Here is a 144,179-nt window from a genome sequence, read left to right as displayed (position 1 = left end):
AAACAAAAGTTATGTGTTTTTGGTTTCCTTTCTCTTTTTTGCCCCCTAATACTATCTTTTCTATTGTTGCTCTTTTATAGCAACATATCTTCTAGCTCTAACCTCACACACCTACGAAGAGAACTTTCTATTCATGCTAATGTGCCCCATAGTGTTCATACCAGACCATCAGATAATATGTAGTATCAGCATATGTCAGACATTTCATTCAGAAAGTACCAATGAATCATGTGTCATCTGCACTTTATAACTCATGATACAGAATTAGATAGGCTACATTCAACTAAAGAAGTACCCCCAAGCACAGCTCTATGCCTTTTGCATTTCTACATGTGTAGAATAAAGGCCCAAATGCAACTAACACATGTTAAAATAGCACGTTTTCTAGTCAATTCCGCAAACTATGACTCTTCAGCAGAGGTTTTATATATATCCTTACAGATAGACAGGACATTAAGGATTACATAGCACGCATGTAGAAAACAGGTCGTCCTACTACTGTAGAATGGATACAAATGGTCTTTGATTTAGGGTTTCTAGAAGTAACACACCTGCCCATTGAGTGTTATAGTTATTTAGTAAATCCTTTACTCCCAGATTGTGTTTGTAGGCCAGGATTTAGAGTTACAGGATCAATTTCTGGCCATGATCTATGGCATTTTGATATTGAATTTTCCTGTAGGGTCATGTCTTTATGGAATAGTACTGATATTAGTCAGTGTTAGAAGGTGGTTCTGACACAATGGGCCGCCCGGATTTTTTGCTTTTTGAGCACCTAATTGTTGAGCTTTTACTGTGGGGGGAGCACCATAAGTGGGACTCACCCACAGTGAACTCAGGATGTAAGAGACTGCATGGGGATTTTACTGGTGTCCCCCTGGCTTGACCAGGCCACTGCGCAGCAGCTGGAGAAAGGGACACTGGGCTGGTTACATGCAGACATGTGTACCTGCGTGTGCACACATGTAGGGGCTGCGCAGGGGAGAGTCCTAGCGTGCGCAGCCAAGGAGAAGGTGCAGATAGACAGGTGTGGCAGGACTTATGCAGAATAGGGTGGTGACATGGAATAGGCTTTATACACTGGAAAGAAACATGCCAGGGAAAGTCAGTGTGTTTTACTGTGTATTTCATTTAATTATTCCCTTATGGGGAGGTGGAACCCATGGGCTAGGGTAACTTCCATAAGGCCTACAGATTCCAGACACGCACTAAAGTCCACTGTAGTGGATGTGAAAAGAAGTATTCTGCAGAGTCCAAAGTCATATTTGTACTGCTTTTGGGTCATACAGAACTGTCATATTTCTCTGAGCCAGCCATGACCAGACCCAGGCTGAGGGCTGACCTCAGCTGGATGGATTGATAACCTTTCTTCCACAAGCTAAGGCCTCCTCCCCACAAAGAGAAGATAGGTGGGGCTACAGACTCATCCATTAGCAGCTGTCACTGGGTGCCAGGCACCAGGCTGCACCAAGGAGGGAAGGCAGGGAGGGGGGAAGGAGTTGGGTTTCAGAGGCCATGTGGCCAGAGACACTGGACAACGCCATTTTGAACAAACCCAGAGGCTGGACAAGAAGGAGGGAGCAGGGGCAGGGAAGTGATGTGTCGCTGTTTGATAGGACCAACAGAGACTTCCTGCCAGCCCCCTACTCAACTTTTAAAAAGTGCTTGGACAGGAAGAGAAGCTCTCTCTGGGGTGTGGTCTGCTGAGGTGGAAGGTGCTGGAGCCTGGCAGTTGGAAGGAGGTACCCTCTGACTGGCCCCAAGTGCCAGGAGCCCCCGCTGGCCCCCAGCCAAGAAGCGCAAGCTGGTGAGCGCCAGTGTGCTCCCCGTGAAGCAGGGGGAGGGGCCCGGGACCCCATCTCTGGGCCCCGTGCGGAGAACCGGCAGCAGGGAGCGCCATCGCACCCCCCCCCCCCGCCCGGGAAGAAGACTCTGGGGCTCGGGACCCCATCTCCGGGACCCGTGGTGATGGCTGGCGTGTGGGGGTGAAGACGGGCCCGTCTGCCCGCCGGAGCGGGCAGACCAGAACGTATTGCCGTCTTCCACAACAGCACGCGTGGGTGCTGGCCGGGCAGGGAGCCGGCGGTGGACTCCCTGAGCTGCCCTCCAACGAATGGCCATGTGGGGGTCCCGGGTGGGACCGGGGCCTCCTGAGGAAGACCACAAGCGGTGCGAGGGGCCCGGGTGGGACCGGGCCCCGGAAAAGATGAGGAGCGGCCAGGGGTGGGCTCCCCGAGCTGCCTACGCTCACCTGGGGGTCCGGGTGGGACCGGGCCCCCCACCGAGGCCCAAGAAGCGGCCGGAGGCCCACATCGCAGCTCTCCCCGGCACAGCGGGAGAGCCGCTAATAAAATATTCATGGAGAAGAACCTGAAGCGCCCCATAATGCCTTGCCAGGCATGGGGAATTTGTCGTTTTTGTGCCTGGTGGGCCCCCAGAGGAGGGGGGTCACCCTCACTTGTGAAAAGGTGCTGGGAGGAGCTGCTGAAACGCGCAGTCTTCCCCCCCCAGCACGAAGATGAGTCCCTCCCTAAGTTTTCTGGGTATTTGAAAGGAATAACCCCTCAAGGGCTCAGCCAGCATTTTAACTCCTCTTGGGCTGGAACTTTCGTTCTACAGCTGGAGGAGGGTTGAGAAGTGCATAATGGAGTGAGGGGCTGAGTAGGGGATGTCTAGAGAAGGCCATCCCCTGGAGGTGAAGAGATGTAATTGCACCAGAAATGCTTTTACTAATGATATTTCTTTTCGAGGGACTGAAGGTCACATGTGTAATGTGAAGTACTTGTGTGAGGTGATGTCATAAGCAAAGTGGGGTTATGTTGCCAGACATTCCTCCTAGGGTGTCTGGCTGTATATGCGTAATCCTATGATTTTATCAGTGATGCCATTAGGGGTCGCAATTGCAATGCATTCTAGTGATCTACAAATGTGATGAGTACTGTCATTCTAAAGTGTTGCTTAAACATGTATTCTTGCTGCTGCGCTTAGGTGAAGAACCCAGACTGCTACCATTAAGATATAGAGGTGCATACTTTATGGTCAGTAGGACATGCTCAGTCAGGGTTATATGTCACCAAGGCAGGGTTACCTATTTTAATGTCGCCGCCGGAATGGTGCTAGTGCGCCGGGCCCTCGCCCCAGGTTATGTCCAACCAACTGCATTGGGGGCAAGATGATGTGCATACATGGGAGTGGTGGTACTAGACCCCCCCCCCGCCCCCTCCCCCTGCGGGAGGGGTGGAGATGTTATGCAATGTCACAAAGTAATTCCAACAGCTTATGTATATTTGTAAATTGGTGCATAGTATTGAGTAGTGTGTGTGTTTAATAAATGTACTCTTACTTTTATAAAGCAAAGTACAGACTAGACAATCAATTATTGAGTGTTATTTTTGCGCACCTGCAAATGGCGATTACTAGCCCACACCACCTCCCTTGAGTAAGCCTCAGACTGCTCTGCAACGCTACCCTCTGAGAGTCAGGCGCTACAATTGGGTGTTTGCTTCCCAGTGAAGGACAAATGTAGTCATGTTATTTGTGCAGGCCTCACAGATGCTGCAAAGATTTCCAACAGTCAGGGTACAGTAAAAAAGTGTACACGTATATGGGATGATAATGTTGCCTGTTACACTTGGTTAGATAGTACAGTAAGTCCTCAGACAGTCATGAGACTATCTTCTGTTTTTTATGTTTCAGAGGAAATGGCACTGTCGAAGAAGGACACAATATTAACTGTAGTGCCACAGTGGATAACTCTGACTTTCTGGGGGGCACCCCCAGCATCATGGACTATTTTTGGCAGTGTGGAGAACAACTGTACGCCCAGCGACCACCGAACTGGGGAGGCCTCGGCACATTGATCTCCTTGCAAACCCCTGTTTTGGTAATTCCTGGAACCAATTTGTCAAGTCTATATGAACATCCCATAAGACATCCAACTAATTTGTTACATCATCATCAAAGGAAGAGAAATGCAGAGTATTATGACACTACTACCTGGAATGATATTCCTCAAGAGTATCGGTTGTTCAATGATGCACAGCTGTGCTTTGGAAGCATGTTGCCGTTTGTTCAAGCTAAGGCGACAGCTCGATAGATGCAGATAACTTGTTCTGAGCTTTTCAAGTGTATCACCATTACAAAAGATGGCCTTAATGCCATAAAGGAAGAGCTGCATGCTATGAGAATGATGATAATGCAGCACCGTTATGTATTTGACTTTATGACGGCCATGGAAGGAGGGGTATGTGACAAGATAGAAACTGCTTACTGTACTTATGTCCAAGCAAACAATGCGGACAATGGAACTTTGCCAGAGGCCATCTGAACTTTCTATAATCTACAGATTGGTACACGAAGGAGGTGCCACAGATAATTGGTTAAATATGTGGTTTTCTTTTCTACCATCATGGATGTCAGGACTGTTTAGGAGCCTTGTTGCCAGCTATTGTGGCCCTACTTATTGTGGCCCTACTAACTTGTGCATTTTGCTATTCAATTAGTTGTAGAATGTTGTAGAAATATTGGTACAAAGTCGGGAAGGATGTTTCCAGTTAGAACAGCAACATATGTAGTAAATGCTCAGGGAAACACATATTACCTAGTGCCAAGATTTGACCAAGGTATAGAACCAGTAGTTGAAATATCAACTCGAAGGGGGAATGTCATAGAAGGAATGAAATATGAAAGCACGGTGGAACAGAAGACATAAGTAGACAGCATCACACAAGCTGAACGTGGTGAAGGAGCAGTGCAGGCCCTAAATCTTGGTTGATGAGAAAGAGGTGAAGAGTTTACTTGAAAACAGAAAGCATGACCTGCAAGGTTGTAGTTAAAGAAATACTCGTATTTGGCCAGCATAAGAGAATTTATGGCCTTATCACGCAGGCATGTATTCTGTGTTCTTAGTGGATTGAAACATGATTAAACAATAGGAGCAGGAGATTGAATTAGCCAAGAACACAATAAATCTGTTAAGAGGTCTTGTGAGCACAATGCTAAAGCAAACACGCAAATACACATACATTAACCCACAAATACACATGCATTCAAGAGTAGAAGAATAGTTTGTTTGTGAAGCATTATTAGAACTCTAATAAACCATGTGTAGGTTAGAATTTAGGAACACGGATGATGAATTGTTTCTATACGCAATGTGTATCTTTTAAGTAACTTAATGTTTAAACTTGTTATAACAAGCATTGTCTGACCATGTATAAAAGTAGCTGCCTGTGAAGTAGCACATTGAGACTGGTTATTTACTTGTGTGGGGATGGTCACTTTCCCTGCTGTGACAGTAAAGAGCTGTTTTACATTGCCAAGAGGAGTCTGTCTTTTTCTTTGTTTTTAAGCTACACTGCAGCACCATCACTCTTTCTTACTTCTCCTTGCCACAGTTCTCTATGGACGATGAACTTTAGCTTTTATATCCATTGTGCTAAGTAGCACCAAGTGAATGACCATCTTTTTGTTGGTTGTCTGGTATTCAGAAAGGAATGGCAGTCCAGAAACCGACCGTATCCAGATGGCTAGTTTTGTGCTTAAAAATGTGCCATCACTTTGACAGAAAAGAGTCCTCTAAGTGCCTTTGGGCTCATTCACCCAGAGCAGTGATACTCAAAGTATATCCCGGGGGCTGTATGTGGCCCTTCATACTTTTTCTTGAAGCCCGCTGATCAACAGCAGTACAGGGCCGCTGTTTACTTGACTCAGTACTAACATAGAAAAGATGTTAAATAAAGAGTCAAGCTTGTATTTTAAAGACTAATTGAAGTTAAAGAAAGGACGGAGCTAGGTTATCCTGCACCAGTTAACTTTAGGAACACTTTCATTTTTAAAGACATCTTGAAACAAAAGTGTAAAAATATGATAAAGTGTTTTTAAAATTCAAAAGGTGTATTTCATTTAGATGCAGAACCATTTCACCTTAGTACATTAGATTATATCAATGCATTGAAAAGTATTTCTGTTTAAAGGGATAGTTTTCAAACATGTATTTAGAAACATTTATTATTCCCCCCACCCTGCAACAATGCTAATAGTAAACTAAGAGGGCAAGTCAGTTGTTATGTCCACTTTTTGGGTGGCCCAGGTTCCTATCATACACGAACAACGTTATAGTTTAGTAAATCAAACGCAGGGGATATATATTTCTTTAACAGTGTGCATCTTGATGTCTTGCATTTCGAGGTCCTCTTATATGTGATACTGAAGTAAAGGGAGGGAAGTGAAGTAAAACAATTGCCTAGGATCACACAATTTGGTTAAGTGGAGAAGCTGGGATTAATCCCAGGTTTTCTGGTATCACATAGTGCAAGTTAGCCACTAGATGTATATTCTTTGCTTCATCTACACCCACCTTAATGCCAACCGCTCCTGCCCCAAAACCGCAACCTGCTGGAATTAGTGCAGTCCTCGGTCACATCACAGATCATAATTTTTTGGCCACTGTGGCCTTGGCCAGAGATGGTCTGGTGCTGGACACCCTCAAGGGACAATACTGTCGGTCTAGTGTTCATGCAGGGCGGAGTTCAGAGGAGCGTCGACAGGAACAGTTTTATCCCTATGTGTAGTATAGACTGAGGAGGGCCAAGAAGCACCTGGCACCGAGGCATCGAGGCCGACTGCAAGGAGATGCGTTAGACCTGGAGTCAGATTGAAAGAAAGGCCCAGGACAGAGGTGGCTGGAGAGACCTGGTTGATGGCCTATACCCCAGGAGCGGTAGTAGACATAAATAAAGAAAACTGGAAGCCAGATTTCTATGCGAGGGAACGTCGTGGAGCTGTTGGTGCCCTCTCCACCTCACCTGTAGCCTCACCGCTGTTCGCCTGGGCTCCTCTCGCCGCCACATCACCGCGCGGCCCCACAGCGGGGAACTACCGCTCCCAGGTGCCCCAGCGGCTCGTGACGCCAAGCACGCGCCCGGAGGCGCTTAAAACTCTGTTGCTACCTCCGCGTCGCGGGACGCGCGCGGGCGGGCGCCGGGCTAAGCCCGGGCAAAGGGCGGGCCCTCTGTGGCCCTCAGGGGACCGAGTGAGGCCGGGCCGGGCCCTGTTATTTGCTCCGCGCACTCTACATCCAGGACACACAGTAAGACTTTGTTTCCCCAGTTGTTTATGTCTTGGCCAAGGCTGTAACTCATATTGTGACTGTCAGTGTGACCAAAACCTGATTTATATTGTACTTGTTGACAATGTCTAAAGTGAGGCCTGGTAAACAAGTCCTACATACTGAAGCAAGGACAATGGACAATTATCTCGTCAAGGTTGTCAGTAAGATCAACAAAGATAGGAGACTATCACTAACAAGGATTAGCCCAGATTCTTCACCTACAAGGGCATGTACCCAGTCTACCTCATTGCCTAATCGTTGTTCGATAATGGATACTGATGCAGAAACAAATAATGAGATATTAGAGGCCGAACAGGAGATTGTCCATGACCTTATATTAAGTCCAGGTGTGACATCCCCTCGAAGGCGTACACCACCTCAGTCTCCATTACGGAGAAGGGTACGTGCATGTAGGAAGGCACCCGTTAGAAGAGTAGTGACCCGGAAGACTAAAAAGGCAGGCACATCCCCTACTAGTGGAGAAGATGCCCCTGAGCCAATAAATAATGTCGAGGGAAACATTCTGCACCCTTCCCAGATTATTCTCTTGACAAACTTATTTGAGTCTAAACTACAGGCATTGATTTCTCCACTGGTAGAAAAGCTAGATATTGTGGCCCAAAAAGTCACTAGTTTGGAAGGTGCTTTACATTCCTATATTACTCAGTCTCAAAATGGGTCAATATCACAACCTCGTCTATTGGGGGTGATGGGATCTAGTATAGGGGGCACAGGGGGTCCAGAGGCACATCAATTGGATGGCCTAAAGGTACGTGGTAATGACACCGGGGCGAATGCAAAGGCGCCTTTAGTCACTAACTCACTGACTACCCAACCAACGTTTATGCCATCAATGGGTATTGCGAATGCACAGGCAACAGTACAAACACAATATACCCAAAATAATAAGCAGAATATTGCAGGTAGGACTGAACTAGGTGGGAGAAATAGACCAAGGAGGAGTGAATGTGTAAACCTCCCTCCGGATTGCGTGCCATATACGCTTGTTCTAACTAATGTTCCGGAGATTGATAGCTGTCTGTCTGACTCAAGGCAAGAAACATATGTTGCCCTAAAAAACAAAACGCTGGCCTGGTTGAACAGGAATTGTGGATTTCCATGTGCCCTTGCAGAAGACATATTATTCACCCGTCGAGTTAGCTGGATTGGCAACGGTAGGAAGAACATAAGGGGGGACTGTATTATCATAAACTTCAAATATCCCCAACACGTGGCAACAGTCCTCCTCAGGGCTGCCGTTCTGCCAACCGTGGAAAACTCGGTACGTGTTAGACCTCTGGGTTTCTTTTATAATCATTTGGACAATTCTCAACACTATTTGCCTGTACAGCATAGGTATCCTGGTCATGGGAGGGGGCCAGTTGGTTCTGTTGCAAATGTGAATAGATCTTCCTATCAAATCAGTGGGGACATGCAGGTTCAGCAGTTTCCAAACAGTCAGCTGGGTAATACTTTATCTCTCCATAATCGTTTTTCTGTTTTATCATCCTTGGAGGAAAACGACTGACTGTCTGAAACACCAGTGAAGTCGGCACAGCCAACAGTTTCATCCCTTAAAATTGCCACATGGAATATCGCCGGCATAAAAAACAAAAGTGGGATTGATGAATGGTTAACATCATTAAAATCTTTTGACATCATTGCCCTCCAAGAGACTTGGGACAATTCGAACAGTTTTGCCTTGGATGGCTATTCCCATTTTTTTGTTCCAGCAACGTGCAGTGTGGCAGGGAGGGCTAAGGGGGGTCTGCTGAGTTTATTCAAACTGGATTTGAAAGGGACCCTATCACAGTGTATGTCGGGCTCTGAAAATTGCTTGGTTGTTGAATTATTAACCCTAGATAAGGTCAGGATTTTATTTGTAAATTTTTATAATACACATGCTAAGGAGTGTACTAGCCAAAACCTGGAAGTTTTGGACAACTTCTTGTCGGTCTATAGTGCTAATGTAAATTCTTTCGAATTAATATTATTAGGGGACTTTAATATACATCCGTGTACCGTCCCCTGTATTAGTCAAGAGGATGAAGGCCCCCCTCTTTCCTCACCGGTCCATCTAGAACATACCAGGTCTGGGGAGCTTTTGGAAATCTTTTTGGCTAGATGGAACCTATATGAATCCGGGTGTGGGAAGGGAATATATAGAGCCCCTACTTTTAAGGCAAAGGATACGGCTACTATAATTGATTATATTTTTGTGTCTTCTTTTTTGTTGCATAATGTGTTAAATTATTATACAGAGGTTTCAGTTTTTAGTGATCACAATCCCGTTGTACTTGCAGTAATGCAAACAGATTTAATCTCACTTAATAGAGCAAAAAATAGAGGGGGTGTAAATCTGAAGGCAAAAGACCAGAATCGACGGCTGAAATGGACTAAAATTGTGCCGGACATTTTCTTACGAGATGTGTTGTCCAAAGTAGAAGAAGAAGTCACAATATGTTTAGAGAGTAGTACACAACCGACAGATATTCTAATGGCTTTTGAAAACATCTGTAAGGAATTGAACCAGGGTCTTCAGAACAAATCGAGTCAGAAGCCCGTGATGGGTAAAAGATGGTTTGACAAGGAATGCACGAAAGCACATGGAGTCTTATTAAAGGCACTTAAAGCGACCCCTACGATTCGTGCTGATATATTCAGTGCAAGGTCGGTGTATAAAAAAACCATCTTAGAAAGAAAGAGGGTCTTGAAAGAAAATGCGCTGATTCAACTCCTCGAACCAGAAACTTTAAAAAATAGCAGCTTATTCTGGAAAATAATAAATCAGCCATTTTTCTGTGATGATTCCAATAGCCCCTTGGAGGCAAATATCCCAGATGAAGACTGGATCAAATATTTTAGCCAGATATATTCAGCAACAATGAGTGTGGCTGCAAATGATGGGATCCCGGAAACTGACGTAGGGGCACCCTCTACTGGTGACATTGCTGTCACCTTTGATATAGTAGACGTTGAAAGGGCGATAGATCTAACTCAAAAAAATAAAGCCCCAGGACCTGATGGGGTGCCTGGGGATGTCTATAAAAGTGAGCCGAAATTTTGGGCAAAAATGTTATGTAATGTTTTTAATGCTCTCTCTAATGCAAGAATCCCAGATTCCTGGAAAAAATCCATCATTATTCCTGTCTTTAAAAAGGGTAATAGACAAGATCCTTCCTGTTACAGACCTATTTCCCTGATTGATACCTCAGTGAAAATATTGGGACGAGTTATCTTAACAAAATTGAATGAGTGGCTTACAGAGAAAGGGGTACTGTCAAATGCCCAGTATGGTTTTAGACCAAAAAGAAGCACAATAGACCAAGGGCTTAATTTGTATTTACTAGTTGAAAAATATACAAGGGCTAAAGAGGGTTCTATGTACCTGGCGTTCATGGACCTCTCGTCAGCGTTTGACCTGGTAAATTGCTCTAAACTATGGGAAATTTTGCTAGACATTGGTCTAGATAGGGCCCTTGTTAATTTATTAGCAGACCTACATACTGATTTAACAACCTCGATTAGAGTAACCTCAGAAGGGCGCTGTACAAGGCACTTTAAGTCGGATAGGGGCGTGCGCCAGGGGTGCATTCTGGCGCCGCTATTATTTACCATTTATATAAACGCCCTGGACCCTATTCTCAAAGATGCAACCCTAGACATCCCACGCGTAGGAGATCTTGGTATTCCAGTTCTCTTATATGCCGATGACGCTGTCTTGCTCTCACGCACTGGGGTGGGTCTACAAAGATTATTGGACGCATTTGAGAATTTTATGGGATCATTGGACTTAAAGATTAATGCTAAAAAGTCCCAAATCATGATAATGGGCAAGAATAAAAAGAGTAAGATCTCAAAGACATTTGTTTGTGGGAAGCAAGAGCTGTGTAAGGTAGCTACTTTTCCTTACCTGGGGATTACATTTGATGAAAGAGGCACTTGGAGCCCCCAGATAAAAACTAGAAATATTGCCCTAGCTAGATCATCTTCAGCCCTTCAGGGATTTGGTAAAAAACTAGGTGCTAGGCCAATAGCGTCGCTACTCAAAATCTATAAGGCAAAATGTCTTGCTGTTGCCACATATGGAAGTGCTATATGGGGCAATTGCAATTCTGACAGTATACAGATTACTGAAAATAAATTTTTGAGATTGATACTCTCTGTACCGCAGTCTTCTCCCACTTATATTGTCCATACAGAACTGGGAATGGGTTACATTTCAGACCTGATTAGAGTAGCTCCGGTCGTGGCCTGGTTAAAAATATGGCTGAATCAAGAAATCCCCCTCAACCACATCATTTTAAAAGACTGTTTGCAGTTGGATAGAGCCATAAAAATACCGTGGCTAGTTTACATTAAAAATTGTTTTGTTAAATTAGGGAGAGTGGAACTTTTTTCCGCCCCGGAACTGATCACTGCGAAAGACATTGGTCTTATTAAGAGGATGATGGGCGAGTTATTAAGCTCAGAAAGAGAAAGAGTTGAACTGGAGAAACCTTTGGTTCGGAGTAGCATCATTTTGAGTACCCACATAGGTACCGAACCTTATTTAACCATAGTAAATCTTCCTTTTCACCGGTTCCTTTTAACTCGTTTCAGGTTTAACATGATTCACCTAATACTTGGACACTTTCCAACCTGGTGTATCCCAGAAAACGCCAGTCCGTGTAAATGTGATAATTTTTCGATTCAGGATACTACACATTTCTTGATGTTCTGTGACTTTTACACTGCCCCAAGAAAGAAATATTTGCTTCCTATTTTAAGGGAGGCTGGGTTTATTCAAGTCAAGCCTGCTATCCTTTTTTTACAGCTTTTACAAACCCCCAGGATTATGTATCATGTAGCTAGTTTCCTGGTGGGGGCTATTAGGATTAAGAAAAGCAAGTCACCCAATAATTAGACAAATATCAACCTATAATGGTGATTTTACTAACACTGTCAGCAGGATCTTGTTTCTTGGGGGATTCTTGTATATAAATGTAATTTTTAGATGGATGTAAATAGATGGTTTTATCTGACTGACCTCTTTTTTAATATTTTAAATGATTGAGTTGTTTAATGAAATAATGTCTCTTTATGAATTTGTATTGTATTGTTCCTATGTCTTTTTATGATATTTATTTATCGAAATAAAAGTACTTTGACTGACTGACTACTGGATATACTTTCAGTGGAGAGAATGGCATATTGCCCGCTCCTTCCTGCAGAATTGCCTGATCTAAAGACTACTCCTCAGACTTCACCTTTTGGGACAGTATGGCTTTGATAGCTATTCAAAATGTGAGGACACTGCAGTTAGAGGTATCCATCAGAAGAACAAGTTACTTACCTTCGGTAACAATGTTTCTAGTGATACTGTACCAGAGATTATTCACCAACCTTTCACGTAATAACAATTAATAAATCAATTACCAGCCAGTGCTTTTACTTGTAACAAGAAAAAATACACCAAATTGCACACAACATACATATCTATATCAGACAATGCCATAATTGCTTCTTCTATGTATAAATAGGTACATATATAGATTGTTACACCTGCTACTAATAAGTACAGCAAGTGCCATGTGTATTTTTCTGTATATATAAGGTAATTACAGTTATTTTAAACCATAAACATGTACCATATGATATATGTAGACAGCAGACCATGTACATTATGCAGCTTCAATGTACATATGACTATTTATACAGAGGGGTTTAATCAAGCAAATAAAACTTTGCCAAGCATCATATGTATATAAGTATATGTATGTATAAATTATTTACATGTTGCTATTATAAAATAAAACTGTTAAATAAAACTTTCCCATCCCTATTCCCACTGACTCATCCCAAACCTTCTGAATACAACCAACTCCAAAACCTCCTTTTCAATCTTTCACCCCACGAATCCAGGACAGTGTGTATGTTATTGGTGATGCACGAGGAGTAGGAGGGAGCAGTCAGGAGCATGCTGGAGGACGCAAGAAGAGCAGTGAGGAGCAGCAGTTGTGCGCAACCGACAAAGAGCCGCAGTTGCCAAGGTTGCCGACCGACCGCAGCCTGCAGTTCACACAGGGGGTCCCTTCCGCACCAGAGAAGAGTTGGAGCGCCTTGATCGGCAGCTGGAGTAGGGGGGCAGTGGCGGCACTGAAGGCTAGAGCCGCGGCTCCACCCATAACTCACAGAGGCGTACTGCATTAGGCTGGTGCTGCTTGCAGGTTGGTGCGACAGGCCCACTATCAGCTGCCACCCCTGCTTCTTTTCTCCCCTTTGCCCCTGCCTGAAGACCCAGCCAGAGACTCAAGGAGTCTGATGGAGCCCCCAGGGTGCTGCACACCTTTCCTACACCCTGCTGGTCTCCTCCCCTGCAACAGCTATACCCACCCTCCCACCCCCCCATACAGGGGTGACTTGCCTACTTGCATCCGGGAAAAAGATTGGTGGGTAATTGGGTGTAGCATAGTAGTTGGCTAAAACCTGGTGGGACGCCTAAGAAATCTAGGTGCAACGAGCCGCTTGTGAAGACTATGCCTAAACTCTAGCCTCCATCTCGGGATCTGACACAATCGCCCTTGTGCTCCTTCTCCCCTACGCATTCAAGACCGGGACAAGGGGACAACCAGTAAAATGGTAAAAAAAAGTACACGCTTGAAAGTGACCAGGCCAAAGCAGAGCTCCAAATCCATCTCTGATGACACGCCATCATACGTAGACGCACCTGGGGGAACAACGATTAACTCAAAGACATATGACTTGCGCAGCTGGGTACAGTCCCAGGACCTGAACCTTACAGAGTGCATCGCGGGTACCATCAGCAAGGATGCAGAGCACCCAAAAGACAACGCCATCAACGCCTCCTCACCTGTAAGAATGCAATGCACACCCTCGACGAGCACAGATATTACAGATAGCAACACTGCAAGACTTGCATCTGTATTAACGGGAACTGAAACCTCCCATACACCAGCCATAAATACAGCGATTAGTCACTCCAGGGAGGCCAGTCCCTGCTGAGCAAAGAAATGGTCCCACTCTTCTCAAAACCTGGGAGCGCCCCAAAGAATAGCATTGGAGCCCCCCAACACGGAGAAAACAATGCAACATGGAAACCCTCAACTGCCTCTGCCACGGCCATAGAAGGACTGGATGGCATTATCAAAATGGATCTCCCACACTTCGCACACAAAAAATAAAGCCACAAAGTGTGAGTCTCATCAAGAGCAAACCTCGCTCACGCGAAATGAGGGTTCATGTATCATCTTAGACTCCCTCTCAGAGCCAGAAGGAAGTTACTCTCTGAATAGATCACCTTCGCTACTTCCATTTGAGCTTTCATGTGCTCAAGATAATGCGCTAAAATCAGTCAACACCTCCTTGACAGTAGCCATAAATGCTCTAACATGGCAATCGGAGAAATTGGAATTACAGATGGAAACTATACAATTAATGGCACTCACAATGGCTGACATGGCCAAGAAAGTCGATACCGCCGCGGCAGCCAGTAGCAGTCCGACCCCTTCATCTGAATGCAGATGCCCCGAGATAGTAGACAAACTTGCATCCTTCCCCAGGGTACTTACCTTGTTGCTGGAGGAGTTAAAATCTAAAATCAAAATCTGCTCAGGCTCTCAGACCTCGGGGGACAATATAAATGAGCTTATAGACGTAAATAGGGATTTGGCCCCCGCTCCCAGCCAATTGCGTCAGCAGGCTACAATCAATGCAACCCGGCAATCCCTTTAAGGTTATGCGGGATTCTGCAAACCTGCAATCAAAACCAGTCTATTTGGGAGACCTTCTGGGGGTATTTCCTTATACATAAAGCATTCCTTGAAGCTGAGCTTTACGGAAATGAAAAACATCTCCGATATGATTTTAGCTGCCATTCTGAAATGACTCAAGTTCTCTGAAGGACCACTGTCTCTTCTTCTGATCCATTTATATAACAACCCCCACGTTCAAAGAGCCAAAAATAAGCTCTTGGGGAGACAAGTTGGCCTAACGGCTAGGGCTGTCGACCTCGAATCGGGGGAACTGGGTTCGAGTCTCGGCAATGACGCTGAACATCCTGTGATTCTGGGCAAATCACTTAATCTCCCCGTGCCTATTAAAAATGAATGTGTCCTCATGTAATGCAACTGGTGCTATGTAAAGCGCTCTGATACACTATTCAGGTCAAGTTTGCGCTATATAAAACTCTGTAAAAAAAAAACTCATTGGTCTGATCAAGCAGATCGAAAACTTGATAATACAACACAGATCTCTGGAAATCATCATCCTCGGGAATCTTAACATGCACCACCGTGGGGGACGGAACGTTGACAGTAGTACAACTGGGTGCTCCAGGAGATTTAACACCCATGTACAGACGTATAACCTAGAATCAGCAAACTGCCTATCTACACTATCCATGCTGGGTATAGTCCACCCACCAACCTATAACAATCAGACAACCATTGACTATATCCTATTGAACCAGTGATTAAGGAAGCTTATCTTAAGCTACGAAGTGCTCCCTTGAGGCGAAAGTGACCACGCAGCCCTCGTGCTGAGACTACATACCTCAGTGGACAACCAACACATCCTTAGCCATCTCGGGCACTCAAACAGGGAGGAACAGTTCAGATTTATGAGGAGAATCAAATGGGTGAACACCACTATCAATAAATTTGATTCATGGAAATCCACATGGATTGGCTGGGCGACGCGTTCCACCACACTGGATATTATAGGGTAATGGGAACATCTTGCTCCAGAACTGGCCACTCTGCTTCATGAAAGCTCCCCCCGCACCAAAATAAGCACAGGTGATCACATTCAAGGCTCAGCACTACAGATTAAACAAAGTGAGCAGCAATTAAAAAGAATTCAAAGAACACACACAAAAAAAAGGAACCAAAGCCTCTAAGAAGCGGCTGCAACTAGCAACAAAAGTCCACAAGCATCTCGTCTGGAATCTAAAACGTGAAGCCACAGAGGGGAAATGGATAGCAATTTTCGACCTGCTTGCACCAAAAATACCCGCAGGGATCTGGGAAGCACACGTGAAGTCTGGATACATCAGCGATCAGAAACTCACACATGTAAAGGGCCAATACATGCAGAACATCCCAGAAACCATCAGGACTAACCACACCAGACTCTCAGTGGAACCACAACTCCAAGTGTGGCAGTTGTCCGCACTGTTTTAAAAAGGATCCGGAAAAACGGTGCACCAGGCCCCAATGGCTTGCTCGGCTCCCTCTTCAGGGAGGATATTAATTTCTGGTCTACAAATCTTGCTAGGTTGTAAGCAGAATGGGGGCTCACTTCTGTAACCTATCTTCTAAAAAGGGGCAAACACAGACACCAGGAACTATTGGATGATTGCTTTGCAGTACGCAAGTACCATTCTACAGGAACTAGCGAACTGGGTGGACTCAGAAGGCCTATTGCCATTTTACCAGACCGGGTTCAGACCAGGGGCCTCCACAGTTGACAATATCACATTCCTGTCATATGTAGCCCAGCATGCAGTTGCCTGCCGTTCTCCCCCAGTATTGGCATGCTTTATTGATTACTCAGCAGCGTTTGATGGGATTGATAGACACATCCTCTGGTGGAAATTGGCGAGTTGGAACATCTGTCCGAGCCTACTGTGTTGCAAAATATATATGTATATCCATTTAAATTCATATGTATGCACTTACACTAACATGAGGCCCAGAGCTCCAAAGGCCTTCCTATCTGACCTTGCCTGGACATGCTTCCAGCAGCTATTCTGAATCAGCCTTAAAGGTCACTTTCCTTGTCCTGACGTCATCATAAGTTTCCTTATCTGGTTGTTCAAGTTGCTTACACAATGCCCAGTCAGCCTTTCTGGTCTGCCCATATCTAGCCATTTATAATTGCCATGTTACACATCCCTGTTAGCCATGTTTGGCTTGGTGCCTTATTCTAGTTCCGCTGACATGGCATTACTAAATGTATATAGCACCCAGAAACCTGTCACTCTGGGAAGAAGTAGTCTGAGAGCCACTAAGGTGGCAGATCTGACTTCCTCCTTGCTAATTAGCAATGATGCATGCTTTTGGTACCAATAAATACACTTCACTCTGTTTTTGAGCAAACCTGCTGTCTGGTGAGTTTCATTCATTTGCTCCTGGGAGGGTGCCAGCATTTCCCCATCATACTGCGTGCTATCACATCTTTGTACTCTAGAACCTGGGTATGGATAAAACTCTCCATGGAGTCTGCTACAAAACAAAATTGCCATGGATCGGGGCTTAAAGCAGGGCTATGTATTGGCACTGATACTATTCAACCTGTATCCTGCCGACCTGGGCCCGGCACTACTGGGGGCCACCCTCGTCACCCCAAAAATTGGGGATAAAAAAATCTACTTAATGCAGTATGCCGACGACATAGTCCTTCTGGACCCCATACAAGATTAGGCCTCCGAAAAAGCACTGATCCCCTAGCTGAATTCAACACCATAAACATGTTAACAGCTAACACGAGCAAATCTAAAACCGTGATCTTCGGAAGCTACACAAAGAACAATCTCACCAAGTGCTGCTTCGGCACTTTGAGCCTGGACTGCTTGCACAGTTACAACTACCTAGACGCTTGGCTAAGCGAGACTGGCCGCCCTTCGGTCCACCTACATAAATTGCGGCTGAAAGCAAAGATGGTCAAGCATTCCCTCTGCAAGCTGCATGTCACGCTAGACAGTCCAACAACTGGGGCTATCCGAAGGGTAATGCGGGCCAAACTGCTACCATCACACAGAGGACCTGGAGAAAATTCAGTGTCCTGCGTACAAAAAAAATATTGCCTGCCCGCATCCACAAGAAACACCTTAATCCATCTTGAGTTTGACCTTATTCAACAAACATTCGAAGAACTGGGCACCTTAGCAAAATACTACCATCTGGCAACCATGGCCCGGCTAATTCCATGAAGGCTGTCATAAAAACCATACAATCCCTGGTCTGTTAAACTTTCTGCATCAAAGGAACTACTGCTGCTAGCCATTGAGAATTGGAACCCGAGTGTAATCGATTATTCCACCATCAAATTAATTATAAAAAAGCAACTGCGTTTCTGCTCCCGCAAACTGGACATAGAATCCCTAGTTGCCAGGGACTTTCACAAAACTGTGTGCCTTCCACAAATCCTACAAACAACCAAGCACCATCTCACGCAGGCCGTGATGAGTCAGGCATTATATCAGATCCTAGCTACAAGACTAGACCCACTTCCCATAAAAGAATTATACCCAACCTGGAAAGCACTTATAGATATCACAGAGTGTCGACTATGTAGGAAGGGAGTCCCTGGCACATATAATCCTATGCTGCCCGGCTCTGCGGCAAGACCGCCAAATCTATCTCAGGCCCATACTTCTATCACTGGGCACACGCACAGCAAAGGACGCCATCTGCCAGCTTTACACCTTCGATACAGTGAAGCACATGGCCAAGCACGTTCACTCTTGAAAGAAAGAATGGCACACAGAGGGAGTGGCTAACAGACTAACGTGCTGCCCTATATTAAAACCTTGCTCCGCAAGGACTACTTTTCCCAGGGACTAAACAAATGAACTGTGGTGATATTTTATCTTTATATGTTAACCATACAGTCAGCACTGGCTGGGTATATTCCCCCTCGCTGATATGATTTGAAAGTCTGATTACGTTTTAATTCATGACATACGCTTTTACCGTTATATTGTAATGATTTTACGTACTCACACAATAAAACGTATTCACTCCCTTTGAAATCTATTGTAATGATTTTAAGTAATCACACAATAAAAAGTATTCACTCACTTTGAAATCTTTCACTCCTCCTTTTGCCATGCCACCCAATTAACAAGCACACACAAATACTTAGGTATCAATCTATTCTTACCCCAAACTCTACTAAACACACTGGAAATCAAGAGCACAATCATAACACAGCTAATGCACAAGAAGAAAATAATTGTACTAACCTACTAATTACTAATGGTGTGCTTCAGAGTAGTGTGCTACTAGCAGCAAAAAATGCTTCAGTGCCTTGCCAGGGGTCATAAGCGCTATATAAATACATTTACAAGTACATTACAACTATACACAAAGCAGGAATTGAGCCAGCACCATCCACCCAAGCTCCCACTCCTCTTGGACCTCCCCAAGGATGTTTTATTAAAATGAAAGGGACAGCCAACCCAAGGTAATCATTGAGAAACTGAAAGCAAGACTAAGGCATGAGAAGAATGTACATGCAGGAGTGAAATAAAACAAAGAAACAAACCATCCCTAAAACTTACAAATCAAAAGGCTCTGTGACACATCAAACCAGACTTTACGATAATACCAAGCTGTAAGTTCAACTGAATTCACAGGTGAACACACTAGAAACAGCTGAGTAAAAAGATCATAGAAAGACAAAATGAAACAAACGCAACAACAGGCGCAAGAGTCATACCTCAGTGCGTGCTATAACTGTGCGATTACAGGCTCACATATTGTGCCAGGAAAACCCAAGAGGATACAGATATTTCAGGTTATTGAGACCACACAGGATTAAACAAAAGAAGCTACTTTAAATAGAGAGCTTGGGCCCTGGTTCTGGTAACAACCAACTCAAGCAGTCAACCCAAAGTCCTGAGGCCCGAGACCAAGATCATAATGCCCACCAATAATTTGCTGAGTAGGGGTACCACTTTACCGGGGAGGAGGGGGGAGCCAGCACTGCTCCCATAATCAAAACAGAACTATATCACTGCCTCAAACCTACTTTTCCATTCTAATTCTCCAAAAGTTAGTTTCTGAGGATGGGATTAAATAACAATCTGAGAATGGCACAGAACTGATTGCAATACTCATCGAACCACTATCGTTGGGAGAAAGATCTAAACTCAAAGTAAGCCTGATGACTATCTACCGGGCTCACAAACATACATATTATGCCCATGATCTGAAAGCTCAAAGCAGTTCCTGAATCATATGGCCGTCATATAGGATCTACTTCCTGAGGGATACAAAATCATAAAAAAAAGAAAACTGGAGGAAAGGAATAGCGATGACGCCATTGATTTTCTACATGTGAAAATCGTGAGATCAACATAAAGTACGTTCAGGTGTATGATTGTGCTCTTTACAAAGCGGGGCCTTTGTATTTGAGGAGACGTTTTGATTTCTATGTACCGCCTTGGCATCTACGCTGCTCGGGGCAATGCCTCGCTGTCATACCCAGGTACCGTCTTGTTAGAACGGGAGGTAGCTCCCTTTCAGTTAGAGCAGCCAAGGCCTGGAATGTCTTGCCATTTGAGCTTCGGAACATTGGCGACCTCAGGCTGTTTAAAAAGCAGTTAAAAACTTTGCTTTTCAAGTAACCTCCTAGCCCCAGCCTGTGCCCCACCGCCTCTTCTATTTTGGCTTTCGCACTGGGACACTTCCAAGTATCCGTGCGCAGTATAAACCTAACATAACATAACATTGTCACCCAGACCCCTCCACAGCCCCCTAGAAAAGATCTTTACTCACCTGCATTCCATTTGCAAGCAATGAGTTTAAGCCTGTGTGTTACACCCGTTCATGCAATGTACATGTTAAAGCATATGTAAAGTCCTGTATCTCAAGTAAATAATAATGGGCTTACACAGACAAGAGCTTGTATCCAGGACCAAGTCTTCACATACAATGTTAAAGCATATAACCTCAATAACAAACTTTGCTACTAATCACTTTTATATTCCAGAGTAACGTGCTACCTGCCAATAAAGTGCTTCAAAACCCCATCAAGTGGCAGCAAGCGCTATATAAATACAAACCTCTTTCTCTCTTCTATCCCGCAACCTACCCTTCTCTATCCAAATAACTGAATAACATCAAATTACTTCATACTTCACTATACTAATTTTCAACACTAATCCTTTATGGGTACCGGAGAAGCATCCTACTCGCCAGAAAAGCGCTTCAACCCATCAGGGGTAACAGGTGCTAAATGAATGCAAACCCTTCTTCCCTTTTATCCCTCCGCTACCCTTCTCACTCCAAATAACTGAATAATATCCACCACTCAAATTACTTTCATATTTCACTATACTAATTCAGCACTAATCCTTTATGGGTTTCAGGAGTAGCGTGCTTCAACACCCCAACAACCTTTCGAAGCACCCTTTGACAGACATGGAATGGCAAGTACTACATAAGGGTCTTTCCTTTGTTCCACTCATTTTGCAGTACCGAGTGAATATTAAAACAGAGGTTCTTAGACTTTTGCGTAAAATTAGATTGAAAACCTTTTTTGCAGATCAGGATGAAACTTATGAAACTAATACCAGTGGATTGCAAAATAAATCTACATTCTGTCCGGAGAGTACTTCCATGCCAAATGAGATTCTTCTTTTTGAAGATCAAATTTTGAGAGAAGTTGATGAACTAAATAAGAAAAGGTGTTTCTTTAAACCTAACTTCACTCAGGAAGAGCGGATGGCATTGAAAGAACTTAGAAAAACTAACAGAAGGTCTTAAGTCCAAACATACAGACAGAAAAATCACTAGATGCCGTGAACAAAGCGAGAGTCTCTACAAATGGTTGGTATATCACCAGGCCAGAAATAAAGAGTCCATCAGCCCACCCTTATTGGCGGAGCTTCGTCATTTGAGACTCTAAGGGATCGAGGTCTGGGCCCATAGCAGCGAGCCAGCCGGCCCTCTTGGCTGCCCGACCAAATAATCCCAAGCTAGAACAGTCTCCTGGCTCAGTGTATATAACAACTCTTGAGGACTCAAAAAAGATGTGCAGTGCTCTACCGTGAAAAGTGCATTAAAAATGACTACGTGGGCAAAAAATATGTTTATTCAAGATTGCCCAGGTGTCATATCTAAAACCAAAATAGTCTTAAACAAGGACGACTATTTCCTGACTTGGTCTCATGAGGTCGACATGTTTCAGCCGTAATGGTTGACTCACCCGGCTTTCTTCAGGACCTAGATTTAATTGAAAACAAAGCTACTGCAGGAAAAATCTATTCAGTGGAAGTGATGTGAAAAAACAAAATATAATGCTATTATAAAAAAATAGAGTGTGGCAAAAGCCACCCTACCCGACTAACAATCTTTTTGCCAGGGTACAGGAGCTTAGTCTTCTTTCCTAAAAAGATTGAGAAGAAATCAAACCATAAGAAAGGTCTCTCACACATATGTTCACAGCATCAATGACTCCCATCGTACAGTGCCCTTTATGCACTGTCATTGTTATCAAAATTCAAAGCATTGCTGCCAATTGAAATTTTTATAAATTTTAAGTTCAACTCACCTAGCTTTATGTGGGAGGAAAGCCTCACCTCACCCGGCTGATTGCTCAGTGAAGGAAGCCCCGCTCTGTTGAAATGTAAGGACAAGAGAACCGGTTGCACAAAGATACTAGTCCCTTGGAAATCCCCACAGTACATTCAACACCTTAAAAACCGCTAAAATCCTGACTCTGAGAGACAAAACCCTCACGTGTGACGTGACAAGTATACCAAAGGAATGCTCCATTTGAGAGGTAAATGTGCCCCGACTGGCTTGATAGTCACCAATGCACCAAGATTGTTCCTTACTGACAAACAATTTATGCGAGACTGGTCCCTCATCGCCTGGCGCTGCACGCGTGACTGGCTAATTCTTATCATCAGCACGGCTAAGCGCCAGGCGGCTGCTATCCTCATCGAAATCCAAACACTAGAGGGACAGATTAAAACCACCATCACATCTGCTCTATACAAGAAACATCTAGATGAGGCTAACAAGACCAACAAGGAATACAGAGATAACATCTTGATTAATAAGATCGACAAGTTTAAGAAAGACTTGGCTCGTTTTTCTTGGGAGAGAATCTACCCATATACGAGTGAGACCTATGTAGCTCCGCAGTTTAATAACAAAGGCAGACGCTATGGATCAAATTATTCCTCGTCTGGGTCCGAGCCGGGATCCACCGACTCTGACTCTTCTACCAATGGGTTTCTGCAAGGGCGTGGGAGGGGACAATCTCGGAAATACAACAAGAGGCGTGGAACACAGGGTTTTTACCCAAATCAAAGCCAATGGTGGCCACCGGGCCCCTGGGGCTACCAACCACCTCCTTTTCCATCACATTTATCACCATTTCCATCACCACAACAATTCTATCCGAATCAGTCTTTTTTAGACCAGGGCCAAGGGCGAACAAGGGGCAAACGGAGAGGCACTGCAACCGTCCATTGGCAACCGGACCCGACATTCCCGAACACTCGGAGCAGGAGGGGCAATCTTCAACAAACCCCCAGCTCGACCAACGAATGAATGATCTCGTAGTCAATTTGAGCTCGAGGCCCCTTACAGACAGTGAACTCAGTGTTCTCAATAGAGGGCTAGGTTTTGTGCCCACCTATTCGGGTGACCCTTTCACTATGAGATGTGAGTTGGAAAATTTCTTCAGAAAAATCCGACTCCATTTCATCTTTAAGAATAAAGAGCCGGATGATAACATCTCTTCCAGTGAAGGTAACAACATCGCTAACACTGGATTACGTCCCAAAAGTAACTTTACACCCATGGCACACCAGGTTCCCTCTCAGGTGCATACTTTTGAGAAGGCTGTTACCTTTGATGTGATGGCATTATGCGACACACGACTTACACATTTTTGTAACTTTTTCATAAAAGACAGATTGGCCCTCCGGAATCTGACTACTGATACTTCCATTACTATCAAGCCAGCGGATAAGGGGGGTGCCACAGTTCTGCAAGACACTGTCACCTACCGAATGGAATGCCTTCGACAACTTAAGGACAATAAATCGTACCGGGTCCTAGAAACGGATCCAACACCAAGACTCACTCTTGAGATAAAACATCTGGTTGAGGAAGGGGAGGCAGAGGGATGGATTACACCACAAGAGGCCCAATTCCTGGTAACTTCTAATCCAGTGATGCCCTATTTCTACTGCCTCCCTAAGATTCACAAAAACCGACAACCACCCCCAGGACGTCCCATTATATCTGGGATCGGCTCACTGTTAGAGCCTCTATCCAAGTTTGTGGATGTCTTTTTACGGCCGATGGTGTCAGAGATGCCTACTTACCTCAAAGATACCTCCGATGTCCTACGGATGTTGCCTGATATCGAGTTCAACACCAGTACCGATATGATGGTTAGCTTTGATGTAGAGTCACTCTACACTTGTATCCCGCAACTAGAGACTCTGGATTCCATCAAAAGACTTTTGGAAGTACGCGATTTGAACAGCATGACTCCCGTCCACTTCATTATGGAGTGTGCTAGGATAGCAATGACGGATTTTTTTTTTAGATTCGAAGACCAGATTTTCCTGCAAATCTCTGGCACCTCCATGGGGAGTGTTTTTGCGCCTAGCCTCGCCAACCTCTATGTTCATCTATTTGAACAACATCATGTACTGAACCACAGCAACCCTTTTCGTAAACATCTGGTGCTGTGGAAGAGGTACATAGATGATATACTAGTGGTATGGCGAGGCTCGAGCCTAGAGATCCAGGCCTTTCACACTTGGCTTAATCAGCAAAATGCCTTTTTGAAGTTCACTGTTGAGTACAGCCAACAACGCTTGTCCTTCCTCGACATTTCCATCTTTCCTGTCGGGGACACATTACATTGCAAACTTTTCAAGAAACCAATGACGAGAAATTCTCTCCTAGCTTTTGACAGTCATCATCCGAGGGCCCTTAGAGAAAATCTCCCTGTGGGACAGTTCCTCCGTCTCAGGAGGAACTGTTCTACTAAGGATCTCTTTAACAAACATGCCAGTGATCTGGCATCTCAACTCCGGTCACGTCGGTATCCCAAAAGAATAGTGCGTCAGGCCTGGAAGAGGGCGTCCAATAACAACAGGGATGCGTTACTGGATAACAGCACCCCTAGGACTCCCACTGACAGGCTGACTTTTGTAACAACGTTCTGTACCCTCTCCAATAGACTACAGAAAATGATACGGAAACACTGGCACATACTGAATGTGGCCTCAGAGAATATTCCATCACCCCTGTTTGCATTCAAAAAGGGTCCCAGTTTACGTAACAGCTTGGTGCATACACGTCCACCAACACAGCCCGCACGTACCACTAACACTCTATGGTCATTACCACCAGTACGAGGTCACTACCCCTGTGGCTCTTGCAGCGTTTGTCCTCAGACGACCAAGACTATATCAGTGGATATTGGTACAAATCGCCCTTGGATACTAAACAGTCATACCAACTGCAATTCTGAGAGCGTGATATACATGATCACATGCCCCTGCTCCTTGAAGTATATTGGGCACACTACACGTAAGATCAAGCTCCGCATCAGTGAGCATAAGAGCACGATCCGGTGTAAAAAACAGTTCACTTGCCTCACAGATCACTTTTTGGCCAAACGACATCAAGCCGACGATCTGAGGTGGATCGTGCTTGAACGACCTTTGATCCCCCAACATATAACGGATACTTCCAGGTTCCTGTTTACAAGAGAGCAAAGGTGGATCTTCAAAATGCAAATGGATACACACGGTCTGAATGATCACATTCCATGGACTTCGATCTGAAATATAAGATATATTGTACAACTTACCATCTTCCATGTACCTTACTAATGAGTAATCTTGTATCGTAATGGCTATCACCTTGACCAGTATGTACATCGAGGTGACCCGAGCGATATAGATCTTACTAAAGTAACATTGGATACATAGAGTTACAGTCAATATACCTCACGGCTATACCTAGCTCCAACTTAAGAGGCACCGCAGAACTTTTTGGTTTCCCAGGCAGGAAGGAGACAATGGTTGCCCTATTATGCCTACAGAATGTATTAAACACTTAACACGTTAGACATATGTGTTGAATAACATCTAGTTTGGTCATTATTTAAGGTCTCAAGATTACCACACATTTGTACATCAACGATGAGAGCAGTCTTTGAGGATGTAGCCACCTCATACGAATTAGACATCACAGCTGTTCTTTATTAATAAGATTCTTGCATGCCCTTTGATTTCCACGTATTCATAGAGGCCAGTTTCATATCGTTAGGTATGACTATTTTGAGAATACTACTCAACATTCGAGTGGTTCCAAATCCATCGTATGGGCTTTGTCCGTAGTCAGTTCAGTATGAGCCCCCATTATTCTCGAATTTGTAGTAGAGATTTCAGTTATTATCAGCATGCCTGCTCCGGCTGCCCGGTGTATATTTAGGTGAGGTGCAGTCTTGGGGCTCCATGTGAGCTGGGCGCCTTATACAGAATATGTGTGGTGACAATCAATGCCGTGAATTACTCTAGTCGGGCATAAACGGGAGACCTTGGTTGCGGGCACCTCTAACGCAATATGCGTGGTAACTACCAGTACCTCGATGGATCCGGGTCGGGCGCGTGCGTGCGCAGAGACTAGCGTCTCTCCGTTGACGCCTTCATGAAAGAGTACGATATTACACAAAGTAGTGGGATGGTAGGCTACGGCCACACTCTAGTATCGAGTAACGCTGCATGTCAGGCGTGGACAGTGAGGATGTCTAACCTTTTTATTCTGTAATTGACATCCCGTGTGCGTTATGAATTCAGCGTGCGCACAAGTAAACGAGAGACATTATCCTCTCCAGATGATCCAAACTGCGCATGCACAATTAGTCTAGTGTTGCCGATACTGCGCATGCGTACTCAAACATGTGGGTCGTACACACGATTAATCCCGGCACCTGTGTATCGTCAACAACGTAATGAGCAAATCAGAGCGGGTATTTAAGGATTCCCCTCCTTCCTGCCGTCACCTCCCAGACTGCTTGCAGCCTGGTCCGGAGTACCGACGGACAGGTAAGGAGTGGGAAATCCGGGTTGCTGTGGGCTGCTACTAGTAGATCCTGCGTTCTGCCTTGTTGGGGAGGGTTATTTCGTCACCAGGCCCCCCCTATGAGATTCACTATAGCGGTTAGCACTGCCTCTCCCTAGGGACCTGACGCCATCAGTTCATACAAAGAGGGTGGCAGTCCTGTAGTTCTATGATGGGAGATAGGCTCCTATGTTCCCTAATACACTAGGTTGTTTAGTAAGAGCTCTCGCCTATGCTGAATAATATGCAGATTCATAGGCAGAGTAGGTTTACAAATGGAGCATTCCTTTGGTATACTTGTCACGTCACACATGAGGGTTTTGTCTCTCAGAGTCGGGATTTTAGCGGTTTTTAAGGTGTTGAATGTGCTGTGGGGATTTCCAAGGGACTAGTATCTTTGTGCAACCGGTTCTCTTGTCCTTACATTTCAACAGAGCGGGGCTTCCTTCACTGAGCAATCAGCCGGGTGAGGTGAGGCTTTCCTCCCACATAAAGCTGGGTGAGTTGAACTTAAAATTTATAAAAATTTCAATTGGCAGCAATGCTTTGAATTTTTATAACAATGACAGTGCATAAAGGGCACTGTACGATGGGAGTCATTGATGCTGTGAACATATGTGTGAGAGACCTTTCTTATGGTTTGATTTCTTCTCAATCTTTTTAGGAAAGAAGACTAAGCTCCTGTACCCTGGCAAAAAGTTTGTTAGTCGGGTAGGGTGGCTTTTGCCACACTCTATTTTTTTATAATAGCATTATATTTTGTTTTTTCACATCACTTCCACTGAATAGATTTTTCCTGCAGTAGCTTTGTTTTCAATTAAATCTAGGTCCTGAAGAAAGCCGGGTGAGTCAACCATTACGGCTGAAACATGTCGACCTCATGAGACCAAGTCAGGAAATAGTCGTCCTTGTTTAAGACTATTTTGGTTTTAGATATGACACCTGGGCAATCTTGAATAAACATATTTTTTGCCCATGTAGTCATTTTTAATGCACTTTTCACGGTAGAGCACTGCACATCTTTTTTGAGTCCTCAAGAGTTGTTATATACACTGAGCCAGGAGACTGTTCTAGCTTGGGATTATTTGGTCGGGCAGCCAAGAGGGCCGGCTGGCTCGCTGCTATGGGCCCAGACCTCGATCCCTTAGAGTCTCAAATGACGAAGCTCCGCCAATAAGGGTGGGCTGATGGACTCTTTATTTCTGGCCTGGTGATATACCAACCATTTGTAGAGACTCTCGCTTTGTTCACGGCATCTAGTGATTTTTCTGTCTGTATGTTTGGACTTAAGACCTTCTGTTAGTTTTTCTGTATTTGCTGGGGATTGAAGGTGTTGTGGTCCTTAAAACTTCCCCTTTGGACCCTTATATACATCGTGTGTTTAATTGAAAGAACTTACCCACAATCCCCTTACAGTCATTAAACCGTCTGATAAGGGGGGTGGTATTGTCTTATGGGACAGTAATGATTACGATAATGTGATAGTGAACCAACTGAACAAATTGGAACATTATCGGCCGATCAGTGACAATCCGACTGCACGTTTAAAAGCCCAAATTTTACATTTAACGACACAAGCCTTGAATGATGGATATATTTGTAAAAAAGAATATGATTATTAGAACACTACGACACAAAAAATCTCTAATAGTTATTTACTGCCTAAAGTTCACAAAAATATTGAACAACCCCCGGGACGGCCGATTATTGCAGCATGTGGGTCAATACTAGAACCTTTGGCTAAATAAATAGATGTGTTTTTGAAAACCTTTGTACCCCTGACTAAGGCCTATGTTAGGGATACTATGGATTTTATATCATAGATTGAGAATTCGATATTTGATAGTGACCAACAGTTGTTGGTCACTTTCGATGTCGAAAGTCTCTACACCAATATTCCGCAGGAAGAAGCAATGCTAGTCCTGGGGATGGTCTTAGATGGGAGGCCTAGACCACATATTGTGCCTACGGATTTCATCACAGCCCTTGCCAAGATTTGTCTTAAAAATAACTTTTTTTGCTTTTAAAGATGATTTATATGTACAAGTTAAAGGCGTGGCAATGGGTGTTGTTTCGTCCCAGATATTGCGAATCTTGTAATGGATACCTTTGAGACACAGCATATTTTTCATAAAATGACTCCATTCAAAGCTCAAATCACTTGGTGGATCCGATTCATCGATGATATCTTTATGATATGGACCGGGAATCATGAACAACTACTAGAATTTCACAGTTGGTTAAATGCTCGCTCAGTAGACCTTAACTTTTCCATTACGTATAGTGACACCGAAATCAACTTTTTAGATGTATGGGTACGTAATAATACTGGAATGCTTGAAGTAAGTCTTTACACTAAGCCAACTGATCGTAATACTTTACTGCATTTTTCGAGTGGCCATCCGAGGAACCTTAAGGAAAATTTGCCTTACGGTCAATTTTTAAGAATTCGCCGCAATTGCACTAATAAGATCGATTATTTTTATTTATTTATTTCACTCCTTTGGGTATCACACTTTGTTGTCACGTTGGGTTTTCCGGTGATAGGCACAGAGATTGAGATAGTCCTTGTTGTGAATAGACACTATATGTGTTTTTTGTATTTTTGCTTAGGTCGTTTCCCTCACCCTTGTCCTGAGGAGGCCTAGATGTTTCATATGGCCGAAACGCGTCCGCATCGACAGATTATGATAAGAGGAGTCTGATGAAATATTGTTTGATTTAGTTAAAAAAGTTTTTATGCACAATTTTTCAATTAAGGTTCTGGAGAGATTAGAACCAATTGTGTAAATAAGACTACCTCAAACTGTATTGCCTGTAGGGAATAGGTGAACACTTTCTTTTCGACAATTTGGGTGGAAGGAACCTAACACTATTGTTTACTTTTTGTCATTTGTATATGTGTATATATATGTATATGGTTTGCTGAAAGAAGTCCGAAAACTATTATAAAATGAATCAAGATTACGTTAATTAAATTATTCAATCATTTGTTCTTTGGTATGTGATTGTTTCTTTTGTTTAAATGTAATTTAGTGAACGACAGGACTATGTACTGCTAATAGAGGAAAATACAGTCCCCTATTGAAGAGTAAGATTTATATATTATTTTCCTCCTGGCCATTTCTGATTTTTTCGCTGTATTGTGCTTTACCCAGGCATAGGAGGGTAATTTGGGTATACCCCTATATATTTTTAATATAATCAGTTACACTTTTTTAAGTGTGAGGGTTGTTGTGTTATTGTGTTGGAGTATTGATTCTAAAACTTCAATGTATGAGTGATTGTTTCAATCACATACCTTGAAGATATTTTGTGTATTGTTTTGCCTATATTGATATATAGAATATTTGTGTGTTTGATTATATGTTTGGAGGTTGTTGTGTTTCATTTTGACTGGACTGAAATGTCTGAACCACACATGGTACAATATTCGGAGGAAGAGATCAATAGATTATTACAAATTCCTTCTCTGTTGGGTAGAGACCAAGTAACATCGGGTGCCTATACTTCAGATAAGGGCGAACGTCTTATACAACTAAGAAAAAAGAATACCAGAACGCAATTACATGCACAAGTACTTTTAGAACATCTTAAAAGTAATACGATTCCTGCAGATTTGCAGGTTAAGAATATTCTGGTGATATTCGTTAATGACAAACCATACTTGTTGGATTTCAGTGGAGTGGGGACTAAATGCTCACGTGACTGGATAGTTCTTTCAATCCAAACTGCATTGAGAATAAGTGAGGAGGAATTGAAGGAGATTAAAAGGTTGGAGGAAGAAATTGGGGCAGACACTGCAATTACTGATGCTAAGGCTTTGTTAGTATCGATTGAAAAAACGATAATTGACTTTAGAACACATACAGTGAACCTTAAAACATCAAAAGTTACGAAAGGTATAAAAAACTTCAAACTGAACTGGTATATCCATATTTGAAGGAGGATTTCTTTAAAAATAACAATCCAAGTACTTTGAATTTGCAATATAGAGGTAGATTCCATAGAAAATGTATTACCTTTTCAGATTCTTCCTCAGATTCAGACCAGGGAGCGGGAACATATTTTCCACCTTATCAACTGTATCCCACTTATTACCAATACTCTAGAGCCCTTCCTTTTTTAGACAGAGGACACAGGGGGAGGGGATTCAGAGGAGAATGGAGAGCTCCCATGCCAGCCCCAGAACAAGGAATCTTCAGGAGCCGACGGAGAACATACAACCGATAGGACAGGAGTTCAGTGAGGGAGGGAATAGTGGTAAGGAACTAATTCCCATTTACAACCTTAACGAAGCACCCTTTGACAGTCATGGAACGGCAAGTACTACATAAGGGTCTTTCCTTTGTTCCACTCATTTTGCAGGACCCAGTGAACATTAAAACAGAGGTTCTTAGATTTTTGCGTAAAATTAGATTGAAAACCTTTTTTGCAGATCAGGATGAAATTTATGAAACTAATACCAGTGGATTGTGAAATAAATCTACATTCTGTCCGGAGAGTACTTCCATGCCAAATGAGATTCTTCTTTTTGAAGATCAAATTTTGAGAGAAGTTGATGAACTAAATATGAAAAGGTGTTTCTTTAAACCTAACTTCACTCAGGAAGAGCGGATGGCATTGAAAGAACTTACCCACAATCCCCTTACAGTCATTAAACCGACTGATAATGGGGGTGGTATTGTCTTATGGGACAGTAATGATTACGATAATATGATAGTGAACCAACTGAACAAATTGGAACATTATGGGCCGATCAGTGACAATCCGACTGCACGTTTAAAAGCCCAAAATTTTACATTTAACGACACAAGCCTTGAATGATGGATATATTTGTAAAAAAGAATATGATTATTAGAACACTACGACACAAAAAATCTCTAATAGTTATTTACTGCCTAAAGTTCACAAAAATATTGAACAACCCCCGGGACGGCCGATTATTGCAGCATGTGGCTCAATACTAGAACCTTTGGCTAAATAAATAGATGTGTTTTTGAAACCCTTTGTACCCCTGACTAAGGCCTATGTTAGGGATACTATGGATTTTATATCATAGATTGAGAATTCGATATTTGGTAGTGACCAACAGTTGTTGGTCACTTTCGATGTCGAAAGTCTCTACACCAAATTTCCGCAGGAAGAAGCAATGCTAGTCCTCAGGATGGTCTTAGATGGGAGGCCTAGACTACATATTGTGCCTACGGATTTCATCACAGCCCTTGCCAAGATTTGTTTTAAAAATAACTTTTTTGCTTTTAAAGATGATTTATATGTACAAGTTAAAGGCGTGGCAATGGGGTGTTGTTTCGCCCCAGAAATTGCGAATCTTGTAATGGACGACTTTGAGACACAGCATATTTTTCATGAAATGACTCCATTCAAAGCACACATCACTAGGTGGATCCGATTCATCGATGATATCTTTATGATATGGACCGGGAACCAAGAACAACTACTAGAATTTCACAGTTGGTGAAATGCTCGCTCAGTAGACCATAACTTTTCCATTACGTATAGTGACACCGAAATCAACTTTTTAGATGTATGGGTACGTAATAATACTGGAATGCTTGAAGTAAGTCTTTACACTAAGCCAACTGATTGTAATACTTTACTGCATTTTTCGAGTGGCCATCCGAGGAACCTTAAGGAAAATTTGCCTTACGGTCAATTTTTAAGAATTCGCCACAATTGCACTAATATGATCGATTATTTTGAGAATGCTGAGAGATTGCAAACAAAACTATGTGACAGAGGCTATCCCAAAAAATTGGTAAGAACTGCCTTGAAACGAGCATGGTTCACACCACGTGAAAATTTATCGAACCCTAAGGAAAAACAGGAGTCTAACCAAATGACGTGTGTGATTACTTATAACCCCAAGGCCAATAAAATTAAACAAATCATTTTACGGAATTGGAAGCTAATCGAACATTTGAATATCCCTGAACCTTTATTTGCATTTTGTAAAGGCAAAAACATATGTCAACATCTAGTGAGAGCTGTCCGGACTAATTCCCCTAAGGGAGACTTAAGAAATATGCTAGGTCTGCCATCAGTGGTGGGTCATTTTAAGTGTAATGGCTGTGTGGTAGGCCCATACACGACTAACTCGAAATGTTTGTGATGTTGAACGATAAAAAATACATTCAAAACAACTTTTCAGGGGGAGGAGCCTAGCGCGCAACCAAGATGGCCGCATAGGTGCGAGGCTCCCGAGGACCTCCGCAACCTCCCACGACTATCCTGAATTTATCCTGTCTCGGATGAGGGGAATGTGTTGGTGAGCCTGAGCTGAGGTGGCACCCGTTTCCCGTTGTCAAATCGGACCTCGGACACCGGAGTGAGCACCGATTGAAGTCTGCGGCCTTCTCCTCGCCAGACCCCAGATTTGCGCTGAGGGGTGACCCAGTGACAAAGTGAACAACAGCGGCGGGCCGGGCCTGGCGAGTCGCGCACCCCGCGCTTTCGCACCCCCTTGCAGTCACTGCAGGGTTGGGTCGCGGGGCTCTTTGTGTTGGTGTGGTCTCGCTGGGAGACTTGGCCTGCCCGCCGGCTGTGACCCACCCCGCCGATCTGGGGTGGCCCCCCCCGGAGCTTGTGGCCCTGATTGCCTGCCCTTCACGACGTGACTGGTGCGACCGGGAGACTAGTGGCCATGGCCACCAAACAAGATGGGGACCGGGCAAAGACCAAGCCGACCCGGCGTGGCACCACCCATCAGGCCAACAGTATGGACCGCTATACCCTCCAGAAGGGATCTCCCGGCGGACCGCACAAATCCCCTGAGGACCCTCCTGATGCCCCGGACCTGCCCACGGATCTGACTCTGCGGGATGTCATGGGCGCCATTGCCGAGATGAAGGCCTCGGTAGGCCAGCGGTTCGACACACTGGCACAGAAGATCGACTCGGTCCTCGTGGATGTTGGCCTGGTGAGGGCCGATCTTTCCAAGACCAACGACCGAGTTGATTCTTTGGCCCACACCGCATCGGGCCTTACTACTGATGTGGCGTCGCTACAAACAGAGGTGCGCCGGCTTAGTCAGGCGAGCGCGCTTATGGATCGGCGCCTGGAGGACTCCGAGAGTCGGGCCCGGAGAAACAACATCCGCATCATTGGAGTACCCGAGGGACGGGAGGAAGCGGCGGCGGACCTATTTGTGGAGGACCTGATCGCTACCCATCTCCAGCCACGGGGGCTGAGCAAATTCTTCGCGGTGGAGCGGGCCCACAGGGTTCCCGGGGGAAGGCCGAAGGTCGGAGCCCCTCCGCGGCCCCTCATTGCCCGGATTTTCAACTTTCGGGACAGAGACGCTATCCTGCAAGCCTCCAGACTGTTGGGGCCGGTTAAGCTTGACAACATGGAGGTGAACTTTTATCCGGATTTCACCCCAGCGGTCCAGAAGCAGAGACTGAGCTTCCAAGGCGTCAAGCGCCGTCTTCGGGACTTGAACCTTAAATACGCAATGCTCTTCCCAGCCAAGCTGCGAGTGGAGGTAGAGGGTCGCACGCACTTTTTTGATCGCCCCGAAGCGGCCGGAGACTGGCTGGACACTCTGTCTGGGGATCGTGATCTGGGGGAAGGGGGGGGCGGCGGGGGGAGACGGCACACTGGATCGGGACTGAGGGGGTGATATTGGGCTTCACTCTGGACAAAAATGATGCCACTCTCGATTAAGCATCTGTCTGTATAATTTCCCCTCCTACGGAGGTTGTGTGGGGTCTCTTGGGGGTTCTCCCTCCTCCTCTAGGGGGCTTAGCTAGTTTTTATTATATATATATGGGGCGACAGGCACACTGCACGTTGGGGGGGCTGTTCGGGCTCATGCAGGGGTGCAGGGAGGGGGGAGTTTTGTTGGGGTGGGTGGGAAGGGATGGGGGGGTGTTGTTCGTTTTCACCACAAGGCAAAAGTATCATTGTGCTAGCTCTATAGTGCTCTCGGGCGGACGAATGGTGGCTCTTGTCTATGATGGGGGGTAGGGAACTAACTCTGTTGTCCTGGAACGTGAATGGACTGGGGGACAGGATTAAACGTGGGGTGGTCCTGCAGTTCTTGAAGCGAATCTCGCCCGATGTAGTTTTTCTGCAGGAGACACACCTCATTGGCAACTCCTTCTGCGCCATGAATCGGCGTGGCTATCGCCTAGTGGCCCATTCGGGCTTTACGTCTGGCTCAAGGGGTGTGGGCATCATGGTTAAGAACTCGCTTCCGCTGGAGATTGATGAGGTGCTCCATGACGACTGGGGACGTTACGCGGTCTTGGTGGGAAGGATGGAGGGCAAAGTGGTTGTTTTTGTGTCAGTATACGTCCCACCGGGGCTGCAGTCGACTACCTTTGCGGACCTGGGGCGCCTCCTCCTTGGCCTTCCGGGGGGGATTCTGGTGGTGGGGGGGATTTCAATGCGGTGGTTTCCGGGACTGTGGATCGTCACCCCCCTAGGGACCTCCCCCGGGCCCAAGCGTGGCTCTCTGGTCTATTGGACACTTTGGGATTGGTGGATTGCTGGCGTTTAAAACATCCCACGCAGTTACAGTATACCTTCCATTCGGGGGCCCATGGTAGTCTCTCACGACTAGATTATGTCCTGGTCCCGGCGGCCTATGTTGGGAGGGTGGGAGAGGTGCGCCATTTGGCACGGGGTATCTCGGACCATTCCCCGCTCCTGTTACACCTGGACCTTTTTCCGAGGGGTGAGGGTAGGGTGGTCCCGATCAATCCCTGGTACTTGCGCGACCCCACTATTCGCGCTGAATTGATTAAATCCCTCCAGCGCTACTTTGACGAGAATGTGGGGTCCGTGCCTTCGGCTGTCTCACTGTGGGAGGCATTCAAGACAGTACTACGAGGAGAGGCCCTGTCCCTCATTTCCCACACCCGGAGGCGCGAGCGGGAGGAGGTGACCCGGGTGGAAGCTGAGATAGCCGAGTTGGAGGGTAATCTAGAAAGTGGGGTGACGGATGCCGTATTACATGTCCTCCAACTCAAAAAAGCGGCCTATAGGGCCCTCGTCACGGAGGCAGCCAGGGGCCTCAGTAGAGAGCAACAGGGGAGATTGTATGATGTGGGTGATAAGGCTGGTAAATTGATTGCGTGGCTGGACAAAAAGGAGAGAGCGAGTCGTGTAGTCCCGCTGATTGAGAAAACAGACGGTGTGTGTGTTACTGAGCCGGAAGAAACTGTCTCCTGCTTCGCGGACTATTTCCGTGGGGTGTATTCCCCGGTGTCTTCCTGCTCTGAAGAGGATTCCCGTACCCTGCTCAGGGATATCGCGCTGCCTTCCCTTTCGGAGGAGGACAGAGTGTCGTTGGACGCCGCTCCAACCTCCGACGAAATCGCCCTCGCCATACGTTCGGTCGCTTCCGGCAAGGCCATGGGTCCTAATGGTCTCCCCATCGAGTTGTACAAATTGAGACCGGATACGCTGGCACCACATCTCCGATCGATGTTCCTGGAGGCCCATTCGGTGGGCTCCCTCCCGCTGGACCAGCGTCTGGCTACAATCGTGGTTATCCACAAGGAGGGGAGACCTCGGGACCGGGTTACATCCTATCGGCCCATTTCGCTACTGAACGCGGAGCCTAAAATTCTCGCCAAGGTCCTGGCCAATCGGCTGGTCAGCGTGGTGGGCGAACTGGTTCACCAGGATCAGTCCGGCTTTATTCCCCATCGTAACACAGCTCTTAACTTGCGGCGTTTGCATGGGGTGCTCGCACGTGTTCAGTACATACGGGAGCCGGCCATTTTGGCATCCCTGGACGCCACCATGGCGTTTGATACGCTTGAATGGCCATACATCTGGGCGATGCTTGCGAAGTTTGGCTTTGGCGCAGGGTTCATCAGTTGGGTCAAATTGCTGTATTCGGGCCCATTGGCGCAGGTGGTGGTGAACGGTAGAGTATCGGCTCCGTTCGAGCTGGGCCGGGGCACGCGGCAGGGCTGCCCCTTATCGCTGCTCCTTTTTGCGCTTGCCTTGGAGCCCCTGGCAGAGTGGCTGCGGTGGGAGCCTTCCATCCGTGGTCTCCGTTGGACCCCCGAGTATGAGGACCGCGTATCCCTATACGCTGATGACATCCTCTTGTACCTAGCTTCCCCACGTAACTCACTTATAGTACTGGTTGATGTTTTGCATTCATTTGGTCGTAACTCCGGCCTTGTCATCAACTGGGCTAAATCGTGCGTGTATGTTCTCTCTGGGGAGGCGCCTATTCTCCCGCGGGGCTGTCCGATCCAGATTGCCCCGCAGGGATTTCGGTACCTGGGTGTCTTCATTACTCTGGACCCGGAGGCCTGGTATGATCGGAACTTGCTTCCCCCCCTCCAGCGCCTGAAGGAAGATGTCACGCGCTGGCGGCGCTTGCCGCTCTCGCCGCTCGGCCGGGCGGCATTGTTTAAGATGATGTCTCTGCCGCGCTTCCTCTACGCTTTGCAGAATACTATGGACCTCGTCCCAGCGCGCTACTTCCGTGAGGTGGAGAGTTTGCAGCGCCGCCTGTTCTGGGACGGGAGGCCGCGTATCGCCCTGGCGAAGCTGACGCTCCCATGGTATGACGGAGGGATTGCCCTCCTGGATATCAAACGATACTATTGGGCCTCCCAGCTGGCTGCGATTAATCACGGCCTGTATGGGCCCGCTTTAAACCCGGCATTCGAAATGGATAAGATGCTACTCCCGGGTGGGGACTATAATCGAGCGCTCTACTCCAGCACGCCCGACGCTCGGCTGACCGGCCCCACGCGTGTCATGGTGCGAGTGTGGCACGCGGCTAATGTGGCGATGTGGTGGAAGGATCGTCTGACCCGGGCGTCACCACTATACGCGTCCGAGCAGTTGGGCTCCCTGTGGACCTCGAAGGGCTTCGAGAAGTGGGACATGATAGGCATTAGCAAGGTGGGGGATCTCTGGATGAGGGGAGGATTTAAAACGTTCGAGATGCTGCAGACGGAATTCCACTTGCATGGCAGGGAGTACTTTCGGTATTTGCAGATCCGTCATGCACTGGGCTCCGTCTTCCCGGACGTTGCATCCATCCCGGAGTATTCCCCCCTTGAGGATAGAGTGCTGGATGGACACGTTCCGGACAGCACGATCTCACTGATCTACAAAAAACTGATCAATGACCGCACGGGATTGCTGACTGCCCTTCGTGAGGCTTGGGTTGCCGATGGACTGGAGCTGGACGACGAGGACTGGACCCTTGCGGTGGCCTCCCCGAAAGAGGTGGCCATACCGGCCCGCCTTCGCTTCGTCCAGCTCAAGATACTCCACAGAGTTTACATGACGGGGCCGAGGCTTTTGCGTATGGGCTATGCTGTGGACGGGTTGTGTAAGCGTGGGTGTGGCGCTTTGGGGACCTTTCTGCATATATTGTGGGAATGCCCGGAGGTGAAGCGATTCTGGCGTGGTGTGCATGAGGTCCTGCGTGTGGTTACGCATGTGGTGCTGCTACCCGAAGCGAGGAGATGCCTGTTGAATGTATGGGAACCTACCGACTACTCGGCGCCACAGACGTGGTGGGTGACTCTGGGATATATGGTGGCCAAGCGTGATATTGCTCAACTGTGGGGATCTCAGAGGTCCCCGACTGTCTCGGCCTGGAAGGAACATATGGATTGGTGCATGTTTCGGGAAAAGGTGGTGTATGTTGCGAGAGGTAAGCCTGGGACATGGGTGAAAGTCTGGGGCCCCTGGAACGCCTACCGCGGGGGAATCTGCACTCCGCCGTTATTGCCCGATCCGTCGCCTGCCCCATCCCCGTAGCCGACCCATCTTCCCTGTTCCGGGCATTGAGTTTTACCTAGCCCTAATCCTGATCTCTTCCCCTTCTTGATACTCCTATGGATTGGTAGGGTCCCCCTCTCAGGGGAGCACATGCTGCTATTTCTGATCGTAGATTGCCTTGTGGTTTTGTTTTTTCTGGTTGTTATTTCAGTTTAAAATGAAACCGTACAGTGGGGTCCGGATGGTGTGGCTATCAACGCTGCTAACTCCTGTGCATCTTCCTCAGCCGCAACGCGCGCTCTACAATGTGTATCATATGCTCCTTTTGTTTGCTAGCGGCCGGCCGGAAGGTTGTAGGCCCATCTTTGTATATTTTTTGAGTTTTGCAATAAACGGTTTAAAAAAAAAAAAAAAAAAAAAAAAAAAAAAAACTTTTCAAACTGTAACACGAGAAATTTCGTTTACTTCCTTATGTGCCCTTGCGAAAAGGTATACATAGGGCTGACCACACAAGCAGTCAAAATGCGGGTGATGCAGCATCAGTCGAGAATACGCTGCAAGACACAGGAAGCCCCCTTGGTTCAACACTTTGTGGAGTGTAACCATAATGAGAACGACTTTAGGTGGTCTGTTCTTTTGGTAGTTAAATCTCAAAATAAAATGACCCTCCAGACAACTTTGAATAAACTTGAGGCACGTATGATAGAGAAATACCATACTGCAAAGTGTTGGTCTAAATGACCGTGATGAAATTTGGGCATTAATCTAATTTCTTTTGTAAATAGTTCATAATGATGAACTGTATATTCACCCTATAAACCTATGTGATATGTAACTCTGTGTATATATGTATATATTGTACAGTCCAATGACACACTCCTCCAGAGCTTTTATATATATATTTTTTATGATTGTTTATGTACGTCAATGTCTTTTCCTAGTGTGTTTTTTCAAAAAATTATTTATGTTTATGATTGATTGTATACCCATAATACGTTCATGGAAGATACACCTGTATATCTTAAAGCAATTTATAGATCGATATGAATGTAAGATTGTAAGCTTATCTCTGTGCCTACCTGAGTTTTCCTGCATGACACGATGGGTTTTATTATATATTCGTTTTTGATTAGGGTCTTGATGTATTGAGTTTTTACTATGAGATTTAGTTGGTCGTGATGTTGTTTCTTTGAGACGATTGGGATTCTCAGTCCCTTGTTTGTGTTGTTGCAGTAGGAGCTGTGACTCTAGTAGTCCCTTCTTCCTTTTGTTGGTTGCCTCCGGGTCCCGATCACGTGGGACGCCGAGTTGCGGTCTTAATTGAAACCGCGCTCAGAGTTTACTGCCCTGTGCCGTTACTAAGATAATTCGTACCGAAGGAGACACGACTACGGATGATCTCAATTGTTTAAAGGTATGTTTAATAGCCTTGGCTTTGTTCGTTGACCTTGGGGAGCGAACCTATGATTAATAGCCTTGGCTTTGTTCGTTTACCTTGGGGAGCGAGCGTAATAGACAGTGAGTGTAAGAGGGGCGGTTTTTCATTATGTAGCATTCTTTTCTGTTGTTTTCTAGATTTGTAGCTGTATAACGAAGTGGCATTTAGCAGCGATTTTGAGTGCTTGGAGGTACACATCATTTTATGAACATGAGCTGCACTACCTCCATACCGATTCTTGATTAACGCTGTCCGGATTGTAATAGGCACACGGATTTGTTTTCAGGAAAGTGAGTGCGACTTTTGGTGTGAACCCAGGGCACACATTCTGGTTTACCTCTCTATAGTTCATTAGTGGAGGAGTAATATGTATGTTCTTTTGTCGTACACACTTTTTTAGTTTGGTATTTATTTTGAGCACTTTAAGCGTGGCACTTATTGCTTAGGAGTTGGTGGATCCTCTTCTATTTTTTTCTTTATTTTTCTTTCTTTATTTCACTCCTTTGGGTATCACACTTTGTTGTCACGTTGGGTTTTCCGGTGATAGGCACAGAGATTGAGATAGTCCTTGTTGTGAATAGACACTATATGTGTTTTTTGCATTTTTGCTTAGGTCGTTTCCCTCACCCTTGTCCTGAGGAGGCCAAGATGTTTCATATGGCCGAAACGCGTCCGCATCGACAGATTATGATAAGAGGATTCTGATAAGATATTGTTTGATTTAGTTTAAAAAGTTTTTATGCACAATTTTTCAATTAAGGTTCTGGAGAGATTAGAACCAATTGTGTAAATAAGACTACCTCAAAGTGTATTGCCTGTAGGGAATAGGTGAACACTTTCTTTTCGACAATTTGGGTGGAAGGAACCTAACGCTATTGTTTACTTTTTGTCATTTGTATATAAGTGTTGTATGTGTGTATATATATGTATATGGTTTGCTGAAAGAAGTCCGAAAACTATGATGAAATGAATCAAAATTACGTTAATTAAGTTATGTAATCATTTGTTCTTTGGTATGTGATTGTTTCTTTTGTTTAAATGTAATTTAATGAACGACAGGATTATGTACTGCTAATAGAGGAATATACAGTCCCCTATTGAAGAGTAAGATTTATATATTTTTTCCTCCTGGCCATTTCTGATTTTTTCGCTCAACACCCCATCAGGGTTAACAATCGCTATATATATATACAAACCTTTTTTTTCCCTCTTCTATCCTTCTGCTATCCTTCTGCTATCCTGCCGAATCCAAATAACTGACTAACCTATCAACCACTTAAACTTTACTTGCATGTTTCACTATACTAATTCAACACTAATCCTCTATGGGTCCCGGAGTAGCGTGCTACTCACCGAAAAAGCGCTTTGACGCACCATCACGGGTAGTAAGCGCTTTATAAATGCAATTACAATACAATACAATTCACAACTATCACATGCCCTAACCAGTTTGGAGCACACAGCTAAACAAAGTATATAAATCTAAGTTCCAGAACACCTAAAGTCTGCACACCCAAATTCAATAGACTGTACGGATCTGAAGTCAGTATAGAAGCTCTCCACCGCAACATTACAAAAACCAAAAAGAAAAGTACAAAACTAGTGGGACAAGGCAGTACTCGCCAACCTAAGAGGAATGAGATGAAATTTGCTCCTGTTTGCACCATCAGGATATTTTCTGAGGGAAAGAAGACCCAGTGCATTGCCAACTGCTGCTTGTCGCATGCAGCTGAAACCATTTCCACAGCAAAAATCCAAGCCGGTGTGGACAAGTTGCTTACCTTGATCCCCTCACCACTGTTGTTCCAATGCCTGGAACATCAACTGTGACAATCTTACATCACAGAACAGGGAAGAGGTGTAGAAGATACTACTCAATCATAATGTTCTCCTTTTTAATCATCAGAACCTGCTTCAACATTTAACAACTACAAAGAAATAACATGGGAATCAGGGGGCATACTCACTATTTCCCACAAGCTGGCTAACACCAAAGTCATGAAAAGCACTATTTTCCCAACTGCACAGACCCATGAGGACCGACAGGAATTCTTCAAAGAAAAAGTAAAGAAAATTAAAGAGTGCCAAGCAAATAATATGATGACTTCTCCTCCTTTCCTTTACACTCAACACCATAAGAAACCACTTGATTTTCTATATTTTCAGAGTCAAGGAGATTAAAGAACAAAATCAGCAAACAAGTACCAAGTGTCCAATCTAATGGAGGAGTCTTAGCCAGCATTTTTAATCAATTTGACTTCCACTTTATAATTAAATGTATTTGGTTGGTTTAAAAAATAAATAAACCATCCTTCACAGAAACTTCACTGCATTGTAATGGTTCTTTAAAGGAAATTACATATAAAAGATAACATTTGTAGGCTATTTAGATGCCAACATATAAATCATAAATTCCTCCCAAGATTCACAAGTTCATCTTCAGCAATGGTAGATTGTAGCTATTCTTATATCTATTTTGCACCTTAGAGAATAATGTGTTCTGGAGTTTTATCAGATGTAAGAAATAATCTACATTTTCATGACACGTTTGGACATGCCTTCATTTTAAACAAACATCTAGGAATTGACCTATTAAGGATTCTCAGTAGTGTTTCAACTCCAGTAAAACAATATTATAGGTGTCCCACAGTAGACAATAGCTTCAAATAGCTCACACAGGACTTTCCCCTAACTAATATGTTATAATTTCTAAAACGATGCATTAGTTGTCATCAATTTAACAGGACTTTAGAAATTCATCCATAGACAATTTCCCGCAACTTTAGTTGATCTAAGCACCTAATCAAAGCTTGTCTCATTAATAAAACATGCACTAGACACAACAGTTACATATCTTCCCCAGCCACCCTAATATGGTATTCTAGATTTAATGCAGCACACACCATTATTACAGGTACAGGAGAGATGGATAGCTTCACGTGAATTGCCTTTATCGGATTAGAGGTCCTCATTGTAAGTGCCTACTTCAACATGAAGCCTTCAAGCTTGTCTAGGTCAGATCACCCATGACCAACAGGTGCACCATAGCATGATAGTGACCAAATGGAGGCTTCCAGGCTGCTATTGAAAGTTGCAAATTGAGATCACCATAGTCAGCATGAAATTTAGTGAGTCCTTTGATCATGGTCATATTGCCAGTTCTCTTACCACCGTAATATGGCTTCCAGTGCAAGTCAATATGGAGACAGAAGTACAAGTACTGCATTACAATTACTAGGCTAGAGCCATCAATTGAAGAGGTTATTTTACTTTTGGCATTCCAAAAATCATACTTTTTAATGCTTTACTGTTTAATTTGAGTCAATTATCATTCCAGTGTTTCAAGTGATCTCTTCTTCCCCATTGTGCGTAATAGACTTCAGTGCATAAAAGACTTCCTAAGAATACTTGCTGGAGAAATTAAGGCATTACTGACCTTGAATTAGTTGCCCACAGAGAAAAGGTCCATGACTGCTGGAAGCCTGAACCATTAAATTGGATAAGAGCAACACCTGTTATTAACAGCTCTTGGAAATGCCAATGGCTGTGGTATTAAGCATTATAACAAAAACTAATATTATACTGCTCCCTGGATAAAAGATTGGTTATAAGTAGGTGCAAGCCTACTTTAGGCCAATGTAAAACCTCCCTCCCCCTAACAAAATCCTTTTGAAGAAAATCACAACGCACTCGCACAACTGTGAAATAACTCAACATGCCCCATGTATGCCAATCAGGATTCAAATCCATAAGAGATACAAAAATGGAATAAGCAATCATGAGTGAGAAGCTAATTCTCACTCTTGACAAAGACCATCCGAGTACCATGAATAATAGGTCTGGCTTGATAGTGCAGCTGCAAAAAGAACAATTGATGGACAAAATGCAGAACAATGTCATACATTCACCCCAGTACAGAGATCTGGGCCTAAATCCATCGTTTTTTGCTCCAAATGCCATTCCAGTTTGAACCCAGCCATATGCAAATCAGTATTGACCCTGCGCCCAATGGGAACAGTCCAGTCTGGACTTCCAGGCCAGGTCCTCCCTGGACTGGAATCAAGCATCCTAGGACCAGTTTTAGGGTTTCACCCCTTATCAGCCAGAATAGCTAGACTCCAGTGGCATGGAGAGCACTGGACCCACATCTGGGCATACCCATTCCACTCGGGGTGACATATGCAAAAAGAACAATTGATGGACAGAATGCAGAACATGATTAATAGTGCAGCTGTCTGCATACCTATTGCTACGAATGTTTATTTATTTGCACTCCATGTAACTATGAGTACAGCATCGTACTTAAATAACTGAGAAATCGAGTGGAGATCTCTGTCAAGGCTTTGGAGTGGATCGAATCATCTCCTAGTAACTGAAGCTTGAACATAAGAATAGGTCCCACAAATACTCAAAATACAGGGCGCCATTTAGATGGAAGCATGATGGGCTATTTGTCAAAAAAGAAGAATGCACCATACAACAGCCACTGGATTCCCCCAGACAATTTAGGTAAGGTAGCAGAATTGATGGCAGTGACATTGGTGGTGATGACATAGCCAAAACAAGCATTGAAAATGCAATAGGTCTCGCCTTTGATTAAGTTAAAGCCATTTGCTTTGCTAATGGTATTGTATTGTAGCTTTGAATAATTTAGTGTATATTTGTGATATGTGCATATATTGTATATATATTCATATGTGTATATGTCTATAAATACATATATCTATATATATATATATATACATATGTATAGATATATGCATATATATAAATATAACTATATACATATACATGTATGCATATGTATGTATATGCAGATACGTCACATATATATATAAATATAGATAAATATATATATATATCTCCATATATATATATATATATATATATATATATATATATGCATATGTATACACACAAATATAGTCACATATGTATATATGCACAGGTACATAGGCATTATATATTCTTATTACATTATATATAAACACCAGTTCGACACGGGCAGCACGGCACGAGTCGAATATACATAACTGCACAATTTCATGAGCATTTTTTAACAACACGTGATAAGAGGAAGCATGAGGGTTAAAAGATGGCCGGCAAATGAAAGGGAAGTGCTTATTGATCTTCGATCAAGTTTCATTTATTAATTAGAGCAGATTCCGTATTGCACACAGGATGGAAACTTCCTTTCAAGAGTTTCAAACTATAAATAAGTAAAGTTACAGTAATTCTGAGAAATCAAATATACAACTATAAAACTAGCGACGAGAGGTCAGGAGGAACCGTTGTGGGCAGTAAGCAGTTCCAGTTTCTCAGCAACGGCTTGTGTTTTGGTGCCTCTCCTGCTACCCAACACTGTTCCTGCAGAAGGGAAGGTTAAGAATGTTAGCTGACTGTAATCATTAAGCCATTACGGGAGTGTTTATGAGTTGCAGGAGTAGCGGCGCCTTTAATAAACGTGATGTTTGTTTTTTGTTTCCTAACCTGAAAGCGCCCATGTACAGAAAGTTTATGCGTATGGCGGTCCCTGCGTGCCACAGGAGTTTTTTTTAGCTTGCAGGAGGAGCGGCGCTTTAAATAAACGTGATTTTTGTTTCCGAACCTGAAAGCGGGTGTCAGCGTACATAAAATGTATGGGTATCGTGGATCCAGCATGCCGTGAGAGTGTTTGAGAGCTTGCAGGAGGAGCAGCTCCTTTAATAAACATAATACATGCCAGTAATACTAAATAAACAAAAAAAAAGAGTGAGAGGGAGCATTTCAATGGCACCTAACGCACAGCCCACACGGAAAGAATGATAACAAAAAAGTGCCGACCGTCATTATGAAATCCACCGTTGCAGCATCTCACCCTGTAGTCTCGCTGGAGTTTTTATGAGATTGCAGGAGTAGCGGGGCCTTTAATAAACGTGCTGTTTTTTTTTTGTTTCCTAACCTGAAAGCGCCGGTGTACAGAAAGTGTATCCGTATGGTGGCCCCTGCGTGCTACAGGTGTTTTCATGAGCTTGCAGGAGGAGCGGCACTGTAAATAAACGTGGTTTGTTTTTTGTTTCCTAACCTGAAAGCGGGCGCCATGTACATAAAATGTATACATATCATGGCCCCTGCATGCCGTGGGAGTGTTTAAGAGCCTGCAGGAGGAGCGGCTCCTTTCATAAACATGATACATGCCAGTAACACTAAACAAAAAAGGAGAGAGAGAGGGAGGGAGCATTTCAATGGCACCTAACGCACAGCCCACACGGAAAGAATGATAACAAAAAGGTGCCGCCGACAGTCATTATAAAAACCCACTGTGTCACACCGCCAGTAAAAGATCCAGTCCACGTGGGCGGGGCCAAAAGTGGACAGGGTGGTAACCAGGAGGGACTAAATAGCCTCTTGGACAATCATTACACCCCGTTTAGTATAATTGGTGACACCAAATGGCGCACACAAATGGTAATTAAGGGGGGAATCGAAAGCGAACTTCTCAAACTGGATTGATTTCAAGAAGCCCTCGCAGAGCGAGCAGCGCATGCGCGCTGCAACACCAGGCGAGACCTAAACAGGGGTGGCCCGGACATCCAATTAAGGGGGACAAGTCTGCTCCAAATGTTCGTTTAAAACTCCAAAGTAAAACATGTCAGTCGACCGAAAAAGCCAGTAGACCTCCTAGGGTCAGGGACAATTCGAATGTGGATAGTAGAATTGAATCCCTACTTTATGGGTACATTTCCAGCACCCACTATTCGCTTGGGTCCGAAAAGATGACAGCATCTAGGGGAAAGCATATGGAGGGGGATTTAGTGAGGTAGAAGGAAGGGATTGGGACCAAGAAGCATAGGAACTGGTGTTGGGGTGGAGAGTCAGCAGGAGTGAGCCTGGAGGTGTGTAGTCAGGGAACAAATAAGAAATCACCAGCCTAAATGAGTCTGCCATCTGCGGCAGCTTGTACTTTAAAAGTGGAAGCTACTACAGTAAGCCAAAAAATGTAGAGAGCCATTTGTCACTTGTCTAATAGAGGTGTTTGCTGTGCCCACTGACTTCAAACGCCAGCCATCAGCAAGAGGCTACATTAAGCTAAAATGGACTCTTCCAATGCATGTTATAGATCAGCCTACTCACCCTTAATAGTCAAGAATTCTATAGGCATGCTTTTAGCGCCAAGAGAACCTTTTGTGTGAATGTTGTACTTTGTAACCATTACCACTTAACATGTACTTGAAGCAACTACTTCTGGTAATGAAACACCACTTGTTAACGTTGAAGATGTCTACGGGCCAAACTCAGGTATACCTCTGATGGTATGGCAATCAGGAGACTCAAACTGCTGGAACCACACCAATCACTTAAGGAGAGAAACCTGTTGTGCATGCATGCTCCCAGAGAGGAAAAGGGAGAGGCTGACCATCCCAATTCCAGAACATCCCTTCCCTGAGCACAGTCCAGCACACAGCCACAGAAATCTGGCTTTAATCCCTGCTCTGCACTTCACCCCTTGAGTGACGGGGAGAACTTCAACTATCTCCTATGCAAGTTGTTACACCTTCTCCAAACAAATCAGAGTCGAACGAACTACAGAACTGGTCATGGCATGATGAATAACAGTAACGTGGTCTAAATGGGTCTACCCCCTTGGTAGGGTATGAGTGCAAAACCACTTAACTAGGTTTGCCCTCAACTGGAAGAACTGTGACTATCCTTCACTGCCAGGATTTCTAGACATTCATATGCATTTCATGACATATACAACCGCCCTAAAGGCCTTAAAGGAGATAAATATCACTGTGGTTGTAGACTAAATAAATTCAAAGTATTATTAATGCTCCAGTCATAATGCCTTCTGGTACATGTAAAAGTTTGCACCCCATTATATTGTATGGTTGACTCCCAATCTACAAACACACAGACCATCGCCAGAAATAAATTCAAGGAAGGAGGCTTGGGGCAGCTCCCTGTCAGTACAGCGACCCAAACTCTGCACCTGGACATGGGCTAAGATATCATGAGTGCAGCAGGTGTAGTGATTCATGAATGTGAGGTGCCTCGGATGGCTTTCATGACTCACCCCTGCAGGACCAGGCTATCTTCCTTATTCCATGAGGAACCAAAGACACCTTTGCTAAGCTCTTGTTTCAGAGTTCTGCAAAACAGTCTTCTCTTCAAATAACCTTTTAAAAACAAGTTGTTTCAACAAATCAACGACCGAGTACTCGGAACACAAGACGTAATGATCCAGTAGCTCCAGGTGGTCAGACTCCAACTGATGTTATACCTGATACTCAGGAATATTCTCCCACACTGTTCTCTGCATGAACATATCCTCCGAGAAGCAGCTAGAGTATCATCTACTCCAGTAACTGACCTGGTCGTATCAGAGCTAGTGACCTAAGTGTGCTAATCCTGGCAAGGGAGGTTTCTTTGCCTTTCCCTTGAGTTTCTGTTCACCTAAGTGTTCCTAACTGTGGTCAAAGCGATATTTGTGGTGCTATCGGAAAACATATCACATAAATAATAAAATAACTAACTACATCCAAAGCCTGCATCCACCCTTCTGGAAAGAATATGCAGACTCCAGATACCTCTTTATCCCTTTGCAAACTACACTGACTTGGCTGCCAGGTGGCCTCTTGTCTTCAGGAACACCATTGTCCCGTCCTGGCTATTTAACCAGCAGTACCTCGCTTATGGGAGTCAGAGGTCTTCCTTTATAATGGAACAAGCCAATCTACCAACAACATAATGAAAAAAACATGAGTGGGTAATGGGGCCGATCATGACGTGGGGCAATTGGTAGCAGTGTAATCAATTTTAATGATGGATTCAACCCAGATCTGTAACAGGGGGTGAGTATTTGAAAAGTTTCAGCGCTCTGTCTATCATCTCTTTGTGTTTGCTTTGTTCGCCCTGAGTAATATATATATATATTATTTTTTTACAAAAATGTTATTATGTTTGTGGAGGTCAATACAGGATTTACAAGCGATGATGGGCTTGTAGATCATAACATCTGAACATAGCAGAGAAATTACAGTCCACATCTTATCCAGTATTGTAGGATAACACACAATAAACAAAACCAACAGCATCCAACTAATCCTGAATCTGCATCTAGTCACTTACATATTTCTCATGATTACTTGTGTCACTGTTATAGGTGCATGGTGACAGTGTAAACCCTCAATCTTTAACCGCATCTTACCACTTCATTCATTAATAGATGATCTTCTCTAGTGTGCGTCACCATGGGTCCTTTATGTGGCCCATTGTTTCCATATTTTAGTGTGCTTGTGAGGGCATCTACGAGCAATGAATACTGGTCCTTCAAGCTCCATGGCATAATCCATTCCACCCTTCCATGCTGAGTAATCAATTTTGATCTAAAATTGACAAGATTAACAAACAATGTCAGAATCACAAATGGATGTATGCCTCCTGCGAACTGTACACCATCACGCAAACGTGGACCAGAAGCTCTGGACCATCATTGATGGGTACCAACCAAGGGACAGGGAAACTGACAATCATTGACTATCATTGGTAGAAAGGGATTTGCAAAAAAAAATTACATCTCCTCAAAACAGGCCTAACTGTTAAGCACACATGCAAAGTGATAAAGTGTTAAACCTTGTCAAAGCATAGAGTTCTGAGGCGGAAAGGTACGCTTACAGTACAAAATGGAAGGGTGCCCTTCCGGTACGAAACCTATGCTTGTCATCACGTACACGTCTTTTGCACCATAGTGCCAAGGTATGTCTGTTGATGTAAGGTAGCCTAAGACAAGTCAGCACTAGCGGGAGAGCAACAGCGCCATATCGGAGTAGAGATGTTGCTGTTGTGCTCTCTCCTTTTCGCACAACACAGTGCAGCATCTTTGGTTACTGCGCTGTGCTGTGTGAAAACTGCCTATTTGTTTCTGCAGGTGAAGTACTCTTATAATATAATGCCTCCCAGTATGGGTGAAATGAGACTCCTAAAGCTTGTGGCCCTCACCGTCTTATGAAACATTTCCTACACATTGATTTAAGCATTCACTGTCTCTGTATGTGTGTGTGATGTAAAGCGCTCTGACACCCAACATTGGTATGAGGAGCACTATAAAAGAAATTAAATAGATGTGAGAGAGGGGCTAAGGAGTCATGAGGGGCACCATTGGAGGGTGGTAGAGAGGGAAGGCATGAAGAAGGATATGACAGCGGCTGGAGGGGGTGAGGGGCAACAAAGATTGTCTTACTGGACTCCACCAACGCTAATTCCGACCTCATTTCATCCCCATCTGCTGGATGTAGCTCCCCGCATTCGCTAGTGCCCTTTGCTATGATCTGCACACAGATCCCGGGTCATTCCACTGCTTCTAAGGTAACTCTTGTTCTGAAGTAGTTCAGTTAGTTAATCTCCCTACTGTAGATATATTTCCCCCTCTAGTTTCACCTGGGCATTGTAGTTGCTTTCAGAAGCCGGAATCCCTGGGTGCAATGTACCAACTCCACAGGAGATGTAAATTCCTATTGGGGCCGGTAAGTGTCTTTATATTATGAATTCTCTGGCTCGGTATTTTCTCTGCCCAGTCATCAGCTTTGTCCTCGTCTCCAGCGGTGTCTGGGCTCTTGCAGTATGCTCATCCCCCTGCCCCTGTTTGTGGCAGAGCGCCAAAAAAGTAAATCTATCTGCCGATGGCGCTGTGCCCAGAGCCAAGAAAAGAACAAATATTCAAGGTGAGGTGCAGGCTTCCGTACCCCCCTGTGCCTCGCCCTCAAGTCAAGGCATGAGAGCAGCGCGGAGGTGGGCCCAGGTGATTCCAGACCCGCCCTCTTTTGTGAGCTGGAGAGGAAGGAGCCTATCTGGGCAGAAGGGTGGGGGCTGCTGAGGGTGGGGGCGAGTGGATGCGCTGCCCCAGCCTGCCGTCATCAAGGGGAATGCAAACTCTAAATGTGGATTCGAAGCTGCATTCCCCGCTCCGGCCCGTTTCCTGTATTCAAGGGACAGGAAGGGATCTGATGAGCTGGGGTCACACACGCCCTCTGGAGTCTGCGGCAGCGCGTGCTATAAACGGAGCTGTGCGCAGAGCAGGGCAGAAGTTCACACCGTGTCCGTGTTAAAATAGCACTGCCTAAGCGGATGAAAAGATATCGTCGGAGCGTGCACCTTCAACCTTGGCCCTACTCTATTTAGCTTCACGTGTACTCTGGGAGTTGAGGTCTGTTGTTCCCCCAAGTGGCTGGTTTACCTACAAATTATCTTTAAGAAGTTCACCGCCGGGCCTTATGCAAAAAAAGACCCTAGACCTGCTACTCCGTTAAGGTGACCCGAACAGTGCAGAGGTCACACTGGGGTCATGATGTCACGCTGCGTGCGGTGCCCTGCTATGAACTCGATCCGGTCACCTTTCTGGGCTCGGCAAAGGAATTATGGCACCAGAGGCGTGAGGAATTCTGCACCGGTGCGAGAGGTGCATTCATGTGCGGGCCACAGGAGGGCGGGGCTGGGGGCGCAGAGGCACAGACCTTGTGTTACCTGCAGTGAGTGGCCAGGCTTCGACCTTCTTTACAAGGCACCCCTGTGACTGGCCAGGTCTGAGCGGTAAGAGACACCAGCAGGAAAAATATCCTGCTATGGGGGCTTCTTAAAGGGGCCTGGTGTGAGCTGCAAGGGAAATCCAATTATCATTCTTCCTAGAGGAGTCCTTGCAGCGCCCTGGCGTGACTTGGGGCTTACATTCTGATATGGGACTGCATATCTGGTAGTTATGGGGTTTATTGAGGGATCCGACAGGAGTGTCCGTATCTGGGCTCCATCGGGGGCTGTAACAGACATTAGGTTTGGACTCCTCGCTCCATTTCACCATGAACACTGTTGTTTAAGTTCTGAGATGTACACTTCACATAATTCTTATCAGGCATGTAATCTGATTTTTCCAGAATTCAACAGTTGCTTAATTTGCACCGGGGTATGCAGGTGGTGGGGCCCTGCACTGATTCAGCATTCTTGACATTTGGCAGCTCTAGCAGCCGGCTTCTAAGAAGAACTCCGAGCACCTGCACTTATTTTGTATCGTTACACATTTTTAAGCACTGATTGGGACCAAACCCACCACTCCCAGAATGCTCAGCTTGTTAGAGCACAGCCCAGGACCGGAAACAGAGTGTCCATGATGATTTGGCGTGTAGTGACTAGCTTATGCTGGATGGTAGTGAATGTCTTGATGTGTGGCTTATATAGACAGAACCTCATCACTCCATCTCGGGAAAGTGCCTCCCTGAAGTGAAAGGTTAATGACTTGTGCTCTAGTCTGAAAGCACCTGCAACGCACCGCTGACATTGCACAAAGATACTATCGCTGATGGCACCCAAAACATCAGAGGAAGCCCAGACACTATTCCAGAGTTAGTTGCCACTCCACACCCCTAACCACTCTCTCCAGTGAGAGGTGGGGAAGTTTCAGGAGCAGCATTTCAGCTTCAGTTTGGCCCCATCACCATTCAGCATCTTGAATGCCCTACTTTACCAACCCAAGGTGGAAGACTTGGGTAATCAGGCTATATAATTACTATGTGCCAGGGGCGGCTCCTCCATTAGGGTGGAGTAGCGCCGCCCCACTGCTTTCTCGCAGTGCGAGAAGCAGAAACACAAAATGGTATTTTAAAAACCGTTTTATGTTTCTGCTTCTCGCACTCCGAGGAAGCAGAAGGGTATGCCTGGTTGGGGGCGGGCCGGTGAGCGGGTCGGGAATGAGTGGCTTGCCCAATGCCGTGGGCCCTGACTGTTTGGTCAGCCCTCTGTGGCCGACCAAACCAGTCATGCACACTCTGACTTTTCTCTATGTAGGCTGCAAGCAGCAGCGTGGTGAGTGATGAGACCTTTGAAGGGATGGTAGCTAAATGTGCGTTCGCCCTTTGACTATGAACGTTTCAAGCTACACCATGCTCCGTGGAAGGATAGTTATAGACTGCTTCTGTACACAGCTTTGTGAAATGGCCTCCATGTGCACGGGCAACAGCCCTGTAATGGAAGAGAGGGCTCTAATAAGTCCGGGCTGCGTATTGTCAATATTCTGAATACTAATACTCCACAAACCAGGGATGATTCTAGACATGATGCTGTTGCTAGGGTGATCCCAAATATTGTCCAACAGCCAAGCAGAACAAATGAAATGAGCTGGAGCCATAAAGGCTGAACCGGAGACCCAACGCTTATTTAAACAGAAAACTTTGACTCTGATAGACACAGACAACTATTTCATGAGAGTAACAAAGCAAGAAATGAGAACAAAACAAAGCCCAGTATGAATATTGTGGCAGAAATCCATATCCAGCACCCATGTGTGCTGAACGAGGCAAGAACTGCTCGAACTGTGTGAAACCACTTCATGTGAGTTTGTAGATGTAGTTGTCAAGAAAAAGCTCAAGTCAGGCACCCGTCTTCCACCAAGGCTCGGAGCACTATATCTCAAAGGCCGGAAAACTGGACAAGTGCGTTGTCGGCATCCATTGTAGACAGAGTCCTAGAAGATGATGATGAAGAGCTGTTCCGCATCCCAGATGTGGGCAGTCAGCAAACAAGAAATCTCCACCCAAATACAAGGTGTATAGCCTTCATAAACTCGGGTGCACCCTTTAGCCTCAAGGACAAAGTCCAATTCCAGCAACAGAAGTCCAGGCTGAAACTAGCACCAGCTAAGGCTCAGGTATGTGCATACAGGCATCTGACTCCTGTACCACATGGTGTCGTGATGGATGCAACTGGAACAGAGGTAAGTGGATAAGCTATTTACTAACTGAACTAGTTTACCCAACTCAACGAAGCCACTGCTGTCGAGCTCCAACAGGAACAGTCCCAACTGACACCAGTGGAATGTTTCTCACGAGAAGTCCTCTGGTGGAACACTAAACGCCAACATTCTTCTGGCGATATCTTCTGCCTAACCAGAACACAACATAACATCTTTTTTTAAATAAAAACTTTCTAAAAGAACATATTATCAAAATGGTATAAATAATAACATAAAAAGAGAAAATATAATAATGAAAGAAAAATACACTAAATGTTCCCTAAGGGCTAATCCCTAAAATTTTCTAAAAGAAAATATTTTTCAAATAGAGCAGATGAAGCCTCCCGAGTCGAGAGAGGAGACCGGAGGAGTCCTGCCCCGCAGCCCCGGTGAGTGGGGGCTTCTCCCTTGCTCCCTTGTTGTGGTGCTGTTCGAGGCACCCGGGCATTCATGCTAGATGTTTCTGAGCGGTCCCGCCGTTGCGGGCCGCTCCAACGATGGGCACAGTAGTTTCAGGGCCCCAGTGGGGGTCCCGAGGCATGTGGTGCCCATGCCTTCCTCCTGATGTATGTTTTACAGCTGCCCCATTTGCTAGAGGGAAGCTCCAACATTGGGGGCAATTTTGTTTAGTTATAGCTCCCGAGAGCTCCGGGGAGCTGGTGCTAATCGAGGCACACAGTCGGTGCTTTTTGGCCACAATTGCCCCGCTAGACAGTGGGCAACTGCATCTTGAGGCCAATTTTAGTTAGAGAGCCCCAGTGGGGCACCGAGGGCACAGTTGAGCCAGGGCCCATTTATTTTGTTCTCAGCTGCACGCCACCAGCGCGGGCAGCTGCAACGTTTTTGCATATTTGTTCAAAGGGCACAGTAAATGCCCAGGCCCACGTTCTGCTTCACAGCTGCACTGCAATTAGCGGCAGCTGGAACGTTTAGACCAACATTTCTTTGGGGGCATTTTTGAATGAGATAGGAGTGAGATACACTCCTCGTCCCCAGCGCAATTGCACGCTTTTGGTTTCTACTGCATTGACAATCCCTGACATTATGGACATAGGGAATTTGAGCCCTCTGAGAAGGCCAGTTGGCAAGGGGGACTGTTAGGTTGATAGGGCACCAGACCCTAATGTGATTTATGTGGTGCGCACGCAGGAAATTTGATTCATGTACTGTGATTTATGCACCGTGATTTCTGCCTCTAATGTGGTTTGTGATTATGAGGTTTTGCATACTGTGGTTATGCTTATGAGGTTATTTTCTACTATGAGTTATGCCTCTAATGTGATTTGTGATTAGGAGGTTATGGTCTAATATATTTAGGCTTATAAGGTTGGCTCGTAATGTATTTTACGCCTGATGTGATACTGAATGCATAATAGGATTTATGTTGCAGGATAATGCGGAGTACAGTGTTTTCCAGTAATTACTGGTTGTGTTCTACGTTTATTATTTGGTTCTACATTTACTATATTTACTTTGTGATGGTTCTGACAGTGGCCCAATGAATATCTGTGAGACATGGAAGACTGAGGGGCACCGACATCAATTTGTGTTACGCCACTGTTTGAGAGCCAGTAGTCTCTGTCTTACTCAGTATCCCATAGTGGGTCCTGGGAGGACCCATACAAGCTCTCAGAGTCAGAGCTCCATGTCTCCCAGGGTGCCAGGGCTCCCTATCTCGAGCAGTGTCAGGGCTCCCTGTCTCCCAAAGTCTCAGGGGTCTCTGTCTCGCACGGTGTTTCCCATGAGTTCCCGTACAACCTCTGTTATAGCACTCTGTTTCGCTCGGTGTCAGGGCTGCCTGTCTCACATGGTGTCAGTGGTCTCTACCTGGCAGACTGGCACTGTGTCAGGGCTGACTGTCTCACACTGTGTCAGTGGTCTCTGTCTGGCATGGTGTCAGGGCTCCATGTCTCACACGGTGTCAGTGGTCTCTGTCTGGCACGGTGTCAGGGCTGCCTGTCTCACACGGTGTCAGTGGTCTCTGTCTGGCACGGTGTCAGGGCTCACTGTCTCACACGGTGTCAGTGGTCTCTGTCTGGCATGGTGTCAGGGCTGCCTGTCTCACACGGTGTCAGTGGTCTCTGTCTGGCATGGTGTCAGGGCGGCCTGTCTCACATGGTGTCAGTGGTCTCTGTCTGGCAGACTGGCACTGTGTCAGGGCTGACTGTCTCACATGGTGTCAGTGGTCTCTGTCTGGCACGGTGTCAGGGCTGCCTGTCTCACACGATGTCAGTGGTCTCTGTCTGGCACGGTGTCAGGGCTGCCTGTCTCACATGGTGTCAGTGGTCTCTGTCTGGCAGACTGGCACTGTGTCAGGGCTGACTGTCTCACATGGTGTCAGTGGTCTCTGTCTGGCACTGTGTCAGGGCTGCCTGTCTCACACGATGTCAGTGGTGTCTGTCTGGCACGGTGTCAGGGCTGCCTGTCTCACACGATGTCAGTGGTCTCTGTCTGGCACGGTGTCAGGGCTGCCTGTCTCACATGGTGTCAGTGGTCTCTGTCTGGCACGGTGTCAGGGTTCACTGCCTCAAATGTTGTCGGTGGTCTCTTTCGGACATGGTGTCGGGCTGCCTGTCTCACATGGTGTCAGTGGTCTCTGTCTGGCATAGTGTCAATGATCTCTGTCTCGCACAGTGTCAGAACACCCAGTCTCCCACAGCCTCAGGGGTCTCTATCCTGCATGGGGCCTCCAAGGGGTTTCCACACAACCTCCCAGTCATGGCACTCAGTCGTGCACGGTGTCAGTGCCCACTGTCTCGCAGGGTGCCAGGGTTTGATATCTCGTACAGTGCCAGGGCTCCCTGTCTCACATAGTCTCTGGGGTCATAGCACTCTGTCTGGCACGGTGTCAGGGCTCCCTGTCTCAGAGTCTCAGGTATCTCTGTCTTGCGCGATGTCAGGGCTCCCTGTCTGCCACAGTCTCAGGGGACTCTGTCTCGCATGGGGCCTTCAAGGGGTTTCCACACAACATCCTGGTCATGGCACTCAGTCTTGCACGGTGACAGGGCTCTCTGTCTCATATGGTTTTAGGGGTCTCCGTCAGGCATGACATCAGACCTCCCTGACTCACAATGGGTCAGGGCTCCCTGTCTCACACGGTGTCAGGGCTCCCTGTCTCACACGGTGTCAGTGATCTCTGTATCGCACTGTGTCGGGGCTCCCTGTCTCACACGGTGTCAGTGGTCTCTGTCTGGCATAGTGTCAGGGCTCCCTGTCTCACACGGTGTCAGGGCTCCCTGTCTCACACGGTGCCAGTGGTCTCTGTCTCGCACTGTGTCGGGGCTCCCCGTCTCACATGGTGTCAGTGGTCTCTGTCTGGCACAGTCTCAGGGCTCTCTGTCTCGCACGGTGTCAGGGCTCCCAGTCTCACACGGTGTCAGGGCTCTCTGTCTCACACGGTGTCAGGGCTCCTTGTCTCACACGGTGTCAGTGGTCTCTGTCTGGCACAGTCTCAGGGCTCTCAGTCTCGCACGGTTTCAGGGCTCCCAGTCTCACACGGTGTCAGGGCTCCCAGTCTCACAAGGTGTCAGTGGTCTCTGTATCTCACTTTGTCGGGGCTCCCTGTCTCACACGGTGTCAGGGCTCCCTGTCTCACACGGTGTCAGGGCTCCCTGTCTCACACGGTGTCAGGGCTCCCTGTCTCACACGGTGTCAGGGCTCCCAGTCTCACATGGTGTCAGGGCTCCCTGTCTCACACGGTGCCAGTGGTCTCTGTCTCGCACTGTGTCGGGGCCTCCTGTCTCACACGGTGTCAGTGGTCTCTGTCTGGCATAGTGTCAGGGCTCCCTGTCTCACACGGTGTCAGGGCTCCCTGTCTCACACGGTGTCAGGGCTCCCAGTCTCACACGGTGTCAGCGCTCCCAGTCTCACACGGTGTCAGTGGTCTCTGTATCGCACTGTGTCGGGGCTCCCTGTCTCACACGGTGTCAGTGGTCTCTGTCTGGCATAGTGTCAGGGCTCCCAGTCTCACACGGTGTCAGGGCTCCCAGTCTCACACAGTGCCAGGGCTCTCTGTCTTGCACGGTGTCAGGGCTCCGTCTCCCTGTCTCACACGATGTCCGTGTCCTCTGTTTGCGCGAGGTCTCCCAGGGGGTTCCGTAGTGGCTCTCGTCTCGCTGCAGTGCTCTTTCTCTGGATGGGTCACCCCTGGGTCCGCCCAGCTGTTTCCAGTCAGGGACTTGGAAGTGGTACAAGCTGGGATGTCTGACTTGTGGCCCGGGACCCAGTCTGAGCGGCCGCCGCTCGGTCCCTGACCTTCCCTTCTCGCGAGCCGAGACCACGGGAGCCATTCCTAGGGAAAGGCGTGGAGGCCTCCCCCCCCAGGGCCAATTCTGCCTCCTGCCCGGGGTCCCATCAGGCCCTTTGACTGCTCCGGATAGCTGGTAGTCCAAAACAGTCACAGCAGAGTGACCCAACGGAGAAGCCATCTGTGTGACATCATCCCACGGAACAGACCCACATGGAGGGATCCGAGGGCAGCAGTCAACCAGACCCGTGCCTGGAGCTGCCCCTTCCCTTGCCTGTGACTGACTGTTTACGCCTCATCAGCCTGTCCGACAGTAGGACCGGGGGTCACCAGGCCCTAAGTGGGTAGCGTGACTCGAGCAGGTAGGCATCCAAGGGCTTACGTGTAAAGTGACCATACAGCACACACATCCACTGAGACAGGAAACGCACGCAATAATTGACACCACACCAGTAGGTTGGATAAAACCAATCAGTTTTATCTAGATCAACATCAGGATCAAAAGCATTAACACATCAAAACCTGGCATGGAATCAACGCGCAGCACATAGCAAATCCATAGCGCTTTAAAAATGGCAGTTTAACATAGCGCTGCACATAGCAATTCAATAGCGCTTGAAAACATTACATTCCAGCCTAGGGCTACACATAGCACATCAATAGCGCTCAGAACATGGCATATAAACATAGCACTGCACCTAGCACTGCATTAGTGCTTCAAAACATGGTATATAAACATAGCAAACCACTAGCATTGGGGAGACATCGTGGCATCACAACAATATGCATCTCACTAGGCATAAGAGCATTAGGGGAGAAACCCTATCACGAACCACAGGCCCCTTATGCGGACAGACATTTGTATAAGTCACATTGGCCTAAATCAGACCAGGCAGAAGCCACACTGGCAGTGGCCACAGCCACATAAGCGGGAGTCACCTTATAACAGTCCCCAACGTTGTGGGCGTACCAAAAATGAGGCTCACAGGCTACTGGCGGGGTATGAGCCCCTCTCTGGGACTCAGGATCGGTGTTACCCCCTCGGTGCAGCTGCCCATGCTTTCGCGGTGCAACTGGGATGAGCCAGAGGACCCTGGCATCAAGGGACGTAGGTGGGCCCCCCCCCCCACTCCGGGGCTGCAACAGTCACCACTGCCCCCAACCGAATACTGGCCTGTTGGAGCCCCTCTTCCGGGACTCTAAAAACAAAAGGGCCCCTTTGTTGTAGCCGCCCGCTTCCGCGGTGTAGCTGTGAGGGCAGGGGCTGATGCAGGCCCTCGCTCGGCTTTGGGGGCCTCAGGTACCGACCCCGTACCTCGAGCGTCCCCTGTCGGTCTCCACATTCGGCCCCACTCACCGGCTGGTCGGAGCTCTGCCCGGGCTGCTCCTGTGGCATCGGCTCCTCCCGTGACGCGGCGGAATTCCCAGGCGGAGGGGGCAGGCGACGACAGTGCGCCTCGGGCCCCCCCTCTCACCACACTCCTGGGCAACTGCACTTGCGGGGCTTCACCCGGGCCCCCTCCTGGGACCTGGGACTTCTCTGGGCGGATACGCGGGGCTCCCCTCACGGCATGGGAGCCCTGCGGGAGGGCCGACGTCCTGCGGCCGATGTCCAGCGCGGGGTAGGCTCCCGCCTGGATTCCTCTTCCGGTCGGCTGCCTCCGGCGGGGCGGGACTTCCCCCGGGACACTCCTTCCAGCGCCAATCCCAGCGCGGCTCCCCCCTACGTCAAGGGGAAGCCCGTGCGGCGCTAACTCCCGGCTGGGGCCAAAGTGCGGGGTAGGCACCCGCTCTGGGCATGCGACCTGCGGGGTAGGCTACCGCCGGTTTTAATCCGGACAAAGGCGGCAATATGCGCAGTGGGCTCCCGCCATTATAAATAAGCACCGATGCAGTTGGCACCCGCGCAGAAGGGCACAAACGCGGGGTGGGCACCCGCTCTTCCCCCTAGCAGGCAGGGAGGAATCCCCCACGCTGGGACGTCCTTGTGGCCCTTCCACAGACAGCTTGTATATAGCGCTCTCTCTCCGCAGGGACTGCAGTCAGGGTCCCACGAGGCGCTGGCTGATTCCTGCGCCCTGGGTTGAGGGTCTCTTGAGGGGGGGAAGTTGAGTTCTTGGCTAAAGGCAGTTTAATCAGTCTCTGCCGGTCGTCCCTGGGTTCTCCTCCTGCCGGGCCAGATCAGTGGGTCAGTTCAGGATCCCTCACTCACTTAAAAGGCAGTGCCTAAGCCCTGTCACATCCAGTGGCATAGGTCCCTGACTAGGCCCTACCGCCTAAAACTCCTGCGTGGGTTCCTCCAGGATAGCCTCGCCCCAACTATAGTTTTCCCTCGCCCTGTGGACAGTAGAGGGGTGTAGGTAAGCTCAGGGCCCAGCACACAGGCCCATGTGGCGGTAAACCCTGGCAGCAGGTCCCCTCTCTCTCAGGTCCACCCTCTGACTGAGCACATGGACAGTGTTTCTTGTTTTCGCCTGTCAGATTCAATCTGACAGCGGTGAGTTTTTGGATACCGAGGCGATAGCCTCATTACTCCACATTCATTTTGAGTTTTTTAGTCGCTGTTTCGGTTGCCTTATTGATGTGTGACGCTTTGTCACAGTTGAGGTTGGATCACAAGGTCAGCGCTGTGAAAGGCCGCAGGTTGCGGTCGATATGGTTTGCGGAAGTGTCAGCAAGTTTAGTCGCAGAGTCTTGTATTCGTCTGCCAAATGTCTTCTGGTGGTGATGAGCTTTTGATGGCTGCCGCGGCGGTTGCCTTCTGACAGTGTTGAGTTTTGGGTACCTGCCGGGGCGATTTGCCCTCAGGCAGTGATGGGTTTTTGGATGCTGTGTTGCCGTTTCAGTTTCACAAGTTTAGCGCTTCGATGGGCCTCGGGTAGCGCATGGCAGCCCAGCTCTGCCCTTTATACGCCCCTCACCCCACCTTCCAGACAGTGCCAGAAGCTTCTAGAAGCGTCTGGGGAAACTGGGTCTAACTGGCCTAGGGGGAGGGGTAGAGCACCCTGGGTGCCAGGCTTCCCTCCAAAAGCTGGGGTTGCTGGGAAATAACCACTAGACTGTTAACCCAGCTCAGTCAAATGGCGCAACCACACAGCTATGACATCCATTTTAAGTTACATGTTTAAAATGGGGAAACTCAGTCTGCGTACATCTTTGAACAGTATTCAATATTTGCATTCACATAACATGCGATTTCCCACAAAAGCGAAAAATTTCAGGGAAAAAGGGCCAAGTCCAACACCGACATATGACTGACTTCCTCACAACCTTTTCAGAGATGACCGCCTCTTAAAGTGACTAACTTTACCCCAGCCCACCTGGCCTTCCACAGGCACCAACAGGTTGGCCGCAGGTAGGCTTGGAATGGTGCCGAAAATAAGCCCGGGCTGCGGCGCCAAAGCAGAGGTTGCCCCTTAGTGAATTATCTGGCAAAGAAAGTGGCTCATGCCTTTAAACCGGGCCACTTCTGCACTTGTACGTGTTTTGCGAGGTATCGGACTGGGAGACCATGCATTTGTGCCCACTGCAGCAGGCAATGTTTGTGGTAATATTAGGGAAATAATCAGTAAAACCGACCCGCGAGATTAAAACAGGCCACAAATACGGCTCACATACTGACTAGTCAAATCTGACCCTCCTGGTTGCCCTGTAGGCCGGTCCCAACCTGGCCGTCTCTATGAGCCCCGGGGGGCAATCAATCGTCCAGCTCTGCCCAGCGCTCTCAGATTACACCACAGAGCGTGCCCCCTGCCACTCGTGTATCCCTCTCTGGTTCATGTTAGTAGTTCTCATGTACCGACTGGGATAAATACAGTCCGCCATCTGTTGAAATGCTGCCTCCTATTAAAACAATTATAACATATACAAACACGCGCCTTGGAGTGAGTCCAGCCAGCTTCCTCCCCTCCCCCCCCCCCCCCCCCCCATGTTGGGGACTCTGAACTACTCTCCCCTCCTCCACTGCAGATTTCTCCCCTGGGGGTCACTCCGGGGTGACAGTGTGACCTGATGGAGCAGGCCTCCAGGACAACACCTCAGCACTTCCTGTCTGGATACTGTGTATTGCAGGCCTGTGGGCCAGGGGGCTTCAAAGCACACAAAGATGCTTAACATCAAAAGCCATCGAGGGTCTGCAGGGGGTCCGGAGTAGACAAAAAGGCGCGCAAGATGCATCTTAATCAACACAAAAGGGAAAGGTAAGGCTCATTAGACACGGGTGAACAGAGACAAGCCCCATCTTGCTCTCTCGTTGTTTTTCTTCTCTGATTAGGTATTCAGTTATCTCTCTTCATTTCTCCCTCTCCCTATTTCCGCTTACAACCTCTCTCTCTGTCTATCAAGACTTGTCTCTCTTTTTCCACTTGCCTTCTCCGCTTTTTTGTTGTCTCTCTTTTCCCCAGTTTACTCTCTCTTTCGCCACTCATTATCTTTTTTCTCCCCACTCGTCTGCCTGTCTCCCTCATCTCTTTCCCGCCCTCAAGCTTCTCACTCTCCTGCTTTTGGTTAGCATTTGCCGCACGTTACGTAGCACGCGCGCCGGTGCGTGACTCGTGGAGTAGCTACCGGTCTGTTGGAGAGAGGGATACATTTGTCTTCTGAATATTTTGGCACTTTTCAGTGAGTGGATTTGTTGAGTTCCGCTATAAGGCCTGGCATTAGCACGCCAGCCGGGCTTTAAAGGATGCACCAGCAGAAGACAGAACCCCATGTTTTGATTTTAGCTCGTCTCACATTCTTGCCATCAAACACACAGCATCTTTTGTCGCGTGGGCCCCGGTGCAAGCAACCTGCTTTTGGGGTAGTAAAATACAACAGTGATCAGGGCTCAAATGGGTCCCTCGGGACTTAGGGCTCTGGTGCCACTGCACCTGCTGCACCAATCGTAGCTGCGCCCCTGCGAGGGATAGAGAAGGAGCAGAAAGTCACATACTAACATTCTGTGACCAGAAAGAGGAATTGACAGTGTCGGTTTAGACCAAGATGAGAGTACAAATGACGTCACTTCATAAATAACGTTTGAGCAGAGTGGCAAACCTTAGCATCACTGGCACTTCTCTTCACCAGCAAACATCAAGGCCGGGCAGTGCTGTCTGTAACACCCGTAGCTGCTACAAGGAATGCGTATTCACTAGTCAGTGGCTTTTGTTAAGGTGACCTTTGGCGCAACAGTGGCTAAAGGAAATGTGATAGAAAAATACTAATACCCACGAAGTAAGGAAAATTCACCTTATTCTCCTTTTTTTGAAAAACAGGAAGATTATCTCAGATTCACCCCACTATGCTCGAGGTGAAATTAGCTTCACCTGGTCACTATTTCCTGCAGCTAGCTGTCTCACCCAAGATGGACGGGACAACAGGCGCCAGGAAACTATTTTATGTCTCGCCTGACCCAGCGCATGCGCTGGTCTTGCGACACTTATTGAGAGGGCTCCAAAAAGTGCTACCAGGCCAGCCTAGAGCTACAGTGCATGTGCGCAGGCGCGCGCACCGCGCTTTACCGCAATTACTTTCACTTTCTCGGCTGCACGGCCGCTTTGATGTTTGATCGCGATCACTTTCACTTTCGCGGCGGCACGGCCGCTTGGCATAGCCAATAGGTCTCGCTTTTGGGACCTTATAAGTATTTAGTTATGCAACTGTTGCATGGCTAAACACTTATAAGGTCCCAAAGGCGAGACCTATTGGCTATGCCAATGCTTGTTCTTGCTTGTCACTCAGAGCTGGCCTTAGCCCAGATGTGCAGCACAGAAGCGCTATAGGCAGTGTTCAGTCGCCACGCACATCCCTCCTTCTGGATGTTCTACCCTAGGTAGATGGTATGGTAGATGGTCATACCGATAAACGTTATGCAGTGGCAGCCAAGCATTAAGCTTGTTGTAGCGATCTGCTTAGGGCCTAATCGCGCTGCTGCTGAGCGCAATGACGGGAGACCCACACAGTTAACTCGTCGGGCCCAAGTGACCTCAAGCGGCCACGCCCCTTTATTTTAACGCGTGCCGCCTTCTCGGCAGTCTCAGTGCGTGGGTGTGACATATCCGGCGCGGAGGCCGGATCAGTCAGCTAGACTGCTGACTCACTACATCCTATCCCAACTCAGTTCTTTTGTCCTTCCCCAGGATTCAGCCGGTCACTAACTTGGCAGGCAAAGTCTTTCAGGCATGTGCTCCGGCCAGGATTTCCCCTCAGTCCATACCTGAGGTGTCCACTCAGGTGTTGAGAGGAGACGGTAGCTCTTGGGGCGCTGAGGCCCTCTCAGGGGATTCTCCTGTCCCCACTGCTGGGGGTGAAGTGCGGCCTCAACAGCGGACTCCCACAGGGATCTTCTTGCGGTGGCTCACTTTGTTCCCATGCACCAGGATCTTCACTGACTCTTTCCTCAGTAGTGAAAGCTGAAACCCTTTTGAACCATGAGAAGTTGCGTGTTACGGTTTCCCCTTCCTTTTCTGTTGTTACCATCGTTCCCTTCACGCCAACAACCAACCACTGGCCTGGTTCAAAACGGGTACGGAATTTACCTCCTGTCCTTCAGTATGACAGTGTCACCTCTCTGCACTGTACGGGTTGTCGCTCTCCGTGTTTGGCTGGCCACTAGGTTTTGTTTCTCTCTCCTCCTTGTGGCACTTTCCTAGTCGAATGGAGGGGGCGACCACCCCGGGCAAGTGGGGAGGGTATCGTGGTGAGTGCCGTTGAACATGAGCGACCACGGAACTTGGTGGGTGGTGCAGTGAGGGGTGCTCCGATACTCCCGGAGGAACATTTGTAGGTGTCTCTCGGGGTCCACATTTCTGGCCACTGCAATGCGGAGGGCTTTTTTGAGAGTCCTCATAAATCTTTCAATCTCCCTGTTGGCTTGGGGCCATTGTGGCGTGATGCGCCTGTGTCGTACCCCGTGCTGTTGCATGAACTCTCGGAACTCATGGCCCTGGGACGGGGCTCATTGTCACTCTTGATTTCTTCTGGGCATCCAAACATTGCGAGCACTTTCTCGAGCACCGGGGCGACCTGGGAAAAAGTGGTGGGGAGCTGACAACTTCCACGATGGGATACTTGGAGTATCTGTCGATGAGGGCCAGGGTCGTTCAGCCATCAGGGAAACTCCCGAAGTCAATGCTCACTTTTTCCCACAGGATTCTTCCATGTTCTTCTGTGTGAACAGGTGCAGGTCTCTCTATGGCGCTGGTCACCTGGCAGGCGGGACACTTTCTCACTGTCTCTCCGACTTGGGTCTCTAGTCCTGGAAACCAGACTTTCTCTTTCATGTGGGCTTTCATCTTTTCCATGCTTTGATGGCCTCCGGGAGCGAATTGTGTAGCCCGGTGTGGCAGCGCTGTTGGGATGACAATCCGGGCACCCTTCAGCAGGATCCCGCCTTGGGTTACACTCAATTCATCCCTGATCCGCTAATCTGCATGAGACTTTCCTTCTCCGGTATTGACCAGGCGTTGGCAGACTGCAAGAAGTTGTGCCTGTGCCCCCCTTGGATGACCGTGCGGACCTTGGTGATGACAGGATCCCTTTCTGCTGCTGCGACTACCTCTTCTAGCGTTAGGGCCTTTGGGCAGGTGATAGTAGAGATCATGTTGAGGTGTGCCTCTAATGCTTCGGCGTCTGATTCTTTTTCCTCACCCTCTTGTGGGCTGGGGTGTCTCGAGAGGAAATCGGTGGGATTTTTGGCGCCGGACCAGCACGCCATGTCCATCTCATACTGTTGGAGTCCAATGGCCCTTCGCTCAATTCGCGGGGGCGGGTGTGGTGCTGACCCTTTGAATAGGGGCACCAATGGCTGGTGGTCTGTAATGACTCGGATAAGTTTGCCATATACAGGTGGAAATGGCGGCATGTCCATCGGATCGCCAGGGCCTCTCTCTCGATTTGCTTAAAACGCCTTTCCGTGGGGGACAGTGCTTTGCTGGCATAGGCAAGGGTGGCCCATCTTTCTGGTTACTGCTCTTGTGTGAGAACAGCCCCGAGGCCTACTGGACTGGTGCCCATGAGTATCTCTGTTTGCTTGGCCGGGTCGAAGTACACCAGTGTGGTGTGGTCAAGGAGGGTGCTCTTGATTTTCTGGAACGCTGTCTCTTCCAGAGTTCCCCACTGCCACATGGCATCAGCACGTGTGAGGTTCCTGAGGGGCTCCACGATGGTGGCTAGGTCAGGAATTAACCTGCCACAGTATGTGGCCATCCCCAGGAAGCTCCGCACTTCTGACACCTTCAGGGGGGCCGGGGCGTCCTTGATGGCCTGAGACTTCCTCGGGGCCACTTGGATCACTTCCTAATTGACAGTGCATCCGAAGAATTCTATCTGCTTTTGAAAAAGTAGGCACTTCTCTCAGTGGAGAGTGACTCCATGTTCCTGGAGTCGCTTCAGGGTGGCCCTCAGGTGTTTGTAATGCTCTTCCGCAGTCGTCGACTGGATGAGGATATCGTCACTTACGTTCAGTACTCCCGGCAACCCAGTCAGGATCTCCTTTATGGTGTCCTGGAAGATCTCGGCCGCTGACGAGATGCCGAAGTTGAGGCGCTTGTACCTCCGCAGGCCCAGGTGGGTGCTGGACATAGTAATGTACCTGCTTTCCTTCGCTAGCACCAGCTGGTGGTAGCCAGCATTCAGGTCCAATTTCGAAAACCACCGGGAGCCGTTGAGGTCAGCCACGATGTCGTCCATCGTTGGCGTGATGTGGCGTTCGCGCCGGATGGCGTTATTGGGAAAGCGCATGTCTAAGCACAGCTTGATTTTTCCTGGCTGGTGGGGTTTCTCCATGGTGTGGGTCCAGACACCTTCTCTGTGACCCCTTGATCTTCAAGCTTTTGTAGCTCCTGTTCTAATAGCGGTCTGAGGTGGAAAGGAATCCTCCGGTGTCTCAAGGCTGTCGGGGCGACAGAAGGGTCTATGTGCAACTTGATTGGACTGTTCTTGATCCGTCCCAGGCCCTCAAATAAGCTTGCAAATTGGTTGAGTAGGTCCTTTGTTTGGTCCGCTTGTACACTCCTCGCAAATGTCACCAGCGCGAGATCTTCCGCTGCATGGCTGCTTAGTAGGGTGTCCGCTTCTTGATTTATCACGTGGACATCCGTGATGATCTCGTTATCTTCGGACCGTATGGGCAGGGTCATCTTGCCTTTGAGGGGCATCAGTGTGTCACTCCCATATGCAAAGATCTTTGTTTTGGAGGACCTGAGTTCTGGTTTTGGCCTCAGCCAGTTATACTGCTGAACCCCCATGACATTCACTGATGCGCCGGTGTCGATTACGGCGCTGACTTCAGACCCTGCAAATCGTACCGTGCACGTGGGCTGGGGCCTTCGCCTCCTTTTGAGTACTTGCGCAAAAAAGCTAGGTGCGTCTCTCCTTCGTCCTCCTCCGAAGTTGTGTTGTCTACCTGGTAGGTGGTCCGTTCGCCTTTCCTTCCCCATGTGAGAATGCGAGGGGGAGGCTCGAGAGTTGGCGCACCATCTTCCGTGCAGGTGCAGATCGTCATCCGTCTTTTTTTGGGGCTTTTCTCCTGCACACCGACGCAAAATGGTTTAGTACCCCACAGTTGGTGCATGTTTTCCCCTGGGCCGGGCCGGACTGGCGGAGGGTGTTCCTCATGGCGTCAGTATCTGCACTGGACTCTCGGGTTTGTCGGCATGCGGTCTCTCGGCCTGTTGCTTCTGTCATGTGTCCTAAATGCATCAGCCAGTTCTACTTTGATGGTGGCACTCTTCTCGGTTGAGCGTGTTAGGGCTAAGTCCATTTCGTCAGCGCGCGCTGCTGATAGGTCGTGCGACCTGGCCATGACTAATATGTCATTCAGCGGTATATTCGGTTATCGTAAGATGAGTCCGCGCAGCACCTTACTGCGTATCCCTTGGAGGAGCTGTGCTCTGATTTCTTCGGCCACTCTCTCATCCGCTAGGTGCGTGCTGGCTAGCTCCCTCAGCCTCGCATGGGAAAGTGTATATTGATTCCCCTTCTCATTGCCTAGCTTGCCTCAACTTGAACCTCTCAAAGTCCGGGTTCAGTTGAGGGTCAAAGTGTGCATTGAGTGCGACTACTGCTGCGTTATAGTCGTTCGGGGGTCCAACATCTGGGAGGTGTTTGGAAAGTAGGTACACCTCTTCCCCGGCATAATGGAGCAGGAGCGATCTCTTGACAGCTCCGTCTGTTTCCCTGGTTGCTATAAAGTAATTTTCGAGACGTCCGAGCCACGTCTTCCATCTTGGGGACGCAGTGGTGGGGTCGGCTGCCTCACTTAATGGTGGTAGTACTCCTGTGGCGGGGTGTTGTGGGGTCATGCGGACTGGCACTTGGTTCTCGTCTACGTTGGCCCCCATTGTGGTGGTGGGGGTGTGGCTTCGCTCAGCGTGGTGCAGGAGATGCTGGGGAACTTGTATTAGCAGCGCTGCTTCCTGGGCTAGTCAGGAGTGCCTTTTCTGTGCGCATGGGCATGACTCAGGTTGTTGCCTGTTAAAGATGGGAGCAGGCCTCGTGCAGCGTGACGCATGGGCAGCCGGTCACGTGGCTGTTTTCTACTGGCGGGCGCTTCTGCACGCACAGGTGTCTGTTGGTGCGTCTGCAGCAGCTGGCGATTTATTCCAGGTGATGTGGGCGGCTTGGCGAACCAACTGTGCCTTCTTGGGGGTGGCGTGCGCCATCTTAGTGCTTCTGCGACCTTGTCGCCGTCGACCAGGCGTCCTCTGGGCAGGCCTTCAGGCCGGTGCATATGTTGGGTGTTTCCCTTGCTTTTCCCTTTGTTTTTTTCCTTTTCCCCGCAGTGCTGCCGGGAGAGTCGGAGCTCCTCGTTGTCAATGTAGCGACCTGCCTAGGGCTTAATCGCTTTGGGCTGCGCGACGCGGCTGAGTGCAATGACGGGAGACCACACAGTTCACTCGTTGGGCCCCAAGTGAACTCTAGCGGCCATGCCCCTTTATTTTAACACGCGCTGCCTTCTCGGCGTCAGCGCATGGGTGTGACATATCTGGCGCCGAGCCCGTGAGCAGTCAGCTAGACTGCTGACTCACTACACTTGTAACAATGTGCAGCAGTGAGGCCATCGCCGCTGTCATGCAGTGCTCTTTTTTTAGGTCTCACCTAGGCAGCACTTGCGCTGTCTCTTTAAGACATGCTGTATTTAGGATATAGGCATTAAGTTCCGCCTATGTTACCCCCATACATTTTATTGGTTCCTTGATGTGTCTTTCGGAATTTCTTTTATTTACAAAAATGACGTGTTTTTTTAGGTGCTTTGGAAGGGAATTTAATTATGGAAGGGTTGCACGTATTCTTAGTTGTCGCGCTGTTGCACCCACAGGTGGCCTGATTGTCCGTGCGCACCTTTTCTTTTTCCTCGGGATCTTGCAGTTTTTGTTCCTTTCCCGGCTACCGCTGGTCGCTCCAGTTGCGCCTGGCCCCTCCCTAATTCCAAGTGTGTGCACCTAGCAGCTTCATGTTGCCACCTTGGGCCACCACCTGGAAGAAGCTGCTTTCTCACTGTCATATGTTTTCTTTGCTGGCAAATGCTTACATTTAAATACTTCAGTGCCGCGGTCACAGTCCTTCAATGTTTGAGGCATGTACCGGTTTTTCATTTTTGAAATCTGCTTATCGTATCCTGTCACCATGATGACCTTTTCTTGCAGATATTGTCCTGTAAATAATCAATAAGTACATTTTACAAAGCATCCAGAAGGACAGTTGGTTTTGAAAGTGACTTGCATTACAGTGTTCACACAATGCTCGCAGCGAGTTACCAGCTGCATATTGATCTATTTGCTATCGCTGCAAAGTTTGTTCGTTTATTCTGCATGTGCAAAATCAATGGTTCTCTTTCATAACACGCTGCTGGACATGAAGATTTATTCAATAATGCTCTTGGCAGCTGTAGCGTAGCAAGGGCACCTTAGACCTTAATTCAAAAAAACAACCCTGGTTTGATAGAAAACAACCATTTGCAGTCTCGCATTACTTAAAGTGTGAGCTATTGGTGTTGCAAATGATAATGTTTGTTAGTTTTTTTTGGTTAAAAAATATCCCAGCAGTAGCATAAGTAATAAAATAAAATCCGCAAAGCAAGAAAAGGGTGCAGTACTAGGGGCTGTGACTAGGTGTCCCTATGGAGTTGTAAAGGGGCCTCTATTAGCCTCATAAGGTGCTACACCCTTACTGCTGGGATACTTATAACAAAAACAATAATCTAACAAACATTTGAAACGCTAATAGCTAAAACTTTCAGTTCATGCGAGACCTATTACATTGCAAATGCTTGTTAGATAGAGTCTACTAGACAGTGCATGTGATGTTGGTTGCGAGGCATAATGTGGCTTACCAAGAACACAGAGGAGCTTGGAGCCCACGGATTGCATACCATTGGCTAGCCTTTCGTGTCACTCTCACCCTCTCATTTATATGCCGCTTATGTGTGTCCCTACCTGTCAGTTTTGCATTTATCCCTCCCAATGAGCATTGCCTCTTTTGTTTGCAGCACACACATTGTGTTTTGAGCAGTCTACCTCATGTACATCTCTCCCTCTGCACTTCCTGTTGCCCTGTGGTGCCCAACTGCTTTTCCCCACCCTCCTCCCTTTTGGGCTTGCCCGTGTCGTTCGCCCCATTGCTTCCCCCACCTTCGCCCTACGTGTTGCTTCCCCAGCCTCTGTTTTGCTTTCACTCCTGCCCTCGTTGCTTTCGCGGCCTCTTCTGTGCATCCCATGTTGCTCAGTCATTCCTACCACCCTCCCCAATGTTGCTTTGCCATTCGTTCTGTCCTCCCCTGTTTTGCTTCATGTTTCCCCTCACTCTCTCTTGCGTTGCTTCCTCTACCCAGTCTGCTTTGGAAAAAAACACGTTTGCACATTTAATTTTGTTTTTACTTACCGACTACAACGTGCAACTCCTATCAGTAACTAGAAAGAAATAAAAGCAGATGGGTAATTTTGTATGCGTGCTTGCATGGTGCATGTGTCTACAAAATGGCCAGTGTGCCTGCTTCAAAAGCATTTGTTTTTTTTTACTTGAGCCTCGCTGCATAGCATCATGGATGCTGTTTGGCGTGGCTTAAAACCATTGGCAAAGCCAACTGGTCATAAAGGCACAGCAGATGGGCTTTGCTAGTGCTCGTTTTTTTATTATTAGTTGATGACCCAACATCCAACTCGGATGGGTTACTAAAAAGAAAATAACGGATGTGTCATTGTCTAGGTGTGCACCACGCCAAGCAGCAGAGCATCGGGGATGATGTGCCTAGTGCTTAATTTGTAAAAGAATAAATTCTGGGCCACAAGGTTTTGTTCAGGTGGCTTTGGCTGGCTGCTTAGTCTTGATTCCACCTCAAGCCTCTTTCATCCACCACCAGACACTCCCTGCTTCTTTATCTCACTCTTGCAGGTTCCTTCTTTCTTCCTTTGTCACAGTTTTTCTCTTTACACCTTCTTTCCCCTTTTTGTACTTTTTTCTGTCAGTTGTTTTGAGCCCAAGTCTGATGAGGGAAAATAAGTGCCACTCCCTAAAAATGAATGCCGGTGGGCCCTACCTGCAACCACTGGTTCAAATTAGGCACTGGCACTGTCATAGCTCAGACCTTCGGTCGAGCCGATAGGTCCCAAAGCTGAGACCTAGTGGCTTTGCCAGTGCTCGTTCGCCCTTTCCCCATTTTTCAGAACCTAACCGCAAGCCGTTCAGAACTACTCCGCCTGGATCAACAAATGCTCTGACAAGCTTGACTGCAGAAACCAACAAAACCTTAAAACCAGCCGGCTGGTACACCCCAAAGCTGAGAACCACTAAGCGCAACTGCTACTGACTAGAAAAGAGATGGTGTGTCACCAAGGACTGCTCCGATAGAGCTGTCCACAAAGCAGCCCTCAGCGACTACTACCGACACATCAAGGAAGCTAAGAGAGCATCCATCACTCACCGCATTGACACTGTGACGAACCACATGAAGGAACACTTCAAAATTTACAAGGAATTCTCCAACCCAGCAGCCACAGAAAACACAATCCACCCCTCCAAAAAACTCTGCAACACCCTCTCTGACTACTTCCACAGCAAGATTGCCATCATCTACAACAACTTTGACCATCAACCAACCACCCTCGGCCTCGACAATCGCAATCAACCAGCGAACACCAGCGAATGATAACCACCTGGTCTCCGCTCAGACCACCACAGCCATCATGTCGTCCATTCACTCCGGGGCACCCACTGTCCCCTGCCCCCACCATCTTTTCAACCTCATAGCCAACCCAATCAGCACGGACCTCAGCAGCATACTCAACACCTCCATCTCCACAGCAACCTTTCCAGACGGGTGGAAACATGCAGAGGTCAGGCCACTCCAGAAGATGCCCTCCGCTGACCCCAATGACTTAAACAATTACTGACCCATCTCCCTGCTCCCCTACCCAGCCAAAGTACTCAAGAAAGCCATTAACCAACAACTCACGGAACACCTGGAACTCAACCACCTACTCAACACCTCACAATCAGGATTCCATGCCAACCACAGCACAGAGACCGCACTGATTGCCTCCACAGACAACATCCGAATTCTTCTCGACCATGGAGAAACTGTGGTCCTGATCCTCCTCGACCTCTCTGCTGTGTTCAACACTGTATGCCACCACATCCTCATCGACAGACTTCATAACATTGGCATACCTCAAAATGCCCTCAAGTGGATTGCCTCCTTCCTCTTAGGATGCACACAGAGCATCTGACTGCCTCCCATCACCTCCGCACCCAAGGACATCATACGTGGCAAACCCCAAGGATCATCCCTCACCCTCACCATGTTCAACTTCTACATAACTCCCCTCGCAGACGTCGTCAGATCCCACAAACTCAATATGATCTCATATGCTGACGACTCTCATCCTCTTGCCCACCGAGGACCCCTCCAATGGTTCTGCAATGCCATGACCAATGTAGCCAAATGGATGAGGGACAGCTGGCTCAAACTCAACTCTGACAAAACAGAAGTACTGATCTTCGGGAAGAACAACTCTACATGGGACTGCAGCTGGTCGCCAGCAGAACACGGCCAACACCCCCTCCAATAGACCATGCACGCAACCTCGGCATCATCCTTGTCATGAAACGACAAGTCAACAGGGTCACGTCCTCTTGCTTTCACATCCTTTGCATGCTCCACAGAATCTTCAGATGGACCCCAATCAATACCAGAAAGACTGTCATGCAGGTCCTCATCACCAGCCACCTCAATAATGGCAGCGCTCTTTACCCCGAAATTTCCACCCATCTCCTCAAAAGACTCCAGACCATACAGAACACCAGATTCCCTAGTCGGACCCATGTCACCTCCCACCTCAGTCACCTCCACAGGCTATCCATTCAGAAGAGATGCCAGTACAAGATCCTCATGCATGCATACAAGGCTCTACACAATGAAGGCCTATCCAACATCTTCCATTGACTGAACTTCTACCTACCTGCAAGACACCTGTGATCCGCCTCTCTCACCCTCGCACACACGCCTCTCCTACATTGCTGCCAAGACGAGGAATACCCTGCCCACCTACCTCCATACAGCACCCTCCCTGGTGGTCTTCAGAAAGAAGCTCAATTACATGCACACAAAGTCACTTGAAAAATTACCACATGGTCTTTTACACAGCTGTAGTGCAGAATATGACCAAGACATTTACCCAACAAAGTAGCACTTACTAATTAACCAAATGAAAGGACGCTAGTTGGGTAGACGTTTTCACCAAAACTGGGTACTCCAATTGCCCCAGTTGAAGATCCACTTGAGAAAAGCACAAATGTTCATAACTTATTGGGCTTGGTGAAGGCAAATCAAATATGTTTCCTACGTCTTCCATATTGGAAAACAATCTGAACTCCTTAATGGAGGAGAATGCATTGTTGCTCTAATGGAGTGAAATCTGATCTGTAGTGACTTTGACAAGTGGTTTCTTTCTTGTTGTGTCCTGGTGAGGGAAGAGTCCATGGTTCTCCATTTTAAATACCCTCAGTATGCAAATGCACAAAATCCATAGTGCCACTCACATACCCACTCATAGACACACACAGGCACTCACACACCCACAGCCACTCACTGATCCACAGAGGCACTCACACATCCAAACACAGGCCCTCACAGGCACTCACACACCCACTCACAGACCCATAGTGCAACTCACAGACCCAGCCACAGACCCCAAAGATACTCACACACTCACTCACAGACCCCTACAGACTCTCACACATCCACTCACAGACCCATAGAGCCACTCACACACCCACTTACAAACTCATATACAGACACTCTGAATCTGCTCACCTCAAATGTCTGTTTTTCTAGCAACGTTTTGAAGCATAGGATTAGCACAGTGCCGTCCACGCTGAGCTACAAAGGGACAAAGCCTTTTGCAATTTATACAGCAAAATGTTTAAGCATAGGATTAGCAAAATGTTATCTATGCCCAGCAGAAAAATGAGAAAAGCCTTTTTACCACTCCAGATACAGTATTACAGCTTTAGATTGGTAAACTACCATCCAAGCCAACCTGGAATGCATAAACGCAACCCCTGACACATGTTTTGCTCTCATTAAAGCTCTTCAGATAGGTATAGCTTTGTCCAGACACAAGGGAGCACCCAATATAAGTCAAAACAATACCCTTTCAGGCTTAGAGTGCCGAATACATTATTAAAAAGAGGAAGCAGAGAACTCTGGGTAATTCCCAAATTTAGGTGGAGAGCAGCTTCTATAGAGCGCACCCTGCAACACCAGCGACACTCTGAATCTGCACCCCTGAAATATCTGTTTTTCTAGCAAAGTTTTTAAGCATAGGATTAGCACAGTAACATCCACGCTGAGGTAGAATGGGACAAAGCATTTTGCCATTTATACAGCAAAATCTTTAAGCATAGGATTAGCAAAATGGTATCCATGCCGAGCTTTAAAATGGCAATAGCCCTTTTACCACTCCGGACATAGTATTACAGCTTTGGGTTGGTGAAATGCAATCCAAGCCAACCTGGAATGCATAAGAGCAACCCTGACATGTGTTTCACTCTCATTAGAGCTTTCAAAGATGTATAGCTTTGTCCAGACACAAGGGAGCACCCAGTATAACTCAGAACACCCTTTCAGGCTTAGAGTACAGAATAAATTATGTTAAAGAGGAAGCAGACAACTCTGGGTAGTTCTCAAATTTAGGTGGAGAACAGCTCCTATGACACATGTTTCGCTCTCATTAGAGCTCTTCGGAGAGGTATAGCTTTATCTAGACAAGGGATCACCCAGTATAAGTCAAAACAATATCCTTTCAGGCTTATAGTGCTGAATAAATAATGTAAAAGAGGATGCAGAGAACTCTGGGTAGTTTCCAAATTTAGGTGGAGAGCAGCTCCTATATAGAGCACTCTGCAACAGAAATATATATATATATATATATATATATATATATATATATATATATATATATATATATATATATATATATTCAGTGAAAAAACCATAGATTTCACACATGTTATAGTTAGCTGGACATTTTACTGATAAAAAACCAATGAAATTCCCCCGTTATAGTTAGTGCAGGCAACTATAACTCACGCGACCGCAATCCTCTGCTGATGACATATGTGTCTTTATGAAAAAAAAATATTTGTAATATATGTATAGCTAAAATTTAATGGAAGAAGACATGGGCAAATAAGTGTCTAAATACAGTATTAGCATCAGCAGAGGATTGCGGTCGCGTGAGTTATAGTTGCCTGCACTAACTATAACGGGGGAATTTCATTGGTTTTTTATCAGTAAAATGTCCAGCTAACTATAACATGTGTGAAACCTATGGTTTTTTCACTGAATTTGCAAGGTTTTTTAAATGCTAATTCCTAACTATAACGTGTGTGAAACCTATGGTTTTTTCAGTGAATTTGTACGTTTTTTTAAATGCTAAGTTACTTTACGCCATTTGTGGCATGCGCGCCCACTTAACGCAGTTCGTTCCGTGCGCGCACGGTGCGCTTCGCGCACCGCGCGCCCACTTTACGCAGTTAGTGCCGTGCACGCACGGTGGGCACGCGGTGCACTACTCGCACCGCGCGCCCACGTTACGCTGGATGGGCCATGTACGCACGATGCGCTTCGCGCACCGTGCGCACATGGAGGACAGATTATGCGCTTCGTTGTGAAAGGTAAGCTTTTACATTTTGTTTTGAAGTACAAATGCCATGCAAAAATGGTGCCCTTCGGGCACCATTTGCACACGGGGTAGGGAGAGTATGGATAATTTTTAAAAAAAAATTTTTTTTTTACCGTACGCGTACGGTAAGCGTAATCGGCGATTTTTCGAAACTAATTAAAAATGAATTTTTGGCCTTGGGGGTTCTTTGGGGACACATTCACCAAGGCTAGGTGGTTTGGAGCTGTCTAAACAGTCCCTTTACATGTTTTTTACATTTGTTTTTCCTCCTGCTATCAGAGTGCGAGAGAGAAAATGGCGGCCGCCGCTTCCTGGTTTAGAACGATTCGAATGTTTACTAAGCCAATCAGAAAATCAGAATCGCGCTCGCGCACGTCACCGTACGCGTACGGTAAGCTTACCGTAAGCGCTCGGTAAGCGCACCGTAAGCTGGCTCAGATATATATATTGATTTAAATGCTATTTTCTCAGGAACTACTGAACAGATTTACACCAGACCTACAAAAGGCACTTCCTTGACCTGAGGACTACCTCTCTGCCAAATTTCAAGTAACTCTGTTCAGCCGTTCGTGCTGTAGCTGTGTCTAAAGGTCCTATGGAAAAATGCATGGGAAAAACGCATTTTGGGACCCCCCTTTTTTCTCAGCTCCCGCTTGACGAATCCCCCCGAGACTTTCAGGGTAGGAGCGGAGCGTAGCGCCCCACCTATTTTGAAAATTTCGCGAGGATTCGTTGACCGGCGCCAAAGTTATTCCAAATAGAATGTTGCGGATTTCCTATGGAAACAGGGTCCTAACTATAACTATCTACTGGCGACCGCCAGTAGATAATATATATATATATATATATATATATATATATATAGTTTTGTGGGACACCCCCGCGCCGCACGGCCACCAGCTGCTGCGTGTGCCCCAGTGCCTGCCTTCTGCCTCAGCGCCGGCCTCGCTGCCGCCTTGAGCGCTCCCCTTTGGTTTTCGCCGGTTTTTGACCGAAATTTGTGCTTGTTTTCTTTGTATGCCGTATGATCGTTTGTTAACTGTTTTGCCTCCGTTTTGACCTGCATTGTTGCCTGTATTTTTTGTACCGTTTCTTCTTCGTGTTTTGCCCTCCATTTGTGCATTTGTGCTTGTCTCCTTCCTGTTTGCCCGCCTACCTCGCCGCCCTCCGCTCTCCCTCCCCGCTCCCGCTTCCCGCCACCGCCACTAGCCCCGCCCCTTTTCTCTTCTGTTCCCTCCCCGCTCCCGCCTCCCAGCTGCTCCGCCCACCCGCGCACTTGGCCTTTAAATGGCGACCGTGCGACGCAGGTGAGTGTGACCCACTTGTGGGACACCCCCGCGCCGCACGGCCACCAGCTGCTGCGTGTGCCCCAGTGCCTGCCTTCTGCCTCAGCGCCGGCCTCGCTGCCGCCTTGAGCGCTCCCCTTTGGTTTTCGCCGGTTTTTGACCGAAATTTGTGCTTGTTTTCTTTGTATGCCGTATGATCGTTTGTTAACTGTTTTGCCTCCGTTTTGACCTGCATTGTTGCCTGTATTTTTTGTACCGTTTCTTCTTCGTGTTTTGCCCTCCATTTGTGCATTTGTGCTTGTCTCCTTCCTGTTTGCCCGCCTACCTCACCGCCCTCCGCTCTCCCTCCCCGCTCCCGCTTCCCGCCACCGCCACTAGCCCCGCCCCTTTTCTCTTCTGTTCCCTCCCCGCTCCCGCCTCCCAGCTGCTCCGCCCACCCGCGCACTTCGCCTTTAAATGGCGACCGTGTGAACGCGCAGCGGTCACGCGCAGCGGGCGCGCCGATTGTGCGCCGAAGGCGCGCCAAAGGTAAGCCCGTCTGCGCCCGTCCGCGACCGGATCGCGTCCAGCGCCAGGACCCCTGGCCCCCGAAGACCCCGACCGACCCGCCTGACGTACTCCGCCGCCACCCTCACCGCACTCAACACCGGCCGACTCCCAGAATGCCATCAAGCCACTCCACGACGTACCCACGGACCTTTCAGCTGCCACGCCTGCAAGTTCTCCTGCATCCGGACCAGCCTCGCACCAGCACCCGCCAAGTCGAACACCAGCAGCACCCACCTCAAGTGCATCCTGCTCAACACCCGCTCCGTCCACAGACACGCCATCGAACTCTGGAACCTTCTAGACGCCACAGCCCCTGACGTTGCCTTCCTCACGGAGACCTGGATGAACGCCTCTTCAGCTCCCGACATCGCCATCGCTATCCCAGAGGGCTACAAGATCGTCCGGAGGGACCGAAACGCCAACCAGATGGGAGGAGGCATCGCCATCATCCACAGGAACACCATCCGTCTCACGACCAGCACCGACAACACCCTGACCAGCGCCGAACACCTGCATTTCCAGATCCACACCAACCCGAACACCACCCTCAGAGGCACCCTGATCTACCGACCCCCTGGACCACGCACACAATTCAGCGAGGACATCGCCGACTTCGTCAGCCCGCATGCCCTCCCCTCCGCTGACTACATCCTCCTGGGAGACCTCAACTTCCATCTAGAGAACAACAACGACCGCAACACCAGCACCCTGCTCGACAACCTCGCCAACCTGGGACTCAAGCAACTGGTGTCCACCCCCACCCACCTCGCCGGACACACACTCGACGCAGTCTTCTCTTCCAGCACAGACATCGACTTCAGCCACGCCACAGAGCTTCAATGGACGGACCACAGCTGCGTCCACTTCACCTTCAAGAGAACGACGACCCACCAACACCAGCAACAGGCCGCCCACAGAAGCTGGAACAAGATCACAGCAGACCAGCTCGCCACCTCCCTGAGCCAGCACCCTCCTGCCAGCTCAGCGAACCCCAGCCAGGCCGCCGACAACCTCACGAAGTGGATCAGCAACTGCGCGGACGAACTCGCTCCACTGAGGACCCCGCCTAGCAGACCCGGCAGCAAGAAGGCTCCATGGTTCACCGACGAACTCAAGAGCTCCAAGAAGAACTGCCGAGCCCTCGAGAAAGTCTGGAGAAAGGAACCGACACCGGACAACAGGACCTCCTTCAAACTTGCCACCCGGAAACACCACCAGCTGATCCGCGCCGCCTAGAAAACAGCATACAAGGACCGGTTGGACAACAACGCACACAACTGCAAGGAACTCTTCAACATCGTGAAAGAGCTTTCCAACCCCAGCGCAGGAAACAACGACATCACCCCATCGCAAGACCTCTGCAACTCCCTCGCTTCATACTTCCACAACAAGATCGCGGACATACACAACAGCTTCTACAACCAACCAACGCACACCATGACCGAACAACCACCCCCCACCACCACCCTCCACGCCTGGACCCCGATCAGCACCGAAGACACCATCCGCACGATGAACTCCATCCACTCCGGATCACCGACCGACCCCTGCCCTCACCACGTCTTCAACAAGGCCGACGCTGTCATCGCACCCCACCTGCGAGACATCATCAACACATCCTTCGACACCACCATCTTCCCTGAGAGCTGGAAACACGCTGAACTCAGCGCTCTACTCAAGAAACCAACAGCGGACCCCACCGACCTCAAGAACTACCGCCCCATCTCGCTCCTCCCGTTTCCAGCCAAAGTCATCGAGAAGACCGTCAACAAGCAGATGGCCGCCTTCCTCGAGACGAACGGATCCCTCGACCCCTCACAGTCCGGCTTCCGAGCCAATCACAGCACCGAGACCGCCCTCATCGCCGCCACCGATGACATCCGAGCCCTGATGGACAATGGAGAAACAGCGGCCCTCATCCTCCTAGACCTCTCCGCGGCATTCGACACGGTCTGCCACCGCACCCTAGTACGGCGCCTCAGCAACATCGGAATCCAGGACAAGGCGCTGGAATGGATCATCTCCTTCCTCGACGGAAGAACACAGAGAGTCCGCCTACCACCGTACAAGTCAGAGGCCTCCGAAGTCATCTGCGGCGTCCCTCAAGGATCATCTCTGAGCCCCCCCTCTTCAACGTCTACATGAGCCCCCTCGCGGCCATCGTACGCAAACACAACCTCAGCATAATCTCCTACGCCGACGACACCCAGCTGATCCTCTCCCTGACCAACGACCCCACCGCCGCCAAAGCCAACCTGCACGAAGGGATGAAAGAGGTAGCCGAGTGGATGACGACCAGCCGCCTGAAACTGAACTCGGACAAGACGGAGGTCCTCATCCTGGGCCCCTCACCCTCCGCCTGGGACGACTCCTGGTGGCCTCCCGCCCTGGGCACCGCACCCAAACCGACAGACCATGCACGCAACCTGGGCTTCATCCTGGACTCCTCCCTCTCCATGACCAGGCAAGTCAACAACGTCTCCTCGGCGTGCTTCAACATCCTACGCATGCTACGGAAGATCTTCTGGTGGATCCCCACCGAGACCAGGAAAACCGTCACCCAGGCCCTCGTCACCAGCCGACTGGACTACGGCAACGCCCTCTACGCCGGTACCACCACCAAGCTCCAGAAGAGACTCCAGCGGATCCAGAACGCCTCAGCCAGACTCATCCTCGACATCCCACGAACCAGCCACATCTCCGGACATCTGAGAGACCTTCACTGGCTCCCCGTCAACAAAAGAATCACCTTCCGCCTCCTCACCCACGCACACAAAGCCCTACACGACCAAGGCCCGAGCTACCTCAACAGCCGAGTCAACTTCTACGCTCCCAAACGCCACCTCCGATCAGCCAACCACGCCCTCGCCGCCGTCCCCCGCATCCGAAGAGCGACTACAGGAGGAAGGTCCTTCTCCTACCTGGCCGCCAAGACCTGGAACTCCCTCCCTCCCGACCTGCGCCTGACCCAAGACCACCTCTCCTTCAGGAAGAAGATGAAGACCTGGCTGTTCGAGCAGTAGCGGCACCCCCCCCCCCCAGCGCCTTGAGACCCTACGGGTATGTAGCGCGCTTTATAAGTGTCATTGATTGATTGATTGATTGATGCCTGAGTTTACGTTGTATACCAACGCACAGGTACGGACCTCTTGAAATTCTGCAAAGACGAAAGAAAGCCGCTTCAAACAGCCGGGGTAGCTTCTCAGTATAGTTTATTTAGCCATAGTAAAAACCAGACAAGTGTCCGCCCTGGACGCGTTTCGATCGACAAAGTGATCTTGATCACCTGACGCGCCTGTGACGGGTTGCCTTATTTATATTACTTACAACCAATGACAATCTTTCAGCAATTAAGCTCTCATAGATATTTAAAGAGATATCAACATTCATAGTAACACATGGCTTTTACAAGTAATTGCGAATTTAAGAATGGTTACAAGATAACACAGGAAATGTATCAAAGTTCAAAGCCACGCATTTGATAGTAAGTAACCTTAAAACAGAGATATAAAGTATAAACAAATAATTGTTTGGCAATAATCTCATGTTTGAGTCTTATTGTTAGCAGCGAATAATGATTCTTAACAGCGAACATATGATCACTGTTCCCCTACTTAATTCAGTTGATAAAGGGTTTTAAAAGAGTATGCATATTAATATTTATAAAGTACATCATAGGATCCCAAAACATTTAAAGTAATAAAAGTATTATGCTATGAGGCAAGTGCCTAATGGATCTTCACTGCAGGTGTAACGTAGCTAAGTTGCATTTATATAGTGTAGGACATGTGCCCAGTGTTGTTTTTAATTGAAATTAGAGCCAATGCATCAATGAACTCTCTTGTATATTATCTACTGGCGGTCGCCAGTAGATAGTTATAGTTAGGACCGTGTTTCCATAGGAAATCCGCAACATTCTATTTGGAATAACTTTGGCGCCGGTTGACGAATCCTCGCAAAATTTTTATATATATATATATATATATCTACTGGCGGTCGCCAGTAAGTAGTTATAGTTAGGACCACACTTCCATAGGAAGAGCATTTTTTGTTTTGCTTATAACTTTGGAGTCGTTTGATGAATCTTCATGAAGTTTTCCAAACCAATTCTTTGTTCATATCAGCTCCTATTTTGAAAGTATGGGGGTGATTCGTCAAGGGGGGGCCGAGAAAAAAGGGGGGTCCCAAAACGTGTTTTCTCCATGCAATTTCCATAGGAAACTTTAGACAAGGCTACAGGTCGAACTGGTGAACGGAATTTTCCCAAATTTGGCAGGGAAAATGGTCTTGGTCTAGAAAGCACGTTTTTGTTTATTTGGTGTAAATCCGTTCAGTAGTTTTGGAGAAATATCAAAATTTACAGATATCGATATTTGGGAATTCTGCCATTTGAGGCGTTACGAGCACGAGCTTGCTGCTTATTGGCTGCGAGCTGTTGCAACTAGGAAGTGTTGGCAGCCATTTTGTGATTCCGTTGAAACGAGTAAGGGGAAAAAAGGGCGAAAAGAGTAGGAAACAGGAGGATAGGAGCACTGTAATCTCTGTGGGGGAGTGCGAAGCGAAGTACTCACTCCTACCGGTCTGAAAGTGCGGTGTTGCTCAGAGTGACATGGTGCTGAGATGAGATGCTGCTACATTCGGGTATGAAACAGAGAGCCTAAACCGTGAGCTCATTGCTGTAAAGTGATGTGCTCTGGTCTTTGTAGCATACCTATGGAAGTAGTGTTAGTAGGTGTTTATACCATACAGGGAGTGGGAAGCGAACTACTGACCCCTATAGTGCGTTTATACTATACCGGAAGTGGGAAGCGAAGTACTCATGCCTACAGGTGTGAAGACTCAGGGATCAAACCGAGCTGATTGCTGTAAAGTGATGGACTCTGGGCGCTGTTATGTTATGTTATGTTATGTTACATACATTTGTAATGCGCACTGCTGCCCCAGCTAAGGGGCGTCCAGGCGCATGGCAGGTAAAAATGCAACACCACAGGAAACACAACAGAAAGGAGGAAAGTGAATTTATTAAAACAAAAAGGTTTTTAAGGCTTTACGAAAGACTAAAAGATCATCTAGCAGTCGCAACTCTACAGGAAGGGAGTTCCAGAGCTCGGCTGCTCTGACCCGGAAAGAACGGCCACCGACCCGACACAGCCTGTATCGGGGAATCACAGTGAGTGCATGACCCATGGATCTCAGGGGCCGAGTAGGCATATACCAAGACAAAAGGTCCGCAAGAATAGGGGGACCTACCCCCCTCAGAATCTTGAACGCCATACACAGCACTTTAAACTGAATTCTGGCCCTGATAGGCAGCCAGTGCAGTGATCTCAATGTGCTGGAGGCAGAACAAGTACGGGGTAGGCCAACAATAGCTCTCGCCGCAGCGTTCTGGACACGTTGGAGGCGGGTAACCTCAGCCACATTGGACCCTACCAGAAGAGAGCTGGCATAGTCCAGGCGAGATAACACTGTAGCCTGGACTATCAGCTGCCTGGTGCGATGGTCAAAGAACTTCAAAACAGGGCGAAGCGACCGTAAGATACCAAAGCAACAGGCCGCGATTTTCTTCGTGTGGCCAACGTAGCTGAGGGAGGGATCCATCCATACTCCTAAGTTCTTTAATTCCGTGACCGGAAGGGGGGCCGGCCCCAGCTCCATAGGCCACCACCTGTCCCCCCATAGCTCCGATCTCTTGCCTACGATCATGATCTCTGTTTTCTTGGCGTTGAGCTGGAGACAGTTGTTCTTCATCCAGCTCGCCACCGCCCTAAGTCCACTCTGAAACCTGGGGGCATCCCGGTCCGCATCCCCGTTGATCGTAACCGCTAGCTGAGTGTCGTCAGCATATGAGACCATAGTCATGCCCCATTGCTTGACGACCTCAGCCAGCGGTCTCACGTAGAGATTAAACAACGTGGGGCTCAGCGAGGATCCTTGCGGCACCCCCTGTTTCAAAGGAAGGAATTGGGACTGGAACGGTGGGACGGCAACGCTAAAGAAACGATCGTCTAGAAAAGACCGGACCCACTGGAGGGCAGGTCCACCCAGCCCAATCTCCTCCAGGCGATGCAACAGGATAGGATGCGAAACAGTATCAAACGCGGCGCTCAAGTCCAATAAGACGAGCGCTGCTGTCTGTCCCGCATCCATCACCGTGCGAAGGTGTTCAGCCATGGAGAGGAGGGCGGTCTCCGTGCTGTGTCCAGCACGGAACCCATTCTGGGTGGGATCCAAGATGTTAGCATGGATAAGGTGAGCAGAAAGAACTTTGTTGACATGGGCCTCCAACACTTTGGTCGGCCACGGAAGTAAGGAGATGGGCCGGTAGTTTTCAGGTTTATCTGGATCCAGGGACGGCTTCTTCAAAATGGGAGAAACCACTGCCCGCTTCCAGCTAGCGGGTACCGTGCTTGATTCCAACGAGATGTTAATCAAGGAGTGAACCACGGCCCGTCCCACAAACGACTGCTCTCTAAAAAGAGTCGCTGTAAGCGGATCAGCAGGGGACCCTGATTTGACCTGCAGAGCCAGGAGGTCAAACCCCTCTGATGTCAGCGGGGGCAGCACGTGCAAGGTGGAAACACCATAGATGTTGATCGGGGGCTCAACCGGAGGCCCTGTACAAGGGAACGTCCGATAAATGTTTTGGACCTTTTCCCAAAAAAAACGAGCGAGAGCCTCACAGTGAGTGGTGGAACCAGTCGTCGTGATACAGGCACGCTTTGCTAAAAGATCCTTCATCACTTTAAAGATGGTTTTAGAGGGGTTGGAGCTGTTGCCGAATTCAGTAGCGTAATAAGCTGCCCGAGCTTGGCAAACAGCCCGATGGTATACTTTGACGGAGGCGAGATAAATAGCTTTCTTCCCGCTATCGTACGCCTTCCGCCAAGCCCTCTCTGCTTGCCTACAACTACCCTTGAGAGTACGTAAGGCGCCATCGTACCACGGACTGGAGTCCCTGGAGCTGACTTTACAAGCGGTAATTGGGATAAGGGCGTCAAGCGCCTTGGAGATCCAGGAGCAGAACTTCTCGTAACCCGAGTCAACCAGCATCGGAGGTTCTAAAGGCTCCTCGGCGAGGACACGATGTAAGTCCTCCAGCCGTAATTTACTCCATTGCCGCCTTGTAACCAGCTTTGCCGGGGGAACAGTAATCATTCCCGGCAAAGGGGTACAGATGGTAACCAAAGAGTGGTCCGTCCAGCCAAGAGGTGTGACGGCGGAGACAGCAGCGTCTGCCAAATTGGTGAAAAAGGGATCTAAGGTATGGCCGCCTGTATGGGTAGGCTGTCCAACCATTTGCACCAGTTGAAGGGCCTCCAGGTCAGCAAGAATACCGCTAACCGAGGGGGAGGTAAGGTTCTCAAAATGTAAGTTGAGGTCTCCCAAAATCGAGAAATTGGAGCAGCCTACCACCAAGGAACTAACCACGTCGGGGAAGGCCGCTCTAAACGCCACATCACTCCCAGGGGGGCGATAGACCACCATCCCCGAGAGTGTGAAATGTGGGGTGACCGAGATCTTAAACACCGCACTTTCACATCCCGCAATGGTCAAACCAGACCAACTACCAGTGAGGCCAGGTCGCATGGCCAACGCAATACCCCCTCCCCTAGTAGATCGGTTAAGGGTAAAAACCGAGAAATCAGAGGGAAATGCCAAGTTGATAATGGCCACATCGTCATCCTTCAACCACGTCTCGGTGATGGCTACGATGTCCGGGGCCTCTTCCTGTATCAGGTCAAACACGGCCTGATAATGCAGCACCAGAGACCTGGCATTCAGGCTGAAGATGCGAAGGGAATGCTCGGCGCGGTTCCTACTAAGGGCAACCGTAGGATTTTCGTGTGAGCTCAGGGTAGGGGGATCCAAAGACCACCTTCCACACGCACAGTGAAAGGGGCCCACTAGTGGGTGTATAGGGGGAAGGGTACAACTCACGATTGAACGACCTATACCCCGCAGAGTGTCGCCAGAGTACACCAGCATGGTAACGAGAGCCGAGACCAACTCTCAAGGACCCCAGGTGCCCGCTGCGCCCTGCGCGTCCTTAGCGCGGACGGGCGCAGACGGGCAGGACTCAGGCACGACTCCGGCTAAGCGACGGCGTCCCACTGCGCGTACCCGCTGCGCGGGAGAGGACGACTTTAAATAGGCGTTCCTTGGAGCCGAGCGAGCGTCAATACGCTCCAAAATGGCGCCCGCAAACAAACAACAAAGCCCAAAGCAAGATGGCGCCTAAAGCTGCAACCCAGGACCACCCACGGAACCCGGACCCGCCAAGTGACGGTGCTTAAGTCAATTTTACGTGCGGTAAGAGGGAGGGGGGGATCTATACCCAGGTCCAGCTAAAAGCAGGGGAACAGTAAAAGCCAAAATGACAAAAAGAACAAAACTGGAGTTTAAAATGCAGAGCGCGCAGAGCGCTCGTACCAGCGCGCTAAGGGTAGAAGCAGTACCTGACCAGAGTCCAAATACCGAGTCCGCCTTAAATAGGCGTTCCTTGGAGCCGAGCGAGCGTCAATACGCTCCAAAATGGCGCCCGCAAACAAACAACAAAGCCCAAAGCAAGATGGCGCCTAAAGCTGCAACCCAGGACCACCCACGGAACCCGGACCCGCCAAGTGACGGTGCTTAAGTCAATTTTACGTGCGGTAAGAGGGAGGGGGGGATCTATACCCAGGTCCAGCTAAAAGCAGGGGAACAGTAAAAGCCAAAAGGACAAAAAGAACAAAACTGGAGTTTAAAATGCAGAGCGCGCAGAGCGCTCGTACCAGCGCGCTAAGGGTAGAAGCAGTACCTGACCAGAGTCCAAATACCGAGTCCGCCTTAAATAGGCGTTCCTTGGAGCCGAGCGAGCGTCAATACGCTCCAAAATGGCGCCCGCAAACAAACAACAAAGCCCAAAGCAAGATGGCGCCTAAAGCTGCAACCCAGGACCACCCACGGAACCCGGACCCGCCAAGTGACGGTGCTTAAGTCAATTTTACGTGCGGTAAGAGGGAGGGGGGGATCTATACCCAGGTCCAGCTAAAAGCAGGGGAACAGTAAAAGCCAAAATGACAAAAAGAACAAAACTGGAGTTTAAAATGCAGAGCGCGCAGAGCGCTCGTACCAGCGCGCTAAGGGTAGAAGCAGTACCTGACCAGAGTCCAAATACCGAGTCCGCCTTAAATAGGCGTTCCTTGGAGCCGAGCGAGCGTCAATACGCTCCAAAATGGCGCCCGCAAACAAACAACAAAGCCCAAAGCAAGATAGCGCCTAAAGCTGCAACCCAGGACCACCCACGGAACCCGGACCCGCCAAGTGACGGTGCTTAAGTCAATTTTACGTGCGGTAAGAGGGAGGGGGGGATCTATACCCAGGTCCAGCTAAAAGCAGGGGAACAGTAAAAGCCAAAATGACAAAAAGAACAAAACTGGAGTTTAAAATGCAGAGCGCGCAGAGCGCTCGTACCAGCGCGCTAAGGGTAGAAGCAGTACCTGACTATGCTGTAGCATACTGGCCGCTGTAGTATAACTGTGTAAGTAGTGTTAGTATGCGTTTATACTATAAAGGAAGTGGGAAACAAACTACTCACCCCTACTGGTCTGAAGACTCGGGTATTAAACCATGAGCCTAAACCGTGAGCTCATTGCTGTGGGCACTGTAGCATACCTGTGGAAGTAGTGTTAGTTTGTGTTTATACAATACAGGGAGTGGGAAGCGAACTACTCACCCCTACCGGTCTCAAGACTCGTGGATGAAACCATGAGCTCATTGCTGTAAAGTCATGTGCTCTGTGTAGTATTCCAATGTAAGTAATAGCAGAATGTTAGTATGTAATGCTACTAGAATGTAAGTATGTAATGTTAGAATGTAGGGCTGTCATGAGGGGAATCTTGGGGAGTTTGTACACGGTGCTGGAGAAGACGGTTGCCTTTCTGTCTGCTCCTGTTGGTGCCTGTTTAAGCTGTCTTCTTTTCCTGTAATAAATCTACTTATCGGATCCACTGTTGTCTGCCTCTTCCCTACATAAATTTGGCGAGGAGCGGGAGAAGGTAAAAAGAAGGCAGCACTCACCAATATTTCGAGCTTCCTTGCATTCTGATGAAGACCCGTTTTCTTTGTGAAGCTGTTTCTACTCATCCCAGGGTCGTCGGCTCATCGATCCGACCTCTGGTAGAATTTATATTTTTTGATTTTGGTGTTCCTAGGCCTCTTCACTACACTCTGGTCGCTGTACTACACCTGTGCAAGTAGTGTTAGTATGCGTTTATACTAATTCTGTAGTTATGCAGTAACCAATGCATCATGGCCCTATGGAGCGCCACCTCCCAGGCGCAGCTCATACAATGTCCCGGGGTGTGCATCCGTGGGGCATTTATGTTTGCTATTACAGGGCGGGAGCATGGCTTCCACCCTGTGATAGCAAATCCTTGTTTGCCTCGTTGAAGCGAGAGGAGGAAAACCTCGTATCGCTTCAATAAAGCGGATCCGGATGGTAAAAATGGACAAAATAAAATGAAGCGGGGTCTCACCCGTTCATTTAAATGAGCCCCCTGGTGGGTAAGGTTCCGGGGCCAATCCTATTACTATATTGCGGGGTCTCTGCAGCACTGGAGACCTTAATCTCACATGTAAATTAGGCGCCTCCCCGGGTATTGTTTACTAATTTTGCGGGGGGCTTCGAGGCCAACTCAAGTCCGGGGATCGGCAAACTCCGGGGCTTTACTTAAATATGCAGGGAGGGCCTCACCAGTCCCTGAAGCCTCGGTGGCCCTAGGCAGTGCCTTATTGGTTCTGTAATCACACGGGCAGTACTCATGGTGTTATAAAGTGATACACTCATAGAACGCTTGCATTTGTAGAATTAGCCAGGCTTAAATTATGTAATAGTCTGTTGGTTTATATTTGGTAGGTGCACCGCAAAATGACAAATGTTTTCCCTCATAACCTCCTTTCATCTGCCGATTTTCACAATAAACTACAGACAAGTGTCGTCAGAAATAGAAGACCCATATACTCACTTATTTATTGGTAAAAAAAATAACCTTTATTAAAACACAAATAAATGGAAACGCAACTTTATTCGAAGAAACAACAGTATAACATGAAATAAGTGGGTGGGACTCCTCCGGAAGCTGCGTACAAAACCTGCAAGACAAAAAATAAACATAGGTATGTGTGCCATGTCCAAGAGAAAAAGAAAGGTAGTCAGAATGAAAGGAAGAAAGTGAGAATGGGACAGAGAGCGAGTGGGTGGAAGGGAGAAGGGGAGGGAGAGTCAAAAGAACAGAGGGAGGAGGAGACAGAGCGTCGGCCTACTGCACCCACCCCTCACTGTTCACCTCCCATCACCCGTGTGTCTGGGACGCTGGGGTCTGCCAGAAAGAGTGCGGTCCAGCAAGTCCTTAAAATGCAACATCGTTTGCCTGCACCTGTGCACCCAGGCTGCTGCACTCCAGCCCCTTCCCCCCGCACTGTGCTCAATTGCAGCTCCTGCGCAACGAGGCTTCACTGCTCACCTGCCACCACCGATGTGTCCAACGACGTGCCGGTGCGAGCTCCGAATCAGGGGTGCCTCTCTCAGGGTGGCACAGCAGGTCTCCGGTCTGGGGTGGTGTCTTGATACCACGATGGAAGGCGTCAGAATGCCCGGGCATCATCACGGGCTGAGCACCTGCTGCGCGCATTTTTCTGCAACTAACTCAGTGTCTGAAAAGAGAGAAATAATATAATGCTGGAAACGTCTTGAGGTAAATGAAGGTTTATTTCAAGCTTAATAGAGAACACCAGTTGAGTGCATCTTTCCTTCTTGAAGTACGATCTACCAACTGTTAGTTGTAATCGTGGTTCAAAGAGGAGTTGGAGTGTACGAGAATACACAAGGTTAAATAATAATATGTTATGCCAACGTTCACATACAAAGGAACAGAGCGCATGCCAGAAGCATAATGTGCGCGTGTAATGCAGTGACGCAAGCCTGTGTGCATGTACACTTAGTAATCAGCTCACTACAGTGCCCCAAAAGCCAACGCCACGTGTCTGTAGGGCAGCGCTGCCCACTGGCTCAGGCCTACAGTACGGTCCAACAGGTCCTTAAAATGAGACAGAGATGTGACTGAATGAGGTCAGAGATCACATCATTACGCACGGCAACATCGCTTGTTCGCACCTGCGCACCCAGGTTGATGCACCCCACCCCTCCCGCAGCACAGCGCTCAATTGCAGCCCCTGTGCACCGAGGCCCCACTGCTCACCTGCTGTCATTGTTGTGTGTCCAAACACGACGGCCAGCAGGGTTCACAATTCAAATGGAGTTTTGATTGCGAGGATGGTGTACACCTCTTGGATACCTTTTTTTTATTGGGCATTGTGATATGCGAGGTGGATGCGGGCATATCACGTGAGGCAGTGTGGAAGAACTGGGACAAGTGGCGTCGTCGTTATCCTATTTATACGTACGCAAAGTGGGCTGGGCTGGGCTTGCGTACACCAGGCCAGCGTAGGGGTGTGAATAATTATTCCGGGGACCTGGGCATTGTTCAGTTCCTGCCTGGCCAGGAAGTGTACTTATGTGTGTGTCCCTGTTGCAGTTTTGACATCGCACAATCCGCAATTTACATTAATGTAGCATGTACCGGGAGGGCGGCAACTATCGGTAATGAGATGCTGTCCGAAAACATTGAATGGCCAACATCACATGTCGTTGTCAAGCTTGTGGATCTGCGCAGATACGCATGTCAATGGTGTGCGGTATTATTGAAAGTGCTGCTATCGCGAAGCGCACACATGTGAATGTGCTCGGATGGAGAGAGGATCAGCAGTGAGGCTACATCATACACAGTGATAATGCTCATTACAGTCAAGCAATGCATGTCAAACGTGAATCTGAAAGTCTCACATCTGACACACTACTATACTGGTAAAGCCTGACAACAGAGAATACTGCAAAACAAATATACACATTACTCTTGACTCGACTGTCGTGTCTAGGACCAAGGACAACAGACACGCAATATGCTTTTATCATGAGCTTTATTTCCTTGCTTCTCACTCGGTCCCTGTCCCTACTCTATCTGCCCTTTCCTGCCGTTTCTCCTCCCCTTCCTCTGCCCTCCTGACTCCGCCCACTCCAACCACTATACCGCTCACTCTCGACATCTTCCCCTTTTTTTAACAAAATGAAATGACTGACTTGTTTACAGTTCTTCAATAAGTCGTTTCGGCCTGCGGATGTCCCGTCGCGGTCGAAGTGACATTGTTCCTGCTACCAACTCAAGTTCTCCGTGGGTATCAGGACACTGATCCTCGACAGCCACGGCAGGTTGTTCTCTTCCTTCACTCCCTTGGTGCCCCAACATCTTTTGGAGCGACTCTTTCATGGCTGGATTGCATTTCTGAAAATGTGACACATTTCGGGTAACTCTCCGGCTGTCAGACTCTGCAGTCACTATGGTACCCTTTTTCTGAGTAATCGTCAGAGGCTCGGCTCTGAACTTACAGTCCGTTTTCCTTTGCTGTTCCTGTTTGACGAGGACACAGTCCCCTTCATGTATGGATGGTGATCTCGCTCTCCTTCGGGCGTCCGCATATGATTTCATTTTATCCTTTCCACGACGTTCAGCTGACATGACCTCTTGATGAATACGAGCAGGTGAGACCGCTCTCAGAGCGCCTTCCCAGGTAGGTATCCGGGTCCTGATTGGTCTACCTAGCATTTTCCTGTAGTGGCATGCGGAGTTGTTCTATAAGCCCTTAGGACTTCATTGAGAGCCACCTGAAGATCCTTTTTCTCAACTGTTGCTTGTTGAAACGTCTTCTTTAAAGTGGCCATGAATCGTTCAATGGTACCATTGGCCTGCGGCCATAGGGGCGTGACTTTGCGATGCGTGAAGTTCGGATGTCCAGCAAATTCGCCAAACTCATGTCCATTAAAAGGAGGGCCATTGTCCGTCTTAAGTTCTTTAGGAATACCCCACGCCGCAAACACTTCATCCAACACCGCAATGGTGCTTGATGCACTGGTGGACGATACAAACTGGGCTATTGGAAACCTTGAATATTCGTCCATAATTGCCAGGACATACTTTCCTGACTGAAGAGGTCCATAAAAGTCCATGGCAAGTTCTTGCCACACGCCACTGGGCAGTTTTGTCATTTGCAAAGGAGCTGGGGAAACTCCTTGACTGACGAGTTGGCATTGTGGACAGTCTTTGAGGGTGAGTTCCACCATCTGATCCAAGAGTGGGAACCACACTCGCTCTCTCAGAGCTCTCTTAGTTGCAACCACTCATCGATGACCTTCATGGGCGAGATTAATAATGCCCTGCCGTAGTTGCGTCGGAATGACAATCCTGTGGTCGCTCAGCAGAAGACCTTCCGAGGTGGCAGAAAGCTCCTCACTCACATGTCGGAAAGCTTGCAGTTCTTGTCTAATTGCGGGATCCTTCCCTTCCTCCTCACTGTTGTATCTCCACCTATTTGTCTGCAGACGACGGAGTACTTTCTGCAGAATGACATCCTGCGCAGTAGCCTCTCGAATGGCCTCCAGGGGAACCGCTGGTGGTTGAGCGTGGCCCACAACAAAGTGGATATATTCCTCAGCTATGGACACTCGTGACGCCGACACTGCTTGAGGATGGCGTGACATGTAATCAGCCGGATTTGCTGATTTTCCCGGCTTGTGCAGTATCGTGTAGGTATATTCCTGTAACCGCAAACCCCATCGCTCAATCCAAGGTGGCATCTTCGACCTGGGATTTCCAAATATGGTGATAAGCGCCTGATGATCAGTCACCATTGTAAAATGCTTGCCATAGATGAAGACATGGAAATGTTCTCAGGCCCAGACAACAGCCAGACTCTCTTTCTCTGGTTGAGAATACGCCTTTTCGGTGTCTGACAAACTGCGACTCGCATAGGCTATAATATGGCGCTGATCACCATCATTATCGTACTGAGCCAAGATTGCACCCAGGCCCACCGGGCTAGCATCTACAGTTATTTCCGTCTTTCTTTTGGGGTTGAAATATGCCAGATTGTCAGCCGACTCAACAGCACATTTGATGTCTTGGAATGCCCGCTCACACTGAGGGGTCCAGTCAAAGGGTTGTCCCTGCTTTGTGAGAGTTATGAGGGGATGGCTAATTGTGGCATAGTCCTTGATGTATCTGGCGCAATAACTGGCCATACCCAGAAATAAACGAAAATCACTGACGTCTTGGGGACTCTTGGTGTCGTTTAGGGCCATCACTTTTTCAGGGTCGGGCTCCATTCCCGCTCCGGAAAACACATGCCCAAAGAATTTGAGGGTGGATTGATGGAACTCACACTTTTCTTTGTTTAGAGTTAGATTGGCATCCAGAAGGGCATGACATACCCGATCGAGGGCCTTATCGTGTTCTTGAACATTTGACCCGTACACAAGAATATCATCGCTGTAATTCAGTGTGTTGGGTATATGTTGTATGGTCTGGCGTATCGCCTCTTGAAAGATCTCCGCAGCCGAGGAAATGCCAAAACTTAATCATTTGTATCGAAACAAACCCAGGTGAGTTGCAAAAGTTGTTATATACCTTGATTTTTCATGCAACTCCAGCTGATGGTAGCCCTTGTTTAAGTTTAGTTTCGAGAATACCCGGGCACCATTTAGCGCAGAGATCATATCACTCAAGTGAGGCCTGGGATGGCGTTCCCTTTCAATCGCAGTGTTAGGAAGCCGCATGTCCACGCACAGCCGCACTTTCCCAAAGGTGCCTTTCTTTGGCACAATGACTACAGGTGACACCCACGGGGTGCGGCCGTCAGTCCGTTCAATAATGTCAGAGGCGAGTAGTTCTTGAAGTTCATCCTCCACCGCTTGCTGAAGGTGGAAAGGCACTCGCCGACTACATCCTCCTGGGAGACCTCAACTTCCATCTGGAGAACAACAACGACCGCAACACCAGCACCCTGCTCGACAACCTCGCCAACCTGGGACTCAAGCAACTGGTGTCCACCCCCACCCACCTCGCCGGACACACACTCGACGCAGTCTTCTCATCCAGCACAGACATAGACTTCAGCCACGCCACAGAGCTTCAATGGACGGACCACAGCTGCGTCCACTTCACCTTCAAGAGAACGATGACCCACCAACACCAGCAACAGGCAGCCCGCAGAAGCTGGAACAAGATCACAGCAGACCAGCTCGCCACCTCCCTGAACCAGCACCCTCCTGCCAGCTCAGCGAACCCCAGCCAAGCCGCCGACAACCTCACGAAGTGGATCAGCAACTGCGCGGACGAACTCGCCCCACTGAGGACCCCGCCTAGCAGACCCGGCAGCAAGAAGGCCCCATGGTTCACCGACGAACTCAAGAGCTCCAAGAAGAACTGCCGAGCCCTCGAGAAAGTCTGGAGAAGGGAACCGACACCAGACAACAGGACCTCCTTCAAACTTGCCACCCGGAAACACCACCAGCTGATCCGCGCCGCCAAGAAAACAGCATTCAAAGACCGGTTGGACAACAACGCACACAACTGCAAGGAACTCTTCAACATCGTGAAAGAGCTTTCCAACCCCAGCGCAGGAAACAACGACATCACCCCATCGCAAGACCTCTGCAACTCCCTCGCTTCATACTTCCACAACAAGATCGCGGACTTACATAACAGCTTCAACAACCAACCAACGCACACCATGACCGAACAACCACCCCCCCACCACCACCCTCCACGCCTGGACCCCGATCAGCACCGAAGACACCATCCGCACGATGAACTCCATCCACTCCGGATCACCGACCGACCCCTGCCCTCACCACGTCTTCAACAAGGCCGACGCTGTCATCGCACCCCACCTGCGAGACATCATCAACACTTCCTTCGACACCACCATCTTCCCTGAGAGCTGGAAGCACGCCGAACTCAGCGCCCTACTAAAGAAACCTACAGCGGACCCCACCGACCTCAAGAATTACCGCCCCATCTCGCTCCTCCCGTTTCCAGCCAAAGTCATCGAGAAGACCGTCAACAAGCAGATGGCCGCCTTCCTCGAGACAAACGGATCCCTCGACCCCTCACAGTCCGGCTTCCGAGCCAATCACAGCACCGAGACCGCCCTCATCGCCGCCACCGATGACATCCGAGCCCTGATGGACAATGGAGAAACAGCGGCCCTCATCCTCCTAGACCTCTCTGCGGCATTCGACACGGTCTGCCACCGCACCCTAGTACGGCGCCTCAGCAACATCGGAATCCAGGACAAGGCGCTGGACTGGATCATCTCCTTCCTCGACGGAAGAACACAGAGAGTCCGCCTACCACCGTACAAGTCAGAGGCCTCCGAAGTCACCTGCGGCGTCCCTCAAGGATCATCTCTGAGCCCCACCCTCTTCAACGTCTACATGAGCCCCCTCGCGGCCATCGTACGCAAACACAACCTCAGCATAATCTCCTACGCCGACGACACCCAACTGATCCTCTCCCTGACCAACGACCCCGCCGCCGCCAGATCCAACCTGCACGAAGGGATGAAAGAGGTAGCCGAGTGGATGACGACCAGCCGCCTGAAACTGAACTCGGACAAGACGGAGGTCCTCATCCTGGGCTCCTCACCCTCCGCCTGGGACGACTCCTGGTGGCCTCCCGCCCTGGGCACCGCACCCAAACCGACAGACCATGCACGCAACCTGGGCTTCCTCCTGGACTCCTCCCTCTCCATGACCAGGCAAGTCAACAACGTCTCCTCAGCGTGCTTCAACATCCTACGCATGCTACGGAAGATCTTCTGGTGGATCCCCACCGAGACCAGGAAGACCGTCACCCAGGCCCTCGTCACCAGCCGACTGGACTACGGCAACGCCCTCTACGCCGGTACCACCGCCAAGCTCCAGAAGAGACTCCAGCGGATCCAGAACGCCTCAGCCAGACTCATCCTCGACATCCCACGAACCAGCCACATCTCCGGACATCTGAGAGACCTTCACTGGCTCCCCGTCAACAAAAGAATCACCTTCCGCCTCCTCACCCACGCACACAAAGCCCTACACGACCAAGGCCCGAGCTACCTCAACAGCCGAGTCAACTTCCACGCTCCCAAACGCCACCTCCGATCAGCCAACCACGCCCTCGCCGCCGTCCCCCGCATCCGAAGAGCGACTACAGGAGGAAGGTCCTTCTCCTACCTGGCCGCCAAGACCTGGAACTCCCTCCCTACCGACCTGCGCCTGACCCAAGACCACCTCTCCTTCAGGAAGAAGCTGAAGACCTGGCTGTTCGAGCAGTAGCGGCACCCCCCCCTCCCCTCCCCCAGCGCCTTGAGACCCTACGGGTATGTAGCGCGCTTTACAAGTGTCACTGATTGATTGATTGATTGATTGACTCGCCTGGGATGTTGGGCGACAGGTCTTATCTGGTCGTTAATGTGAAGCCGAACCTGACATTTATTCATCTTTCCCAGCCCGGTGAACAGCTTGGGGAATTTGTGTAAGATGTCATGGTCACCACTGACCCAGTATAGAATCTCGACCAAACGAAGTCGCTCCGCCGTTGGTAAGCTGAGAAGACAATCAGCTTCCGGGCCATCAATTACATGTATGAATGCTGACACAGACTTGTTCTGGTGTCTGAGAGTGGTTAGCAACTTTCCTAAACAGGGAAGTGGTTTCTTTGACATCCAAGTGAATACCCTGACATACGGTGGGCACAAAGGCGGCGGTGACTTCATCTTTTTGTATTCCGTTACCGGGATGTAATTCAACGATGCTCCACTGTCCAGAACAAACTGCGTGGCATGATTCCCTACACTTATGTTCAGTCTCGGGTATTTTTTGAGTTGGTCCGGATCTGCGACCATGCTGGCATATTCAATAGTGTACTCTGATTCACAGGACCCTGATCGAGAGTCTCGGGACGGCGATCTTCTCACCCATTGAGACCTCCTTGACTCCCTGCTAGAATGTGAAGAGCTAGAAGACGATTTTGGCCGATCTTGTACGGCTTTCACATGGTGTCGTCTGGTGTCAGAGCGAGTTGGCCTCGTCCCTTCGTTCTTTCTTTCCCTGCGATATTCTCCACACATCGCTTCAAAATGATTTGTTCGTCCACATTTTCGACATTGCTGACCCATGGCTGGACAGGCCTCTCTGTGCGGGAAGTCATACCCACACCGATAGCATTTCCGTCCACTGTCTTGTCTCTTGTCTTTTCTGCCTGACTCATGCCTCCTGCGCTCCGTGCGTCGCTGGCGGGAGGATGGTCGGGATGGGTGCCGTCGCTCCTTCGAATATCTGCGACTGCGACTGTCTTGCACTCGACATACTTGCTCTCGTCTCTCCGGGCGCCCGGTCTCCATGCTCTTAGCTTGCTCCTCGGCTTGATCATAAACTCGGGTCATTTCCTCTATTATTATTATTATTATTAGAAATTTTTATAGAGCGCGTAGTCACCCTGAGGTATCCCAGCGCTAAGGATCCCTACACCTGTGGGGTCGGGGGTGAGAAAAAAAGGGGGGGGGACAGCAATTTTAAACAGATGTGGTTAAAAAAAAATTAAGGGAACAAGTGTGTTTTGAGTCGTTTCCTGAATCGCAGGTAGTTAGGTTCTTTCCTCAGGTCTCGGGGGAGAGCATTCCATAGGCGAGCTGTGTGGATCGAGAAGCGCCTTCCACCCGTGCGTGCTTTCTTGAATCTCGGCAAGATGATGAGGGACTCCTTGTCCGATCGGAGGGATCTAGGGGCTTTATACGGTTGTATAAATTTCCTCAGAATGGGGGGGCCCTGATTCTGCAGTAGTCTATGGGCCAGGCTTAAGGCTTTGAATATTACTCGTTCCCTTACTGGAAGCCAGTGAAGGAGCTTCAGAGCAGGTTTGGCTGAAGCTCTGGCAGGGGTGTGCGTGAGGATCCGGGCGGCAGCATTTTGGATTTTCTGTAGTTTGTTTAGGGTTGCTTCGGGTGCGCCCAGGTATATAGCGTTGCTATAGTCAAGCCTGGACAGTATGAGGCCTTGGATGAGAAGTCTTTGCGATGTGGGTGGAAGAAGGGGCAGGATCTTTCTCATCGATTTGAGTAGCCCGAAGCAGGTGCCTGCTACTTTTTTGGCCTGCGTGGAGAATGAAAGGTCTGTTTCAATCCATACTCCCAGGCTTTTTACTTCCTGTTTGGGGGCAGGGAGGGGTCCTAAACAGGGTGGCCAGATGTTCAAAGGGAAGGTGAGTCCTTTCTGACCCAAAAGGAGAATGTCAGTTTTAGAACCATTCAGCTTTAAGGCTGAGTTATTCATCCACCCTTGGATCTGTGTCAAGCAGTTAAATAGGTCCGCAGGCTGTTGACTAGGGTGGGAAAGGGAGACAACTAGTTGTGTGTCATCCGCATAACTGACAATGCTCACTCCGAACGGGGTGACAACCTCCTCCAATGGGGACATATAGATGTTAAACAATGTGGGGCTCAGGGAGGAGCCCTGAGGCACGCCACATTGGAGGGGTGTGTCGGAGGAGCGGGTGTTATTCTCCCATATCTGGAAGGAACGTTGGGCCAGAAAGGAGGAAAGCCAGGATAGAGCGGTGCCTTCTACTCCTACCTTCTTGATCCGTTTGACCAGGAGTTGGTGGTTGACGGTGTCGAAGGCCGCGCTCAGGTCGAGGAGAATCACTGCCACTGATCCTCCCTCGTCCAAGAGCGCTCTGGCCTCCTCCACTGCTGCCAGGAGGGCGATGTCGGTGCCCTGTCCTGGGCGGAAGCCTGTCTGCGAATTTTTTAGCAGATTATTGGATTCAAGAAACTGGGAGAGTTTCTTATTCACCAGTTTCTCGGCGACTTTGCTGGTCCCGGGGAGGAGGGATATTGGTCGGTAGTTGGCCAGTTCATCTGGGTCCAAGGAGGGTTTTTTTAGCAACGCCTTAACGACTGCCGCTTTCCAACTAGGGGGGACGACTCCCTGTTGAAAAGAAGCGTTAATCAGATGGGTGAGGGGGGGAATGATGATGGGAGCGACTTCTTTGAGGGTTCGTAGCGGTGCGGGGTCCCTAGGGGATCCGCTTTTGATGGATTTGAGCGTGTTCTCCACTTCTTCGTTGGTTATTTGTCCCCAGGAGGTTAGGCGCGGACCGATCCCAGTGTCGGGGGGATCATCAGTGTCGCTCGGATTAGTCGGAGGGATGGAGTCAAGAATTTTTTGGATTTTTTCTTGAAAGAAGCTGGCTAGCTGGTGACATTTTTCCTGGTCTGCCTTTGGATCTGGGGGATTTCTAGGTGCGGGGTCGGGGACCTTAAGAAGTTCTTTCAGGATGGTATAGGTTTCTTTGCTTGAACAGGCTGCTTTTTCGATTCGTTCCTGAAAGAATCGACTTTTTGTCTTGTCGATCAAAGATTTGTAAGCTGATAAGGAGGTGGAGTAGGCGTCCTTATTAGCGTTGGTTTTTCCCTTCCTTCATGATCGTTCAGCTCTTTTACAGTCCTGCCGTAGCGACTTGAGCTCTGGAGTATACCATGGGGCTGAGGGTATGCGTTTGTTGTGTCTGAGGGTGGCGGTTTTGGGGATAAGGGTGTCCAGAGAGGAAGTGATCCAGGAGCGAAACTGTTCATCGGCCTTTATGGCGTCGGAGGAAAGCGCCGGGATAGTGTTGGAGAGGATGTCCGACCATTCAGATGGTATGAGTTTATGCCATCGTCTGTCAGTGACATTGATTTTCGTAGGCTGGGTGGTAACAGTGGGGGCCTCCCATGAAATGGGGACTAAAAGGTGATCCGTCCATGGCAGTGGCAAAGGTGGACTGGTGGTGATATTGGCATTAGTGAAGACGGGATCTAGCAGGTGTCCTTTAACGTGGGTGGGCTCGTTATTGACCAGCCTGATATTAAGTGACAAAAGGTCCGCTAGCAGGTCAGAGGCAGACCGGTCAGTGGGATCTGTAAAGTGGAGGTTCAGGTCGCCAACGATGAGAAAGTTGGAAACGGAGGCGGCTAGTTGAGAAGCCGTTTCGGTGACTGCATTGAGAAATTTCCCAAGAGTACCTGGGGGCCGGTAAATTAGGAGTCCCGAAAGGGAGTGCGTCGGGGAGGATTGAAGGGAAAATTGACAGCTTTCGGAGTCATCAATTTGGGCGTCACTGGTTCTGCAGGTGAGATGTTCCCGGTAGATTATGGCCAACCCACCTCCTCTTCCTCTTGGTCTATGGAGGGTTTGGATGAGATAGCCTGGGGGGAGGGCGGAGACAGCATCCGCATCGGTGCTGTCAGAAAGCCAGGTTTCTGTTAGAAATAATGCATCCAAGCCTTGGTCTTGGATCATCTCATTGATTTCAAGAGCATGCTTGGGGAGGGAACGGCAGTTGAGGAAACCAAGCTGTAGCCTGGGGTTGGCTGTGGTCTGAGTGGATGGATAGCAACGCGTGCAGCTTATAAAGGGTTTACCTGCATCGTGAATATATCGACAGCCGAGGTTTTTTTCGGGTCGGAGCTCCAGTAGCGTGTCTGCTAGGTACATCAGACGACTGGGAGGTGGATCTGGCAGAGTCCCTGAGCCTGGGTCCGTCCGGGCCCGGACGGGCCCAGACGGGCTTGCCTTTGGCGCGCCTTCGGTGCGCTGACGGCGCGCCCGCTGCGCCCGTCCGCTGCGCGTACGTGAGATGCACATGTTTAAGTAGGCAAAGAGGGCGTGGCCTCGAGCGAGTGGGCGTGGCCACAAGACCGGCTCACTGGCTGTTGGCGGCGAATCTGGGGGTTCCCGCTGCAGCGATTAGCTCTGCTGCTTGGGGCAAAGAGAGGCGACCAGCTCAACAAAGGCACGATCAAGTGAAGGAAGGGGGGGGCAGTGACACAGTATACACCACACAAGTTTTTAAAATCAACAAGTTACAAGTTTCTAAAAAGCGCTCCCGGCTGTGCCTCAGGAGTAGTGATCTGACCAGAGCTCGTGATCAGCTCTGTTTAAGTAGGCAAAGAGGGCGTGGCCTCGAGCGAGTGGGCGTGGCCACAAGACCGGCTCACTGGCTGTTGGCAGCGAATCTGGGCGTTCCCGCTGCAGCGATTAGCTCTGCTGCTTGGGGCAAAGAGAGGCGACCAGCCCAACAAAGGCACGATCAAGTGAAGGAAGGGGGGGGCAGTGACACAGTATACACCACACAAGTTTTTAAAATCAACAAGTTACAAGTTTCTAAAAAGCGCTCCCGGCTGTGCCTCAGGAGTAGTGATCTGACCAGAGCTCGTGATCAGCTCTGTTTAAGTAGGCAAAGAGGGCGTGGCCTCGAGCGAGTGGTCGTGGCCACAAGACCGGCTCACTGGCTGTTGGCGGCGAATCTGGGCGTTCCCGCTGCAGCGATTAGCTCTGCTGCTTGGGGCAAAGAGAGGCGACCAGCCCAACAAAGGCACGATCAAGTGAAGGAAGGGGGGGGGGCAGTGACACAGTATACACCACACAAGTTTTTAAAATCAACAAGTTACAAGTTTCTAAAAAGCGCTCCCGGCTGTGCCTCAGGAGTAGTGATCTCCTCCAGGTTGTGACTCTTCCTTAACAGTTTCCTCCTCAGTGTCTCGGACTGACAACCATCAATTATTTGTGATCTAATGGCATCATCCGCTGAGAACGCATCAAATTCACAATATCTGGACAATCGACGTAGTCTCGTTATGAAGGTGCTCATCACTTGCTCTTTTCCTTGACGGGCTTGGTGAAAAGCATATCGTTCATAATCCACATTTCTTTTATGCAAGAACTTCTTGTTTAGAGCCTCTCGCACTTTATCATATGTTCCTGTGTCTGCTCTTGGCAGTTCTTTGATTAACTTGCTAATTTCTTTGCCCACCAGGTTGCGCAGCGCGATCACTTTGTCTTCATCCTCTGTCACTTTTGATCCCTTGATGTAATCCTCAAAGTCCTCGAGCCATTCCTGCCATCTGGGACCCATGCTCTCTCCAGTCGTAAGCGGTAACGGCTCTGGTGGGCGCAAATGTGACACCCCCGTCATGATTGGTTTGACTTCATTTCTTTGCGGCGAACTATGGTTCGACATCTCGGCAGCACACTCCTGATCTCGTCTTGTCTGTGCACGTGCTTGTTTGTTCCTTGCTTGCCTTGGCTGGTGCTTTGTTTAATATCTCTCTCTTTTTTTTTTTTTTCGACTTGTCAAATGCTTGTTTGTTCTTGCCTGACTTCAAAATGGCCGCCTCATTGACTTCATAGGGATGTCTTCCAGGAAACCGCCTGACTCCAAGATGGCCGCTCCACAGGGCCTCTCACTCCCACGAGGTCTTGGCTGTAACTCTTATCCAGCTTGCCACACTTCTCTCAGCACTCCCGCAGTCACAGCACACTAGCAGTGCTTCGCGCACAATTTGGAGCAATTCACCTGGCAAGGCGGGCTCGGAGTGAGCTCCCGACGTTTTTCTTCGCGCGTGTGCCGTTTCTCACGCATCGGGGGTGAGGTTTCGTTTTAGCGCGCACCAGCGCTTCTTCTGCCCCACTCTTCCACGAGGCTTCAATGCGATCTCAGGCGTCATTCAATCACAGGCGCTACCAGTAGAGTCGGGGTGGGCTCCCGCTCTATCCTCTTCACTAGCGCCTCGGCTTGCACACCTCAGGGGCGACTTCCAATTCGGCGCGAACCGGCGCTCTAATTCAAACGCGCATTCCTTCGGTTGCACCAGAGGGACAGGGATGCTTCCATTAATGCTTCGGGGAACACTGGGCTGCAGTATCCCACCCTCGTCGCCAGCTGTCGTGTCTAGGACCAAGGACAACAGACACGCAATATGCTTTTATCATGAGCTTTATTTCCTTGCTTCTCACTCGGTCCCTGTCCCTACTCTATCTGCCCTTTCCTGCCGTTTCTCCTCCCCTTCCTCTGCCCTCCTGACTCCGCCCACTCCAACCACTATACCGCTCACTCTCTACATCGACAAGACCCTGTCTCTCCTGCCTTGGCTGGACTACACTGGCTACCTGATAATCAACAGATCATGTTTAGCCCATAAACCATCAACAGTGCTGCATGAAGACCGTTTAATGTTCTTTATGAGCGATCTTGTCCACTAGGCACACTGATGTCCATGTTCCAAAACCTATTGCAACTTCCGAGGATTAAATAAGCAAAGGTTAATGGATGGAATTCTTCTGTTGTGGCTTCCTTCAACCTAGATCGTTAACCACCTGGGATCTAGTTGGTTGAAATTTATCCACGCCTTAAAGAATTTTGTTTTTTCATTTACGTAGCGCTAGTGATCATATATTTATTTTTTGTGCCAAACTGAGCCTGCGGAGCCACAAATCTGCCCTTTATACACATGCAAATATGAAATCTACGCAGCATGTCCTCAATGCCACAAACGTTGCTAAATAGTAGTAAATAGCTGTGCGCAGTTCCTGCAGTACAGTCAAATTTAGCTTTTCACCCCGGCCACCAACATAACCACTCAGTCTCTCATTCATATCTCGAAACCACTTTTCATATATAAGGGAGGGCGGGAGTTAACGTGGTAAGTGGCTTCTAACTGGTTAATTTTCCAACTTTTGAGACTTTGTAATCTATCTATCTATCTATCTATCTATCTATCTATCTATCTATCTATCTATCTATCTATCTATCTATCTATCTATCTATCTATCTATCTATCTATCTATCTATCTATCTATCTATCTATCTATCTATCTATCTATCTATCTATCTATCTATCTATCTATCTATCTATCTATCTATCTATCTATCTATCTATGTATTCATTTGCATATCTCCCTATAAACTAGAGGGAGTGATTGGGAACTGAATGGCTCCGAGCTCAGCCATCTGGTTTGGGTCTTGGCTCTCTCCCACGGTGGGAGTCTTAGACCCATCCAACCCCCACCCCGTGTCAGAGCCGGGAAGGATCACAGCCGACGGGACTCGTGTAAGGCAAACAAACACTGTCCCGGGCTGCATTCAATGTTTCTTTTCCCTCGGAGCAGGAGATGTTTATCTTCCTTGTAAACATGCTGTTCCCACAGCTGGAGCGAGAGCAGCGCTCGCGCATGTTTAACCGGAAAGCATAATAGGGGCCCAGAGGCATCTGGGAGAATAGGGGCGGGAGGCATTTCGAGAAACGCACCCAAAGGTATCTGGCAAACTAGCAACTGAGGCAAAGGGGCCCTAACAGTGAGGTCTCCAGAAGATATTAAATAAACACATACAACAGGCAACCGTGAAGTGTGTGTGTACACAGATGCATGTGTGAGTACATATATTTATATGTGTGTGTGTGTGCTTCGCTGTTACCTGTTGCACGTGTTTTATTTAATAACTTCTAGAGACTACTCTGTTGGGGCTACTGTTGTCTCAGATGCTAGTTTACCAGATACCTTTGGGGGGGGGGGAGGGGGGTTTATATAAATAACACAAGGAAGTAATGCGCGCACTCAGACAAGGCACCGTGGAAATCGCACAATGAGGATCCATAACCTCTGCGTTATTATATATATATGTATCTATATACACTACACAGTGGTGATTGCAGTGTAGTTGTGGTTGAGCGTTCAATTAAAAAGCTACTTTTTGATTTGCCTATAAGTTTTGACCATGTGGACAGAATTGTATGACATTTGTCAACCTACGAACGCAGTGAGCTGAGTTTCTGCATGGCAAGTTTCCTGAAGATCTGTGCAGATGAAAAAAAAAAAGATTTAGCTCCATAGGAAATTTTGCACACTCCCACGGGCTAAACTGCTGAACAGATTTACACCAAACGTGGCATGAAATTACAGCTTTACTTATAAAGTGCGCTTCCATTGGTTTGGTGTAAAACTGTTTATTAGGTTTTGAAATATTAGCTTTTGCAAAAGGTGACCATTTGGGCTTTAAAGGGTTAATACTTTCGTATGCCTTGCCAGTTGAAAAGCCATCTGTTGATGTGCTTACAACTTTAGGACTGTTAGACAAATATGCATGAAATTTGGCAGACAGTATTTTTTGAGATAACTATTGGTATGTTTGAATTTGTACATATCCATCACAAGGGCAGCAGTTCAAAAGGGGGGGGGGGGGAGGTAAGAAAGTGTTCATTTGTAAATAATTTTGGCACTGTGCGAAGAATCTCCTCAAAATTAGAATGAGGCTGGGAAGGATTAGTTTTCTATTAGTTAGCCAAGTTTTGTTCCAGTTCATGCAGGGAGGCAAAGTAAAAAGTGGGTGGAGCGTTTCAATACCATTTTAATTTGCTGATAACTGTGTACCTTTAGTACTGTTTTAATGAATTTGCATCAAATGTGTCAGGCAGTTGGCAAGTTATTCCCAGTGCAAATGTTTCAAGTTTCATGGATATTCAATGGTGGGGGAGCAAAGCGGGAGGAGGGTCAAAACATGATTTATTAATAGCTTTGGCACCGCTTGATGGATCTGCAAGAAAGTTGGGAGAGACTTAGCATGTTTAGCCTTTCTTTGGTTTTCTTCATTTAATAAAATACAACAAAAAAGGCTCAGGAACATTGGAGCCCAAAATGGATCAGCAGGTCACAAACACAAACAAGCATTGGCATAGCCAATAGGACTCGCTTTTGGGACCTTATAAGTATTTAGTTATGCAGCACAAAATCCTTGGTGCAACAACAACTGTTGCATGGCAAAACACTTATACGGTCCCAAAGGCGAGACCTATTGGCTATGCCAATGCTTGTTGCTGTTTTTGTGGTACTGCAATATATAGGGATGTTATTTGTCACAGTTTACAGTTTGGATTAGATCATTGATGACACTATTGTTCATAGGATCACGATGTCTCCAGTGACAACTACTTGCTGCCCAGGTCATGCAGAGGGGTTCCTTTTCTGGTGGTTCTGCTGTCCTGATCGAGCCAAAGGTCCTGCTGCAGTTGTCTCCTCTCTTTGTGTGTGTGGTTGTGGTTGTGTGTGTGGTTGTGTGTGTGTGTGGTTGTGGGTGTGGGTGTGGTTGTGTGTGTGGTTGTGTGTGGTTGTGGGTGTGGTTGTGTGTGTGGTTGTGGTTGTGTGTGTGTGGTTGTGTGTGTGGTTGTGTGGTTGGTTGTGGTTGGTTGTGTGTGTGTGGTTGTCTGTGTGGCTGTGGTTGTGTGTGTGGTTTTGTGTGTGTGTGGTTGGGTGTGTGGGGTTATGTGTGTGGATGTGTGTGTGGTTGTGTGTGTGGTTGTGTGTGTCTGTGTTATTGTGTGTGGGTGAGTGTGTGTGTGGTTGAGTGTGTGTGTGGTTGTGTGTGTGTGGTTGTGGGTGTGTGGTTGTGTGTGGTTGTGTATGTGTGTGTGGTGTGTGTGGTTGTGTGTGTGTGGTTGTGCGTGTGGTTGTGTGTGTGGTTGTGGTTGCGTGTGTGGTTGTGGTTGTGTGTGTGTGGTTGTGTGTGGTTGTGTGTGTGTATGAGGTTGTGTGTGTGGTTGTGTGTGTTGTGGTTGTGTGTGTGGTTGTGTGGCTGTGTGTGTGTGGTGTGTGTGTGTGTGTGTGGTTGTGTGTGTGTGTGGTTGTGTGGTTGGGTGTGGTTGGATGTGGTTAAGGTTGTCTGTGTGTTTCTGGTTGTGTGTGTGTGGTTGTGTGTGTGTGGTTGGGTGGTTGTGTGTGGTTGTGGTTGTGTGTGTATGTGGTTCTATGTGTGGTTGTGTTTGTGGTTGTGTGTGTGTGGTTGTGTGTGTGGTTGTGTCATGGCAGGGACTTCTCCATCTCTGCCATGATTAAACTCCTCCGACGGCCCTGTGAAGTAATGGCCACCGTAGACAGACCTCTAATTCAGCCCACCTAATTTAGATGGGTGGAATTACAGGTCTGTTTTCACTGCCCGTCGCCGCCAGGAAAACTCTGGCAGTAAGTGGCAGTGAATACTGCAGATTGCTCCCTTGCCATGCTTAAGCTGGGTAGCACCAGATTTGTACCAGGAAAGAGTCACCATTTGAGAATGATCAGGCAGAAAAGAACAAAGCCACGTAAAGCCGAAACCACAGATACAAAGCTGGAAGAGATCTATCAGCAGGATGGAGTACAAAATGGTATCACAATCTGCAGATAGGTCCGATAAAAGTAACACAGCACAACCTCCATCATCAAAAATAGAACATCAAAGCAGTTTCAGTACCATAAAGTGGCCTGAATCTAATTTGAGAATCATCAAGAAGGCGGTGGCTTTTCAAAAGACCAGAGAACTGACTATTGACAGTTTTATTCCCAAAATCTTAGCTGATAGCTGTAGGCCTGATATTAGCCATCACTGTATCTTCTGCAGATAGTTTCGTATGTAGAGGAACCATGTGTGCCTGTTTCCATACTGAGGGTACTGTGACTAAACTGATAGACCTATTCATAAGCTTGCACAGGTTTGGTCAGATAAGATCCCTACCCAACTTAGAAATGTGAGGAGGGTTTGGGTCCTCGGATAAGCCTGAATGGCAGGATAGAATGGTAGCTCCTGTTTCTTCAATGGAAATGGAAGTATTTCAGAAAGAAATAACCTGGTGGCATAGAAGTGGAGCTAATTACAAAAGATAAGCTATCCAGGGCTGGTTCAGTGTCAAAATTGATGAGAACGACTGAGATTTTCTCCCGAAAAAATGTTGCTTGGTAAGTGCTTAGGGATTGGTGACAAAAAAGGTATTTACAATGGAAAAGATTTCTTTAGGAGAATTCAAAGAGGTGGTTAACTTTCGTGGCTCAAGCTGTTTCTGATCTTGTAGTAATTTGTTTGGGCTAATCTACATATCTCTTCGGATCACTGTTCATATTTAAGCGGTAGGAGCGCTGCAAAAAATATTTTCTAGCTTTAAGAGGTTTGATTGTGTCCAAAGTCACTGAGATCCAGGAGATAAATCTCAAAGCATCAACAATCACAAAGTGTAAAAAAAAATGTGAGATGGAACAATAGCACCCACCACTGTTTTGTGTCCTTCATTTACCTTAGACCAAGCGCTAGATAGCCTGATATACTTGGCCTGTGACAGCGCATGTCTGTACCACTTAAACTGGAAAGGAATTGCTGCTTGATCAGTCCATAATATTGGGAAAGGCTGCTCAACTACTACATCAGGACAGCTTAAAAAATAAGATCCAATGTATGACCAGCTTAGGGAGTAGGGACAATTTCCAACTGTACAAAATCTAGAACATGTAAAAAAATCTAAAAAGTAGAGGAAGATGAATTAGGGAGAGTATCAACCCTTCTGCTCCTATGACAGAATGCCATGCGCAGTGGGCTGGTGGCAGAGGATTGGACAAATAGGCTGACCACAGGTAAGTCTTGTGCCAAACTCCCACTACGAGTACGTGCACTCAAAGGCTGTGCACTAAAGTTGGCCATGGCCAAGATGGCAGCTAGGCCAGACGTGTAATCAGGAGCTCCGTGGTGGGCCCGACAACCATCCACCTTTTATTCTTTCCATCCCGCAGCGCAACACAGGCAAGACAAACAGTATGTCCCTCTGGACTTCCGCCACGTAATGTATAGCCCGGACACCACATTGGGGCCCGGCCTGCAGTGAATCAAGGCCAGGCTAAGCCCACATACAAGGTGTCCACCGCTGGCTTGCGGTGGGTTGCGGAGCCTGCTGCTGCCCAATCACGGAGGAACACGGCAAGTGTGTGGAGGGCACGGGGGCCCATATCCGCTACCCTCATCTGATGTGCAGTCCTCTAGAGCTCCGAGGATGAACGCCCCTGAGAGAAGCAGGACGGGGCTAAGGCCCACCTGAGCGATGCGGGCGCTGTGTCAGTTGGTGTACCCGGTGGCGGCCTGTGTTGATACGGAGAGCCCTTCGATTGCCCAACTGCTCCATCCGACGGGCGAGAGATGCCAAGCTGCTGCTGGCACCCTGCACGGACATGCAGGAGCTGCCGTACTGCACTGCTGGTCACCACGCCCCTAGTTGGACCTACCGTCGTGGACACCCGCAACCGTTGGATCTGACCACCGCAGGACCCTGCCGATGTCGGGTGGTTCTATCTCTGGCCCCGCTTCAGTTTACGGCACACTGCAGGCACGCAGAGGAGGCCTCCAATCTCCTGGTTCCCTGTGTGAGTGAGAGGGCATGGATGGCCCTACCCGACACTGTGTACGATTTCCATCCCCCGGCCCTCATGGGACGGGGAAGCCTCGTGCCGCATGATAACCAGAGCCTTGTGATGGGCGGCCCAGCGTAAATTCTACTCCACCTGCACTGTTCCTGCGGTGGAGCCACGCCTGTGCACTTTACCCTGTCTGTTCTTGGCGGCAGACTCACAGTGCTGAGGAGTGGGTCATGCGGTGACTGACTGGTGATGCGGGCTAGGCCTCCCGGGCGGCTCCTGCTCCCACGCTGGTCCTACATTGTGAGACTGCTCTAATTAGTCAGAATCTACTGGGACATTCAGTTGGCCCGGCTATTGGGGTAACCTCTGCACACCCTGTTGGACAGCTACATGCACAATTGTCCCGCCTTGCTGGGGTGATTTGGACTGGTTGGGCCTCACTCCCAGGTATAGATCTTGGCCTCTCATTCTGATGCAGCCGGCGGCCTTGTGGGGGGCTGCTGGATTTCCTCTGGATCCCTGGATTCCTGGATTTCCTGCCAGTTTCCCAGCAGAAATCCTCTGGATTTCTGCTGGGAACTGGTGAGGTAGGCTGAGCCGCTGGGAGGGCACTGGCCGGGGGCTGCCATACCTGATCTCCCGCTGTACTGGTACCTGTTGCTGCCCGGACCTCTGCTCATGAGGTTGCGGTGACGGCCCCCTCCCTACCCCCAGCCGCTGAGATTGAGCGGGAGCCTTTGTTGCTTGTACCTTGGAGAACCTGGCTTGGATTCCCTCAGTGGGCCCCATTGGTTGCAGCTCACCCGGGTGCCCACATCACCCCATGGTCATGGTGAAACCCAAAGGCCGAAAACCCGTCACAGGGGGATAAGACCCTCAGCAGCCTTCAACACATTGAGAAGACTCGCCAGGCACACTCGGCGCAGTTTGACAAGGTCCTCTAAGCCATCCTGGACACCAAGAACTCCCTGGAGGCTCGTATTGACTCTGTTTCAGTGGAGGTAAACTCACTGAGTGCCGATCACCGCATGACCGTGTGGACGAGACCGAATCTGCGCTGGCGGTCCTTCACCCCTCTAATAGGGACTGCAGGAATTGGAGGTAGATGTCGTCCTCCTACACCGCAGTGCGGAAGACTTTAAGGCAAGTCCAGGTGAAACAACATCCATCTGATGGGCTTCCTGGAGCAATCAGAGGGCCCAAGTATGGAGCTGTTCTTAGAGGAATGGCTTGTGACCATTGTCATCTATGGAAAGGCACTGAATTTCTTTTCGATTGAGAGGGCACACCGCTCTCAAGGCCATCTGTCTCTTCCGGGGGCTCCTCCCCGCCCCATCATAGCGCGTCTCCTCAGTTATCATATTGTTATGTTTTCACAAGCTGCTCTATTAAGGTCCGGATTGATTCTTCTCACCTGCTGTCACATCCTGCATCCGGCAGTCGCTTCAGCTGTCCCCATTGGGCCAGGTCGCAATTTCTAAAATGCTTATACTTCCCCACTTGTTGTATTACTTTGCGTCTTTACCCATCGTACTCCCTGGGAGCCTCTTCCGTGACTTGCATGGCTTGCTGTTGGAATTGATATGGAGTTCAGTCCCCGTTGGGTTGCTCTGTCTATGCTGCAGCGCCCACTTACAAATGGCAGGTTGGGAGCACCCAACTTTGAGCTTTATTATACTGCGGCACACAGTTACAATGGCCCATGTCTTGGATGGGTGCCCCAACTCGTCCAGAATCCTTACTAGTACATGCAACACTGCAGGGGTCGACCATTTATACCTGGATATCGGATTCCACCATCTGTCCTGCATTTGAATTCAGACAAATGACTGTAACCTGCACTTTGTGGCGTAGGTATCTACATCCCAAAGGACCCATGCTTCCGTACTCTCCCTTGATCCGCCTCTGGAAATTGACATTACTGTGGCCGACTCCGAGGCATGTTGACTCGACCCTGTGGACTGTGGCTGCAAACACACAGGCAGGGGATCTCTACAACAAAGAAATGTTCATGTTATTCCCAGACATAGTTGAAACATACGGACTGCATGCTGGACAATTCTTACGGCATCATACGGCAAGTGCTCCACGAGACATGGGGTGCTTAGGAGGCTGAGCCGCCAACATCCCCGGCCCTGTCTGTATTGCTGACGACTGACTCCACACGTCATGCTATTACATTTCTATATTCCGCCCTAAATATTGCTCCATCCGAACATGCCGCGGGGTGCACGTAATATGGGACTCAGTACTCCAGCAACCTCTCATCGACACAGCCTGGGCTTGCACCCTGCAGTTGACTAAGTCCATCTCACGTAATCCTAGGTTTAGTTTCACCCAGTTTAAATACATACACCACACATATCTCTCACCACACCACATCCAATACATGTTCCCGGCGCTCTCTCTGGAATGTACTAAATGCAAATTACAGAGCACTGATTTCATGCATATGATATGGTCTTGTGCACCGCTATTGCAGAAGTGGGCAGAAGTTACCTCAACGATGGCGGAACTATCCACACATCATCTTACCACCTCTCCTGAATCCTGCCTATTGGGATTGTGATCCTGTGCGAAGGAGGACAAACACTTACATTGCTTCATTGATTTAGCTTTTGTTCTGTTTAAGCGAAACATAGCCATGGCATGGAAATTCCCCACTCCTCTGGAGATTCGTGTGTGGCTCCGAGTATTGCTGACGTGGGCAAGGGCTGATGCACACACTCTAAGATTACTCCATATGAGAAGCGACTCCCGCACAGGGGCCGAAGAATAAGAGATGTTCTTGTTGACAGTTGAGGCCAAGACTGACGAAACCATACCTTGAACTCATAACGTAACACACTCTCCTTTTTAAAGTAGTATTGGGTGATACCCTGGACCGAATCATCACTTTTCCTCACACCCCCATGGCTTTGCCTCTGCTCCACTCCTATATTCCTCAAGCGTAGCTTCCCTCCAATGTACGTCTGCCTGCTCCCACGGCACTTCTCTAGGGACTCACTTAGTCCCGAGTATTCTCATACTCATGGCTCGCCTGACCCCCTAAGGACCTGCCCATCCATAACCACCTCACAGTGCCATCCACACTTACCGGACGTCACAGTGATTTTCTGTTGCAACTGGGAGAAGTAGCCATGTGGACCTTGCATGTCATATTGTGAACCTCATTGATTGCTGTTTCCCCACTCTATCTCTCTCCCTTCCCCATGTCCCCTCTCCCTCTTTCCGTTTTTCGACATGGCAGTGGGTCATGCTTATAATCGTATGTACTGCATGTAGACCCTGTTTGCTGAACATTTAGGGCCTCATTATGATGAGACTCTTAAAACCTCCAACTGCAGGTTGGAGGCTTTCCGAGTCACATCGTGGGTTTCACTTTCAACCACCACATTACGATGCAGGTGGTCGAAAGTGAAACCGGATGGCCATTACGGAGGCCTCACCATAATCCTTGTGGATGGCGTTTCCTCAGTCTGGATTTCGATGTTGGTTTCTGTCAGGCTTTCCATGTCAGCCTTACCGACATGGAAACCCTGTAGTAGAGTGCATTTGGGGGTCCCTAGCAGGGCCGCTTTCTCCCTGTAGCCTCCGGTTGGGGGCCATGGGGGCACCTATGGTGCTCCCTTGTTGTTCCCTGCACCGTGTGGCAGGCACCTTGAGGTGCAGGGATGAACAGATTCTCCCATTTCTCTATGGGAGCTTGTGCTGCTGCTGGTTTACGGCTGCAGCACAAGCTCCCATAGAGAAATGGTAGTATTGTAATGATGCGGTCGGGACCGCCGACCGGAGGTTGGTCGGTCCCAATCCTGCACGTCTGCCCGATATCGTAATAAGGCCCATAACGTGTAATCTCCAGACTATTCATATACCAGCACCGTGCTGAGAGCTCCACTGTCCATCGTTGCTCAGTATAATCTAAGTTGTTAATAAAAACATTTGTGAAAAAACAGGCTGTGCACTGCAGGGATTGGCTCCAGCAGTAGGTTGAGCTGCGCATTGCAGAGGGAGACTACAGGGGGGCTGTTGGCAGGGAGGTAGGTGCAGAGCCTGGCCACAGGCAAGATGGACAACGTTAATTATTGTAGATGTTTTGTGCACCGTAAACTATATAATTGGTGAATGCCAGTGGTTTTTATGCGTTTATGCCATAACTATAACTCTCTGTTTAGCTGTCTTTTTTTCACGGAATGGCAGTGAAGTTATGGTTAGTTCAGAGTTTTCATAGGAAGAGCATTTTTTATTTTCTTTATAACGTTGGCATTGTTTGATGAACCTGCATGAAAATGTCACCCTTTGGGTTCTTTATGACCTGTTTCATTTAGATTAATCAGCAAGGATGAAAAGGGAGGGGTCCCAAAAGTGCCAATACCCATAGGATGTCTTCCTCCTTGAGAAAAGACACATGTCTATATGGAATTACACCAACTTTGGTATGAAGGTAGAACTTTACGCACGGAAGTACCTTTGTTGATATGGTGTAAATCAGATCAGTAGTTTTCGGTATTTAGCACTTAAGAAGATGCTCCCACGGGGCATTGATAGGTTACAATTTAAAGATCATTAATTCCAGACCAATAAATCACAGAGTTCTGCTGACCCAGATCAGCGGAGAGGGGTGTAGCTTGGTTAGTAAGATTAGGGGGATGTGACCTTCAAATTTTCCTACCATCACACTGGCATATCATGGTAAAATACATTATTTGAGAAGCAGTGCATGAGAGGGCTTAAGGGGCAGCTGGAAGGGATAGCAGTGCGGATTTCTAGTGTTACTTAAATAACAATATGTTGTAAAATAACCAACAGTTTGAAGTAGTTCAAAACAGAGAGGAGAGAGAGAGTGTGTATGTATATGTTTTTGTCTAAGGGTTCATATAAAATTCTAGGTGAAATCCGACAGCCCTTCACGATACCCGACTGAAAGCACCTGTACCCAACGCTACGCCCCTGTCAGTGGATACCCATGAATCCAAAATAATCCTCAAACCTAACCGCGTCATATCACTTTTTTCTATGGCCGGTGGGTGAGTGGGGCAACACAAATAACAGGTGAGAGGGGTTGGGAAGGAAGAGGCATCACGGACAACAGCAGGTTGGGGTTCAGAGGGAAAAAGCAACACGGACAACGGAGGATGGGATTGGTAGGGAAGAAGCAACACCAATAACAGGATGGGGGGTAAGGAAGAGGCAAAACAGACAAGCAGTGAATGGGAGAGTAGCAGCATAAAGGACGACAGGAGAAGAAGCAAGAAAAATAGTACCTCAGTCTCAGCGGCAGCAGCGGAAGACACTAATTAAGATGAAGAAATCAGTACTTGGTCCATGTTCCAGATGAAAGAAGAGGAAATGAAGCCAGTATATACTGCCAAGTTAGGAGGCAGAAAATAGGAGTTATAATGAAACCCACGAATGGTAAGCAATGGGCTGTCTTCACGTCTGTAGGAGAGTAGGATCTGCACTTATGTTGCCCCCACTTTTTTTCTGATGTATACACTGGTTTCTGGCTATAGTCTGGCTGGGTCCCTGCTAATCAGGGCCCCAGTCTAACTGATCTCTCTAAACAACTTGGTGTGCATATTAGATGCACTAGTGATTGGATACTGTGGTACTTTATGAGCCCCTAGTATATGGTACCTTAGGTACCTAGGGCATTGGTACTTCACAGGCCTACCAGGGGCTGCAGCATGTATTATGCCACCCCTGGGAAGCATTCACAATCTGACACCACAGGCCTGCTACTGCAGCCTGTGTGAGGTAGTGTTAGCACTCCTCACTGAGGTATAGGTTCCTATATCTCACCATACACACACATATAAACCTATCAGTCACCCCTATGGTAGGCCCTATCAATCCCAAGGGCAGGGTGCTTGGTTTACTATGTGAGGGGGTGCTTCTGCCTGAGCAGGACCCCTCTGCAGCTGGCAGAGTCTATTCTCTGCTGCTGTTTGTGGATGCGGTTAAACCATATACTCTTAAGTGCATTATAACCTCGTGGTAAATGCTAACTTTGGAATGACTGCATCAAAACATGTCGTGTTTGGTGTCAAACAACTTGGAATCCTACCCCCACACCAGTAACTGGTGTGGGAGTAGGATCCCACCCTTCTAGAGGGGACGACATGTACCCACTGTACTACACGGTAGAAATCTTTCAGAGCCCTGGCATCACAAAATGGATGCCACCAGCACTGCCCTCTTGCTGCTGACCGAAATTCGCAGTGGAGGGAGCCCAACAAAGGGTTTCCTGTCACAGGGAGGTGTCACCACCTCCCAGACAGGATTTAGTGTATTGGAGCTGGGTGGGTGCACTCTTAGAGTGCTTTGAAGTCCTGCACTGGGGGAGCAGTAGGCTCCTCTGTGCATATGCCAGCTCAAACCGGTTCAGGGGCTACCTGCCCCTGCTCTGGTGCGAAACTGGACAAAGGGAAGTGGGTGTAACCACCCACTACCCTGACCCTCCTAGAGGAGTGGTCATAGAGCTAGTCCCTCCCATCTTTTTACTATAAGATACCAAAGCTTGCCAATGCAACTTAGATTACACCTGGACGATGCTCTACAAAGAAGAATCCCAGACCTTTGATGTTCCACTATCTCTGGAAGACTGAAGAATCTCCCTTGGAGTCAAGGAGTGACTCCCCTGCTTGGCAGGCACCAAAACTCTTCGACAACAGTTGCAAACTTTACCGCTCCCGCCGGAGCCCGAAGTCCCTGCATCCCCTGAAGCAGGATTTCCTGACCTCTCGACAGCCATTTTGAGTCCCCAGCGAAGCTGTGGCATCTGGACCCCACGAGTGACGAGGAACAGCAATACCAGGGAACCGTGCACTGATTTCGAGTGCAAGCCCTAATCTACGTCCAACGAAGTTGTACTTTGGACCACTTGTTGTCCAAGTCCCTAGCAGGCCTAGTACCAAAAATCAGCGGCCTACCCCATCCTGAGTGGCCGTGGGCTGTTGTTAAACTTTTCCTGCAAAGGCATCTTCGCGGTTTCTTGCCCGTTGGCTAGTAACTCACCTGAAGACTTCCACATCGACTTCAAGGGCTTGCCTGGTTGCTCTGGGGCTGCTCTCATATACGCTTGCTGGGTAAGTCCATCAGACCCTGCTGGTCTGCACCATTGCCAATCTTCACTCCACACGAGATTTGCAGTTGCCAAGGCTTGTTGGCTCCAATCCGGGTGCCGATACCGTCATCAGCTGCAGACGTTGTGGGAACCTCCGAATCCAGCTGCTGGTCATCGTCAAACTCTCCTGGACCTCGTGAGCGAAGAGACAAAACACCATCATCGACCTGAAGAGACGCGACAGCTGTGGTCATCCATCTTGCTGGCCACCGGTCACTGGCATGTGACTTTGAACTCTGTCCCCTCAATTTCTAGGTCTTCTGCAACTCCACTCCATCTTCAGATTTCAGCGGACACCTCTCCAGTCGTCACAAGCAGCAAGTCTTCAGTGATCTCCATTGAAAACAGCATCGCGACCCGACACCAAAGGACACCTATGCACCCGGCTTCCCTGGGTGAGGTAACTCGTGCACTCCGGTGCCCAAGTGTGTGTTGGCTCTCGAAATACTTACCCTGTAAGTTGCTTGCTTGTTGACTTTTGCGAAGTGCCCTGAAACTGTAAAATACAAACTGCGACATTTGCCATTGAAACGCATTGAAAACCCGCGTGTGTGTTTAGACACTGCATGCGTCTCCTGTGGGCTGATTACTTACCTGCTAACACTGCAGAAGTGAAGCCCCAGCGATTCCCAAGGCCCTAGGCCTCTTCATTTTGCAAGTCGAGTTTGTTACACCATTTTTTTAGTATATGGTCTGGTACGCCCCTAGGGCTACAGCCATATTTGTGCTTAATTTATTGAGAACTGTTGATATTTTGAATGTTTACCTGGCTCTAATCTCATAAAAAGATTAGTAGAGTATATTTAGAAATAAATACATATATATTTGATATATATACCTGTGTGGTGTCTTTTCATTTGGTAATTCAAGAGATTATAGGGTAAAACAAGCTGCTTTACATTCCTCAGAGACTTAGCCCGAAGGCTGCTCTCCACAGCTACCACTAGGATAGCTTTCTTTAAAAGGTTGTCTTTAAACCTATCTACCAAGAGTCGAATTGGACTGGTGCAAGGTGGCCACTATAACTAGTGACCAGCATATGCCAGGCCAACTTCTCACATTGGTGGGCAGCGTGTGGGATTCCAGCTTGCCATTGTTTTACCAGAAAATCTCTATTTGAATTACTAACTGAAAACCACTAAAGGTACTCAAGGTACATATAAAGTCAAGCTAGTATCAATAAGTTCTACTGAACTTAGAGCTGTTTGTGAAGGGATAAGCACACCCTTGCTACAGCTCAAGCTAGGTCCAGTAGGCCTCAACTAGTGTAGGTAGTACAACACTGCACAACACTAGTATGTCTCACCAGGGTGGAGCCAGTGGGTCCACCCCATCTCAGTACAAAGATATAGCCTACACTGAACTGAAGGCCTTATGCTTTGAAAGACAACTGAGGGTGGGCAGGAGTCCCTCATCACAACACCTGATAGATCTGTTAGTAGCAGATGACCTGAGACAAGCTCTAGGAGCAAGTGGGTCTGCATCAGGGGGTGGTTCAAACATAGTCTCTGGGTCTAATGATGAAAATCAAGATGACCTGGAGTCTGTGGTTGAAGGGCCAGACCCAGAAGGGTCTGAAAGGAACAGAGGAATTCTCCATAAGAGAGCTGACAGAGTGGGAGAAAGGACCAGGTCCCCTTCAAGGGAATCTGACCATTCATACCACTCTGGAAGAGAATCTGTTCAACAGAGGAACTCCAACTTTCCCAGGGAGTCCTCCTCTGAAAGAAAGTTCAAGATGCTCCAGTATGAGGAAGCTAGGCTTGCCCTCAGAACCAAGCAATTGGCCTTAGATAGGGAAGCCTTCGAGCTCCAAAGAGCTTCTAAGAAGGAGGGGTTAGATACCCCTGGTGGCAGCAACAGTGTCCCTAGAGGCAGAGATTACATGCCAGATCATAGGAACCTGTCCAAGGTTGTTCCTCCCTACCAGAGTGGGGATGATATCCACAAATGGATAACTGCTATGGAGAGGGCCTGTAAAGTTCAACGGGTCCCCCAGAAACAGTGGGCAGCAATCTTGTGGCTCTCCTTTTCAGACAAAGGGAGAGACAAGCTCCTCACTGTTAGAGAAGAGGATGCTAATGATTATGAAGCCCTGAAGAGTGCTTTGATAGATGGGTTTGGCTTAACCACTGAACAGTACAGTATGAAGTTCAGAAACACCCAGAAAGCACAGACTCAGGATCATTGGACTGACTTTGTTGATTGTGCAACCAAGGCTCTAGAACAGGGGTCTTCAAACTGTGGGGCGCGACCCCCAGGGGGGCCGTGGAGTGATGCAAAGAGGGTCGCGCCTTCCCAGTCACACTTCTGCCCAGGCCCAAGGACTTCAGCCCCCCCCCCCCCTCCCCCGTCCTGTGTCTCAGCCCGGGCTGCTGCAGTGAAACTTGAGCTGCTGGGGGCTCAGCTGGGCAGTGTCTGGATTCCTATCTCCGGCACCCCCATGTTTTTTCACAGGTCTTTAAAGACCATTTAACATGCCTTTGTAGACTGCTTACAGAGGCTTAGGTTTTTTTGCTGGTGCCAGTACCCCCTGGGTCCCCATTGTGCCTATTCCTTACATTTGGATTTTACATTCACTGCCGTAGTGTGAGAATGCATTTCATGGAAAGCAATACAAAGTTGGCTTGCTGGGGGCACCGTGAGTGAAAGTTTATTGTGCTTTTGAAGCACCTGCTGCAGCGTTTCCCGGCAATTACCAGGCCTCACATAAATGTCAAGATAACTTGTGTGATTAATTATCTTCCTGGAGAGAGATCAGAATGTTGTATAGTTGAGGTTTTGACTTGGGCGATGTTAGTGCAGAGGGTTAATATGCCTGCTGCAAAGAACGTGTACCAAGTAGATTACAGAGTGCGTATGATGTGAAGAGATCAGCAGGTTACTGCTTTCAAAAGAGACATCCTTTTGTTACTTGCAATTTATAACTTAAAGTCCTAATAGAGAATAGTGTGCTATTAACTTTCATCCTAGAACAGCATGCACACTACAAAGAATACATTATTAGACCATTGATTAATGTTGCAAAAAGGGTTAATTTGGCTAGAAATCAATTCCTATTATTAAAGGAAACTCCCAACTATGCTGTTTCTTTTTCGACTCTGAGTTTGTGCTTCTCCACACCAAGCACTCTTGAACTATACTGCCTACCAGTATGGATGACATGTGACTCCTATACTTTTAGTCCTTTGGCTTATGTAACATTTCCTATACACTGATTTACACACTTATGATTGATTGTCTCTGTGTAATGTGTGTGTGATGCAAAGTGCTCGGACACCCTACACTGGTATGAGTGGCACTATATAACTAATTCAATGCATCTGAGAGTGTGGGGTTATGGAGACTTGGTCACTGTTAAAGGGTGCTAGTGAGAGAATCCGTGGTGGGGGTGGTCATTGTGGGGGGCACCAACAAACATGGTCGCACAGGGCACCACCAGCACTAAAGCCGGCCCTGGGAAGTATGCACAGATAAGCGCTGAAAATACCGCTTTAGGTGACTGTTTTTTTTTGTACCGACTGGGCGACCAAAATAATCTGCTGGCAACCCTAACCATAGGACTGGAAGTTTGTTGCAGGATCAGCACATTATTTATTTCCTTCACCCTCGATCCCCGATTAATGCCGCAATAGTTTAACTTAGATCTTAAAGTCTACGCCCCGTCAATAACATGCTGAGTTACTTCACGGGTCTGGGAATGCACCCTGCATTCAGACAACTCATTCCTCATTCTCGCCCTTCATTGTCACGCTCACCCTGCACTCACAGTGATCACAATGCACTCACACTGATCACCATGCACTTGCACCATTCACCCGCTCACCTTGCACTCACAGCGATCACAATGCACTCACACTGATCACCATGCACTTGCACCATTCACCCGCTCACCCTGCACTCACAGTGATCACTCTGCTCTCAAAATGCACTTGTCCTGCTCACACTATACCTCAACCTGCAGTCACACGAGTACACTACTCATCCTGCACTCATGTGACACTTCACTCACCTGTCCCCCTCACTACTCAATATGCAACTCACTCAAACAAGCCCATCAGTAATCATACATTCATTCATCCCATTCTGAACTTGCATCCGCACCCAAAATGAGAGAGGACAGCAAGGGAGTGAGAGAATTTGATTGAAGAGGTCAGGGATGAGGAGAAATGTGAATTGCCGAAGAGAAGTGTGGACACGCAAGAAGTGAGTGTGATCCAAAGGTGAGGGCTTCTGTTAGAACAAAGGGGAGATGTGAAAGAGGAATGGGGGGACTGGAGAGGTGTAAGATACAAATAGACAAAAATTTGAATGAAGAGACGAGGTGAATGAGAAGTGCTGAGGGGCACGGGAGGTGACAGGGCCAGAGAGGCCAGGAGATAAATGTGAGAGACTGTTAGAGATGAGGGCAGTGAAAGGACAGAATGGCAAGAGGTGATTAAAGGTGAAGTGAGAGGTTGAATGGGGAGAGTTCAGAAGTTGTAAAAAGGGGTGAAAGAAAATGACCTGCAAAGTGAGAGAGGGATCCGGGGTTAGGAGAGGAGAGAGGGATGGAAGGGAGGGGGTGAGAGGAAAGCTGCATGGGTAAAAGGCTTAACTCTACACAAAACCACCAGGGTTTTAAGGGACCCCTGCTTCTTCCGGTCAGGGCCAGGTGAGCTTCTAATGTGGCAGCACGTATTGCTGCAGAGTGGAAGGCCCTTCACAAAGGTTGACTTGAAATCTTTCTGATGATAATTGCTGTATTTTGGTTATAAATGGGTACTGATTGGGTGAAATCTTTCCTCAGCGTTACTGTGTGCAACAAATATCAAAATAATGAAGCAATGCTATCCCAAAATACGCGGCATCACATAACCTTATTTACATTTTCCTTCCACGCAATTTAGTCAACAGGTTTAGACATTTTTGTCAAGAGGGGGTCCTTACGCCTCAAAATGTTGACAGGGGGGTCTCGGCATCCAAAAGTTTGAAGACCTCTGCTCTAGAAGGTTGGCTGGTGGGTAGTAGAGTAACTGATTTTAAGGGATTGTATAATCTTATAATGAGAGAACAGATCCTTAATAATTGCCAGAACCAGTTGTGGCATCAGTACCTGGTGGACTCTGATCTGACCTCTCCCCAAGAATTGGGAAAGAAGGCAGACAAATGGGTCAGAACCAGGGTGAGGCAGAAAAACCAGAACCAAGGTGGTGACATTAAGAAGCAAGATCCTAAAGGCTCAGAGAAAGGTGGGGATAAATCTAAAGATCAGAAGTCTTCACAAGGGCCCCAAAAATCTGCATCTGGTGGGGAGTCACAATCTGCAAAGGGAAAAGGCCAAAAGAAGCCCTGGTGCAAATTCTGTAAACAGAAAGGGCACTGGACTTCTGACTGTACTAAGTCCAAAGACCAAACCACCACCACTCCAGCCCCTAAGGCAACTGTTCCCCCTAGTGCAGCCAGTGGTGAAGGTAATACTCAGAATAAGGGTGTAGTAGGGTTGACCCTGGGTTCTGATGTGGTCTCTGGCCTAGTCAGAGTACCAACACAGGCAATGCTAGTTTGTGAGGGAGACCTTGATATGTCCTTCCTAGTGAGCACCAGTAATCCGGGCAAATACAAACAGCAGCCTATCATAAATGGCAAACAGGCTTTGGCATTTAGGGACACAGGTGCTAGTGTCACCATGGTGGCAGAGGACCTAGTGGACCCTACACAGATCATCCTGTGTGAAATGTACCAGGTAACCAATGCAAGCAACACCAGGACCAACCATAGCCTGGCAGTTGTGAATTTCTCCTGGGGAGGGGTAACTGGCCTCAAAAAGGTAGTAGTCAGTGCAGACCTCCCTGTCGAATGTTTGTTGGGCAATGATCTGGAGACCTCAGCCTGGTCTGAAGTAGAATTATGGACTCATGCTGAGATGTTGGGCATACCTGCAGAGGTATTTGCTGTGACCAGGTCACAAGCCAAAATGCATAAAGCTGAACCAGCTCTGGATCCTGAAACTATGGACCAGGTGCTACCCAAGAGGAGGAGCAGTAGGGTTAAGGCTGGGCCTTCCCCTCTGTCTCAGATCTCAGATTCCCCTCCTGAGGGAGGAGAAGCAGAGCCTGTAGAAGGAACTGCCCCAGAGGAACTTGAGCCTGGTCAGGTTGAGTTCTTGGGGGCAGGGGGCCCTTCCAGGGAAGATCTGAGCAAAGAGCAACAGTGCTGCCCCACTCTTGAACCCCTCAGACAGCTGGATGCTGCTGAGGCTGCTGGGAGTGCTAGTGGGTCCCATAAGGTTTATTGGGATGAGGGGCTCCTATATTCTGAGGCTAGAGATCCTACCCCTGGAGCCACCAGGAGGTTGGTAATTCCTCAGAAGTTTAGGGGGTTCCTCTTGACCCTAGAACATGATATCCCATTGGCAGGACACTTGGGCCAAAACAAGACCTGGGACAGGCTTGTACCACATTTTCATTGGCCACACATGTCTGAAGACACAAAGGAGTTTTGTCGCTCCTGTGTCACTTGTCAAGCCAGTGGCAAGACAGGTGGCACCACAAAGGCCCCCCTGATACCACTACCTGTGGTGGGGGTTCCCTTTGAAAGGGTAGGGAGTGACATTGTTGGTCCCCTTGACCCACAAACAGCATCTGGGCACAGATTTATACTGGTGGTAGTGGATCATGCCACCAGGTATCCAGAAGCTATACCCCTAAGGACTACCACAGCTCCTGTGGTAGCAAGAGCCCTCATTGGAGTTTTCTGCAGAGTGGGTTTCCCAAAGGAGGTAATCTCTGACAGAGGTTCTAACTTTATGTCAGGCTATCTAACTGCAATGTGGAAGGAGTGTGGTGTAAACTACAAATTCACTACTCCCTATCACCCACAATGCAATGGGTTAGTTGAGAGATTCAACAAAACCCTAAAGGGAATGATTAAAGGACTCCCAGAGAAGCTTAGGCGAAAATGGGACCTTTTACTTCCCTGCCTTCTGTTTGCATACAGGGAGGTTCCTCAGAAGGGGGTTGGCTACAGCCCTTTTGAACTTCTGTTTGGGCACCCTGTTAGAGGACCATTATGTCTGGTGAAGGAGGGATGGGAGCTACCTCTCAAACCTCCCAAACAAGATGTTGTGGACTATGTACTTGGTCTCCGCTCCAGGATGGCTGAGTACATGAAGAAGGCCAGTAAAAACCTTGAGGCAAGCCAAGAACTCCAAAAAGCTTGGCATGACCAAAAGGCTGTCTTGACTGTTTACCAGCCAGGCCAGAAAGTGTGGGTGTTGGAGCCTATGGCCCCAGCAGCTCTCCAGGACAAATGGAGTGGCCCCCATACAATTGTTGAAAAGAAGGGAGAGGTCACCTACTTGGTAGATCTTGGCACTCCCAGGAGCCCCCTTAGGGTGCTCCATGTCAACAGACTTAAGGCATATGTAGACAGGGCTGACATGAGCTTGCTCATGGCAACTGATGAGGACCAGGAGGAAGAGAGTGACTCTCTCCCTGACCTGCTTTTACAGAACCCTGATGATGGGTCAGTTGATGGTGTTGCTTTGGCAAGCAGCCTCACTGAACATCAACAAACTGAATGTAGACAAGTGCTACACCAGTTTAGACATATGTTTAGCCTGACCCCAAGTCAGACTTCCTGGTGCACCCATGAGGTGGACACTGGAGACAGTCTGCCTGTAAAGAGTAAAATCTACAGGCAACCTGACCATGTCAGGGACTGTATCAGGACTGAAGTCCAGAAAATGTTGGAGCTAGGTGTTATTGAGCCCTCAGATAGCCCTTGGGCTAGCCCAGTAGTCCTTGTCCCAAAACCTCACACCCAGGGCGGTAAGAAAGAGATGAGGTTTTTTGTTGACTACAGGGGCCTCAATGCAGTCACCAGGACTGATGCCTACCCAATACCAAGGGCAGATGAACTAATAGACACTTTGGCCTCAGCCAAGTATCTCAGTACATTTGACCTTACAGCAGGCTATTGGCAAATCAAGTTAGCTGATGATGCCAAGGCTAAAACAGCATTTTCGACCCCTGGTGGGCACTATCACTTTGTGGTAATGCCCTTTGGTTTGAAGAATGCACCTGTCACATTTCAGAGGTTGGTGAATAAAGTTCTGACTGGTATGGAAACCTATTACTCAGCATACCTTGATGATATTGCTGTCTATAGTTCCACCTGGCAGGATCACCTGGTCCACTTCAGGAATGTACTGGAGGCCCTGCAGAAAGCAGGCCTCACTATCAAGGCCACTAAGTGCCAGATAGGGCAGCGTCAGGTTGTGTACCTGGGCCACCTTGTAGGTGGAGGCCAGGTTCAACCATTGCAGAGCAAGATCCAGACCACAATGGACTGGGTAGCTCCAACCACCCAGACACAGGTGAGAGCCTTCTTGGGCCTGACTGGGTATTACAGGAGGTTTGTTAAGGGATATGGATCTATAGTGACCCCCTTAAATGATCTTACCTCCAAAAAAATGCCAAAAAAGATTCAGTGGACAGCTAGCTGTCAAAAGGCATTTGATGACCTCAAGCAGGCAATGTGCACTGCCCCCATCTTACAGAGTCCAGATTACAAAAAGAAGTTCATTGTCCAAACAGATGCTACAGAGCTGGGTGTGGGAGCTGTACTGTCTCAACTTAATGATGAAGGTCAAGACCAGCCAGTAGCTTTCATAAGCAGAAGGCTGACCCCTAGAGAGAAACGTTGGTCAGCTATTGAGAGGGAGGCCTGTGCTGTGGTGTGGGCCCTGAAGAAGCTGAGGCCATACTTGTTTGGCACTCACTTCATAGTTCAGACTGACCATAAGCCCCTCCTATGGCTCAAACAGGTGAAAGGTGAAAATCCTAAACTGCTCAGGTGGTCCATTTCCCTACAGGGGATGGACTATACAGTGGAACATAGACCTGGGACCCAACATGCCAATGCAGATGGACTCTCAAGGTATTTCCACTTAGAACATGAAGACTCAACTGGTCAAGGTTAGTTTAATGTCCCTGCGTTTGTGGGGGGGGGGGTTGTGTAGGACAGTAGGATCTGCACTTATGTTGCCCCCACTTTTTTTCTGATGTATACACTGGTTTCTGGCTATAGTCTGGCTGGGTCCCTGCTAATCAGGGCCCCAGTCTAACTGATCTCTCTAAACAACTTGGTGTGCATATTAGATGCACTAGTGATTGGATACTGTGGTACCTTATGAGCCCCTAGTATATGGTACCTTAGGTACCTAGGGCATTGGTACTTCACAGGCCTACCAGGGGCTGCAGCATGTATTATGCCACCCCTGGGAAGCATTCACAATCTGACACCACAGGCCTGCTACTGCAGCCTGTGTGAGGTAGTGTTATCACTCCTCACTGAGGTATAGGTTCCTATATCTCACCATACACACACATATAAACCTATCAGTCACCCCTATGGTAGGCCCTATCAATCCCAAGGGCAGGGTGCTTGGTTTACTATGTGAGGGGGTGCTTCTGCCTGAGCAGGACCCCTCTGCAGCTGGCAGAGTCTATTCTCTGCTGCTGTTTGTGGATGCGGTTAAACCATATACTCTTAAGTGCATTATAACCTCGCAGTAAATGCTAACTTTGGAATGACTGCATCAAAACATGTCGTGTTTGGTGTCAAACAACTTGGAATCCTACCACCACACCAGTAACTGGTGTGGGAGTAGGATCCCACCCTTCTAGAGGGGACAACATGTACCCACTGTACTACACGGTAGAAATCTTTCAGAGCCCTGGCATCACAAAATGGATGCCACCAGCACAGACAACGGGCTGCCCTCTTGCTGCTGACCGAAATTCGCAGTGGAGGGAGCCCAACAAAGGGTTTCCTGTCACAGGGAGGTGTCACCACCTCCCAGACAGGATTTAGTGTATTGGAGCTGGGTGGGTGCACTCTTAGAGTGCTTTGAAGTCCTGCACTGGGGAAGCAGTAGGCTCCTCTGTGCATATGCCAGCTCAAACCGGTTCAGGGGCTACCTGCCCCTGCTCTGGCGCGAAACTGGACAAAGGGAAGTGGGTGTAACCACCCACTACCCTGACCCTCCTAGAGGAGTGGTCATAGAGCTAGTCCCTCCCATCTTTTTACTATAAGATACCAAAGCTTGCCAATGCAACTTAGATTACACCTGGACGACGCTCTACAAAGAAGAATCCTGGCCCTTCGACGTTCCACTATCTCTGGAAGACTGAAGAATCTCCCTTGGAGTCAAGGAGTGACTCCCCTGCTTGGCAGGCACCAAAACTCTTTGACAATGGTTGCAAACTTTACCGCTCCCGCCGGAGCCCAAAGTCCCTGCGTCCCCTGAAGTGGATTTCCTGATCTCGCGACGGCCATTTTGAGTCCCCAGCGAAGCTGTGGCATCTGGACCCCACGAGTGACAAGGAACAGCAATACCAGGGAACTATGCACTGATTTCGAGTGCAAGCCCTAATCTACGTCCAACGAAGTTGTGCTTTGGACCACTTGTTGTCCAAGTCCCTAGCAGGTCTAGTACCGAAAATCAGCAGCCTACCCCATCCCGAGTGACCGTGGGCTGTTGTTAAACTTTTCCTGCAAAGGCGTCTTCGCGGTTTCTTGCCCGTTGGCTAGTAACTCACCTGAAGACTTCCACATCGACTTCAAGGGCTTGCCTGATTGTGCTGGGCCTGCCCTCACTTACCCTTGCTGGGTAAGTCCATCAGACCCTGCTAGTCTGCACAATTGCCAATCTTCACTCCACACGAGACTTGCAGTTGCCAAGGCTTGTTGGCTCCAATCCGGGTGCCGACACCGCCAACAGCTGCAGACATCGTGGGAACCTCCGAATCCAGCTGCTGGTCATCGTCGAACTCTCCTGGACCTCGTGAGTGAAGAGACAAAACACCATCATCGACCTGAAGAGACGCGACAGCTGTGGTCATCCATCTTGCTGGCCACCTGTCACTGGCAAGTGACTTTGAACTCTGTCCCCTCAATTTCTAGGTCTTCTGCAACTCCACTCCATCTTCGGATTCCAGCAGACACCTCTCCAGTCGTCACAAGCAGCAAGTCTTCAGTGATCTCCATTGAAAACAGCATCGCGACCCGACACCAAAGGACACCTATGCACCCGGCTTCCCTGGGTGAGGTAACTCGTGCCTCCGGTGCCCAAGTGTGTGTTGGCTCTCGAAATACTTACCCTGTAAGTTGCTTGCTTGTTGACTTTTGCGAAGTGCCCTGAAACTGTAAAATACAAACCGCGACATTTGCCATTAAAACGCATTGAAAACCCGCGTGTGTGTTTAGACACTGCACGCGTCTCCTGTGGGCTGATTACTTACCTGCTAACACTGCAGAAGTGAAGCCCCAGCGATTCCCAAGGCCCTAGGCCTCTTCATTTTGCAAGTCGAGTTTGTTACACCATTTTTTTAGTATATGGTCTGGTACGCCCCTAGGGCTACAGCCATATTTGTGCTTAATTTATTGAGAACTGTTGATCTTTTGAATGTTTACCTGGCTCTAATCTCATAAAGAGATTAGTAGAGTATATTTAGAAATAAATACATATATATTTGATATATATACCTGTGTGGTGTCTTTTCATTTGGTAATTCAAGAGATTATAAGGTAAAACAAGCTGCTTTACATTCCTCAGAGACTTAGCCCGAAGGCTGCTCTCCACAGCTACCACTAGGATAGCTTTCTTTAAAAGGTTGTCTTTAAACCTATCTACCAAGAGTCGAATTGGACTGGTGCAAGGTGGCCACTATAACTAGTGACCAGCATATGCCAGGCCAACTTCTCACAACGTCCCTTCTAGTAAACAATATTACTTGAAAACAAGAGCGCATGCGCTGGCATGGATGAGACCTAAAAATGTGGAGTGTCCCATTTAGTGCCAGTGCCTAATCTGACCACTGTTTATTGCTCTTCCTTCCATACCTCTTCCCAACAAAATGCCACCGGTACTGGGCCGGCACTAGCCTGTGAACTGCAACAGCCACTTCCCCACGAGAGAGCCGCAAGGATCCAGGAAACTGTTGCATGGCCCAGGATTTGCAGCCCAGCACTGCTCTATTTGGTTACCTACAAGCATCCATGTGTTTCCCACCTGCAAAAATACAAAGGATTTATTTTACTTAGAACATCTGCTAAAAAGTGATGGATGTTCCATCCGCCCTATTTAAAGTGCATTATGGCCATACACTCCAAATAGGGTCCACAGGACAACCGTAATACTTGTCCAATGGATTGCCCATATGCCCTTTAGTAACACAGGCCCCAGAGTCCTGGCCTGAGAACCTTACTTATCCTTTAATAACAAGCCTTCATCTCCCTGATTGCCTTACCTTTTAGCAATTACTTCTCCCTTACATTCACCTCTCTCTTCCATCTTTGAGCCTGATCCCCTTCTTTCTTGCCTCAGCTAGGATAAACCCACTGTCAATCTTTCCAGCTCCCTTCCTTCTGCCTCTCCCTTCTGTGTATGTATGCATAGTCAAGCAACTGAGAACTGAAAATTATGAGGGTTAAGTGAAAAAGTACAGAGTATGAAATGTGGGAGCAAAGAAGATGAAGGGGCTTAATAATTAGGGTGTAAGAGTGCGGGTTCATTATCTGGTGGGTTACACATGATGAGATGTTGCTTAGGAGGAGAGCCTTTAGTTCCTTACTTAAACGTTTGCCTTATCTGGGTTGGCAAGGTTTCCAGGTGTAAAGAGCGTAGCAAGAGAAGGCTGCACCCCCAAGCGTGCCCTCAATAGACCTTTTGTTTTATCTTGATGTGGTTGTTGCTGTCCACTAGAGATCTTACTAGGCATGATAAAGTACTTGAATGTACTGCTTAGTAAATGATGCAGCAGACTTTGAAAGGGATGTGACTGAGAGAGCAGCCAGTAGAGTGGTTGGAGGTTGGACATGGGTCTATCAAACTATCTGACATCCCTGATATGTTAGGCAATGGCGTGAAGGACGCTCTTCAGGGGAGTGAGTTGTGATCGAAGGATGGTTGGGAGAAAGGCATTGTCGCCACTAAGGTGTGGTAGGACCAGGACTTGTATGACATTTAATTCTGAGAAAAAAACTTTTGCTTGAGATGGTGCCAAATGGTCCTTATCTTTTTAGGAAGATTTTGGGATGTATATCACAATATTGTGGTTGAAATATTAATATTGATATGCAAAAATATACTATATGGACTATCACTATGTAGTCTAAGCATACATGCAGATGTATAGATTCACTATTCTAAACTCCACATCTACTTACCTTAATGATATGGTGGTAGTCAAAGTTGTACAGATATATTTACAGGTTGATATTTTGACCACAATATGATCGCCTACCTACATTCTGGTCTTTAAAAAAGGAATAGTAGCGACCCCCATCTCGAATGGCCAACAGGCATCCAACCGAAAAAGAAATACATCTCAATTCATCCGAACCTTAATCTTGTCATTGTCCAGCTTCAATGAGTGTCTACCCCTACACACTGTGTAAAATATCTCTGAAAAGTGGTTCTATTTTCTTCATGCAAGTGGATAAGAATCTGGGTGATGAGAAGTAGGAATGAGTCAAAGCACTGAGGGCAGAGACATAAATAGTAAAACATGTAGGAATTAGCGAGGATGTCTGTGGGACTCCGCACGTCAAAGGTGTAGAAGAAGGCTGGAATAATGAATACAAACTTATATGGAACCATCCTGTAAACCAGATTGCTGCCAGGCATGATCACAGTCTCTCATCCATTAGAGAAAGTCTCTGTAGAAGAGTGGGGTGGCAAATCAAGGACACTAAGGTGCCAATTACGATCCGGCAAAAACCGGGTACGAACCGTCGGACGGAGGCTTTTTTCCGTCCGACTCGTACCCGGTCGCAAAACTTTACAAACATGCAAGTACGATTCGCACGGAAACACCATTTCCGTACGAGTCGTACAAAACACCGACCGACGAAAAGATACATACAAAAGGGATCCGGGGAATGCGCCGACGTGACGTCGGGACGCTCTCAGGCCGCGTTTCACGACCCAGGAAGTACGATTCGAACCGACAGCAGTCCGGACGGCAATATTTTTACGGCACCCAAAAAGTGCCGGAAAAGCGAAGCACGGCGCGAAACGACCAGAGTAGGTGGCCCGGTAAGCGCCGTACCCCCCCCAGCCCCCGCATGTACGCGCCGTACCCCCCCAGCCCCCGCATGTACGCGCCGTACCCCCCCAGCCCCCGCATGTACGCGCCGTACCCCCCCAGCCCCCGCATGTACGCGCCGTACCCCCCCCAGCCCCCGCATGTACGCGCCGTACCCCCGTGTATGTACGCCCGAGTGTGTGTCGAACCCCCCCGTGTATGTACACCCGAGTACGTGTCGAACCCCCCCGTGTATGTACACCCGAGTACGCGTCGAACTGTACGTGTCGAACCACCCCATGTATGTACACCCGTGTACGTTCGAGTCGTACCCCCACCCGTGTATGTACGGTGCGTACCCCTAGCGCGTAGCGCTGGGGGTACGCACCGTACATACACAGGTGGGGGTACGACTCAAACGTACACGGGTGTACATACACGGGGGGGTTCGACACGTACAGTTCGACGCGTACTCGGGTGTACATACACGGGGGGTTCGACACGTACAGTTCGACGCGTACTCGGGTGTACATACACGGGGGGTTCGACACGTACTCGGGTGTACATACACGGGGGGTTCGACACGTACAGTTCGACGCGTACTCGGGTGTACATACACGGGGGGTTTGACACGTACAGTTCGACGCGTACTCGGGTGTACATACACGGGGGGGTTCGACACGTACTCGGGTGTACATACACGGGGGGGTACGGCGCGTACATGCGGGGGCTGGGGGGGGTACGGCGTGTACATGCGGGGGCTGGGGGGGGTACGGCGCGTACATGCGGGGGCTGGGGGGGGTACGGCGCGTACATGCGGGGGCTGGGGGGGGTACGGCGCGTACCGGGCACCTGTTTGGACGTCTCCATGGTTGCTATTGGAGTTCGGTGCGGACGGTCTTTTAACCATACGGTTGTACATTCGGACGCCCGGGACGGATCGTGATTCCCCGGTCGGACTTCGCTTTTCACGTTTGTACGGTAAATCGTCCGAGGACGTGTCGGACACTTTTTCTGACCCGAGGACGTGTGGGGAATTATTCCCAATGCGACTCGTATGGGCTTTTTACCATGCGAATCGTGATTGCCAGTTTGTACGGCACTTGTACGATTCGTACGGTAAAAAGACCGGATACGAGTCGTACGGGAATTTTTTTTACCGGATCGTGATCGGCACCAAAATGTTGAACTGCCCATGGCCAACAACATGCACAAATCATCTAACAATGCCACAGGTGCTGACCTGGTTCATATAAAAGATGAACGGCCACCCCTGAAATGATGCTTAGACTCATGGACATCAAGTCCTTTAGTGTATCTTATGAATTAAAAAACAAACATATTTAGTGAGTTCTACAGCTGCATACAATTGCTGACATATACCACAAATCTAGTACATTATGGATGCCGTGATAGCCAGAATGAATTAGTCAAGATGTGATAACACAAGGTTATAAAAACCCACACAGATATATTACATGGGAAATTGGGACTATCTTTCAGTGAGAATTAGTAGTTTTAAGTGACCTCGGCCTCGCAGCAGCTGTCCATCAGTAATTGCACTGCATTGTGCTGATAGGTCACCCACAACGCAGAGACCTAGCATGCAGGCTGCAGAAATCAACAAGCACAATCTATTTTATTTATTTTTATTATATTTTTGCAGTGTTATATGGTGCAAAATTGGCACAAGGGCATTAGAGCACCAGATTACATTACAAAAGGGCAGATTTTATTTTTAGGCACGGGGAGATGAAGTAATTTGGCCAAATTCACAAGATGTTGAGCTGATACTGGTACCTGAACACTGGTTCCCCAGTTACAAAGTCGACAGCTCTGGCTGTTAGGTTACTGTTCCTCCCAGAATGTGAATACACCTAAGAGTTGTAAAATTTAGCAGGTCATTTAAAGTGTGATGTGTAGACCGTAAAGTGGCAGCTTTTGAAAATAAACGGGAAAATGTATTTTCCCCCATTGAATTCTATTAAAACAAAGGCAATTTCTGGTAGGAGATAGCTGAAATAAAGTCCTCTTCTGCCTTAAACCCTTTGGGTGTCCCGCTTGAATCGGGTATATTGGCATGCATGTCTGTAGCCCTCGCTTCCAATCTTGTGGCAGAGGGATGCTCGCCAAATTTAGAGATTTATGACATGTCAGAGGGGATCACTTTGTCAGTGTAGTGGAAGCACTTTCAGTAAACCCGAATTGTCATGTCATGGTGGATGGTTAGTGTTAGATTTGGGGGTCTCTAGTTGGAAGAGGTAGGTACCTTTGTCCAAATAGGGGCCCTTGCATCTAGTCAGGGTAAGGGGGTACACTCCTAAAATAACCCCTGCTCAACCCCTTGGTTGCTTGGCACGAGCAGACAGGCTTATCTCAGAGGCAGTGTGTAAAGCATTTGTGAACACATACAGTAACCCAGTGACAACACTACAGATGGACACCACACAAGTTGTATATCAAAAATAATTATTCTTTATATAGAGTTAACACAAGACCATAAACGACAAAAATCCACAATACTGTACTTAAAATGGTAGAATCAGCTTAGTTCTCTTTAGATGTTAAAATGCACACTTTGAGTTCAATGTACCTTTGGATGCGTAACGCTATACAACAAAAGTGTTGCAGGGAAGGTGATGCGTTGGTTCCTTACACGCAAGAACGGTGATGCGTCGGGTCCTTATTGCTGCGTAGGGGATACGTCGGTTCTTTTCTGCGAGAGGAGGTGATGCGTCGGTTTCTTACTGCGCTTCCGTGGTGATGCGGCACGCAACACCGTGATGCGATGAAGATCCGGTACAATGCGACAAAGATGGCGTCTTCTTCTTGATGCGACACGATGCGTGCACGCCCGATGGCCGTGCGGCGACTCAACGGTACTTCTGAGCCACGACAGGCCCTGCGACACGCTTCTCGGCGATGCGGCAGCATCTGATGCGACTTCGATCCTCTTCTCCGCTGATGCGAGATGCTTCGGCAACGATGCAACAGCCGTGCGGTGACTGAACGATTCTTCTGAGCCACGACAGGCCCTGCGACACGCTTCTCGGTGATGCGGCGGCGTCTGATGCGACGTCAATACTCTTCTCCGGCGATGCGAGGCGCTTCGGTGGCCCTGCAGTGACTCAACGATTCTTCTGAGCCGCGACAGGCCCTGCGACACGCTTCCCGGTGATGTGGCAGCAGAACAACAATGTCTCAACCAGTAATCATTAAAAGGCAATTACAGTAAGTGCATAAGTCACTGAGGGAGGGAAAACAGGAGACCAAGATAAGAAAAAAGTGGGGTTATTATTATGCAAGTAGTTATAACAGCACTACATTACAAATGGATTAAAGTAGCCAAAAAACAACATCCAATTGTGTACTGACCGTGCTCGGTGTAAGTGATAAGTGCAGTGACACAAGTGATATGTACACAGCGTGAAGCGGCGCAAAACAATAAAGACAAACAATAGTCAAAATCAAATAATACAAATATAAATACAATGAATAATTCGTTTTTGAGGATTTGATCCTGTGGTGGCCATAGATTACACTGTAATGTCGACGGCGTTTCGACCTTGTTCAATAAAGGTCATCATCAGGACAATGGCTACAGCTTTTAAGTTGTGCTGTTTGGAAATGAAAGAAAAATAGAATAAAGGCTATGAAAGTCCATAGGCAATGTATAGAAAAAGAGAAATGACAAGAGAGGGGGATCACCTGGAGGCACGCAGCTAATGAATCCAATGAAGGAATCGCAGAGATGATGGAAAAGCGATCACTATCAATGAACATAGGTGGCAAGCAAATTAGGAAGTGGCATCAGTGCTGGAAAGGAAAAAACAAAAATACCCGAGTTTGTAACCAGAGCATTAAGGGCAGAGAAGAATACAACAATGAAGGTGTAAACTCACGGTAGTGAGTATTCCTACCGAGAGAGGCACGAGAACGCTGTCCATAAATTAAACGATGCAGCGTTATGGCCGAAGGTCCGGGGGTCAGTTTAGCAGGTGGATCATGGTATCCGCTGTTCCAAATTATGGCGCGAGGGTAACTAATGAGAAATCTGGAGATAAAAAGGGGGGGTGGGGGAGAGACGGGAGTGGGGAGGGGGGGCGGAGGAGGGGGGGCAGGAAGGTGTCGAAACAAATAAGAATACAGCTCAAACTAATAAAGGATACTGTACAACTAAGGAATGGGGCATGAAGAAGTCTTACCGGTATGCAATGAAATTATTATTTAAATTGGTAATCGGCAACAGGAGGTAATCGCTGCCACGATCAAGGTTGATTACACGACCAGGAATGAATTACCGGAAAGAGTAAATCATATGTGGGGGCGACATAGCAACTTTCAATAAAAGCGGATATACGCAGTGCGCAGGTCAGGTGGGCAACGGAAATACTAGAAAGTATAGAGTATCGAAGCAAAGTGCCCCGGGGGGACTATGAATAGAAAGGAACGCCTCAGTGACAGATGGCGATAGAATAGAGAAAGAAAACAGACAACTGTTTGTAGAGTTACATCACAAACAGCAAATTTCAACAAGAAAAAACATGTGCAAACATGGAAATCAAAAGAAACATATTTACATAAATTTCAGTAAAAAAACATCTCAAATACATCATATGTGTCAATGTAAACAATTGTTATTGAAATCGGCGATTTATCAACTAGAAAAGGTAAAGTACAGAGACAGAGTACCTTTCCCGGTGATGTGGCGGCATCTGATGCGACGTCGATCCTCTTCTCCACGAATGCGAGGCGTTTCCGCAACGATGCGTCACTTGCAGCGATGGCAACACGCTTCCCCGTTGATGCGGTGGCGTCTGATGAGACGTCGATCCTCTTCTTCGGTGATACAGCGGCTGCGGCGGCGACATGCGTCTTCTTCGTGAGTCGTGCTTCCAGCTCCTTGCGACACGCAGTCCTTCAGAAAGCCTCGCACAGTAGCAGGCACTTCCAAAAGAACTCTTGGGGAGCTGGTGGGTGAAGTCTGTTGTCCCTGAGACTTCAGCAGGAGGCAAGCTCTCTCTCAAGCCCTTGTAGATCCTTTACAAGTTGATGAAAGTACACACAAAGTTCCTCTCTCCTTTCTTTGGCAATTCAGGCAAGTACTGCAGGCCAATCCCCCAAGCAGCACTTCAGTTTAGGGATAGTCACTCCTCAGTCTCTCTGGTTCCTCTCCTCAGCAAAGGTTTCTTCTTTGTCTCCCAAAGTGATCTAAAGTTCTTGGGTTTTTGTCCCAATATTTATACTCAGTTTCTCTTAGTTCTCTGAAGGCAGAGAGGCCTTTGCCTAGTCCAAACCAGTTCTGGTCAGTCCTGGAGCACTTTGTTGACATGACTCCTTCTTTCCTTTCACAGTGCAGGGCAGAGACATCAGACGCATCACAGGAGGTGGAGCCAGCCTTGTGGAGGGAAGGCACAGCCCTATTCAGGTTCCAGGTGCAACTCCTCCCACCCATCTACATGCAGATCTTTCTATTCAGCCCTGTGCTGACTCACCCTGTCTCCTGGACTCCCCCAGCTCCTGTCACTCAAACTCCAGAGAAGGAATACACAACCTAGCAGAGGCAGGCTTGGATGGTTAGACAAGAAAATAACTACTTTCTAAAAGTGGTATTTTCAAACACAGAATGTTAAAACCAACTTCACTAAAAGATGTATTATATCATTCTGAGAACAGGCATACTAAACTCGAATTTCTACCTAGTTCTCTGAGTCAGTTAGGATAATAAGATGTAATAATCAAACTGCCCATTCTGGCATATGGGGAACAGGTAGCCTTACAATAGTGAAAACCGAAAATGGCTGTAATTCACTATTAGGACATGCCACACACAACAGGGCATGTCCTACCCTATACTTACAATGCACCCTGCCCTTGGGCCTACCATTGGGGTCTCTGATATGAAGAAAAGGGAAGGTTTAGGGACTGGCAAGTGGGTGCACTTGCCCAGTCAGCATGGCAGTACCAGACTGCACACAGGCTCTGCAATGGCAGACCTGAGACACACTTTTACAGGCTGCTTCTGTGGGTGGCACAACCAGTGCTGCAAGCCCACCAGCAGCATTTGGTTTACAAGCCCTGGGCACTCCTGGTGCACTGTACTAGGGTCTGACAGGTGAACCAAACTAGCCAATCATGGAATCACTAATCCATACATCAATTTATCATGGGGAGCACTTGCACTGTGGCACTGAATAACAGTGGCACAGTGCCCAAAGCATCTAACACCAGCAAAAAATGGAAGGGAGACCCACGCCAAGGTGCCAGGTCTAAAAGTTAGCATTTGCAAAACTCCCAAACAGGGGTATAATTCTGCAAGACAAAAAATCAAAAGCCCTGAATGGGAATGGACTTTTTTCTCTTCCTCAGAGCCACTGACTACTCTTCCTGCCTTGTACAAGCATGCCTCATATGGTGGTGCCAGCAGGGAACGTATGCGTCCATATGGAAACTGTAAATAGAACTTGATTTCCAACAAATATCCCATCTCTGTGCCAGATGGGCTGCAGGGTTGGAGGTTTCCAGCAGAAGAGTCAGTAAAACTAGTGATTTCCCCCACCTCTAAATTCCGAGATGACCTGCAAGTTTACCAATTTACTGTAGGGCTTCCATTCTACCAAACTCCAAATGGCCCGTTGTCTTAAGTAAATTATTTATAAAATATAATAAGCTAGTTGTGAGAATATAAAAAGCATTGAAGCCCAAACTGGATAAATCAAAAAAATCTAGGTCTAGCCAATTTTGATTAAAGTCAAAGGGGGCCTATGGAACATATTTTGTTTGTTAAAAAAACAATTCAAGACTACTGGAAGCCCAAGGAATATTTTATGATTCTTTTAAGTGTGACCATGAATTTTTAGTGGGGTCCTGTCTTAGTACATTGTGGATGTAACTGGCTGCCCTGAAGATGAACATTGAGGCTGATGGCACATTTTACCTTGCATTTAAGAAGAAACCTGGGCCTGAAGTCAATCACAAACACAGCAGCTGAGCACAGGTGATGTACTTGGCAGGTTCCACGGTTTGGTCTATCCCTGCAGGAGCTTTCCGTGAAGCTGGCTTCTAGCGGACAAAAAGTGTCAGAGTGGAGAAGTCACCTCCCGAAGCTGGAGCCAGACAGCTCACCTCTAGGTCTGTGTAGTGGGTTCCCTCAGACAGTTTTCAAACAGACATCAGTCTAGAGAAAAATTCTGTCCAATGGGAGCACATCACAGCCTACTTCTGACAAGGGTTTCACTACCACATATTGCCATGGTAGGATCTCACGTTGGAGGGCTCCAGAGGTCATAACAATGCTTTGTGTAGCACCTGGCATTGCCAGAAGCCAAAGCAGGATGCCAGGGACTGGGGTGAACGCTATGGCCTGCCCAGGTCAGTTCCTTTGATAATGTGAGGGCCACAGTGCAGGAAAACTGGATGGGATATTTGGTGAGAATTCCCTGTTCTCGATAAGGCTAGACGGGTCACCAGTGGTCACACTCTCAGTTCTCTTGATGATTTCTCAGATGTGGTTTAGTTTTGGTCTTTGAAACCAGATGACGGAGTTCCAGGATAACACATTGTAGGGACACCACAGCTGTCCGGCTCCTTCCGGCAGTCCTCAGCTTCTACCAGATTCTCTTCCAAGAGACCGTTTGAGGGGCCCTGGCAAATCTATCTGGACTCTCTTCACCTGCGGAACTTGTCCCCTACCTCTGTAGAGATGGAGGGCTCATGTCACATGTGGGCCTCCTCTCTGTGTGGTGAATGATAACAGCCAGCTAATGTAATCTGAGTGTACCCTGCCTCTTGTGTATCCTTCCGCCATCACTCCACTAAGCACTGGGACTCAAGACATGTTAAAAGCACCACTCTGGTCACTCTCCTACAACAACAAAACACTTCCCACATAGGCTCATAAGAAGTGCAACACTTCTGCAATCAAGCATGTATGTGGGTCTGTGTGTGTGTGCGTTAGCTATTTGTTTGGGGTCTGGACACTGCACTGAACAACAAGGGGGTAATATACGATGTTTACGAACGGCTCAGTCCAGACTGGCCCGTATAAGGGGCTGTAATACATTGAAGTTTGCAAACAACATTGCAACCCTGCATAGTGTGTGAAAACCTTCTCCGAGCTGCCCGTCCTGCGCGTTGAGAATGTACACCTGGGAGAGGCCCATCAGCCTTGCCAGACGCGGGCCCTATGCCATGGTCTCCGAGGGGGACAGAATGATCCATGCATTTTGCTTTTTTCAGAGGAGAAAGTATTTGCAGCTGTAAATAATCTGCCGTTTCCCTGAAGCCTCTTTGAATGTGAAGGCTGCTTTTGGCCTTGTGTGTGGTGTATTTTCAAGTGTCGCGTTTCGTTCCCCCCGCCCCCCCGTCTCCGAGAGCCCACCTTTGACCTTCGGCAGTCACAGGACCCTGATGTGTCAGCACGTGCCCGCAGGAGGCCGCTTCCATCCGCGGCCTGACAAAGCAGCACTGGCCTCACCGTGAGATCTGTGTGACGAGGGCCTAATCACCGCGAATATGTGTGAACAATATCACATTTATTTGTTCAAAATTATTAGAATGTTTTACCACTAAAACGGGATTCCCCTAGGGGCGTAGCTTAGCCAAAATTTTTAGGGGGGTGTGAGGTTGCGATATCCCGACAAGAAGCGAGGGTTGTCCTCCATCGACAGGGTAGGTCGGGTGGTGATTCTTAGGGTTAGGGGCGTTAGTTTTCAGTTTCTGGGAGAGGTGAGGCCAGCCAGTGTCAGATCTCTGTCTGAACTCTAGTGCAGCTCATGCACAGCGCTATGAAGGCCCAGGAGAGCAGGCTCGCTCAAGCCCAAACGTAACATCAGCAGACCAGGCTAGGATGGTCGGCGAGAGCAGGCCTTTTAGTAGCCCAGATTGCATGCGCGTGAAGTCTGAACAACATTATGGCACACTGAGAAATTCACACTGCCATTAAACTCATTTCCAGACCTCTCACTCGTGACCATCATAAACACACACAACTACAACAGGAACCCCCATATGCATAGAAGTGACTTGGTTCTCAAAAGAGGCATACGTGCATTAAAATTAAAAACTGCAGAAACACAACTTATGGAAAAAAACAAATACTCTTACAGAAGGCAAGATGAAATGGAATATAAAGTAAAAAGGAACTGCAGTACTGTTATGGATTACCTCACGGTTTTCTACAAGCATTGTGCGGAATTTGAGCATAGTTTTTCGCTATAAGCAACGTGAATATAGGACCCGATCGGGACACATTGACATTTTTTTAGGTTCTGCTGCATTCGAGACCCGGCGAAACCCGACCTACTTAAAGCCCTGCAGATAGCACACTGATGAGGAGCCCAGTCAGATCCATGCCCTCAAGTCTGCCTGTGCATTACTCACACCTTCGTAGGTCACTCTTCAATCCCACGCCAATCTTAGAGGTGGGCAAGCTGCTGAAATCTCAAGCTAGATGCCAGGCTCATCTCCAACACCTCGTGGACCCTCGAGCCCAAAATGAGCTAAGCTTTCAAGTGGTTCTGTGTGCCCCGGCGTTCTGTTTTTTGTTGTTGTTGAAAATTCTGTTTATTAGGCACTATAAAACCAAGTGCCCAGTCCAAGGGCAGCACAGATTAAGACATGTCAGGCATACATGTCATGACATGACATGGATTGCCAAAAGAGTTTTTACAGGTACTGGTGCCCGTAAAGCTAAGGACACGATTACAGGGCCGAGTAGGACCTGTTTAAAAGCCAGTTTTTAATTACTGCAGCATCTGAGACCTGCGGCCCCACTTATAGGCCTGCTTGGATTAATAAATAAGATGACATGACTTGCTCTTGGTAAAGGTGATGAACTGTGTCCCAAACAGATGTAGTGGCTCGTAGGCAGGAGAAAGTCTGCTGTTGTGGGGATAGCGTGAAGAATTACTGGAGTCATCTTGGCAGAGAGCATGTGAGTGACAGACAGAGGCCCATGGCAACAGTCTGCAGTTTTAAATCATACCCATCATCAGCAGCCCTGGACCCTGCCTGCACGTCACGCCCTGTAGGTAAACACCGGATAGCCCATTGCTGCCTTCATTGAGTTAACAATAAAGAAACTGATCTGATCATCAGCAGGCTGACTGGGGCGACAATGATCCAACTCTGAGAAATTATTAGGGGTATGTGCCACCCCCAAACACCCTTCTTAAGATACGCCCCTGGGTGCCCCCAACCCCCATTCTTTTGTGTCCTCATTCTTGCACTTTTTAGTTGGGAGCCTAGACCTCTTGGGGACATTCAGAAAGTTGACATTGGAATACATACTGCACGTTGCTTACCATTCATTTTGTGATTCGCAACTCACACTTCTGGCTTTCTATTTGCTAGCTTTATTTGCTTTAGGCTGTACAGCTCGAGTAAAACCCTCCTGTTGCCCAAACCTTGTTTACTGTATTCTTCCACAGACTCGCTTTCGGTAAACAGGTCTTAAAATCTTGTTTTTATCCTATCACATTTACTGTGCATTCACGGACAGAGGTCAAAGGCAAGCTCTCTTTTCCGAAGGGAGCTTGGTGTTTACCTTTTTTTCTAAGTTCAAAATAAGAACATTTATGTGACAATACTTCTGAGTACCCATGTAAGAGGAGAGGGTGTTGGATGCTTCTTTTTCTAGCACATACACAAAAAAGAACTGTGCTAATGTTTCAGAATATGTCAGAATTAGTACAAATAAAGAAATGAAGTGTATTTTTTTGTAATTCTGAAGAGTGGTGGAAACAAATATTTGAATTCGATCAAAACACATCAGTGCACTAGGCTAGGGAATGACATTTGCACACGTTATTATTTGTGTGCAGTAAAACCGTATTTTGGTGCAAATGTAATGGTCATTTCAATTGAAAATGTGCTGTCTGTAACTGCAGGGCGCTTCCACACCACACCACTCCACTCCCCTCTATGCCCATTCACTCTATGCCATGCCACTCAGTTCTATGGCACTCCACTCCACTCTAAAACATGCCACTCCACTCTAGGCCCGTTCACTCCCAAACTCTCTACAACACACCATGTCACTCCGATCTTTGCCACTTACTCCAGGACACAACATGCCACTCCACTCTATGCCCCTCTACTCCACACCACTTACCCCATTCCACTCTACCATACTCCAATTTACCCCATTCCACTCCAATATACCCCAATCTACTCCACCCCACACTAATTTGCTACAGTCTGCTCCAATATACTGCACTCCAATCTACCCCACTCCACTCTAATATACCTCACCCCACTCCAATCTACCCCACCTCAACTTACACACCCCACTCCAATTTAGCCCACTTCATTCTACCCCAATTGAATCTACGCCACTCTAATCCAATCTACCCCACTCCAAACTATCTCAATTCACTCCACTACAATCCAATATATCCCACTCCACTCTACCCAATCTACGCCACTCCAATCTAATCTACTTCATTCCAATCTACCCCACTCCACTAAATCTAACCCAATCTACCTCAGTCCACCCCACTCCAGTCTACCCGGCTCCACTACAATGTACCCCACTCTACTCCACTCCAATCGACCCCAGCTAATGTACCCCACTCCATTCCAATTTCCCCTACACCACTCCAAACCCCACTGCAGTTTATCCAACTCTTCTCCACTCTAATTTACCCCACTCCACTCTAATCTACCCCACTCCACTTCAGTCTAGCCCAACCTACCACAATCTACCCCACTCCAATCTACCACAATCCACCACACTCCAGTCCACTCAATCTACCCCACTTTACACATCTCCACTCCAGTCTACCCCACTCCACTCCAATATAACCCACTCCATCCCAATCCACCCCACTCCACCCCAATCTACCTTACCGCATTCCACCCCAATCTACCCTACCCAATTACCCCAACCAATCTACCTCACTCCAAGCTACCCCTATCTGCTCCACTCCAGTCTATCCCACTCTATCCCAATCTATCCCACTCCACCCCACTCTACCTCACCACACTCTACCCCACCCCACTCTACCCCATCCCACTCCAATCTACCCCACTCCACTCCAATCTACCCCATTCCAAACTACCCCGCTCCAATCACCCCCTTCATTCTACACTTACTTATTTATTTTATTTGCAAAGTTTTATATAGTGCTGGCTAGACCCGGAAGTATCAGAGCGCTTTACATTAGGTTAACAATAAAAGCAGAAGTTACAAAGTTACATCAGTTACAGAGCATATCCTAACACATAAAGTCCATGGAGCATAGAAAGGCAGTGGGTGAGAATCAGGAGGCTGGAAAGTAGATCAGGTCTGGAAGACCGGCTATGGAAGATAGGATTATAGTGGACACCAAAGACGAAATGGATTAAAGCGTCAACAAACCGGATGGGGTCAAGTAAAAACAAGTCGGCCCATTCACTGCGTAACAAGGTGTATATAGTGGAAAATGCGATGGGGCAAGGAGTAAACATAGGAAAAGAGTAACAATAGAGTAGAGGGGGAAGGGAGAAGGGCAGGTAGGTTCGATACCACATAACGGCACCAAGCTAGTGGAGGCAACCGGGGCCGGTCCAACCCACAGGGTCAGTAACAGAGGCATTCATTCCTAGGACAAATGGAAAAATAATAACAACAGAGCAGAGGAGGGAAGGAAATAAGGCGGAAAAAGATCACCAGTCTCAAACCAAGTTCAAGATTCCGTCCAACAGCACCCAACCAGTAGATGACTCCGATGCCGGTCGAACCCATCAGGCAGGCCCGGTAATAGAGGCAGATTCCAACCCAAGTCCAGGGCAGAGACCGCAGATGAGGTGGAGCCTCAAAGCATAACGGGTCGACATACGATCCTCCAGCCGAGACCAGCAGATCGCCGAGGTCAGCCGGTGGGGGGAAAATGACCGCAACACACCACCCCATCCACTGAGGGGAGGTAGTCAAGTAGCGGTGGAGGGGAGGGAGGCAGCAGCGCAGTCCAGGAGGGTGCACCTCCCGGATTCAGAAAGCAAAGAAAAACCCGGGGACGTCGCAACGCAGTACCAAGAAACTCACCGCCACTGCATACCCGTACTTGGAAAGAAGACTCACGAGTCCCATGTCGTCCCGCGGAAGGTGAAGCTGGAGGGCAGGCAGTAGGGCAAGCAGCAGCAGTCGCACCCGGCAGACATCAGGAGGGGTGAAACCTCTTTCCAGCTCCTCAACAGCCATCCGGAGAACACCACATGGTGTCAGCACCGCTGAGACTGGCTCCGTCGACAGCCGACCATCAACGATTCGACGGAAGGTAGGGGGAGTATGGAGACAGCAGCGGAGAAGAAGAGGAGAACTATGCCAAATGTCCGGCTGGGTAGGTGATAGCCAGGGCAGTGAGCCGGAGCCAATCTCCCCTATAGCTGTCGATGCAGCTCCACCGGGCACCGGCCATGTTGCTTGGTCTACTCCAGTCTACCCCACTATCCCCCAATCTACCTACTCTTCCCTAATCTGCCCCTCTCGGTTCCATTCTATCGTACTCTCATTCACCCAATCAATCCCACTTCACTTCACCGTAATCTACGCCACCACATTCCACTCTTCCCCACTCCGCTCCACTCTGCCCCAATTTTCTTGCTCCACTCCAATCTATCCAACTCCACTCCACTCTAATCCACCATACTCCACTCTACCCCAACCTACCCACTTCAATCAACCCAATCTACCCACTCCACTCTAATATACCCCACTCCACTATAATCTACCCCACTCCACCACAATGTACCCACTCCAATCCTCCCAATCTACCCCACTCCACTCTAATCTACCCCACTCCACTACAATCTACCCCACCACATTCTGCCCACTCCAATCCACCCAATCTACCCCACTCCTCTCTACCCCAATCTACCACACTCCATTCCACTCTACCCATTCTACAATTCCCCACTTGACTCAAATCTACCACATGCCAC

The sequence above is a fragment of the Triturus cristatus genome, chromosome 7 (genome assembly GCF_964204655.1).
Source record: "Triturus cristatus chromosome 7, aTriCri1.1, whole genome shotgun sequence".
In the NCBI taxonomy this organism is placed as follows: Eukaryota; Metazoa; Chordata; class Amphibia; order Caudata; family Salamandridae; genus Triturus; species Triturus cristatus.
Note: the sequence above shows the minus strand (reverse complement) of the source record.